At 33.3% G+C, this 113849-nt stretch overlaps 4 protein-coding genes across 4 annotated transcripts; 2 read left to right on the plus strand and 2 right to left on the minus strand.

Annotated features, from left to right (window-relative positions):
• Nucleotides 1-549: 549 nt before the first annotated feature.
• Nucleotides 550-54216, minus strand: LOC132550993 (serine/arginine repetitive matrix protein 1-like). The gene is made up of 22 exons (XM_060215097.1): nt 54130-54216; nt 49079-49180; nt 45530-45616; nt 32003-33130; nt 31579-31677; nt 23469-23594; nt 21967-22515; nt 20006-20134; nt 17837-17938; nt 17314-17478; nt 15874-16044; nt 12786-12929; nt 12170-12313; nt 11626-11763; nt 10398-10568; nt 10186-10218; nt 4281-4427; nt 3440-3499; nt 2725-2783; nt 2387-2461; nt 1888-1964; nt 550-611 (listed from the first exon to the last, which is right to left on the minus strand). Exons 1-21 carry the CDS (start codon nt 54214-54216, stop codon nt 1892-1894), a joined length of 3789 nt encoding a protein of 1262 aa, XP_060071080.1. The 3' UTR covers nt 550-611; nt 1888-1891.
• Nucleotides 54217-56766: 2550 nt separating this feature from the next.
• Nucleotides 56767-71919, plus strand: LOC132550962 (structural maintenance of chromosomes protein 2-like). Its single transcript, XM_060215062.1, has 24 exons — nt 56767-56934; nt 57777-57926; nt 58052-58213; nt 58645-58755; nt 59441-59578; nt 59827-59904; nt 60732-60944; nt 61211-61400; nt 61678-61732; nt 61928-62048; nt 62413-62531; nt 62749-62887; nt 63263-63409; nt 63616-63820; nt 64140-64275; nt 64788-64912; nt 65138-65331; nt 65779-65922; nt 67909-68103; nt 68817-69017; nt 69778-69903; nt 70125-70276; nt 70948-71095; nt 71240-71919. Exons 1-24 carry the CDS (start codon nt 56767-56769, stop codon nt 71453-71455), a joined length of 3633 nt encoding a protein of 1210 aa, XP_060071045.1. The 3' UTR covers nt 71456-71919.
• Nucleotides 71750-78141, minus strand: LOC132550963 (uncharacterized). Its single transcript, XM_060215063.1, has 4 exons — nt 78078-78141; nt 75818-75953; nt 75009-75146; nt 71750-72640 (listed from the first exon to the last, which is right to left on the minus strand). Exons 2-4 carry the CDS (start codon nt 75938-75940, stop codon nt 72533-72535), a joined length of 369 nt encoding a protein of 122 aa, XP_060071046.1. The 5' UTR covers nt 75941-75953; nt 78078-78141; the 3' UTR covers nt 71750-72532.
• A 69-nt stretch (nt 78142-78210) lies between these two features.
• Nucleotides 78211-96646, plus strand: LOC132550971 (multiple epidermal growth factor-like domains protein 6). Its single transcript, XM_060215071.1, has 12 exons — nt 78211-78298; nt 78784-80607; nt 81011-81148; nt 83917-84125; nt 84369-84582; nt 84787-84894; nt 86522-86697; nt 89000-89131; nt 89611-89684; nt 90910-91422; nt 91740-91839; nt 96562-96646. The coding sequence occupies exons 1-12, from the start codon at nt 78211-78213 to the stop codon at nt 96604-96606; spliced, it is 3621 nt and encodes a 1206-aa protein (XP_060071054.1). The 3' UTR covers nt 96607-96646.
• The last annotated feature ends 17203 nt before the right edge of the window (nt 96647-113849 follow it).

Raw genomic sequence — 113849 nt, forward strand, 5'->3', positions numbered from 1 at the left:
TATTTTCTATAGCGTAAACGAAAGGAGAATAGATCACAGAAATCAATATAAACGTATTGTATATATCAATAAACATGGAGTGATTTCCTGGGCTGGGATATAAACCTTGTTAAATAACGGAAGAATAAATAATGCGTAATATGGGCAGTTTAGTGGGTACATTTAAATGTCAGTGAATTTCATATAAAATATAATATGATATACGGTATACCATTCATCAGTTAAATTAATATTGTAAGTGACTGTAACAACATCCGATTATCAACAACATATCTAAGTGTTAAAATTTACATGTTAATGGTGGAATATATACATTTATGAATTTATGAATAGATGTTTGATCTCTAATACCATAAACTGTTCTATTCCTAGATAAACCAGATAAGCATTTTACAACGGGACTAAAAGAATATATCATTATCTAAATAATGTTAAGGTTTTTCTCTTGCTTTCCACATAAAAAGTCTCCATTGATATATTTTGAAGTTCACTAAGTACTAATCCGGAATCAGTCAATAAGGTATCTTCATCAGTCAACCAGAGGTTACTGGATTATATATACCAAAGTCATTAACACGTGTTCCATCTTGCATTTTCTGTAAGTTTTCTATCTGAAACAGACATGACAAAATAAATAACACCACATTATATTATTTTTGTTTGGTTTAAAACACAATCACTTTTAGATCAACACAACACTTTTACTCTAAATAAACCGCGAAGACATTAACAAAGGGCGATCACTTTCTTTTGTTAACGTATGATCATCAATGGATGATACTTATAAAGCGATGCTATTCTTGTTTGAAAAGTTAAGGTATAAACAATACAACTACTTATCCTATAGCCTTCTAATTTCAGCAGAGATATGATATTCGAGAATAAACAGAATTGAGATATATATACCATTATGTATGATCAAATGAGTTAACAATTTTCTTGATTACATGCAAACTATTTGACAAGACAACTGAAATTTCAGTACAATACTGGGACAGCATCATGGGAGACGTCTCGTTGTGCGAGTAAGTTTCTGTATTTCATATTATGATCATAACGTTGTAAATATAAACGCCAAATCGGGTTACTGATAGTTTGACTTATTGACTAATTTAGAATAAATAACAAGCTATCTTAGACAAAAATCCATTACAAAACCAGTTGGATTATCCGATAAATACTCCTGTAATGTTCTGTCATAGAATAACAGAAATATGAGTGATATTAATCATTCATTTGAGCGAGAAACATTTATGTGAAAAAAGTTATCTAAACACCTACCGTCACATTCTAAGTAATCTAAACACCTACCGTCACATTCTAAGTAACCTAAACACCTACCGTCACATTCCTAGTAATCTAAACACCTACCGTCATATTCTTAGTAATCTAAACACCTACCGTCACATTCTTAGTAATCTAAACACCTACCGTCACATTCCTCGTAATCTAAACACCTACCGTCACATTCTAAGTAACCTAAACACCTACCGTCACATTCGAAGTAATCTAAACACCTACCGTCACATTCTAAGTAATCTAAACACCTACCGTCACATTCTTAGTAATCTAAACACCTACCGTCACATTCTTAGTAATCTAAACACCTACCGTCACATTCTTAGTAATCTAAACACCTACCGTCACATTCTTAGTAATCTAAACACCTACCGTCACATTCTTAGTAATCTAAACACCTACCGTCACATTCCTCGTAATCTAAACACCTACCGTCACATTCTTAGTAATCTAAACACCTACCGTCACATTCTTAGTAATCTAAACACCTACCGTCACATTCTTAGTAATCTAAACACCTACCGTCACATTCTAAGTAACCTAAACACCTACCGTCATATTCTTAATCAATAAAGTATACAGACATACCATTTTAATGCAACGCATATGGGGCTTCTTGTCTTGGTGGAGGAGGCCTCTGGCCATTCATTTCGTGGTCATGTCTCCTAGAAAACAAAAGAAACCGAGAGGGTTCACATAGAGGTATATCTACCCAGCTAAGACAAATCACCTTCTGATTGGCTAATGCACACAAGAATTCAGTCTTCACCTTATCACCGATTACTGAACTCAGGTGTAGAAGATGGTGTTAAAATAAGCTCGTGTTAACACAAGAAAAAATATTGAGATATCATTTCAATTAGTCTATACAATAGTACGAAGAGAACATGAGCGCAATGAAAAACAATACTAGTATGTGACCCTCGATTAAGTGAAATACAGTCGCGATACGGAATCATGACATTTACATTCTGGCGAAGTTTCATTTAACCATACAAATCTTCGATACTTTTAGTGCTATAAATGGTGGAGCAACTGGATGCACTTTCCTTGATCATCAATATTTCACATAACTGACTGTACTTACCTGTACATCGCTTCATTCGCACGTGCTTGTTCCAATCTACCGGCGTAAAGGTCACTACTCCTTTCTTGTTCAGGCCTGTAAAAGGTTTGATCAACATTACCAAAACATTTGTTTTATAAGAATATGTTTAATATACATGTATGTGTGATACAACTATATAAGCACCCAATATATCTTCGAGTCTGAATCTTATAATGCTAATTTATCATATTTCACAATTGTATTGTTAATAGCCTCAGATGTTCTTTATTGTCAAGTAAACAACGATATTATCAATCGCCAGCCATTTAGAATGTACATAATATGGTCTGTGTTATTTTCTAGACAGTGAATCCTACCTGTAATCCCGGGGCGGTGATCGTCTATGTGTAGGAGGTTGGGCGGTATACCAACTGTCCTGTGTTGGAAAGTATACATTGCTTTAGACAAATAACGATATATATTTTTAAAACATACCAAAACATGCAGCGGAAACGGAAAAAGTAGAAAGAAAACCGCACTCGTGCAAAAGTTGAAAAGACAGAGTATACGGAAACACAAGCAGATTGTAAGGAGAAATAAATGAAATATATAGAAAACAACACACCATATTCATTTGGGTATTATCAGAGTTATCTATTTTTATTTTCCAATAATCAAAGTTCTTTCGAATGTATTGCCAAACAAAAGATTAATATTTCTACATAAAATCTTACAGAATATAGTATATAGAACCAGAAATAAAGATAAACAGAACTATTTTATATGAAAACGTGTCAAACATCACATACATCTATTGAACATCAATAAAGTACAGTGTAAGTAATTTTTCGTTTCTATATAAATATGTAACTTTTCTTATTTACATATAATATTAATTCGGGTTTTCCTACTCGTGTATCGCTTACAAAATTATCATATATTTCTAAGATTGTGAAATTTCTGAAAACCATATGTACACACAAATGTATCAAGGTATATTAGTTCTAGATGTTAGCTTTTCTACGAAATTACTATGTTGCTTTTGAGCATGGTAGAGAGAGTTATTTCCCCTTTCTCTAGCCTACGACTTACGGGTAGCGGTATCCTAGTAGCAAAGGACGGCTGTCCTCTTTCTAGACCTTCTGGGAAGGCCTGGAATAAGATTTACACATTTACAATACTAATCTACATGCTAGCACATACCCAATAATCAACCACATTAACAAACAACTAAGTGGTGTATTGCAAGAGTTTCCTACTTTTACTGATGTAGGGGTCTAATTCATGACTTACTCAACCTAAGCTAAGGAGAATATTTGAGTGTCAAGTCCGCAATCTTTTTTGCAATTTATTTTTAAAAGAGAAAAATTGTGAATTTAACACGACGAAAAATTGTTAAAGTTTTGAATAAATCAACACTCAGGTTTATAATGTCCACTAATGTCATCTTTATGATACAATTTCACTTCAAAACTCAGCACGGAAAAATGCAAGGTAAGTATAAGGAAGACAGGTGCTGTGCATGCAGATCAGCTGGCATTTCATATAGAATTCAAGACGAAATATGTGTTGTGTCACTCGATAGCAGCATAGAAGGTGTCTAGCAAAAACAATACACCACACAGTTATAATAGATATATACATGTATATATAATCCACACACAATCAGTTGCTGAAATGAAAGGTACGTCTTCCCAGATCTCTTGCTTGTAATAAATTATCTGTTTAAGTTGATAACATCAATCAAAGATATTTCGGTACGCTAAACGGAAGAATTTAAATTCGATAATTTAATTATCATCTTCCAAATATCAATTATCTAAGCAGTATTTTTCATAGTATTCGCATTTTTATAGATAAATACACTTATCAATAAAGAAAACATCAATACATTATTAAAAACACAGTGAAAGAATTTAGAAAACAAACTCACGTGATCGATATAGTTATTGTAATTTTGCTTAGCGTCCTCGCGCACTCTCTGTCTTTGAGCTTCTTGAGATTTACCCATATCTGAAAACATGTTCTTTTCATCCATAGAAGGGTCTCCTTGTCTCCTTTGTACCTCGCCCTTCTTTTTCTGCAAGGAATGGCAATCACGTGGAGAAAAAGAACAAAACTGTCGTGCTTGTATTGTGTGTACGGGATTTTTTCTATCTTATATCTTTCATAAAATAGTCATTATCTTTAAAATTTAGCGAGAAAAGAAGACGTAAAAGAATATTCGGCATAAAATCAACCGTCGACAAAAGTGGAGTAATTGATGACAAGATTGAGGTAAAGTAAGTTTTCCGTTTATATTCATGGAACGTAGAACATTGACCGCATGCAACAGACGGCAATAAGGTCAGAAATCAATACAGGAAGTTACATAGCCAAGCCGTGTCTAGAAAAAAAAATACATACAATATAACATGTAACTATGGTATTAAGACGTTTCCTCCAACAACTTATACAAACACACAGCCATAATCTGATCAATAAAAAATTGTTAATCTAATACAGATAAATAGCTCCCAACTTCCCATTTCGTATTAGCGAAGTCTAATTTTCTTCAAGTCGAGAGTTCATTAAATGTATACATTAGAAAAATATTATCTGCTATGTTAGAAGATAGGTAAATAGCTAAGATATCAAACATGCACTGGACATATAATGCGATTTATGACACACTCAAAGAACGAGTTTATTATAATAGGAAAGTTTAATGTTTGTAAACCATAATTACGTCCAATACATTAATGCTTGATTAACACGTGTTAGTATAACACTATAATACATCCTAAAGTCACAACATATGAAAATGATATATTAATACACACAGCAATTCAGGATGCGTTCATATAATATAATTCATTACACATATGACATAAATTTGTAAACACTTTGAAAAAAAGTGTCAAATCCTCCCAAATATTAAAAACCTTGCTTCAAAGAAATCTTATTTTGTAAATCCGTATGTAAAATAAGAAAGCTGCAATAACAAAAAGAATGTATCAAAAGTATATATGTTGTAATAGTTTCAAACAAAATATACAATGTGCTATTTAAAACGCCGCCACTCCGATACACACTGTTATTAAGGGGAGATCACTCGATACCTCTAGATGTTCTATCATCTCTTTCTTTCTCACTGCGTTCATGTGCTTTTTTGTGTCCGGGTATTCTGATACAAACAGCACACTACCTTGATCGCCAAATACCTTCTTCCTCTCTTTTGGTGGTTCTTGCTAAATGTTCAGAAATGGTTTATTTATAGAAGGAATATAGACACAATACGTTAGTCTAGACAGTTCTCTGAATTGAAAAACAAACTCTTCAATAAACGTATAAGTTGATATGCGTGTCGTTCTTGATCATGAAGAATTTATATATTTTTTTTAAATTCCTGGATTACCGAGTTCAAAGCGTCGATGAGACATGTTATAACTAAGCTATGTTGATTAACTGGTTACTAGTGTAAAAGTTGATATTTTGTTCTAAGTTATTTCTCTTTACCCGTTTCTTCATGCACTCAACTACCTTTTCCATGAAGTGGTGAAATTCCTCCCGTAGTTCTTCTTTCATTTTCTCTCCTCGCTTCTTGTATTCTCCGGAAGTGGGGTAAATCTTGGGATTATCATTAGACCCCCAGAATTCTTTACTTCTGTTAGCGGGTTGTTGCTAACAACAAATCATATCAAAACAGCTAATAAGCACTGGATCCAAAAGGAGAGAAACACCACGACAACTGTTTAGATAAACCATATGTTGTGTATTCGAAAGACTGTGAATTAGTTTAACGCATTTATTTATTTCATTTTATTTATTTATTTACTTATTTGTAATTATATGCCAACGTTTCATTTTGTTTCATTACGCTTTAAGAATTAATGAAGAGATAAAACTTGCATCTCAGAAACAAAATCGTTATTTGCTTACAACTTTCTTCGTCAATATGAAATTGAAATAGGGAAAAATTGCATATACATTTTATACCCCAAACCATCATACTAGAAAAACCCTTTTTGTCAAGTAAGTTAAATGTGAAAACACTTCAACAAATCCAAGTTCAACAAAACAAACACATATTTAAACTAAACGCTTTCACAGTCCAACACCGTATCCAAAACGCGTTAAGATTTGGCTGTAGTCCGACTTAGTAATTTAATTCACTGTGGAAACCACATCAATGTTGTCAATATAAGTAAATCTTCAACAATAAACAAACTATAAGACTATCTACTGAAGGACACAAAAGTTTGTTACCATAAAGACTTCATTCCGGGTAAAAAATCACAATTCTCAAAGTCAAATATCAATGACAAAACCATTTCCATTGTTATTCGTGTAGATAATATTCATTATACAATGCACTTCACCAACATTCAACACAAATGAATACGACTACATTGAGGTTAGATTCTAATACCTGCAACATGTAATGTGAAACAAGAGCAACAGTTAAAGGGTATTCGGCCAACTCTGTTTTTTTTTTTTCAAAAAGAAAAAGAAAAGAAAAAGAAAAGAAAAGAAAAAAATTCTTTTTTTTTTTTTTTTTTTGTATATTTCTAATTGCAAATATTCGCAAAGTCGCTACATTCATTGCATTTTGAGTTCCAAAATATCGGGAATACCTCTTTGACAAAACGTTTTAACGAAAATATGACATTGAACTGTATCAATTACAATTACCTTATATCTACTCGTGTTGGTTGATATTAGTCTTTATTTAAATTGAAAGTATTAAGGAGTGAGAATTAGAACAAGTAGCATGTCAATATATCGCTACCAAAAAGAGAATTCATTCGACAACAAGCCAGCTAAAAGAAATGTACCGATGCCAGGTAGACTTGATAGTCGGCCTGGAGGCCCGCCCTGATCTTCTCCCTTTTAAGATCATAAGAACCCGCGGGCACTATAGGAGGAGATTCCATACTACGCTCCCAGGATTCTCGGAAGCTACCTTCTCTCTTGCTTCGGGCATCGTCGTCTTTTGTAATCTATTTTAATCAAATATCATTTATTCTTAATGTTATACCTACATATGTATATTTAAAATAAGTTAAAGCAAACCAGTGAAATAGTTTGAATTTTAAATGTATAGTATTTAAAGGAGTTAAGATAACTTAAAATTAGAAAAGTATTAACCTTATAGGATGGTTCATGCAAATTAAATCAAATGCAAGTTACAAAACACGTCACATTAGCAAGGTTTTACTTGAAGATTGACCACACTTTAACACTCGTTCCTCTGCCACATCATATCTAATTCATTTTCATTTCAAACTGACATAGACAATGACGTTAGTGTACAGGGTGTGAACAACACCACCAATGCAACAACCTCACCATTGGAGTTAAAATGACAAATGACGAGTGGTTTTAATATAATCAGGATCTAAATAGTAATTTCATTCCAAACCCGTACACCACGTTAATAAGGCTTCAACGTTATGAAATATAGCTTAACTAATGCGTCCCACCAGAGACGCATACCTGTATTTTCACTTGTGGCGTATATGATTTTTTCTTAAACTGAAAAAATCATAAAACAATATCAAATGTCGCCTTATTAACCTTAATTTCATAACAAGAACATAATTGTCTATTTTCACATTCCTGATATAATCAGTATGATATGAATAAAGGTAATATTTCATCAATTTTAATAGTTTTATATCTAATAAAGTTATACATCAACCACATGTATTAAAAATGCAGAAGACGCTTACTCTTCCGGAACACCTGGTCTTATTCTTTTGCAAGACTCTCCGTTTAAATATTTCTTTTGTTTATATTTTGCCCTAGTTTTATTGAATTTGTGTTTGGATTATGATTATGTTGACATGTTGATATTTTCATGTTTGTTGCACATTAAAATATTAAAAGTCTTTAATAGTTTTTTTATAACATTCCTTATTACGATGAAATAGTTACACGAAGTATATTAATATACCAACTAATAGTAAAGAGTAAAAGCACTAGTATCAGCTGTTCACGATATATATCCACAAACACCGCAGTTATGGTTACGTGAAGTGATGCTGGGTAGTGTTCTTACCGATACATGGAGTAAAATGTGAAGCAAACAAATACACACCGTGGTTTGACCAACCTTGTCCTTCATTGACTCATAGCTCATCCTCCACTCTTCCTTCAGTTTCTTCTGTTTTGCAGCATAGTCATTACCCATAGGAAAAGCCTTCTGGCTTTCAAAGTTGACATCAACATCCGGCCTACTTCCTCCGCTTGGTATATGTCTGACCGTTTTATGCGGCAGCTTAGATTTGGAAACAGTAAATGACTACAACCACGGTCTAAGAGTCCTTAACACACAACATTGAACAATTGGAGACGATACATAACAGCACTGACCACTCAAATAGACGCTTTCCCCACCTTAACTCTAATGGAATCCCTAACTAGGATTTTTTTCTTCTGGGAGCAGGATGGGTGGCATAAAAGGAATCTGTACAATAAAGAACGTAGATTGCCGTAACACCCGTATTTGAATTAGTTTCCACTCCAAAAATACAATATCTACATTGTAAGTATTATACTGATTTTGCAACACAACCACAAACCATGCTATCACAACTGCCGCACGTAAGCTGATAAAACATGCACTACTTTATTTGCCCATCCTTCGTGTTACGCTATCTAATGCTAACATACTCTTGTAAAGCACACGATATTATTGTATGAAATATGTGATAGTTAAATGGTTATGAATGGTATCACTTTACCGCATGCTTGTATGGTTTTGTATGGTGTAAGTTAACTAAACAGCATTGACAGCCCTCGCCAATTATCATCGTTATCCGTTTTGTATATAACTATACTACCTCGTCTAGCATAAAAAGACGTTAATCAAAAACAAACCTAGATCATGTCTCAGTTCATATAAGGGTATGTCATTACACACATCCTGCCGGCCATACTTTATACATCATCAATGCTTTTTCACGTGAGTACGTACATATATGATATGGATACAACGTTACCTTCCACATACGTCTAGTGCGCTTCATATTTAAACACCTTACAAGCACACACCTGACGTAACATGATTTCACGTATATATACTTTTGACACATCTCATGAATACGAGTCATTTTTCTGTAATCACAAAGCAAATAACATAAGCATCAGATGGCAAAGATAAAATCATAAATCTTCCTCTCCAGAAAGCTGTTCTTTGAAGCAAGGTTTTGATACAATTTCTTTGAAGCAAGGTATACTCTCTACCAGTATATTAAACATATTTGAAAAAACATACGTTAAGGGAAATTTAAAGTAAAATCAACACATCATAAGTCGTATTTATCTTGTGTTTAACAAGATGAACATAAAATGTTAGTGTGCATAAAAAAAGTGAACTCTACATTTTGAAGAAAATAAGGTCGTTTATGATGACACCATTGTAATTAAACTCCTCACAATGACACTTCATTATCATATCTGGCCCAGTTTTGGAGCATTGTTTTTAACAGTTACCAATGCACAAAACAAACCACTGTATTTTTTCAGTTCATTACATATATTTTACACTGACATAATAAATGAAAAACCCATTTCTTTCGACTCCAAAATTATCAAATAATTCAAATATTTTATCAGTAGTTACACAGAAGTAATATATTTTATAGAAAGCTACATAGGGAGTGAAAAAGAGGGAGAGAAAAAGACAACCCTGGTGTTAAATGACTTGTTACTTAGAAGGTTTCGAGTTGGAACTTTTTAAAATGTCCAAGAAAGCATTTAACAGAAAGATTTGTAGACTGTGAAAGAATAGGAAAATTCGTGAGAAATTGAAAGTGGTTTATTTAAATATATATATATATTTCTCACTTTACCTCATTCAACATATTCCAATATCTTGTATGATTCTGAAAAGAAATGATTTATACGTCTAGCATTAGAAATCTTTCTACTCATTCACAAGCTTACACAAAAATCGCTACTGCTCAAATATATAACTAGAAAGCTGGCAAGACGGGACACGTGGCATTCTACGCCACAATAGCAAGCTTGCAGACATCACTTCGGCATCTGGTAGCCATTTTACCTTCTTCTCTTCCTCAACCCTGTGTTCGACCTCTCGATCATTTTTCTTGCTGGGGTATCTTTTCTGTGGAGAACGTGGTTCCTTTGCTGAATGGTAGACATTTTCTTTTCTAGATACCGCTGACTGGTGAACACTTCCGTTCAGACTCATCTTATCAAAAGGGAGTCCGCTCTACATGGACATAATATACTACCTCTAAAGACACTATTATACAAAATCCATTTCGATATAGACCAATAAATTTTTCAATTTAAAACAAATTAATTTCCATTATTCTTCTCAACAATCAATTTATTGTAATATATAAAGCTGAATTTTCTCAAGAGAGCGTTGCTATATGGAAATCCATACATTACTGTGCATTTCAGAGAACAAGTATTTCAGAAACCAGAAGAAACTTTGTGTAAAAATTCAAAGATCAAAGCAAAGAGAAGTTAAATTTGTTAACCATTGTTTCAAAAAGTGTAATGAATCAAACAAGAAATTGAAAGTACAATTGACAGAAGAAAACAGATGATCTCCAAAAGAATTTGTAGGCATTCAGTGAGTGAAACACCTCATTAAAATCATAAAACTCCAAGGAAACAAAATGTTATCCACTTCAGAGGCATATGGAGGCAATCAGAAGCCAACTCTTTAGAAAATGCAAGAGACAAATTGAAAGTCAAGCGAAACAAAGGCCATCACCACAGAATACATATTGATAAATAGAGCCACACTGTGACAAAAGGATGAGAGTAGGGCATGCCACTGCAACCGCCAATCAAATGTCCGTAAATTGGTCCTTTGATCCCCAAAGACAGTAGTCCGATACATCGGACAAAAGAATCATATTACTTCAATTTCGAAGAAGTACAAACATAATTTCCCCCTTTTACGTGGGACCAAATGCCAAACAGAACATTCAATGTTTCACTTTCTGAATATTCACTTCAAAAGACATTCGCATATTAGAGAGTGAGAGAGAGGAAAACACTACAACAGAATATATATGGCAATCCACAATCAAGTCAGGATAATTAAAGAAAACAGTTTGTTATGTGCCGGAAAAATATAAGTAGAACGTCAAAAGTGCCAAAAGTGTGATAACTATTTCAAAATACACAGTGCTGTGATGTTTAGCGCTCAACTCCTGTTATGAAAACATATTAGGATCCAGGTTCAGCACAAAGTCCAAGAGGAACTCCAAACTATTAGATAGAGATGCAGGCAGAGAGCGATGCAATACCTTTGCTAGATACTGGTTATATTCCATGTTTCTCTGCCTTTCACTTAATGCCTTCTTTTCATCGTAAGGTTTTTGCGTTAATGGGAGTCCTTGTTTATCCTCGGGTGTCGGTGGATGAAATCTCCGTGGTGAATGATTCTAAAATAATTCAGGAGATTGTAGATTAAAGAAGGGGGTACCAACACAAGGGGTAGAACCATGACACTACAACGTGTTTTATGTTATCGATACGTTACAATTAAACCAGATTCACTTATTTTTAAGTCCTCAAGCACATACTCCACTTTTTACCGTATCAAGACAGTATTTTTAAAATCAGTCCGAATATAATCATTTTTGTATCAGTATGGTTTTCCTCAAATTGCAAGTTTCACCCTAACAGTATGTTTTAAGTATGAAGAATGAGTGAAGTGACATGTTTTTCGATACTGACGTCTTGTTTTAACACTTCTTATCTCATATGATGATAATTAAGGAAAAATAGTAAATCTGTCTCATTATTGCATCCATGGCTAAACTTTCTGCTTTACAAGTTCATTCATACCTGTGTTTTTAAAAAATCGTTATACTCCTGATTTCGGTCTCTCTCCTGCTTTCGATGCATTTCATTTGATCTCCTATTATCAAGAGGTAAACCGAATTCTGGACGTTTTCTGTCAAACTCGTGCGAAGGTTGCCTTGAATTACTCTATTTAATGTAAGTAGGAAAGTAATATGATTCACTGCCAAAATATATCAAGGTTACTAACCTCATATAACAACATCACGCTTCATTTCACATCTCACAAACCCGATAAAAATATACAGTCACGTTAGTCACGTTTACTTCATGAGAACGCATCACAAACCAACAAAAAAGTACGTATATGAAATCTGTTTTAACATATAAAGCAAGACCTCCTTGTGAGCCAAACAAATTCTATCCGTGGGTTTATCTTATAAACCAAAAACTATTGATAGAGTAAAAAATCTCAGGTATCACAATAACTATTCAATACACTTTCTATCCTCATTTGCACTTCTAACTACGACGTAAATCAATTTTGGTCATTATTTTAAATTTTAACTTTTTTAAAAATTTACGGCCGAAATTCCATTTTAACAAACCCGTCACTGATATGGAATTAAGTTCTAAACTTTCTTTAGAAGCTAATTCATACCTGTTTTTCTAAAAGATCTCTATATTCCCGATTTCGTATGTTTTCTTGCTGTCGACGTTTTTCATTTGACTTCACATTATCAAGAGGTAAACCAAATTGTGGCGGATTTCTGTTGAACTCGTTCGAAGGTTCCCGTGAATTATTCTATTTAATACAAGCATGCAGGAAGTTTATTTCATTGGTGGAAAGTAAAAAGGAAACAGGCCCGATCAGATAACTCTCATTGAAATCCAAGACTACTCTCATTGAAATCGGAAAAAAAATTATTTAACATTGAGAGAAAACCAGATTTATTAAGTTACCTTGGCCTCTCATAAGAATAACATACCAAATTATGCAAGACTTGCAAGTCTTTTTCACTTTGTCACGAACCAAATACAAACAGATGATTAACTTTGATTTACAAAGTCATGTTATTCAATATTTCCCATTATGTGACACATTATGAAAACACTTTCAGTCCATGTGAGCATATTTGTGTTTTAAAAAAGTCAAATTATGTTAACTTTTTTGCATAGATGTATCGTTTACAACATTCACCACTCTCAATCAACTACCACTGGCAATGAGCTCTATCATATGAATCTATCAACAACTTGAACTCCTCTTTCACTCCATTGGTTTTAAGCATCTGATCACATACACATTCAACATACCAATCTAAAATCAGTTTAAGTGAATCCACATTATTTACTAATTCAATTAATCTCCTTATGAATTCTAAGAAAAATCCCACAGCTTAATTTCTATTACAAGGTTGCATCTTGTTTGTATATACTGGTTTAGTATCAATGTGGCTAAACTCAGCAGATCCCATATAGCTTAACTGGCATAAACAGAAAATATAGAAAGAGAACATCCAAATTCTTATAGGGAAAACAAACCAGCCCATCGTAAATTATCAACACAAGCATTTACTACATTTAAAAAAAACAGAAACAAAAATTTTGACTGCCCCTTCCTTGTCCATAAAGTGTTTCCTAATAAAACGACAAATTCCCAACATATCATCTGTTGAACATAATCATGATTACCCTCAGAACAATATCCTTGTATTATGTCTCACTATACCTTACTATCTACACCCTAGACGTTAATCTACTCTACACACATTTCTCATCAACACTACATGAGTGGTCAGTTTATGAACGATTGATTTACAAAACAAACTTCACAAACAAAGAACAGACTGTGACGAATACAAATCATTGTTCAACTGAAATATGATAGCTAACTCATTTGTCATTGCATTTCCTAAACATTTTCAAAGTAAAATAAATTATGGCAATTGTTTTTAATTAATTTATGATACTACTTAGATATGTGATTGTGTTGTATGACTCCATAATAATAATAATTTATGCACAAGTGTTTGCATAATCAAAATTCTTTAAATGATATTGTGAATGTTTAGACTTCAAAACAAATGTTTGAACAATGATTTGCACCATCAAATTTATGGTTACGCATTTATGTATAGTTAACACCTTCCCACCTTGCTATGATTGTTTTTTTTCTAGTTACTGCTCAATAAATAACATCTATTCATAATGACAAATTATTATATGAGATAGAAATGAAAACAAATTTCAATGAAAAAACATGAATATTAATTCAGTAAACAAATTTCAAAAATGTTTCCCAGTGATGCGCAATGCTTGAAGAAACATTGTTTTCTACATAATTACCAATCAGACAGTTAAAAAGCTCTCATCAAAGTCTTATTAGTACTTATTTCAAAAACAATCTTTTGCACTAATACTGTTTATATAAACACACACAAACTTTCGGTTAGTATGTAACAATCAGTAACACATTCAAACAAACTTATTTATTTAACTATTGTATGTCTGTAGCCAGCACAATTTTGTTCACACAAGTTCAATGTATGTTGTTGGCAGTGAATGCATGTCAGAATTAAAATATATTATTGCATTTTCAAAACCTTTTAAGTATATACCCTAATATGGGGTAAGTATAGGGTTAAAAAAGATAAATAAATATATAGCAGCCAAAAAATATCTACATTAACATCATAAAGATCATACTCAATTTGCACAAAAGTACTTGGTTAAAGAATAAGTTTTATCTAATATTTCCAACATGTCCAAAATGGATCATTGCCAAGTGTAATTTGATACTTTGGTAAATAATACAGCTTTTTTTATTTAGTTTTTTTTCTTTTTTTTTTTTAAGCAAAATTCAATTGCACTCTTATTTTAATCATTTAATTTAATTGCAACACAAAAGGCCATGTCACTGCCTACATCACTCTTGAAATAATGAAGTCACATTTATTACAAATCACAGTACTTTTCAACTGTTTTTATTTTGAATCCTTTTCTTCTGGAGTTTAAAGTACTTACATTAGTAATTAATGATTTTTTTTTAAATCTCACTTAAAAGAGACTTCTGAAATTTTGAAAAAAAAAACATCATGTTTCTTTTTATCTATTTAATAATACCTTAAATATCAGGAGAATGTGTCTTCCCACATTCATTTTCAATGGAAACTCAAACAATTAAAACCGCAAACATGATATAGGATTATGCACGGTATAAGCTAGCCACACAGTTAACAGCGATGAGTATGAAGACATGAAACTTTATCACTTTTAAACAAATCATTCACTAACTCTTACTTTTGTCATTATCATTTTCTTCTCTTTGTCTTTCTTTTCATTTTTTTTTTAAATATGGTTTAGTCTTTTGTTTAACGTTGTTTTTACACTTCCAAATTTTAAATTAAAAAAAAAATCACTTTTAGAGCTTCAATAATTACCATTTATACCCAACAAAAAATAAAATAAAATAAATATAACTTCTTTCTGTGAAAAATGATTTAAAATGAAATACTTTATGACTTTGCACACAGCGAACCAGCCATACAAATTTTATGACATAATCATATTGTTATATATAACACTTGGAATCAGACAATATAACAATATAACCTTATAAACAATGTGACATTATACCAGTAACAGAATGAATGAATATGATATGTCATATATAGCCAAAGCTGTCAGTCACTCCAACTACACTTCAAGGGGGTGGGGCAACACTCCACGTATGGGGGGACATGTACCTTTTTCTTCAAATCATTATATTCTTTGTTTCGCTGATGCTCCATCGCTTGACGGCGTTCCTTTTCGTGCTGTACATCACCAAATATGCCACCCACCAGCCCGCCCGAAAGCCTACTTAGGGCTAAATCTGAGCTTGGATTCCTAGTATATGCATATACTGGCTCTCCATTCTAGCACACACACATATCAAAAGTATACACTATATGGATATTGTACTTAAACGTTTAAAATTACCACAATGAAACCTTATCAGTGCATATTATATCTAAAACATTGCTTTCATTAAAAGAAAAAAAATGGATTTAATGAGATATGATTTTTATCATTACATGTTGATCAAATTCCCACTAAAAAGAGATTCAAAAGTTAATACTATTTTTAAATCATCAAATATTTAACAAACAAAATTAATGAGATTTCCTTGCAATCATTATCTAAAATAAAATGAAATAACACAAAATTACCTATATACAAAATAGATACAATATACAAACAAGCACAAAATCAAGACATCAATGATTCCATGTAAAGACATTAAACTTGTAAGATTGTTGAATATTTTCTGTTGGAAACAATCATTTCTGATTTACACAGTCTCATTCTACAATAGATATTCAGGAGCAGGAAATATTTTTTTCTTTTCTTTTTTTATTCCAAAGTAAAAAAGTTCTTAATCAATGTTTTACAGTGTAACATGATGGATTTTTAAGTATATCATGACTACAGATAGTGTTGTCAGTGACATCAACAACCATGGCACATAAAGCAAAGCATTAAATAACACATGTAATTATCAGAGATATTCATAAAGTAATATCTAACCCAGAAAGGAATTTCTAACACACAAACAGAAACATATATACAGTAAGTTATTATTATCTAATTATGGTTAAACAATACAAATTTTGTGAAAGTTGACAGAAATGAAGCATGCAATAATGTGAGTAATGATGTTGTGTTTCAGAACAAAATGTTTTTCAGGAAACACAGTTGTTAACTTTTTCCTTTGATACAGTTTTTATCCGAACCAACAGAATTTGAATTAAACGTACATGATGATGCCAAATATGCATATATGAATTTTTGTTAAAATTTGGTTGCATAAACTACTTTGGTACCAGTACTTGAGATTCTACAATAAGATTTTAACCCTGAGTTGATAAAGTACTGTGTTCTACAATACACAAAAAAAATTGCATTTCTTTTTTACATCATCTCATACAAATAAGGGTGTTTTTTATTGTAAGAAAATTTATAATGATTTGTCCCTTAATTGATAAAACTGAACTGCTTCTTCTACAGTGCATCTTGTGAATGAAAGGTTATACTTATATTCTTTGATTCTGTTTTCCCTTTTTTCAACATGCTTGTTATTAGGCCTTGTAAAATTTCTATGTGATAACTGTATGTTTATCACTACAACTACCATGCAGCAATACCTGTGACAAGAAGGACTGGTACTGATCACGACGTTCGTTGTTTAGGTTTTTCTGGTAACGTTGATGGTTATCAGAGCTGGAGTAATTGTCGTACTTGGGCTGAACGGCTGGCTGCCTTCTCAAAGTCTCCAGTTTCTCTTTTTTCTGCTGAGCTTTCATTTCCTCCTAAGAAGAAAAAAAAGTGATATTTCTATCAATCAATTTTCATTTTCCTAAGTCACCTATCAAGTCTCCATGCCCTTATCACTTAGAGAGGTCATAGAAGAGGGAAACAACAGTATAATGCAGTTTAATTCATTACACAGCTTTACTAATTCTAAATTTATCATTAAATCACTCAATCAATGCTGAAAAAAATCTTTAAAATTTTCATCTTTATTAAATTTGATTTTCAAGAACTGGATTTTCTGAAATAGCACTTAGAAACTTTTTATAGAAACACAATCAATGTTCCAACTAGGATTTTCATCATATTTACTAATATCCAGTCTAAATCCCATATCATGATGACAAATTGTCTTACCTCACTCAGAAAGTGTTTGTACTCTCTATTCCTTTCCTGTTGACGCAAATCTTTAATGGGGTTTCTGCGATAGGATTCAAGGTATATATCTGGTGGATTCTCCTAGAAGAACACAATGCGGAAAGTCAAAGATGAGCTTAGTTATCATACTTCTACAAAGGATGAGAATTTTGGTGGAGGAATGCCACAGTACACAATAGAGTAGAAGTACACTGATACCCTCATATCATCGCCGTTCATAATGTTTCTGAGGGAAATGGCTAGAAGTATTCTTCATCAGGGAACTATATGTGACAAAACTTCCTGTATTAATCTGAAGAAAAATAAAAAGAAAGGAGATTTTTCCTTGTTGTTATAGCAATGAAAATTATCAGACTCTCAAAATGTTGCTCTTGACCATAAAAATTATTTTTGTTGAACAAAATTATGACAAACTGATGAAAAAAATTTGAAAGAAAAATGTCTAAAATATATATTAGTCAATTTTTATTTTTCAGATCAAATGAAGTGCTTATAAAAGCAGGATTCAGTACTCCGACAGGTTTGATTCTTCTAAAATATGTGACAAAACAAAAATATTGCCAAATTCTTAAAACCTCAGTAATTGGTAATTATTTTTAAATCTCTAGAAGCATTTCATAATTGGAAAGCAAAATCTTAAAAAAAATCTTCATTCTTAGGCAAATTTTATGCCACAAATGAGGTAACCAAGTAAAATATCTATATAAGTACTCCATGGCGTCTCTCAATACATTTTCTGCTATTGATGCCTGCCTGACTAACAAGCAATTCTACAATAAAATTAGCCTAAACCAAACACTATGAAATGGTGAAAAAATTGAACAAGCATGGGACATATATTCTTATAAAAAAATAACACTCCCATAGAAATATATCGAGTGAAAGTTGACTAAACTATTATACAATAGGGTTTTTATATGCTAAATATAGTTTAAACTGTTTTATTTTTTTCATCTTTTCAAATGGCACCAGTTTAATTAAAGTATCATGGAGTAGATAAGAAGTAAAAAGGCATTCAAATGAGGCATTTTAAAGTTTTTATGGTAAAAATCACTTTCACATATTTCAGACAAAATAAAATTGTTTAACATATGAAAGAATATTCCAGGAAAATTCCAACTGGTATTCAAAAATCAAAATTAAAATATGTACATGTATTAGATATATGTTTGATAAACTGGACTTTCTTTGATTGAAACATGGTTTACCTATGTTTGAAATTTTAAAACTGGCAGTTTCCACTAATTGTACATCAAGCAAAATCAAACCACCTCAAAATTAATCAAATACAGATTGAAATGTTTGGTTTAGACTGGGTTTGTTTCAGACAGGTTATACATTGTTTTCATATAGGATGATTTATCTCCCTTTAAATATTATGATTTGTCCAGAAAGGCTGTTGGCATTCAATATTAACAGTTGTTTTTGTGCCAGTTACTTGTAAATTACATTAATCTCACCAATAACCTGCTATCAAATCTTAGTAAATACATTAGCCAGATTAATAATGCTGAAATAAATGAAAACAAATGAAATTAATAATGAAAAGAAATAGGAATTAAAGAAATCTAAATCTACTTAATAAGAATGATAGTATTAAAAATTAATGACTAGAATTAACTATATTAAATACAGGAAATGTTTCTAAAACTAAGACATTAAGTATGAAAACTGATATTGACAAACCTACATGTGGTATAAACATTTATTGGATACGTAAACATTGATTTGACGGAGAATCTACCAAACTGGGATGCACAAAGGCCTATTGGCAAGGTCTGGTAGATTTTATGATCGGCTCATCTATGGAAATATAGGTATAAATAGAATTTTTCTGAATGTGGCTTTTTTCACTGATGATTAGCGGAAAACGTAAACACTATTCACAGCAGAAAACTAAATCAAATGTTAGTTTGATCAGACTACTGAAAGTCTGAAACTACTATGTAAGATAAAACAATGTTTACACATCTGTAAATACGTTTATACAACAGGATAAATGTTGCTGCAAGCTGACTACACAATGGGTACATGTAACCCAATGTTTAAGCTAAAGTCAAATCAAGCAAATGTCAAGCCAAGCTACGTTAGGCACCAACAAGTCCCCAACATCAAACTACGACATCAGTGAGACCAGCCAGTGGGTACCTGGGAGTCTTTAGGGGTCAAGGTCCTATTTGAGTGTTGAGTGCTGGGCGTGCGAGTACTGGGAGTGGTCGCAGGAGACTTGACAGGGATTCCGCCATTCCAGTAACTAGGAGTCTGTCGATCGTCACGCTAACCATGTATAGAATTGTTTGGTGTCAGTGATTTTAGTAAATTAGTTAGAAAGATTTCAGAAAAGAAATACTTATGTGATGTTTTTGAATATAATTCATACAGTAAGGTTTATTATGTCAGCAAAACTCTAATTGCATGCTACCATCCTGTTCTGAAATATCTCATTAAAAAAGAATATATAAAAACATAACTGATTTACCCATATGATGGATATGGCTTTGTCAACAAGACAATGCATTATTTACAATACAATATCTTCTTTTTTTTATTAGAATCTGATCCCTCCATATTTTTTCTAGCAGTATGCTTGGTCCTTTTCAGATGTCACGCTTTACATTTAAATATGATATACATAGATATATATATATATATACTAGCCATATCTAATCACACCTATATAATGATGGTGATTCAAGGTGTCGGAGATACTTAATATTTTATGAAATGAAGGCTTTCCCCAATAGGATTCAAGCTTTTGAGCAATCCTGCTCTCTCATTAAAATAAACCAAAACAACAGCAAAAAATTACCAAAAAACAAAAAAAAAAGGATGATAAATAAAAAAATAAAAACACACAGCATAGAAGCATGCAAAATTATCAACAAACCTTACACAGGAAATAATCATATTTAAAATGTTGATATAAAAAATATTTTAACCATATAGTTTCTATAAGCTTTTTTATATTGAAAATGTCCCAGGATTTTCTTTTCTTTTGGCCTTATCACCTCTGAATTTTGAATTCAATTGTTTTTAATTTGTGATATTTCTTATAAGATATGATGTTCAGGTTCAAATGTTTGGAACATTATAGATCGTGACCTTGAACTAGATTCTCTCCAATGACACTGAGTGGTAGACATAAAATACATATATATCAAATCATGTTCTCAATCCATATCGTAATTTCATTTGTTAAAAAAATTCCATTTTGATTGATTGATGATGCTTTATCTAAATGTAAATCAACACTATTTAGAGAGGCCCTAAACAAAAACATCCACAACCAATGTTATTGAGTAAAACTACCAATTAAAAACTAAACACAAACCTGTAATTATATTGTTCTGTAAAGATGATCTATTACTGTATGCTATATTTTAGTTCTATGCCAAGAGTAACAAATTAGGTCCAATTCCTTGCTAGATTAAAGCTGATAATGCCTCTATTATTCCCATCACCATGACAATGTCAACAAGATCTGCCCTGATATGGACATATTTCACGTTTTATTCTATTATATATAATGTTAATATTAAAACATAACTTTAGATAAAAGATTGCATGAAAGAATATTGCACAACTTGCGAAGTACAGCTAAAAAAAATCAGTTAGGATCAACAAGCATTTGATATAGACCACTCTCAAAGATCAAAATTTCTCAAAAATTTTAACCGTAAACATTTAAATTCTCATAAATTTTCGAAGAAAGAGAAAAAGGATTTACAGACTTTCTATGAGCTTTTGATACAGTAAAATATGCTTGAAATGAATTTGATAAAGTATACGACTCCCAATTACATCTACTTTGTATACTTTCACAGATTAAAATGACTTTTTAAGAACAAGTGAATTCTCTTGCATTAATTTAACATATTTTACTGTACCTCAGAAGAAAAGTCTGAACAATGCAAAACGTGAAGTGACAAAAGAAAAGTATCACAGCAATAAATAAGGTGATTTTTCTAATTTTAGAAGCATAGACATCACTGGAAAATTCTGGAAGGTTGGTCACTTTGATCTTTATACAAAGATATTTCCAAATCAGACAAGCATGCGTTCCTCAAGGTGCAATACATGTATTTGGTATATACACATACATTAATTACCCTATGCGAGGATCTGCCTGTGGGAGTTCCATTCTGTCTGGGTGGTCCTCGGGCCCAATCAAGCCTATCTGGGGTGGTGTATCTCCTCGGGTGGGGTGGGGGACGGTGACCATCTCTCGAGTCTACAGGACTCTGTTGTTTGCCATTAAATTCCGCATAGTGCCCCTGGTCTGCTACATGGGGTGTGGGGTGATTCCTCTGCCGGGGAGGGGGAGATTGAGATCCAGCAGGTGTGGCTTGGTGATGTTCCCTTTGGAAGTTTTGCATCTGGTTGTGATGTATCTGAGGGGTTCTCATTTGGGACTGATGCTGTTGTGGAGGTAACATTTGGGCATGTTGTGGTGCTGGTGGTGGTGGTGAAGAGCTTTGTGGAGGAGGATTTGGTGCCACATTACGGGAAGGGGGTGAGGCGTGTTGCTGGGGCGGTGGCATACTGTGCTGCTGTGGAGGGACTTGATTGTACTGATTGGGAATGGCTGCTTGTTGACCTGTTCTATCAATTACCGCAATATTATTCTGAATTTTCTGGAGCATTTGCTGCTGTGATTGCTGTAAATGATTGAAATAAAATCACACTGAAATCTAGAAAAATAATTGCATCAAAAGAAGAAAACAAAATAAATAGAACATATGAAAGCCAATTTGTAGCAGTGGAAACATGTCACTAAGCAGAACTACTGATCTAAAACATTTTCATGATCCTGACTTAAGTCACTGTCTTAATCAACCTTGAACACAAGACAGTAGAAAAGCTTTAAGAACTGCATCACCATGAAGATAAGAGAGAAGGAGAAAGAAAAAGCTGTCGTAAGTTTAAGGACACATTTAACTATACATCTTAATCTGTAAACTTATCATTTCGCATTTAATTGCCTTTGTTGATAACATCAAATGTTCTTATCATAAAATAGATTCTAAGTCAATTTTTGTTCTTTGTATTTTGAAAATAATCTGATGTTTAACTTTAAGAGTCTCAATTGCAAATAACTGGTACCGTAAAACAATATTAACTTTATTTTTTTTATTGAAAATCCATGATACACAAGGTTAGCTGAACAGCTTTAGAATGGTGAGATTTTTTAAGAACAGTTTTGCTAAAGATGTTAGATCAGAGAATTTTTGTTTTAATCAGAAATCAGCTGTTAGGTTGCTGTAATTTACAGGAAGAAAAAGCGAAAGTGTTACGTTAACAATTAGTTGAGAGGGGGAAGTAAATAGTGAAATATCCATCAGTAAGGAAAGAAACTCAAAGAGAGCCTTACAGAAATTTTGAACATACATAACATGATATGGAAAACAACTGATTCTTTCCTTCTGATATGAACTAACATTGGGAGTAAAACAGTATTTCAGAAAAAAAATCATTAAGTTTTATTTCACTAATTTGAAAAGGACACGAGGTCCCATAAGTTTAAGACAGCCATGGTTTTATGCAAGTCTACATTATATGTATTGCAAATGGAGGCCATTCCCCATATCTCAATAGTTTGTTTTCTACTTACCTTTTGTAATTCCTGTCCATAAAGTCTCTGTTTCTCCCTCGCCTGCCTTGTCCTCTCATCCTGAGTGACAATATCTAGACCATTTGGAGGCGTAGGCATTCTCCGTGGAGAAGGCTTTTGTTCCTTCTGTCATTAAAACAAAGGCAGATCAATTAAATATAAAGTAAACGCTTCAAAAATAAAGATCAAATTCAAAATTCAAGAACAATGTAAAACAACATCATTTGTAAATTATGTATACTATTGCTAGAAATAAAGATACAGTTCAAATGATATTTTTCAAGTGTTGCTTTCTTGTAAACTGGATATGAAAATATGTAAAATGTCATTATTTTTGATCTAGAGACTATTTTTAACTAAAGCAAAATGCAATGAATTATATGAGAAAATAAAAATGCATCTTAATTGTTAATTCAGAAAGTAGTGAAAAGTCATGATCCTGCTTGAAACTTTAATGACATCTGATATATATAGGGGACATTCTCATAATTCATTGTATCAGTCAAATCACCATTAACATGGCATCATTGATCAGTTCAATGTTTACATCAAATATATTCTATGAATATTACATGCATAACTAACCATGCGTTCATGTAAAATATCTAAACATGCTCAAGACAATATCAAGCATACACTGATTTAGTCTGGAACTTTGAAAAAAAAGAAGGTGGTAGTGCTATGGAGGTGAATGAGGGGGGGTGGGGTTGTTTTGTCTTTTTTTTTTAAATAGTTTTGATATTAAATACTTCAAGTAACATACAAATATCATATAATTCAGAAATTTATCTTTAACACTGTAAAAGGAAACAAGGAGCATTTAAATATCAATTTTTAGTGTTCCATCAGCAAAGTTCCAAACTTTCATGTCTACTTCAGTGCATGTATTTGTCAATTAGCTTTCTAATATAAACTACATTCTAACATTTCATTTTTTTCTCATTTTCTGAGAGTGGAAAGGCACATTTACCAAAGTCTGTCTCTTATTGTAAAACAAAAACAAATCTAAACAGCACCTTTATACATAAACAGTAAAACAGATGTCAAGTACTTTAGTACAAAAAAAGGAGTGTTTGATGAGTTATCCGATAAACTGAATCCTATTACTCAATCCTCTCCATATTTTGACATTCTGCTTTACAAAACATAATCCTGAATTTGAACTATGTATATACAGGTAAACAGCCTGTGTAATCTGACCTTATTGTGATCCACTGGGAGTCAGATTAAAAAATGTAGCTTTGAACAGAAGAGGGGGGATTTTTGTCTGAAATAACTCAGCAAATGGTATATTGAAAAATGAAAAAAAAAATTAATAATTTAATTAAACTCTCAAAAATTGGAAAACCAAATTAATGAAAAAGGCAAAGATATAGCAATTACACAGACAATATTAGTTTATTAGCTTTTGGTTAAAAACACCTAAAACAACACAAAAGAATAAATCTAAAGAAAAAAAAAATCATTATAATTACAAATACTCACCTTAATGATCATGAAAATATTACTGGTAGATGAAACGTTATATTTAAACAAATGACAGGAAAGAATGGAATTTCGACCAATTTTATTTCAAAGTTCATTTTATTTATAGCAATTCCAAGTAAACAGAAAAATACTGAACAAATGGTATTATATACACATTTACTCCGTTCCATCCATACTGTAAATCTATATACCCTGGTTTTTATAATTTTTCTGAAATTTTCTCATATAACTACATTATGTTAATGGTCTTTTATTAAATGGAATTCACTACCTCCATGTAAATGGTCAGACTTTTGTTCCCGTTACAGCCAATCTTCTAGGAGGGTGTTGGAGGCAGAGAAGGGGCTGTTTTTTAGTTATTTTTCAGACTTGTAAAGACACCAGTGGTCTTACTATCATTATTAAGAGTTTAGGTTATAAGGAGTACCTGCTCATATGATTTCGATTTTGATATTCAAAGTTGCTTGTTTTTAATGTAAAATAAGCTATAAAAAATAAAAAATGCTAAAATTTCAAACAGTTTGTAGGCATACATATAGTATATCAACCAACACCACCAGTATATGACATCTTGTACAAAATCTATAAACTAAGTTCTTGCCAAAACAGCGATGATCACTAATCTAAAATACTAATATATTGAGAAAGGCAAGCACCTATTTGAAGTCTACCACTTAGCTAGTTGAGAAACTGAAAAAACCAAGATAAGTCAGTGAAACAAGAAAGAATATATGAGGTTATCAGCCAATTTTCCTACAGAAATGGGCAAAGGTAAGAAGGCATGACAGAACTAAATGGAAGATACAAGTATTTGACTTTGTGAGGGGTGAAAAATCTATCAACTGGTCACTGGATACCTCATGTAGAAACTCATTGTATTCTCTATGGCGATCACCACGCAGCTGTTGTTTTTGGGTTTCAGGATTGAAAAGCTCGACATGTTTAACAGGTAGAGGTGAAACTGCAGGCCCCAAGGGAATGTTGGAGTATTCTTGCTGTGCTTTAGCTAACTGAAACTGCATTTTTTCTTTTTGTTGCTGATCCAGAGAACAAGAAGACAGCATTACATAAGGCAACATATTGAAATAAAGACAATATGAAGTGAAGTTTTACAGAAGATGGTGAAGCTTTATAGCGGATCAAAAGATTTGATGGCCTTTATATAAAGCCATTTCAGATTTACTTATTTTTTCTTAAACAGGTCAATGACAAACATACTGACAGTTACACAGTAAGAATTCCTGAAACCAAAGGATAAATGTGCTACACCTTTTTGATAAACATATTCAAAGGAATTACACCTATATTATAAATAATAAATCTACCTGTATACCTACCTCAGTAAGTTTTGATATACATACAGTCCTTGCTTATCACTATTCCTATAGTTTGAACTGTTATGTACCCATACAGCAATAAATTTTGAAATAATTGGTACAAGCAGTTTTTTTTCTCACACAAAAACTAATTTAACTTAATTTAATGGAATTCAATACTCTACACTGAATGTAATACTGGTCAGGCATTGATTTGACTGTCACACAAATCTTTATTAGTGAGAACAGGTAAGAAAGCTAACAGGTAATTTGAAAAGTGAGAGAGTCACAGGAGATAATTATGTGAAATTTGAACAGAATTAAAATTAATCCGTGATGATCAAATTTTATTTGGTATTTTCTCTCAATTACATAAACTTTGTGGTTGTAGTGAGTTTTAATGAGGGAAAATCTTATTTTACATGTATTTGTTTGTTATATTCAGTTTATCTTTTTAGTGCATACATATCAAATATTTATAAATCTATGAAAGAAAGGCTTGTTTTCAATACCAGGAAAAAATTGAAAATAAAGGTAAAATTACAAGAATGACTCCCAGGCAAAATGTACCAGATACCAACATGCAATCCAATAATTCAACCAATCTTTGACCTTCAACGACCTTAACCGAAGGTGACCATTAGGAACATGAGTTATCCAATGTTGCAATTTCTTGTGAAAACATGGAAATAAGAAAGACACAGATATAGTGACAAAAAAAATCAGTGGAAATATTAGTTTAATTTTTTGTTTAAATATGAGAATGAAGAAGACAGGGATGAAAAGAAGCTATGGGAGAGAGAGGTAAAAGGAACTTTCTGTAAACAATGATAGGTTTTACCTGTAGTAACGAAGATTTATAATCATTCACCAAGTCTTCCTTGAGACGTTTGCGGTAAAGTTCATACTGACCCACGTCCAAGCCTCCTGGAGGAGTCGCGGGTTCTTTTATTTTAGCCTGTTCTTCTTTCATTTTCTGTTGTAGATTGTACAGTGTTAATATATAGTTCACATTCTTCTTTGGACAACAATCTTTTTTGTACTTTAATATCCCATGTAAAGAATATTCATTGAAAAGCTATTACTACAAGTTTAAATATATTGTATATTTAATTCACTTCATGTTCTGTAGATGCAATGATCCTGTATTCCAAAACAGACAAAACCAGGCAAGAGAAAAGATTCAATCAAAAACACCCACAAGTAAAATCTGGCATTCAGGGCTTAATAATCTCTAATTCACAATCCTTAATCACATATCAGACCCATCCAACAGCCGTATTCATCATCTTGACAGATTTCTTTATATTTCCATACCAATAGAAGTTTATATCGCTAACCAAAACTTAGGACACCATACAAAAGACACCAAATTATGATCAAATAAAGAATTTTTGAGTCAGTGAATACACAGAGTGAGAATTGTATAAGTTATGCAGTATTATATCATTTCTTGAAAAAAAATATATTTAATATAACATAAACTCTATTTGTTTGACAATTGTGAAACAGACAATCACTCTTGTTGGCCCAGATGAAAGTAAGTGAGACCTGTTACTATGGGAGGAAGCCAGAGTGCCCACCTGGAAAAACCCATGTTGTTGGGCAACCTATCTTTTTACATCTGTTGTGGGAATTGTACCCTGACAGCAAGGTGAAAGGTGAATGTGGTACCACTGCACTACTAGATCACACAAATATATCTATGATGATGCAATCCTAACAATGATCTTAAAATAACAGATGGTATAAAATCTGGTAACCTCATACATTTTATGTATATCTCATATGAAGTGGCAATGAATGTAAGATTCTGTTTATCATATAACCTAGAACTGATGAAAACTTATTTCGGTAGTTTCCCATGTTGATATAAAAGCTTGATATGATGATAGCTTGTTACATTTGCCTGTCTTTATGAGATACTATATAGGTCTAACACCACAATAAAAAAAATTATAACACTTGTTTCCTTGATTATCTTGCTATAAGCCAAGAGCCCAAGACCAAATTCTGGCTCAATGTCAGGGGGTGGGCTTATTACAGGAAAATAAGCCCAGGGAACCAACACATTATCTCTTTCCAGGATAAAATAGTATTTGTTGGTAATTTTACTCCAGAGAAAGAATAGAAATGAGTGGGCTTATTATCAGAGGTGGGTTTATTACTGTATATACATATTGAGTAACTGGTATAAGTGATAACAGTGAAGTTATATACCTAATGATATCCTCAGCCACTATCCCTAACAATCAATATATCAACAATAGTGAGAAGTTTGTCTTTAAATCTCTTGTTGCTACATTTGTATGTCACAAAATTAAATGGATCATTTAGAATTTTTCCTTTTTTCTCAATCAAAATTCAAAATATGATAATTAGACAAACAACAATTATGATTTGTAAGCCATACTTGAAGACATCAATTTAAATTCCCCGGTAAATATTATAGATTTTTAACTTAATGGGAATGAACAGAATCTGAAGGAACGAGTTTACAGCTCCTATTATCAAGAGTTTACATTTGTAAAGGTAAACATTTCATCATGTGTAGTCTTATTACCTGAAAATAGATTAACTATAGTGTGAATCATGGCCAAGTCTTTTTTTACCTGTAAGCATTTATCATAAAACAGAGTATATAGTAGGCCTCCCTGTATCAAGCCTTTATAAATCTGTAATGCCCCAATCCATACAGAATTGACAGAATAGTGCATTTTTATCTTTATTTTTATCACTACGGCTGTAATATGCCAACAACCTGTGGATTCTATATTAATCAAAACATGGTTTATGCAGTTACACCTTCTTTAATCAAGGGAGCTTTTACCATTTATCCCAAAAAAAGACAGATGATTAACCAAGGGCCATAACTCTGTATTGAGGTGTGCAAGCCCAAATCTAGTATTAATGCTCCACCATTTTATCAAGTCCTAATCAAGTACAATTTGGCAGTTGTGACTAAGTATATTAAATCTGCCTCAGGCCATGTAATGTATTGTAATGTATAATAAGCAAAGGGACATACATCTCTAAATGGATACAAGACAGAATTTCGATAAAATTATGGTGAAACATAACTGTCTCAAGAATCATAGAGAGACACAAAATTTTGCTATTTCAAGAAACTGAGCATACTGGTGGTACAAGATAATTCATGGACTATATGTCATGATAATTGAGTCTACCTCTGGACAAGAATGAAATGCTGAAAATCCACAGGGCTACACCTTTCCCACAAAACCCTCAAAATCAAAATGCTTCTATGGCAAAATGCAACTGCATGCATTTGTCATGATGAAAGAGTTCAATTGAAAATGGAGAAAGAGATCTGACAAAAACGTTATTCACGCATAGGTAGAAAACATCATCATAAATCCACCCTAGACAGATTCAACAACTGACAAGTGAGACTATAAAAGTCCTTTCCAGACTATATGGCTTAGTGAGGACAGACTAAAAGTTCTATATTCCCTCAGGTCGAATATAATCAAAAACAGGAAGCAATATTGTGTGTTTCATTTGATTTCCACAGAGAGTTTAAGTCAACAAAAAAAATCACTGTTTGTTCAGCCTGAATCAATACCTGACATACATTTGATATTTCTGGGTGACATGATTGATACTTCCAAGCTCCTTTATATGTTATACCCAAGTGTAAGACAAACCAAAGTCATCCTTTGTAAACCCATTTTTATGTAAAATTATGGAACATTTCTTATGAGATAAATGCATGCATTTTATCATCTCTGAAATTTCCTCTGTGTTTTGAAAAAGGAGTACCTTGCTGTTTGAATTGCTTACACAGGTGAACATTTTCTCTGTGATAGCATTGAACCCCCAAGGTAATTCAGAATTCACCTTGTTTGCCCAATCACTTATATAGCGTAAGAGTTTCCAAAACATACACTTAAGATTTGCCACTATAAAACAATTTACAATATACATGACACTTGATTGTTTGAAGTTCAGCAAATATATATATATAAATTGCTTGAAACACCTTAATTGACCTGAAGTTTCCAGTTTATAATGCTATACCCAAGTCGATATTTTAAACATTATAAACATTCAAACCCTGTACATCACTGTTATAATGAAAATTACACCTGCCAGAACAATTTTTCTGTGAGACAGGTCAGTATGTAATTCTATAAGGTTACAGGCTTGTCATTGTGAATGGTATACTTTGTGCTTTTTTAAAATCTTTGGCAAAATGACAGACAGTAATTGCTCTAAACACACTAGATGAACAATCAAAGATTTGTTTTATAAGTTACCTGTCAATTTTCTGACAAAAAAATGGTGACAGTGTTTAAAAAGAATCTCACTTTCCTTCACATAATTAACAGTAAGGGTATTGTCAGAATACAGTTTCACACAAACTGACAGCTAATTAAACTAAACCTTTTTTCTTCTTAAGTAAATACAGTTGTATTTCTTTGTTGAATATACCTTGTCTATCACCAGCAATAACTAAACTCATTCTGAAATGCTCAAATGCTCAAAATCAGAGGGGTGGCTTACTGAATAGGCGGTGATATTCAGCGGGGGATTTAATTTCGCTAAATTTTCAATAATCAAAGATAATGCAAAATTTAATAGCAAGCAGATATTAGCATAAGTCAAAACGTACAGAAATCTATGTTATATAACTGTATTTACTGAAACTCATGTACCAATGCTTGAAACATAATCATTAGGATATAACCTAAACAGAAACAACCTTTAGATATTAGCCCAGCGAAATTAAGACACTATACTACAGGATAATGAAATAGCATTTATTGGTAATTCTACAGTAACAGTAATTTATATGGACAGGCTTATATCAAAATCTGAGAATATTGTGATATAAAAGTGAAAACTAAAAGATTGAACTTACACAGATATCTGAATAATTGGCGAAAAAGTTCTTTCATTAAAGGCTTAGGCCTATTTGAAAATTGAATTTTTTTATCATGCATCCATGCCAACACATTAAAATGTAAGAAAAATAACTATGACACAACATTTTTACAACAAAAAATACAATACATATATTCATTCTGAACTAAGATTTAAAAAAAAAAACTAGTAATAAGGTTATGGAAAGACAATCAATTGTGAAAACAAAATATTGTTTAACAACATTAAAGGCTCAATACAAAAACTGACGACAGACAAAAATATAGGTCGCTGTGATCACATGCTTACAAAAACTAACGACAGACAAAAATATAGGTCGCTGTGATCACATGCTTACAAAAACTAACAACAGACAAAAATATAGGTCGCTGTGATCACATGCTAAGTGCTGAGGTTACCATAGTTAGCTCATTGTAGTTCCTCCGTGTCTCCTTCAAAAACTCAGCCCTTAAGGTTGTTGGATCAACTTTCCTTCTCCTTAACATTCCACCAAATGGCTGTCAAGATCAGAGACTTAACTAGTTTGTTTGTAAGAACTGTTTGCTTTGCTCGAAAAAAATATTATCATTGTCACTTTAAATTTTGAAATGGTATCCCTGTAAACATTTTCTTATAAAAGGAAAAAAATCACATCATATTTGTCATGTTTTATTTTCTGTTAAATGTTTCTAACTTCAGAATATCCATTTAGATAAATATAAGTAAGTAAATATTATTGTTAAGTACAACAAAATTATAAAAACTTGAAAAAAAACCTTTATCCAATATTGGTATCACTTCCTTGATTTTGTTACTTGAAAATTAAATATGTGCAGTGCCTACCATAAAATCGTCTTCTACTTTTTCATTTCCTTGGTAATTTTCATCCTTCTGATTCTTTTCAAGGTGATCTTTGCTCAGCTGATCTTCATCCCATTGAGTTTTGTCCCACTGACCTCTACTGGACTGATTTTCGATGGTTCTTTCCTGTGACTGTGACACATTCCCTCGTTTCTGGTCATTATACTTCTGTAAATCTTGATGACCTTCACACCTTTGACCTTTGTCTACATGACCTCTGCTGTGTCTATGGTCACCTTGGCGACTGGGATGGAGAGTTTTGTTTTCTCTATGTTGATCTTGACTTTTGATTTGTTTTTCAAAATCTGCTGAAGAGAGATCCTGGCTATATTGATTATTCCAAGGATGGTTTTTGTCATATTGTTTTCTTCTGGAATTGTTCCACAAGTGACTCTCACTTTCTCGTGTGTCTGATCGTTGACCTTTCTTCTCTGGATAATAACCATTCTGATGACCTTCCTGCACAGGAAGTGAACCATTCTGACTTTCTTGCACAGGAAGTGAACCATTTTGATGACCTTTTGGATATAAATCATTCTCATAATTACCAGTGACATACTCTTGCATTTGTCTTTCTGGCTGGTATGAATTCAACTTTACTTCATCCGTTTGGTTATATTGAAACCTGTGTCTGCCACCAGAGTCTTCAAAATCCTTTTTATTGCTGGTTCTTAAACGACTTTCAGATTGGGTAGGTTGACTAGGTTCATACCTCTCATGACTGTGACGATTCCTGTTTGTCTTTTTTTCTACTTCAGTAACTTTTGAGTTTATCTTGTGGTTTTGATTCCTTGGATGATTGTCAATGTTACCTGTTTCTTCAGATAAACCTATGCTCTTATTACTTTGATGCCCAATTTTTTCTGTTGTTTTGATTTCTTCCATATCAAAATGTTCTGCCCAAGGGGGAGTTTGTAATCCACGCTGATGAACAAGCAAGTTTTTCTGAACATCTTTTCGTTTTGAGAGTTTTTTCTCTTTATTTGCTTGTGTATGCATTCTTTTGTTCTGTCCATCCTGCTCATCTGTTGTATTTTCAACTTCTTCTCCAGATTGATTTTGTAATTCCTTCATTTGTGATTCAATATGTTTTTGTACTTCCAGCAGTTTCTTTAATGTAGGAAAACAATATCAAATGGTTAACATATTTTCAAAATCATAAATAGCCATGTGGAGTTTCAAGGAAAACTGAAATGGATCAAATTGAAGTATCTCTATGAACTGTATTCTTTCTCCTCCTTGATCCAAGCTTTTCTATGACCTGAACATTATTGCACAATCAAATCCAAGCTTTTTCATGACTTGACATTAATGTACAATCTCTATGACCATGTGTTATTGGCACATGGACCTCATTCCAAGCTTTATGAAGACCTGAACATTACAAGTTACATAGCTGACAATAAAATGATGCAATGACTGCAGTGAAAATATTGATCTGTTTTTAACAATCTTTCCTAAACATGATTTACCTAGGCAATAAAAAATAAACTCATTAGGAGTTTGATGGTGCAAGTCTCCTCCTAACAGAAAAAAAATGTAAAAAGTTGTATTTTTACATTGCTGTTTCTACTCAAGTTAATTCGTGACAGACAATGTACATAAATACATTAGACGTATAATTTCAATCAAAAGCACAGAAAAATATAAGACAAACTGTCAAAATGCATATTGTGTGCATCGATGGGAAAATGAGAGGGAAGAAAGTTAGGGGGAAAAAATTAAAACTGTAGCAGTGTCAAATATAAATCAAAACCAACATCACATGCTTTCTGAACATGAAAAAGGTTTAATCAGAAAAGTAATCTGAATGAATCGGATGGTGTGTATACAAGTGGACGAGAAATACAATATAGGACACTAACTCTAACCAACAGGCATGTCAAATGTCAGTCAGATTGCAGCATGAAAACAAAAACAGGCTATGTAAGGTCTGGTTGTATTTAGTAAGTCATTGTAAGATTAACAAAGCATATTACCAGGAATTGATTTGTGTATATAGACATGCAATGAACCAAAGAATAATAATCTCAGAGAAATAAAGCTTTCCCCAGAGATCATAGAGACAGAAACACATTAACTTGTGGCAGCCATGAAATATCACTAAAATATGGACTGATACAGGTGATGTCATTACTGCCTTAGAAAATTATCTATAAAGTGTTTCTTTTGGAAAGCACAGGTAGCAACAAAACAAACATAAAAATCTCTAGCCAATCACAGAAACCAAATACTTCCATATGTGTTTTGTAACCTGATTCAAACATCACCATAACAACATGTAAATAGAAGGAAAGATGAAACATATCATTCCCAGGAAAATACAATCGTTAACAAAAGTTGGACTTGCTGGTGTGTGTATAACAGTGCTTATAGCAGATATAGAAAAAGTACACAGCTGTCCTGGTAGTTTTCATAAAAGGACCAAGATGAAATACGGATCAAAAGTACAATGAAGTAAATGAGAAGTAATTATGAAGGGTTGCTTTAAAAGTAAACAATCACAAATATGAAATAATCATTTTAGTGGCACATATAAAATTTACATTAAACAATCTCTCACACAATATCACCAGGTGATAGATAAAAATCAGGTGAAATTTCCATTTTTCTAGGATAAAAATGACTAGTACCAAATTCTTAACCAGAAAAGATCAAATCCAAATTTCTTCAAACTCTTGATTTCTGTTTCAGATCAAAAGACACCTTTAAAAAGTTACTACAAAAAAAAAATGAAGGTTTTCAGCTTCTTTCAGGGTCTTTAGATATCCACTGACCACATGTTCCACTACTAAAATAAAATGGCTTAGCATTCAAAAGGTCAACCAGTCACCATTTAATTCCAAATCAAAATTAAACCAAAACAAGTCACAGAAAACATTTTAAGTCAGTAAACAACAAACAGTTTATTAAAACTGCTCTAAGACAAGACACAGCCTAACATAGGTATTAGTTGTATTCATCACAACACTAACTATAGCAAGGCAAATCTACAGGATCTAATATTATATCTTAAAAGAAATAAGCACATGACATGAAATAAATGTGTTGTCATGGTTACCGATTGAAGAAAAGCCATGTATTCATTTTTCCTTTCCTTGGCCCTGCCAGACTTCCGAGTGTATTTTTGTTTCCTTCTTCTAGGAATTCCACCCCGAGCCTATAGTTATTTTGTAATCCAAATAGAAATTATTAACTTTTTGAGAATAAAGGAGTTTATACTAAATAATATTAATGAGAAGTTGTCTGAATTTAAGACAAAAAAAAAAAAGAATTGAAAGATTTCCATACACTTGTATAAACTCTAGTTTTGTGTTATGATACAAACCTTATACAATAACAGAAAGTGAACATCACAAATTTTATAGGGGAAAAAATAATTTGCAAAGTTCATAGTATCATAACACCAAATCTTCAGCTTAAAAATTTGAAATATAATGAAAACTTCCTGATTTAAGGTTGAATAACAAAAGAATGAAAAAACAGATAGAAATGATGTCGCTTTATAAGCCTAAACCATGCACGTTGAAACACAATTTGTCCTACCAGAAATTCGTCAGTGTGCTTTCCTTCAAAAAGATAATTATCCCATGGTAATGGAGAATGCTGGTCTTCTTCATCGTCTTTCGAATGTCGACTTTTGCGACGATTGGAATGATCATTTATGTCCGAATCATCGCTAGAATCACTTTCTTCTTCACTCAGTTGATTCTTAAAATTGTAATCAAAAGTTGACCTCAAAAATCTTTTTCTAAAGATGGCCTTTAATAGGAACGACGATTTTAAATGATATCGTAGAGCATATTTTGTCTAAGCTTTAGGATACTAAGTGGTATGCACAGACATGTGAAATATTCCATACACAACTTATGCTGCATAGCAACTGACTAAATCATAGCTTCGTTTACCTGTGATACAGTCATAACGACACAAATGAAATGTTAGCTAAATGAATACATCTATATTAACGCGAAAAAATTTGAATGAACGGAAGATAAATAAGAGTATGAGGTGGTATTATGAAATAAGAGCAAATAAAACATTCAAGCAATGAAAGCCAGAGTAATGGGCGTGTCAGCTTCCTCTGTTGTGTTCACGACTTGCTTGTATAATATCAGACTGGTAAAAGACATGAGCATACTTGTATGTAGTACAGTGATCAAAGCCATTGTGCTAAACAATGACACATATGCAGAACTGTTTGTGGGCTGAAACCTCCATACTGGTATAAATTGAAATTTCAAGAATGTATAAGCATGGAACTAGGTGATTCCTTTCATTATTTTTCCAAAAATATATGCATGACCTTGGAAATAATTTTGTCAATTAGGGAAAGCAAAGTGAACTTCATATTGATAGAAAAGAGATGAAAGTTCCAGGTAAAAGAAACATTTATCACTATGTAATATATATTATTCTCATTTAAGTATATTTCAAATGAATTTTTTATGAAATCTTTAAGGAAATGAATCGGTGATTTTTCTCAATGATGAAAGGAACAACAAACATGACGACATTTTCCCAATGAAATGATGATCTATGGCTTTGTCTTGTTCAAAGAAAGGATGACTAATATGACCCATCAAAAGGACAAGAGCTTGGTATTAAATATATCATAACAATGTACTAATACTATGACAATTCTAACATAACATGACTTTTTGTATTCATACAGAAAAAAAATCTTAAAAACATCAAACAATATTTAAAGAAGCATTGTGGAAGATACATTAATGACACAATATATGTACAACCCTTTTCACCATATTGACATTCATTCACATTAAAAAGACCCAAAACTTCCAAATCAACATTGTGCAAAAACAACACAATTAGTAGGATTCTAACTAAAAATTCACATTCTCTAAAATCTACAACCCATCGCACCATAAGCAAAATCATGCACTCTCAATTTTTGTCTATCTACTTTAATGATATTAATTAGTTTTAATATTGTTACTGTATTTTAACACATACAAACAAACCATTCTGACTCAAGTTTACAAATACATAAATTTATAGTATACAAATTGTGACAAACAGTGCATTCAATTTGTCAGTTGCCATCACCAGAATTTGACAATTTTTAATTGTTTTATAAATAAATAACAGTAAAGAAGTATGTACAGTAAGGGCCAATTTTACACTAAATTCTAATGGCCCTTATTGTGCACATTCCTTCAACTGTATCTTTTTATTACTTGTAAATAGTTTTCCCTTCACCGTCAAACTCAAAATCAGGGAGATTCAATATTTCAAATTGTCTCCCTTGTAGATAGAACATCTGCATATAGAACATCTCACAGAATTTTTCATTCTTTCATAAACATCTTTTCATTTTATTCTTAGAATCAGTGGATGACTGCGGCTATATAATAAGCTATTGCAAACATTCACAAACAGAGTGCACAATTACCCGCAGGTATTCTCTATATTTCTGTTCCGCCAATGTCTGACTATGTAAAACTGGATCATACTTCCCTCGTCGGGGTATCCCACCCATAGGCTGGAATAAGGCATAGATTAGGTAAAGCTTGAGCACCTCCCTTGCATGTTGTCCTCACCAATATCATAAGAATAATATTATTATAATCAGGGCAAAGGATTGTGATTATAATACAATGTCATATCCCACGACTCCCAACAAATTTTGTTATATAAAAAATAACTAAAGGGCAACAACTCTGTATAGTAAGACATGAGACCATATGTGATATATGGTAAAATGAATTTATTGGAAAGAGTGGTGACTACAGAAAAGTTGATTTGATGACTCACCAAGTGAAAGTTGACTCCAGGTATCAACTATTTGCATGGTCTAGCATCATGAAACTGAACTAGAGTATTTCTTTATTTGAATGATCTAAAGGAAAACGACAACTACCCATATCAATTTCTTTTAACTCTATTCACCAGCCAAACCTGGCATTTGAGATGAAGTTTGCAGACATTGTATCCAATTGTCCATTAATTATTAGGTCACAGGGACTAATTATTGGCTTTATCGACTCTGGCGTCCTCTCGGATTACATTGCTAAATTACACTGCCTTTTGAACACAAGGTCACTGGGGTCTGGCAGCTTTGAAAGGAAACTTAGGGAACAATCAATAAAAGTGTAGGGTTTATCCCTTAGCTACCTTAGAGACATTACACACCAAAGCATTATCATCTATAATCATCGCACCTATCTCAATCATCGCCTATCTCAATCATCGCACCTATCTCAATCATTGCTCCATTTCAGAGCTGAAAGAAATGATTATGGGAATATTTAATTTGGGCCGTAAATAAGATGATATGTTAGGAGATATTTCAAGTAAAATCTGTTTCACAAGGATACAACCAATATGAAAGGTGAAATGGTAAATACACTTGAATGAAAGATTATTTCTAAACATTAGAGGCTAAACTGGATGAGAGTGAAGATGATAAAACATAGTGTATCCTTTGTTCTAATAACACACCATTAGAGCTGTCACATGATTCCTGCCCCTTGTAACCAACAAGAGACTGTGTAACTTTCTTGAGATGTATTAGACAAATCAGATTACAATAAAACATCTGAAAATATCTCAGAAACTCCATGTGTATCAGCAACCCATGGTATGTATCTCAGCAAACATATCGTAAAACTTTTCCCATGGAAAATTCTGCAAAGAAATAACTAGGATTGGTCAATCTGGAAAAAAAATCAACCTCCCACAAGATCCAAAGGAGGAAACCAACCTGGTACAAACATGAACAAGACCAAGAATTAAACCTGAGCACACAACATACCAACCAATATTTTGTACTCTTATAAGACGATTTTGAAAGCACAGAACCATGAAAATCATCCTAGACCTTTTTTTGTAAGTCGCTCCATGGAATCATTGCATCAACATCTAAATCATCACACAAACATAGGCAAGAGTTAAACAGCTTGAAATTGATAACATTGATAGGTCAAAGAAAATAGAAATTTAAAATTAAATCATAAATACATTCCATTGACCACCAATTACATATATTTCTACTTTTCCTTTTTTTAACTAAATTACCAATAATATTAACAGAATATATTGGTATCTAGCTAGTCTATAAAAGGAAGGAAAGCATACCACAAATTCATCATAGTCCTTTCGTCGTTCTTCTCGAAGCTTTCTCTGAACTTCGTCGTAATTATAAAGCTTTTGTTGGGCCTGATGCTTTTGGAGCACCTGTGTATGAGCCTGTTTTTTCAGCTTTTCTTCCTGTCTTTTCTGCTGCTCCTTTTGTTCCTTCTTTACATGATCAATTAAAAACAAGATTTCTTACAAACAAGCACTTACTTTTCAGTCAGATAGCTACATCTGATGCTTGTTTTGAAAAATCAATTATTATGTCACATTTTCACCATTCACTTCTATCATTTAAAACCTAATTTCAAACTGTTTGTCATTAATATAATAACTTTACAATTCATGAAATTTTTAAGCTGATTAAAAAAAAACTTTCTATAAACAACAAATTTGAAAAAAAAAATCCATGCAACAAACAATAATTTGAAAATGTAATTACATATTAAATTAAAATTAAACTATCTTTATCTTAGATCAATTTGACAGCGGACATTATCATATCAGTAAATTTGATTTAAAGCAATTCAGATGTGCCACCCAAAACCACACAGTGCCTCTACAGCTTGCACTAACTTATATGGCAAACATTTAATTCAAAATCTATTCTAAATAAATCTACATCGAAAAATAACCCAAAACAATCCATGTAATGTTCCCTATAAACTACCTTTGAAAAACCAACTTAAACATGATTACTCTAACCACTGACTAAGTATGCAACACTATGGGGTGAAATTAAAATGGTAGGTATACAATGCCTTTGAAGTTCGCTTGCATCACAGTCATACTGAAACTTATTAAGTAGGTTATAATATTCTATTCTAGTTTTTTCTAAACTAAGCATTTACTTTATTAAGTAAGTTATTATATTCTATTCTAGTATTTCTAAAACTAAACATTTAGGAAAATATTAATGGCAAATTTCTAACGTGTTAATCTGATCTTTTACCTACGACAAGCTTAGCTTAATGATACTACAAATGAAACTGCTGATAATAAACGAAACAAATTTTCTTATTTAAATAGTTTTCCTAAAACTTCTTATCATTATGCATAAGAATGTTAATCAAACATTGCGAGACACAATTGAATGTGTAAAGTACAAATTATTCTATTATCAGTAACGAAGTTTCCTTTGACAAATCTCGTCATTATTGCAGGAAAGTAAACAAAAGATATCCAACAGAGAAAAATCAGCGTTGGTTGAGAAAACATACTATTTGTTGTAATAAACCCTATATAAACATTGCAATGTTTTACGATGGTAGACAAGGCCGCCATCTTTGAAATTAAATAAAAGCAACTTATGTTTGTTTAAAAAATCAAATCAAATAAGGTAAGATTGCAAGAATTTAAAATATTTAATATCTTAAGGTCTGAATGTAAGAATGGTGCGGTCATTGAGAGATTGAGTTAGTATTGAGAGGTGGCAGGATTCTCCTGTTCTAAATAATGGCCTAGCTATAAATCATATGTTAACCTCACATTACAGACGTTTTGTTTAAGAATAGCCATTTAAAGTTCTTTGTATCTAAAACAATGGGATGTTAGATAGATGTTATTTTATACCGTCAATATTCTTTCCAATTGGGGTGATAGAAACATGAGTCCTGAAATTCAATTTGGAATATGGGTATATTTTTTAGTCTAACAATAAAAAGGTTCAAATTAGTATTAAGCCTTTGATAAGTTCAAGTACTGTGAAATTTTCATATCATCTTACATAAATACAGGTTAAATCACTTTAGAATTATCAAACTGTAAATGTTTTAATGTTTTAATTTAATAATTAGATGACTGGGGTAACTAGATATTTATGTTATGTACAGGTTACTGTTGATAATTGTTGGAAATACTTTTGAACATTTTTAATATATTTTACCACAGTATTTCCACAAAATACTTAAAACATGATTAAATACTTTGTTTTACAATGATTCAGGAACCCCTCCATGGTTCCTTGAGTAGCACTAGGACATTGGTTAAAATTTACATATACCAAATATTCAACTCCGGAAAAAATTAGGGTCATTTCATTAACTGATTTTATTTAATTATCATTTCATCTTCAAAGGTTACTATCAGGTTTGTATTTCAAATGCTGTTCTATACATTAATTAACCACTATAATAAAGAATACTAATGACTCTGAACTTCATTGTGAGGCTTGTTTGTTTGTATACTGGGTATATCACCTTGTCAACAACCAGGGCCATGTGTAGTTGCTGGTGGCTACCTTACTGAACAAAATACAGAAGGCCTGCCATGTGCTATACAAAGGTAAACAAAAACAGCAAAATATGGTCTGTTTCTCAGCTTCTTGACAAACACAAACCACCCTGAGTACACAGTGTAGAACTACACACTGCAGAACTCCACCTGTGGTTGAAAAGTCTGATACTCTATACTGACTGGGTTATTACAGCAAGGACTGATTATGACTATTTCTATGGCAGTGTTCAAATTATGAATATCAATCATCATATGTCTGGTTACTATGCAGTTCTGATCAACATCTTTATATCATATGTTAAAGATTTTTAAATAGCTACGCTATTTTTCACCTTCCTTCACTATTGCTTGATAATTGCAATGGGCAACTATAGAAATATTTCACAATGAAGGAGACATATGAAATCAAGTTTTTCTTCAAAATGACTTCAAAATCTGGATCTCTCCATTAGCAAGAATGGCACACAATACTGCATTACCATAATTTTGCAGAAAGAGAAACCAGCCCATTTTTGTTGGCCTACATATTCTATAATAGAAATCTATGAATGCCCATCTGAGCATGACTTCATATAGAAAAGTCAATACTTTTCTCATTTACTTAACTTAATTCAAATGGACATTTTAGAAACTTTTACCTTAAACCTTAACCTGTTTCAACAAACATTTTAATTGAAAAATTGATAAAAAAAAATCAATTATATTTTTGTATTAAGTCTTCGTTTATGAAGATATTGACCTTATTTCAGCCGATGATTTCTAAAGAACCTTAAATCAAAAATTCAAACTATGGAGTATTTCACTATCAGAAACAAATCAAGACAGTTTTCACTACAGGAAATATGTATGTACTGGGTAGTCTAGTAGCTACATGTATTAAGTTCAATATCTTTCATTCAGAGAAATTGATTATTTTCTAAACTAAGTAGGCTAGAGAAATGGCTTAAGATATACTTAAAAAGCTGAGGAAAATCTATGGGTTCTTTATCCTTGTACATAAGATCGATTCTCCATATACAGTAATATTTCTAATAAAATTTTGAATTGAAAAACAAATGCTTATGTATCTGTAAATGTTAAAATTTCATCATCTTTTAAAAAATACTTAAAGCTTCCATTAATTTATTTTCTTTATTCATTTATTTAATTACTTATTTTTATGCCAATATTTACGGTCAATTATTGCCATTAAAATGATGGTCGCAGTTGGTTAATTTCTGGGGGCTAAAAGGATCAAGAAAAGTTTACATAAGATTGTTCTCTGGCAGTTGAATCATTAATTCAATCTGGCAAAGCAAACTTTCAAAGGTAAGTTATAAAACTATTTGAAAGTATCATTTTTACTATACAAAACACCATATTCCACTGTACATAACAACTGGAAATGCAAGAAATATTACCATATTTTGTAAGAGGGATGGAAGGAAAGGATATAAAAATTGTAAATAAATAAGAAATGACATTTATTTTGTTAATGGAAAAATTACAAACAATTTGAAAATCAAAGTGACATCAAGGGGAGTTAACTCACAATTGGGAAAGCTAGAAATAAATGTACCGATACCCGACTAGCGTACAAGTGCACTCGACCAACATACACAAGTGTACACACCATCACCCCTTTCTCGCATTAGTATAGAATTTTATACCTGGGACATCATTGCGAAATAGTCCCTTTGTCTCTGTTCGTCTAATGACTTTCTTTGCTCTTCATATCGACCAAGAGGCAGCCCCACTTCTGGGCTCGCTAAACGATAGTACACCCCACGTCTCGGACTTGTCTACAGTAAACACAAGACAACTTCAACAATTATTGATCTGATATTGATTATATTTGAAAAAAAAAGAAAAAGAGAACATCAGCTGCTTCTGAAAGTTTTTCTGCTTGAATCTGAAAACAAATATTTTCACTTGCTTGCAAAATAAGTAATAAGTTGTAAATAAAATATCCATATATGGCTTCCAATTGGATTCATTTAACAGAATTCTATAGTGTCCTGTGGATTATATAACTACCAGACTTTTGCTATCTTTGTTTTGATCTTTGCCATGATCAGAGACAACCTTGACCAAAAATAAGGATTTAGGTCTCCATTTCTACAAAATGATTGACAGAAACCACATAAAAGTGAACTTGTCCAACTGGTTACAATATTTCATACATCATAACAGAATATGAATTTTAAAAGAACCAATCAATAATAAACAAACATATAGTTCCCTCTGTAGTCTAAGTTTTCGGTCAGTTGGATACAAATAATAGATACAGTCAACTGCGATTCAAAAGGCATCAGACTTTTACTGGTTTACTAAATATCTTTTGCTAGCACTTGTACATACCTGTATGTGCCTGTATCTTCTGTGTATAAGTAATTAAATACCATAACAACATGAAATGAAACCACAAACCGAACCTTAGATACCAGTGATGTTCTTCACATAACAACCAACAAATACAAGTCTTGTCAATAAGAGAATGTTTCGGTGTTTGAGTTTCTAACAAAAACATGTGTTATTAATGATGTTGTGCATTGAACCATAACTGATTGATACTTAGACTGATGAAATAGACATTCCCGAAGGAATATAAGTACAGCAATCAATAAAATAATGGAGAGTAAGTTCTGATCACTGTTTATAACAATGTGAAAATTACTTCAATCTAAAAATCATCTACAAGACTATAAGACCACAATGTCCTCACTCTCATGCAAATCAAAAATAATATCTTTATCTTCAAAAGTTTCTTTAAAAAGTATTGGTGGCCTTGACCTTAAAACTCTGAAATACCAACTCAGTTGATGTATAATTCTTGTAACATAGCTTTGTCATAGGAAATAAATATGTTAAATTGATGACACAACATTGGCTGAGAATTTGCTATAAATAGTATTGTTGACCTTGACCTTGTAATCATATTGTAACAGGCATGGGTATTTTCATAAATGACCTTAGCTCAGTTTAATGGAAATCTCTTCAGAAATGAAGCCATCATAATGCTTATCATATTTAAATGGTGAATTGTTCAATGATATGTCATAAAATACTGATAACTGACACAAAAAAATATTGTTTAAATCCTGATGGAAAACCACAAATTCAACATTCTCTGCTGAAACTGCATGTTATCAACAAACTATACATTTATATGGCAGTTTTAAAACAACAGCAAGTTGAATTCATTACTAATCAAATGTTTGTTCTTAAAGTTTATCCATTCAAGATATGACAAAATGTTCCCATGTCCCTTTTCAGAAAAATATTAGAATCTGCCTTTAGAGTGTATAGATTTATCTGTAACTACAAAAACAAAAAATACTTGGTATGAAATCTGAATACCTGGTAATAAACTTAATTTTAAAAATGAAATGTGGTATTCATGTCTCTCTGAAAAAATTACTTAATGCAAAGACAAAATATTTGTCAGTCAAAACTATAACTGTTCAGTATCAAACACAGGCAGTGTCAACATGGCAAAAAGTTTAAAACAACTGAAAATGTTCACTGATCCAAAGTCGCTCCATCATCGGAGAGTAGAAAAAAAAAACAATGGAAAACAATAGCTTAAGTTGCATCACTGTGCCATTGCTCCAGGGTATTACAGTCACTATGTTATTCAGTAGAAGAAAGAAACGCGTGTCAGATTGATAGAATATTAATCCCTATTATAGGGTTTGACATGGTGAAGACAGATATTCAATACACTGTGAAAAATCAATGATCGTGAAATAATGGAAGGAACATGCCAGGTGAGGATTTGGAAATGGGTGTGGTGAAATATAGCCACCCTAACAGGGGTGGTAGTGTGTTATAAAAAAAAGTGTCGTATTTTATTTCAGTAAGCTGAGAAAGGTTGTATACAAAGTGTAAGCTAAGAAGAATCAGGACCTTTTAAGGAGAACCAGTATCAAAATTCACTTTTTTTTTCTTTTTTTTTTTTTAATTTTTGGATGAAATGATTTCTATATGATGTTCTTGCATTAATGAAAATCCAAACACAAATCTATTATTTTTTATCTACTCTATTCACACTTAGTTGGTTTTCAAAACTCAAACTGTTTTTGTTATAAAGTTAAGTCTCACAAATCTGTCAAAAAATAACAAGAAAATTAGAAAGGGAGATTAAAGAAAAGCAGAATGAAAGAATGAAACAAGACTTTTTATTGGTTGTTCTACCTGAACACTTTGTGGCTGTGATGTGGATGATCCATAATACTCATTTGCTGGTGGTCTGGATGATGGATGGGGATCATAATAACCCTCCTGTGTTGTCAATATAAAAACAATAGATAGTCAAAATGGTGATCCATACAGATAAAAACTGAGAATACAGCATTATCGCTTGAAATTGAGGCACTGTTACATAAAAATTTTAATGCTGAGGAAAAATATATAGAAAATTTAAAGTTAAGACACAGCAACAGTGAGGCTATTGTGTCGGCAAGGCAACATTCTACCAAAGGAAAAATTAAGGTCACCAGCAAAAGATTTGTACTTCAAAAATTCAAACCAAATATTAGATGGGCAACTCTCAATCTGTTTTGAACCTGTTTTGTTTGAAATAAAATATCAATATTTCCATGTGGTTAGCTATTCCTTTTAATTTCCAAATCTCCAGACAGAAAACATTCTAATATTCATGAAATCCTTATTGACATTTCAAGAATTCTGGACTGGAATAAATGAAAATAAAGATAAAGATGACTCACAAAATGTCAACAGTTGACCTTTTTGCTCACTGGAGATACAAAACAGGGTCTAAAGATTTTCTACATTAAGTGGCTGATGAAAATGTAATTTTACTGCTGTGTTGCTGGATGTAGAATATGTGTTAGCTTAACGTGTTCAATTTTCATCCACTATCATCGAGATTTCAATCCCAAGGATATCGACCATTCTGTGTCAGATGAAACAGGGATATTACCAAATATAGGACAATTTTATACTCATCATTGATTTTAGCTTATACATATACGGATGTGCACTTTGTGTCAATCCATAGCACAGGGTAGACTTAGTGCATAGACTAACAACATTACAATTCAGGCAAGACCAAGTGTTAAAACTTATCAAAACACCACTACCTGGTACTATAGAATACAACACAAGCCTCACAAACATTTTAATTAAACTCGGCCAAATCATGACAAGACAATATGCAATATAAAAACTGAACAATTATCTTCCTTAATTAGATCCCCCTGAGAATTCATGTATTGTTTGTAATTGGCTATACAATTAAACATATGTATTTTAAAGGCAAAATATTTACTCGCTTCCTGCACATCTCTAATCAATCATCTACATTGTTTTACCTAGACATGACAACATATAATTACTTCATTTCAACCTCATTTATCCAGTTACCACTAATCAGGCTGTCCTACTATCCACACCAACATCTAGCCCCCACTAATCTGATTGTCCCAACATCTAGCCCCCACTAATCTGACTGTCCCAACATCTAGCCCCTATTAATCTGACTGTCCCAACATCTAGCCCCCACTAATATGACTGTCCCAACATCTAGCCCCCACTAATCTGACTGTCCCAACATCTAGCTTCCACTAATCTGACTGTCCCAACATCTAGCCCCCACTAATCTGACTGTCCCTACATCTAGCCCCCACTAATCTGACTGTCCCAACATCTAGCCCCCACTAATCTGACTGTCCCTACATCTAGCCCCCACTAATCTGACTGTTATCATCTAGCCCCCACTAATCTGACTGTCCCTACATCTAGCCCCTATTAATCTGACTGTCCCAACATCTAGCCCCCACTAATCTGACTGTCCCTACATCTAGCACCCACTAATCTGACTGTCCCAACATCTAGCCCCCACTAATCTGACTGTCCCAACATCTAGCCCCTATTAATCTGACTGTCCCAACATCTAGCCCCCACTAATCTGACTGTCCCAACATCTAGCTTCCACTAATTTGCCTGTCTTACTATCTAGCCTCTCCCATTCTAGCCTTCCTACCATCTAGCATTCACTAATCTGACTACCCCATTCCCTAACTACTATTAATTTGGCTGTCCCATAATCCAGCTACCGCTAATATGAAAGTTTGACAATCCAACCCTTAACTTCTCTAGCTGTTCCATAATTCAGCCTTCACTATTATGTATCCAGTCACCATAAACTCAGATGTCCAAAAATTAGCCACTGCTAATATGGCTTTGCTACTATCAAGGCAATAAGGACTCAGGTGACCTTTATAGACAGGTGGAAAATATAAAGACAAGTGATCTTTATGAAAAGGTGGTAAGGATGAAAACTGAAGACCTTTATAGACAGGTGGTAAATATAAAGACAGATGACATGTACAGACAGATAGTAGATATAGAGATAGGTGACATTGGCTTATTACACAAAATTATTTCATAATATGTAATAAACTATTTTTAAAGTTGTGTAATATACTTTTAAAATCCAACATCTAATAACACACTTGAAGATTGTAATAATAACAGGTTGTGTGTAACCTTGAGATTTCAATGCAATAGTCCTTATTTAGAATCCTACAAAACTTTGGTCCTTTTAATGGTACTATTGAAATACACCTTGTAGATAAAGTAGTAACTTGTACACAAGTGGTACCAATAAGGATAACATGAACATAATTATACACATATGTAATTCTAAAATTTGAATGAAATACAACATCCTTTACATATCATAGAATGGACATTCATCATTGATTTTTACTGATTTTAATGACATAAGTGTTTATAAATCATGCTGTTAACATATTGCCTGAATAAAAGACTTCTAGATAGACATTTTCTTTGCTGGTTGTATTGCTCCCATTAGCAACCATTGACATTTTGAGGTGGGGTCTCCTGACAGTAGCTGGCGGCTACCTCATTGAACAATATACAGGAGGCCCATTGCATGCCATCCAGAGCAACTGCTTTAAAATATCTCGCCCAAGGGTGCAACTACAACAGCACAGATCCCTTTCTCAGCTCTTTAAGAGTCACTAAACACTATGGTGTACTCACATCACAGATTTTCACCTAAGTTCTGTAGGTCAATACTCTACCAACTGAGTAATCATGGCCCCACATAAAAAATGTATACACTACTTCAAATATTTAGGTAAATATCAATTACTTACATTAATGATCAAATGGTGATATGATTTTTAAACTCTGTATATAACTACTTTTTCACTGGTCTATACATTGTTGTAACATGCAGATAATATTAATACTAATCATATTAATTAATATTAACATAATAAAACCTTGTCATTTTGTTGACTGTTAATCTGGTTTGATTAAGCAAAAGAAATATATTATTTCATAAAACTGAAAACAGAATGAGAATTTTAAATAACAGGTTTGTTTTTCTGACAAGAGAAACTTATTAATGCTGTGTCAAAGACATTCCGGCTACATGCAGGTATATCAAGCAAAGCAGGGATATCTAAGTCAATATCGCAAGGTAAATCTATACTATATATATATACTACCACATAACAAAGTTAAAAGATTTCCGGGGAATGTAGAGACAATGGCTATGACGTTCACCTCCAGAAAACTTAGTATTATTCCTGTGAGCAAAGAGATTTTAGGGGGGAAACGATACCAGGTTAACAGGTTTCTGTTTGAAGCCAAACACATTAAAGTAAGTACCTGGCCTAACCATCCACTAATGTAAGGTTAAAGGATATTTAATATCTAGTATTCTACATTTCTATTCTGAAATTGAACCTTTTGTAAAAATCGATTATATTCCTTCTGACGTTGACTGCCTAGAATTTCTCGTAACCGTTGGCGGTATTCATCACTATTGCTCACCACACCTGAAGTGATCTGTAATCAACAGCATACATCAATAGAAACTTAAAAATAATCATTAAAGTGATTCTTTGTTTTCATGGTCTTTAGTTGAAATTAAAAAAAAGAAACAAGCCCCATTTTTATTCTTTTTTCGTTTTTTGGAACAAAGTGATTCATAGACTTTTTTACAAAGATGTCAGATTTAAACAGAATTAATGCAAAGCTTATGTTTTTCTTTTAAGAATACAAAGATACATTAACAGCTATTGTTCAAAATCACCTTAAGACAACATACTTTACCCCTGTTGCTATGAAACTAGGTCAATTGAAAATTTATGTAAAAGAACTTAATAGCATCATTTTCTCAGAAGCCTACATGGCGATGTCAGGAAATGTAAAAGGACAGACGACGGATGCCAACCCGTATCTATAAGCTCACAGATACTTCGTCTCTATCATATAAAAGGGAAACAACTACTCCAAACAGTTATTCACACAAATCAACTTTCATTGTAAAATCACATCAACTTTTTTTTTCTCAGTTTTTGAAAATATGAGGAAATCAATAATAATAATAATGATTTTCACTATTTTAATATACATATATGTGTTTATTCTTCAATTCATTTGAGGAAGGTAATCATTTATAGATAAAACCTCTTTCACAATAAAACATTTCTAGCAATGATGATCCAGAGAAAACTTGGAAAGTTTGTCCAAATTTGATTATATAATAGGTAAGGAATCTGCATTTAAAATGTATCAGAATGTAAAATCTAAACTGCCGGTGATATACGTGGGTTTATTAATATAAGTGAATGTCAATGAAGATTCTTATTTATGCAATCTATCAGAATATCTCATGTATTTAGCTCATTAAAACAAGAGTGAAGTTAATGAATGGGCAATCACTCTGTATCTGAGGAATCATGGACCGTGACATTACAACTTCACCTTGCTCTTGTGTGACTGATGTTTATGTCACATTTCAATATCTTAGTGTATTTAAATGCAGGTAAATTAATGCCCTGGACACAAAACTTTAATGAAGGGCAATCACTCTGTAATTCTGGGGTTGCAGCACTAACACTGCAGATTGTCTTTGTTTGATCAATGTATACACAAAGTTTCATTATCCTACCTTAAATGCAAGCAAAGTTTTGCTCTGGACAAGATATTTTATCAAAGGGCAATTACTCAGTAATTGAAGGATCAAGGTCCCTGAATTTTGTACACAGAACATTGCCTCAGTATGACCAGTGTATACACCAAGTTTCATAATCCTTGCTAAACTGCGGGCAAAATTATGCTCCGGACATGAAAGGACAAATGGAAAGACAAATGTGGCAGCGACTATATGCTTCCTCCAAAATTTTCTGGTAGTATATAGAAAATATTTAAAGATTCAAATTAAATACCTTTGTGACTCACAAATGTTATTTAGAAAAGAATAAAGTTTTTTATGTTGTGCAAAAAGTACATATGGTCTATACTGCCAGAGTGACACTCCCCTCCCCATTTCCTATCTTAGTAGTATGACCTCTAACTTTGCTTTATGTCAAAAGGTAACACTCATGTATATCAGTTATCAGTTTAAATACTTATTTTTTTCTTTTGCCTTTAGAATGTTACTAAACGTTAAGTGATCTTGTTCATAAAAAATCATTTTGTAATGGGTTGCTAAGTGTATGAATTAATTGTGACAAAGAAAACCTAAAACATAGATGACCCAATAGATGTTGATTTGAGTGTCATGTTTAGGATCTATAGACAATGGATTTGATATATAATTATTATTTAGAGGTTGGATTGGCTGAAGAAGAAGTAACCATCTTGTGTATGTCTCTATACAAATACAGGTAGCATATATTGTTCAACAATATACCATGCTATTTCTGAGTCAAATTCTATAGCGCTGACACCATTATTTATCTGTCATGTAAATTTTCAGCTGTTTAAAAACAATATTCAAGTGTCAAGACTCATAATATATAAAAATGTATTTTTGGTAACTATTTGAAACATCTAAGCTTTCAGTATATTTCTTTAGTTTTTAACATTTTGGGGTAGAAATTTTGCATTTCATGCGAAATATATTTGACTTATTTTTTGTAACAGTTCGTTAAGAAAAGGTTCCATTCCTCAATAACCAAAACTTGTTTACACAAAATTGTTTGTAACAAACAGATAGATGTCACATTCTTTTTATCATCACCTTGGTGTGCTTTGAGTAGTGTACAGGTGTGCTTTGAGCAGTGTACAGGTGTGCTTTGAGTAGTGTACAGGTGTGCTTTGAGTAGTGTACAGGTGTGCTTTGACCAGTGTACAGGTGTGCTTTGAATAGTGTACAGGTGTGCTTTGACCAGTGTACAGGTGTGCTTTGACCAGTGTACAGGTGTGCTTTGACCAGTGTACAGGTGTGCTTTGAGTAGTGTATAGGTGTGCTTTTATATCTACCTAATCAATAATTCAGTTGAATTTATTACTGACTGAGAAAATCTGAAAATTCCTACTTCAAATATAAAGTTCTGACTACTACTCCAACTGGTTATGTATTTTAATTCTACACACGACATGACTGACTTGTCAGGTATGATCAAATGATGGCAGTACTGATAGTGTTGCTGTCATTGAGGAACAAATAGGTCTTTCTTCTGGTTGTCAATGACAACAAATCTGGTCCTATGAACAAGGCACCAACCTTAGATATATTCAGGTGTGAGATTTAAACCAACATCTCAGTCTTATATAGAACTCGATGTGAATAGTTCTACTGTGGCCCGTGACAAAGTTCAGGCAAGGAACTCACAAATAAAAACAAGATGTGGGGTATTGAGCTTTAAGAAATTAGCTTGCACAATAATGGATCTAGTAAATCGACATGATCTATCATATTTCTAGACCTGCTTTAAAAGATCTCTATTAAATCTTTTATGTACCTTTAATAGTTTACGAATTCTATACACGCGTAAGCTGTGAACAGTGTTATCTACAGTATATGTATAAATTAATGTTCCGATGGGTTTCAAACCCTTTAAAGACCGACCCATCTCAACACTAAGTACAGAAAAATGCTATAGGTAAAACAATACTCACACAAAGACTAAGACATTTTAATTTGAAACATATCTTTAACATCAACAAAAGTATGCCTACATATCCAAGATTCAACAGATAATTTGCGCCTTGTAATTGTATATATATATCACAGTACTGTCTGTAGTAGGTTGAACAAGTTTATTAACTTGTTAAAGCACCGAGGTCAAGATTAATCATCAATATTTAGTTTCTGATACAAAATAATTACAAATAAAGTTCTCACAACTTTTTATTCATTAACAGCAATTGACATTGTAAATGACCCTTCTTGCAGTTGTTGCACTGGTACTTTCAATACATGTACTGCAAACATGTTTTCAGGCCAGGAAGAGTTCCTTTATAATACTCATTATATATAAAACACCAATCAGACAAGAACTATTCATTAGAATTATTTTTTTGAAAATATTCTCCAAAAAATATCATTAATATCAAAGATATGATCAAAATAAAAAAAATATTTGACAAATGAAATATGGAAATTATTCATACTTTTATGACTCGTATGAATACTTCACGAAACCCAGATGTTTGAATGTCAAAACAAGATTTTAGACAGAAAAAAATTGTTTTTTCAAGCTTGTATACTAGGTAATCTAAAGTCCATTAGCAAAAAGTGTTCTAATAACTTAGCATTAGCAAGCTTTATACCTAATTAAATCTATGAACTGAAATATTTCACTTAAATCAAAAGTACACACAATTTTATAAAAGTACTGCGCATGTAATTTAGACGAGGTACTTATGTACTGCATACATATATTTCAAAATTCACCGGTTGATGGCCCTAATGACTGTTTATGTGTTGACAGGACATTAAGATTGTAATGATAATAAAAGATAAAATAAAGACATTTTTTGCCAAAGTACCTTTTGAAAAAAATACCACAAAAAAAGCCTCATTGAAAATTTTTGGACTCCTGATAATCTTTCAGCTTTCCTCTGGACAAGCCGTAAATCAGTAAGAAGCGAGGCAGGAGCCAAAAATTTTCAATAGGCCATTTGGAGATTTCTAAAGTTATGTTTCATTACAGCCTTTCTGCATTGCTAATGTAGTTTGACATTGTTTATAAACATTTATATTTCTACCTGTAATACATTGATTTCCACAATTTTTTTCTAAAAAAAAACTCTTGAAATTTAAAGCAAATTTTCACCCTTTTGAAAAAAAATAAGCCTCAGTATCATTTTTTGAAAAAAAAAAATTCACTTAATTTTTTGGGTTTTTTTTTGTTTGTTGTTGTTTTGGTCAAATAATGCAAAGATATTTACTACAGAGTTTAGTGGAGACAGACCCAAGTTTGTTTTATTTGATATGTATGGGCATTAAGTTAGAATGGAAAATTCAGCCTTGAGCAACTTGAAATTTTGCCAAGATCACAAAGCTGTACACTACATTTCATTAACCAGGGACTAATGTCACAGAATGTTCAAAATAACACTGATACAAAATCACTTTTCAACATGCTGGATATTTGCCATTTACAACTTTCAAAGAAAGAAAAATTAATGTTTTTTGGACAGGTAGTTTCCAAACATTCTTGTCACCTAGCAATATAAAGCATTTACATTATATTACAACCCTATATACAGTGAACAATTAGACCAATATTGATACATTTCATAGCTGGCAAGTGTCCAGTATTCTAACAAGGTTAAGAAGAATTACTTTAAGAAGGGACATAAGAAAATATAAAATATCAAATGAAGATATGTACAATTCATTCAGTAGCTTGAAACTTCTTTTCAGAAAAGGAAACAGGAATATTTATGTCAAACATGTGAAAAGTGGTAGAAAATAAGCATATTCCTGAAATATAGAATATCATAATTTGACAAGGTCTGACTCTGAAATCCAACAGAAAATTTTATGAATACCTTACCACATTTTGTCCCTGGTCAGGAGGAGGTTGGCCATTGTATGTGTTGTAGTTTTGTTGATAGCCATTCCCTACCATTGTTGAAGACATGGTGTTGTTAAACCACTGGGGAAAAAATGTAAATCTGTTAGTTGTCTAACTCTTTGGTTTTTTATTATTTTTTTTTAATTCTTCCTGAACATTTTTCTGAAATACAAAAAGGCATTTGGATCCAGTATATATCTAAATTTGACTGTGGGACAAAAGTGAAGATTATGAAGATTACTGCTACATTTTGACATTTTATTACGATTGGTAAAAAATGTTGTCACCTAGGTATACCTGCATATCAACATTGTACAGGTTTATTGTTGGTAAATTCTTGTGTTACTTTGCAGTTTGGATTGAAAACAAAAACATAAATAATTCAGAACAAATTCTAATAAAACATTTGGTTGAAACTTGCTAAACAGAACAATTAATTACTGGTGACCAAGACACAATTGAATAGAGAGTCTATCAAGAATTTGCATATCCAAAGCTCCAATCCCTGTCTGACGGTATTACATTTAGATTAATCATTATCATAATGATATAGAATTACACCCAGAAACAGTTTTTGTCACATGATTAAAAAAGGTTTATGTCTATTACATATACATCAATAAAAGAAGAATTATGCAAGTACTAAATATCTATTCTATAACAACCCCAAACCAGGAGGCAATTACACCTTAACAAACTTTAACTTGTCTTTTTTTCTGAACAACAATGGGAAAATGTGAGCTTAATTATTATAAGAAATGAGTTTCTTCCTGAATAAAATTGAATTTATACTTTGCTGTTGAAAAACGTTTCACAATAATTCTAACAAAAATGAACTTATTCCCCCTAAAAACATAATACTAATATCAAAACAGTCCCAGATACCTATAAAACATATAGAAATTCAAAATCAATATTTTTGTAATGCATCATATTTGACCGTTTAAACTCAGCACTACAAAAAAGATATTTATCCTTTATATGTTGAAGTGTACACCTCCTTCAAGGATATCTCAACAGCTTTTAATGTGATTGGCCATAAGCAAACCTCCTTATATACCTGTAAACTGAAGAGGGATTTTAAGTGATGTAGGAAGGTGCCAGGAGCCAACAAGTAACAAGTCAACAAACAGGTATAAAGCCAATGGTTGGATTACAAACATGAAAACTATCCCTATTCTGGTGAAAAGCGGGCAGCCTAAACTCAGATTAATACATTTTCCAACAGATTAAAGATTAAGCTTACCAGTGAATTACGAAGACATCTACAGCATATCTAATATTTTATTGATTCAGTAAAGTATGTCATGACATTATGTAATTTATCTTGCTTTACTTGTAATGATTCATAGTAAAGTTAACATATATGCATACAATCAAGATTTGATTGTACAGTCTAACAAAAGTCTTTGAACATCAAATGTTTGCTACAGCGCTTTTAAAATTATAAATATCTCATGATAAGATATCAATTTGGGATTATTCATAAGATTGACACTGTGTTAAAAACAATAATACAATTAAATATCTTTAATGTTCTTTTACGTTTGTTCTCATACAGGTAGTTATGAAAAGACAAATGTATATCTTATTATTAAATACATAAATTATATACAGCACTGTGCGGTATGTAAAAAAAAGAAAACTAAAAAATATATGTTCTGTTTTCTTTCTTATCTTTATAAATCCAAGGACATACAATATTTACACCGTTGAAGAAATCTTATATTTTAAAAGAATTTATCAGAGAAGAGAGACATAATAATCCATACTCTCTCTCTCTCTCTCTCTCTCTCTCTCTCTCTCTGATAGTCTTACTAATTCATAAACTTGCGTCATAAGATTTGTAAATCGTTAAAAAAATATAAGAACAAATTCCATTTAACAAAATTAACATTTTACATTTCCTCAGTATATATACAAATTACCTGTGTTTGTGGTAACAAATGTCAAATCCTGTTGCGGCCAGAATCCGCTTCCAATATTCTTTAAGACAATGTGGTTGACAGGTACAAAGATACGATCGCGTGGTTAGCAACACCCAAATCACAAATCAATCCCCGTTGTTTTCGGCAAAAACACACACACGTATAACTTAACTCACTTAAATATTGCCTTTGTTCCTATTTTCGTTTTACCGATGAAGTGTTGTAACCTTTAAAGCAATAAAATTAATAAATATCCTTATGTAAACAAAATCCCTGAATGCTCCCGTCCGCCATGTCAGCCGAGCACTGCTTCGAACGAACTAAACAAAAAACCTTATAAAATATGGATAAGAAAATCCGGATTTCAATTGTAGATTTTTTCGAAAAATCATTCAGGAGCAGTTGGCGCTAGCTTTTTACAACATGCATAAAAGATATTCGTTCAATTTCTGATAATTAAATATTCATTGTTTCTTTCTGGTCATGATAGTATTTCATTGTTATGTCCACACATTGTTTCATTTTAACTTTAGAAAATCTATTTGACCTCCGGTCCAAAACGGTTTTACGCATGCGTATATGCAATAAATAAATGGGCGCCAGATTTGAGGGCTGCTAGACCTGTTCAAAACACCGTCTCCGTTTCAGATGCTGTTGTCTGAAGTTTGAAGTATCTGTGTAAATCAACATGCATATTAAGTCGGTCGTGATCGACGGCTTTAAGTCCTACGCACAAAGGACTGAAGTCAGTGGCTTCGATCCCCTGTTCAACGCAATCACGGGTTTGAATGGAAGTGGAAAGTCAAACATTTTGGATTCAATTTGTTTTCTTCTCGGCATTACAAATCTGTCACATGTTAGTAAACTATTTTAAACTACATGTAAAACACTTAGTGTTGGTGTGTAGTTTTTCTTCCTTAATTTAACCTGCTCTTTGGAGCCTATTCTATGAAATGCCTTTGTAGTTGTCCGGTTTTGTCTATTCCTCTATATTTTTGTCTTGAATGTTGACAATTGCCTGTGGACATCTGTCAAACGTTAGTTTTGCGATTGATCAGATTTTTTTTTACCAATTTCAACTCCCTAATAAGTTATATTTCAAAGCCATGTGTGATTCTATGAGATATGTGTACAGCAGAACTGAACTTGCTTGTTCAATCTCGAGCTTAAATTAGTAAAATGTCGGTAAGTTCGACAAAACCTTTAAGCGCAACACGCTACAAATGCCCCAAGTACTTAGAGAAAAAATACTCTTGAATGTTGGCATATATATAAGAAGCTGTTCATGAATGAATTTGTCATGGGAACTATTTATGAACTATATTTTTACGAAAGCATTTGTCTTCATACACCTCATATGCTTATAGTAGACCAGTTTATTAGTATCACTACACATGTGCTATGGTAAACTGGATGTTTGGTTTATTCAATTTTACACTAAAGTTTGTATGGTAAATACCAGGTATGTATATTTATGAACTAAAATTTGTCTTAGTTGTGTAATTGTAGTGTTTCCTCTGAGAGACCAGAGTTGAAATGGTTAAAGTTATCAAATTTCATTTATCTAGTTAGGGCTATGTATACCACCACTTGTATTTTCATACCCATGTGACTTAAAACCTGCAGTTTATAAGATACATGTATGAAGTAGTTGAATGATGAAACCAGGTTTACTTATAAATTTTCTGTCTTTATCAGGTACGTGCAACAAATTTGCAAGAATTGGTATACAAGAATGGACAAGCTGGTATCACAAAGGCAACTGTCAGCATCACATTTGACAATATGGACAAGAAACAGAGTCCTCTGGGATATGAACAGTACAATGAGTTCACAGTCACAAGACAGGTACAGGCTTAAGCATATTTGACAAAATTTAAGGTTTGAAATGGATTTTTTTCAAATTTTGAAATATGTATTGTTTCTTACTCAACATTTCTTTTTTTAATGACTTCAATTTTTTCATCCTTCAGGTTGTGATCGGTGGGAGAAATAAATACCTTATAAATGGTAGCAATGCTAACAACACCCGTGTCCAGGATTTGTTCAGGTCTGTCCAGCTCAATGTGAACAACCCACACTTCCTCATCATGCAAGGTCGGATAACAAAAGTCCTCAACATGAAACCACCAGAGGTAAATATAATTGCATAGGAAAACAATGCTTAACTTCAACATCTGGTTTCCAAAGTCCAACAGAATGAAAGGATGTTAGTAAAATTCAGCCACTTGATATTTAAAAAAAAATGATGTTTAAATTGAAAGAAAGTGTTTGAAATTATGTGAATATTTGATGTGATTGATTGCTCTGACCTCTTTTATAATCAAACACAATGTAATTGTTTCATTATAAACATTCATGTTAATAACATACTCAGATGTTGCAGCTAATCTTACCAATACTATCCGGACAAAGAGTAGCGTGTCAGGGTGTAGTACATTTTGTGTCACGACAAGTGAATTTTTTTCTTCATATTTGTTCTTTACTAGAAAATGAGGTTGAAAAGTATGATGTCTAGAATCTTTAGGATTGCACCCCTGTTGAAAAGCATGCTTGTCTGTTTCAGATTTTGTCAATGATTGAAGAAGCAGCAGGAACTAGATTGTATGAAAGTAAAAAGGAAGCAGCACAAAAAACAATTGAGAAAAAAGATGCTAAATTAAGAGAAATAGATACAGTATGTTGAACCTTTAAATTTCCAACAGATTGTAAAATTGTTTCCATCATGATCATGTAGATGTGTTTGAGCAATGTTGATACATTTTTGAAAGCAGAAAGTTCATTTTTCACCTTCCTACATCATATTGGTTTTAACAATACAATGGTTTATGCTTTTCTCTATGGTTATGTTCATTATGTTCCATCTTCTTAACTGATATAAAACATTCCATATGTACATAATTACTTGACTCAAAGCTGGTGAATATTTGGTTATATGGACCTGATATGTCAGTATTATTAAATATAATTATTGAATTGACATGAATATTCTCTATTTTAAAATAGAATAACACATACATCTTTTAATGAAAATTTTAATTTATCAAAACAAGAAAAAAAAAGAAAACGCAATACCTTTCATTATAATCGATTGTATGATATAAACAGTGTCCATCTAATATTACAAAACAACAGGATACAACTCCTCCTGTCACCTGATAACTGTAATGCTACAAACCCTGGGTATAGGAAAATGTATTTATATGCATGATTGTTAAGATCAAAGGTTGAAAAAGTTCATATATATTTGCTTCATCATATACTGTTGGATGGAGTCAGGTTTTTAATTTAGCATTTATCAGTGAATTTTGATACAAATCTACGACTACTATTCAGTATTCACTGGTTTATTTTTTTGTCAGATTTTGAAGGAAGACATTGCACCAACACTTAGTAAACTGAAGGAGGAACGATCATCCTATCTGGAGTATCAGAAAATTATACGAGAGTTGGAACATCTTAATAAACTCTACATAGCCTACCAGTTTGTTTGTGCTGAGGTAAGTAAATATTTCCTAATAAGTGCAGGTTAGTTGTGATTTTCATTTAATCCAAATATAAGCAATACATTTATGATTTAACAAGATATTTAAAATGAAACAAAAAGAATAAGAACATCTTTGAAAGTATTATTTCATCAATTGTCTAAACAACTATTTTTGCAGATTTTGAGTAGATTAATCTTTGACTTACAATAAATCAAACCCTGTAAATATATGTATCAACACTCAAATTTTTATGTTTCCAGGAAAGGAAAAAGAAATCAGCTGAAGAACTGTTACAGATGCAGGAAAGCATCAAGACTCTGAGGGACAGGATGGTCGAGGTGATTATTAGTAGATAATTGAAAACAGTATGAGTTGCTCCCCTTGTTTCCAATACCAAACTCAAAGAAATATTTTTATTGACTGTTCATCTGTTGAAACAGTCAAAATACTTTAGACATTAGATACGCAAACCCTGTTGCTAATTCCTTATCGATGAGTGTTCAGATATCTCTTCAAAGTAATTTTTTATTTTAAAGAAAAAATGATTCCATATAAATACTTAATCTGCATGGAACGTAAGATTTGTACAGTAATTATTTTGTTTTGGGCAAATACCATTCATGTGGGGTATAACTAGAGCACATAATTAAAAAAACTTAAAGGTTTGATTTTTGGAAACAAAATACTTTAGAATACAGGATAAATACAGATCAAATGTAGAAATTAATGGAAGCTTTCCCTGTGCTTTGTGTGCCTGTAAATTTCAATTTATCTTGAATGCTTATCCTTGATGATTTAGATATTACTATAAACACAGTTTTGGTACTCTTAGACCTGCTGTTTATATATTTCAACAGCTACAGTCTAAGAAAATAATATTTGGAAAAATCCTGGCCAATTTTACTATTGACTATGTTTTTCTTCATCCTCATATCATATCATAAATGACACCCAAAAGGTAGTATGTCATGTTAAAAGAGAGGGTGTGGGGGTGGAGGGTGGGGGAGATAAACAAGAATGAAAACACTTACCTGTCACTATGATGAATGACTACAATTTACCTGGAAAATAATTTAGAAACCTGTCCTGGTATAATTCTGGTCGTTACACGGACATTAAACCCAAACAAGCATGTGTCAGTATCAATCAATATTATTCTCCCCAGATTGATTCTAAAGTCAAAGAGTTGGATGGAGTTATTGATGCTCTACAGCGTAAGAGAGATGAGGAGTCAGGTAGTGTAATGCAAAAATTAGAGGAGAACCTAAATGAACAGAAAAAAGCTGAGGCTCTTGCACAGAGTGCCATTGACAACAAGAAGGAAGGACTGAAAGCAGAGCAGAAAAAGAAAAAAGAGCTTACCAAGCACTCAGAAGATGTAGGTCATATTGTGGACATTTCTAAGGAAATTTGTCAGACATTATTTATGGAAAATCTTTTAATTAACTATAGATTTGACGTTCATCATGATGGCTTTCATTAATTCAGAAAAATTCTATGGAATGAAGCATCTAAGTTAACAGTGAACTTTATCTCATTGCATTTGTAATTTTGTTTTCTTTGTGTTTTCCTTCATCTTATTTCTCTCTGGAAATAGTGTTGGACAGGAAATATTGCACAATCTATTCTGTTGATTTACTAAAGGACAAAAAAGCACTACAAGCTAAAGAAAAAGAGTGTAGTAAAGTTGACAGTACACTGGAGAAGCTACAGGAGCAAAGTAAGAGTGACCAAGAAGCTCACGTTGCTGCCCAGAAACACTACCAAGCTGCCACCTCTGGCCTGTCAAAAAATACAGATGGTGAAGATGCCAGTCTGAATGACCAGCTCATGAGTAAGTTATATAAAATAAAAATGGATTCTGTTTGTCACCCTTTCAAAAATACATTTAAAAACAGTGATTGACAGGTTTAGTGAGATCCTCAGTATTAAATTTGGTTATTGATGACAATCAGTGTGAGAATCTTTGAATAGCTGAATTGGTAAATTGTTTATTGAATTGATTTGCAAGAAACCATATTGTAAACTGTTCGGATACAAAGATATGAATTATGATTTATCAGTAAAAATTCCATTATTCTTTTATCCATCCTTTCATCAATGTCTTTCAGCTGCCAAGAATGAGATCAGTACATCAGAGACAGAGACAAAACAAGCTCAAATGAGGTACATCAATCTAAGATACTATATTTTATGTATATGTTTACATATTGATTACAAGTGAATGGTTTCCCAATTATATAAATCCATTAATTAACCTATGTAATCTGAATGTAAAATGTAATTAATTTTTTGAGGTATGCAGAATAGTCTTATTTCATTCGTTGAAATTGTTACATATTTTATTCCATTGTTGAACAGGTTGAAACATGCCCAGCAAGAGATTAAGAAGAAGCAGGCAGACCTAAAGAAAACTGAACAGGGATATAAGAAGGATCAGAGTGCTTATGAAGCTATCACCAAAAACATGGCTGGTCTTGAGGTTTGTTGTTGTTAATGTATAGATTCAAAACATGTTTTGTTAGACATACATGTAAGTTTTAAAATTTGAACTTACAGCACCTAAGATTTTTAATAACATAATATTTCTCTGACTGAAATTAATGAAATCTATCAAAATGAATAAGTTTAGACTTTGACTTTAAGCTTAATTAAGACTTAATGGAGAAAAAGGTACTTGGTATACTGTTGAGCAAATTTTAAATGAGTGTTGTAAAGTTGACAGTACACTGGAGAAGCTACAATGAATGAAACTTTAATCGAGAAATATTGTTGAGACAATTTTGATTGAAAGTTTGACCGACAATACTGAATAAAACTTTGACCAGCAACTGTCTATTTTGTAGGCGGAAATGAAGAAGTTAGGATTTGAGGAGGGTAAAGATGATAAATTGTCATCAGAGAGACGAAGCCTTAGTCAACATGTTCAGAAGTTACAGGAGAAACTGGAGACCCTGGAGGCTAGGTAGTAACAATGATTTTTTTTCACTTGTATATCATGTGCATAGTCCATTGATTAATTGAGGTTATTTCACTGTACAACTTATGACCAGTGGTGTATTACCATTATTTTCACATTTGAAAATAATCTGCAGGAGTTTAAAATATACAGATAAGGTTCAGTCTGTCGATAGTATGATAATCTAAACCTGCTTTATGGAATGTGTATGATTTGATTTCAGATTTCCACAGTTACAATTTGAGTACAAGGATCCTGAGAAGAATTTTGACAGAAGCAAGGTCCATGGACTTGTGTGTAAATTGATTAAAGTCAAGGATGTAAAGAATGCTACAGCTTTGGAAGTTTCTGCTGGAGGGAAGGTAAGTCCTATCAAGCCACTGAACATTGGTACTTTGATTCTGTCTTCAGTATAGATTCCATTTGAACATCAACACAAGGTACATAAGTGCAATATATGCATATCTATATTTTCAAATTCTTTGAATGGAAGAAGAAAAATGTTACTTTCAGGAATTATGTTTTGAATATTTTTAACTGAATTTCATGTTACAGATAAGTCACACTCACTCATATTGTGAATGTATTTAATTTTCTGTATACAAGAACTCTAGTAGAATATTTGGTATGTTTCTGAAATAAGAAAAAATTACTTCAAAATTGTAGATATCAAGAGTGAAATGGAAATTTTGTCTGAAGTATGTACAACATGATCAATGTGTATTTTCTGTTTCCAGCTGTACAATGTGGTTGTAGACACTGAGGTGACGGGTAAGAAGCTCCTACAAAAGGGAGAGTTAAGACGACGATATACTATCATTCCTCTCAACAAGATATCTGCACGCTGTATCAACATGGACACAGTCAAACGTGCTGAACAACTGGTAATCATCACTTTGCTGCTGTTTAATATCATTGATATCTATTTCAGAGCCTTTTTTATACTTGAAAATTTCCCAACACAATTCATATTCATGAAATTAGGAAATATCAACAAAAATTAGCATAGCATGCATATTCAAATGTAAACACGACAGGATATTGGAAATATTAGAATTAAAAGCAGGAAATGTTTTGTTGTATTCAATAGGTAGGGAAGGACAACGTAAATACTGCTCTGTCTCTGATTGGTTATGAGAAAGATCTTCAAGCTGCAATGGAGTTTGTATTTGGCTCCGCCTTTGTATGTAAAGATATGGATACTGCCAAAAAGGTCACATTTGACGAAAAGGTGATGAAGAAGTCTGTGACATTAGAGGGTGACTCGTTTGATCCTGCTGGAACTCTCACAGGAGGTAAGATCTGGTATTGCTCTAACTTGTTCCATAGACCCAATGGTTAAACACATGACATTTTATTCAAAGTGAAGAGTTGGGCTTATGTTTTCCTACATTCATAAAGATATAAAAGTAATGAAATGTTTTAAGTTGTTCATTGCTTGATGTACATATCAATTCAGTTTCATACTGTTCATCTAAATATGCTAGGATTTAATTTTGAATATAAATTAAATTTCAAGTGTATGATCAAAACCAATTATCAGAAGTTATAAACAACTCTGGTCGTTAGGCCAATCTCCCAATCTTTTTATGATTGATCTGTGCTGTGGTTTAGGTGCCAGAGCCCAGACAAGTTCAATCTTGGAGAAGCTACAAGAGTTCCAGGACATTCAAGAAGAGCTGAATTCCAAACAACAGAGACTTAATGAGGTGGAGAAGGAGCTGACCACTCTAATGAGGACAGCAGAAAAGTAAGTTGTTGATCTCTGAACTCTCAGTAGACTGCTTTCAAGAACTACAAACTTCAACAATGCATCTTACAATATGGCAAAACTTTGATACTATTAGTGTAATGAAGTATTGTTGTATTACTTCATTATAAATTAGAGCTGTTGAAAACAGAGTCTTTGACACTTCAAATGGTTAAGAAGTATTTTTATTTAAAAACAGCTTTAGTTGCTTTTTACTTGACAAAAGAAAGGTAAAGGCTAATTTAGTAAAACTCAAGGACTTCAGGTTTTGTTATGGAGTACAACCCATATCACTGAATTTATGATTTGTTAAGAAATAGTAGGCACAAATATTGAAGATACCTTGTCATGGGTAGAAGTGATTTATGGAGTCCTGGGTCTGGTAGTTAACCAGAATAACTCTAATCTTACTACATTTTTGGGAAGACTGTTTGATAAGATTTGGCTTAAACTCATTTAAAATTGTATCAAATAGACAATACAAATGACTATCTTGCTAATTTTTCTTTCAGATTTACAAGCATGAAACATAAGTATGATCTTAAAGTACAAGAAGCAGAGCTTGTGAAAGCCCGATTAGAACAGAGCTCCCATCACCAACAGCTGGAAGAGATAAATGCCTTACAAGCCTCCATAGGTTGCTAGAAAAAAATTATTAACCTATTAAAAGATCTTTTTCAAACAAGGGTCTCATAGATTTATTAACATTTCAAAAATTTTCATCAGAATCAGTTTTTTAAAGAAGCAATATCAGATATCATATGTTTAATGACAAATAATCTTTCTTTTATCAGTTTCAGCTTAAATTTTGGAAAGATATGTCATTTTGTTCTTACAACTCAAATTTTATTTATATCTGCAGAGGAACAAGAAGAGCTGCTTAAAAAAGCAAAGGAAACCCAAGACAAGGCATCTAAGAAGGTAAAAGACCTGGAAAACAAGATAAAGAATGCAAAAGCAGTGAGAGAACAGGAACTCAAGGAGGCCCAGGCAGCTGTCACAAAGGCCAAGAAAAAGATGGAGGAATCTAGCAAAATGATGAAGGAAAAATACCAGGTCTGATTTGATAGCATACGTTTAGTATAATGGTCACATGATGGTTTAGTATGATGGTCACATGATAGTCACATGATGAATGGTTTAGTTTAATGGTCTCATGATGGATTGAGACTCTACACTGGTTTCATGTGCATATAAGTGGCTTTCAATGCATTCTCTCGTGATTTTTTTGTTGAGGGAACACAGACGGTAGTTGAGAACCTTAGAAAAGGCCAGGGCAGTGTGTAGTCTCTATGTAGAAATTGTGATGAAAAATTGATACTCAAATGTTAAAAATGCACATTAAAGTTATTTATATATCACTTCACTTATCAATAGTACATTAGAATAATTGTGAAAGTGTTGAAAATAAAACAATTCAAAAAGAAATGTTTACAAAATTTATGCCAACTGCACCTCCTTCCAACGCAATATAGATAAATATCATTCACCATTGTTAACCAGGAGGTGGATAGTCTAAAGCTAGAGATAGAGGAACTAAAGAAAGGCATAAAAGGATATGAGGAACAGCTGGATACGGTGGCTGTGGCCATCCAACAGTACGAGTCCCAAATAGAGGAATTGACAGAGAAGGCCAAGGAGAGTAAGGTAAGTCAGATTTACCACAGCCTAAAGAATCTTCAGGTTTGTAATGTTGGTTTCCCAATAATAGGCCACGGAAATTAAGGTAGACTTGTGTGTCAAGGTATAGTTATTTAAGGCAAGGCCACAAAATGTGGGCCATTTGTCACTCAGTAAGGGGAACTGAGAGGATTTACATCTGTGAATTTCATGAATCATTGCAAAAACATAGTTAATAAAAATAGAGTTTCATGGTCAACATCTCATGTTTTCAATATATGACTATATACCTTACATGCTGTTTATCCAGAATCTACATTTACAGTACTTCTGCCATAAGGTGTTTTATAAATATATTCATTTACCATAAAATCTCACGTAATGTGTGCAGTTTTTATTTTTGAGAAAATAAATGTCCAAAGTTGGGGGTGTGCACATTAAGTAGTTATAGGATTTTCAAGGATTTTTTTCATAGAGAATATAAAAGATTCTGTGAAGCTGCCATCATTAATCATCAGAATTATCTGGTATGCACAACTGACACAAATAAGATATTTACTGTATATATTAATACAGACTATCTGAGCCAATATCATGCAAAATCAGGACATAATGATTAAAAATGTGATAGCACCTAGCTAAACAGAAAACTAATGATTAGCAAAGACAGTTGCCTGTTTTGGACATTGAAAAATATGCCAATTATAATGTGGTTATCTTTTGAAACACTTAAAGGTTCAACTGTTCAGAAATTGACAGGTTTCATTTTATTCTATACGTTGGATATGGCGACGAACTAGAAGCCATGAGCACACGTCCATTTTCATGTGTATTGACAGAAGTTAGAGTTGACATATTAGTATGCAGAATGTGGATAGAGACTCTTCCTCGGACTATGGATTCAATTCATTATTTATTAAAATTGGTCTTATTGATGTTTACGAAGCTTATCTAATGGTACAATAATTATGAGGGAATAGTCTCAGCGTGATTATCTTACCGAAATGTGTAATGAAACGTTGTTCTTCTTAATACAATACACATATGCATGCCTACAGTACATTCCATGCGATTCATTTCATGCTCCCTATTTCCTATTGCTTGCATATACAGAGTTTGGGCCTCAGCTGGAGTGTGCATGATATATAACAGCGAGATCGTAATTATCTGGTTTGATCATTAATCGGTAGATAATGACTTGTACCAGTGATTACAACACTGAACACTGTTTATTAGGTCTACTGTGAAGACTAGTGTTTGTGTACGTTAGACAAATAAATGTGGATTAATTGGATGATTATATAGGTGCACACATTATGCTGGTTTTTATGGTATATATTTTTAATCTTAGTGTTGAGGACAAATTTTTCCCTTTAGACAGATGAGTGTTTGATTCTGAGCAGTCTGTGTACGGTACCTGAAATTCTTAAATGGCAATTACTAGCATGTTTGAATTTGATGATTGCATTACTATAGAAAAAAAACTATTTAAAAAGTTGTTTTAAGTTTATATTGGGGTATTGCATCTTGTTTTCTGTTAATAAGATGTCAAAGCTGTTCTGGTTATTGACCAGATCATTACTAACCAGTGTACCTCAAACCCAGAAAGCTCACTTGTGTATTGATGAAATCATGAAAGTTGGTAGCTACAACAGAAAGTTGATAAGGAACTGAGGGCGAAGGCAAGGGAAGGTATCAGTTGCAACCACTGGGTAACGATGACTGATATTGATACACATATTGCGTGTTCTCCATTAAAAATGACTGAGGAGATAAGTTTGAAAAAAACTAATGGAATGTGTTGTCTGTCACCCAGTTACTGGGGCTGGAGTAGCTCTCTGTCAACAAAGATATAATCGGACATGTTTCCCTATTTACTACCACAGGATAAAACTTGTTATCATCAATTTGTACCATTAAATGATAGCCCATCAAATATCATTTTACCAGTTGTTTTAATGTGTGATGAAGATCCAACAACTAGATGAGACTTGTTTGAATCATCTGTCCTAGGCATTAGTGAAGTCAGCCCAGTCAGAACTGAACAAACAGAAGGAGCTGCTGAAGGCTTGTAATGCAGACATCAACCAGAAGGTCGAGGAGCAGCGAAGTCTCGCAAAGGAACACCATGCTGCAGAGCTCAAGATACAAGAGTTGGAACACAAAATGTCCAAATTCCAGAGTGATTCACAAGGAGCTGCAAGACAGGTACTTCATGTTGTTTATTATTTTAAACTCTGCAAGTCAGATCTGTACATTTGGCACCATGCTAATTTGGGTCGGATGGAGTACACTGGGATCGCTCTGTTTTGGTGGAAGTCCACAAATTTTGTTTTGGGCAACACCTCCAGAACATGTGATCCAATTTTGATGAAATTTTACTGGAATATTACAGATCACATGTAGATGTATACAGTGTATATGAAAACACAATTAGATAGTATCGGGGACATGTGCAAATGACAGCAGCCAAGATGATTCATGAAATTCTGGGGTACTAATACTGAATAACTGACCTCAATGCTGTGACCTGGTAAACAACATTATCCTCAGGAAAATTTCAGATACAGGAGAAGCAATGAGATCATGATACAAAATGGGCACAGAGTTGGCTGTTGATTATATTCAGATCAATATTCTCCATCCTTCTCCTCTGTATTTGTCATTTCCACTTCGTCATCTTTCATTTTGAAAATTGATATGTTTGAATTTTCAGCATTCAGAAACCCTCAATTGTTAGAGTTTCTGTAACAGAGGATGATCATTCAGAATCTAATGATGTACATGTATCATACTTGGCAGTGGGTTTGTCTTTGTGGTGGTATCCAATGGAAACAGATCACAGTTACATTATAAATTAATTTCTTTATTTAAGAAAAATAACTTTTTTTTCAAGTACAAGAATGTTATTCTATAAATAGGTTGAAAACTTGCTCCAATCCTATCACTGGATTATGGATGAGAAAAAATACTTTGGCCAAGCAAACACTGCCTATGACTTCAAGGCTAATGATCCCAAGGAAGCAGAGAGGCGGATACAGAAGCTGCAGGAGACCAAAGACAAACTGTCAAAGAGTGTCAACATGAGGGCAATGAACATGTTAGGCAAGGCAGAGGAACAGGTACTCAAAGAATATGTAATACAGTGAGATATGTGTACCAGCAAGTATCTTGTGAATATTATGAAGAGGCACCATAAAAGACATTTTTATAATTTCATGATCACAGATATTAAACAACCTTACAAATAGATTCATGATGTTCACTTTATAGCTGAAGTCAAATTTAGGAACCATTGGCCAGATTTTCTAGAGAGAAAAATGTAATCCCTACACTGAGATACCCCTGACAAATGAGAAGATGATTACGACCATTATTCATCAGTTGACTTAAAAAAGATACAAAGGCATATCATGTCATTAATGGTTATACTACTCTTCAGGAGAGAAAATTAAGAACTCCTTTCTCCATTCAGATTGGTAAAACCCTGTTGAAAGCCATCCTAATATCAAATTGTTCTGTTATATATATTAGATGTAACTGTATGCTTAATAGAAATATGTAATTAGGCAAGGATCAAATATACTATTCTGCCCAAAGTATGTGTAAAAATAGTGTGGTTATGTGGTGATGTAATGATGTTAAAATACAGCTGTAAAAACATGTTTAAATAACTATTTTACAGTTTGAAAGAGTGTGAGAAATTCTGTTTTGATGAAAACAATTGATGGCATTTAGGTTACTTACGGGATCAATATCTGGATATTTCTTACTTGGAATAATTTAAAAATTTTAACTTTTAGATGGTTCTTAAAATAAAGAGGGAGAAACATACTTGCACAGGAAAGTAACTCTCTACATTTAAAATCATTCCCATTCCAGTATGCTGATCTTCTAAAGAAGAGAAAGATTGTACTTCACGATAAAGCCAAAATTGCTGCAGTTATAGCAGAATTGGATCAAAAGAAAAATGAGGCCTTGAAAAAAGCATGGGAGCAGGTCAACAAAGTGAGTATTTAAAACTAAAACATGAAAAGCTCTGAACAGTTTTCAAAATTGAGATTTTTAGTTGATATTTCTTCTCCCTTCTTCATCATTATAGCTCCATTTATCATTATGAAAGGTCAGGTTCATTTGAAACCTGGTGATGAATTCTGAATATTGTTAGAATTTAAAATGTGATATAAACAGGCCTATCACGAAAAAAATATTTATTTACCTTGCCGTAGGACTTTGGTTCCATATTCTCCACATTGTTACCTGGAGCATGTGCCAAATTGATGCCCCCAGAAGGGCAAACAGTCCTTGATGGATTAGAAGTGAAGGTTGGATTTGGAGATGTGTGGAAAGAATCCCTGGGAGAACTCAGTGGAGGTCAAAGGTAATCATGGTTGTTTTTCTGATACTAATACTGTTTAAGAGATAACTTGATCAATGTTTAAGTTGATGTTCTATTAGTGACCTACATCTCAGAAAGTATCACAAAGGAGGCTTATTAGAAATCATCCCTTCTTTTTTCTGTCAATACTTTCTTTCATTCAGACTAGGGGCCACAATTACACAGTGTTGGGAATGTTGGCTTTGTAGCTTCACACGAAGATCTGAGGTGTAATTCAACACTCCTACCTTTGGCAGTTTGTTTCTTAGCTGACAAACAGAATGGTCTATGCCAACAAGACTGGGTCCTTTGGCAAGACATTTTACCCAATTGCTCTGTGGAGACTACATCAGGTCTCCCGTATGTTGTTCATCGATGTAGCCACCAGTTACTACAAAGAGACCCCTGCCCTGCCACAAAATTACCTGGCTGTTCGCGGGTGATAAACCAAGAAAATACCTGATACTCAAATTACTCTTTCTCAAAATTTGGGTTAACTAGTTGTACAGTTCAAAGATGCTGAAAATGTCTTCTACCTTCTATTTTGAATTGTGAATGGTTTATGAAATATATGTGTGAAGATATGTGTAAATGTATAGACTGTGAATAAATATCTTGAAATATCACAGTAATAACGTCAAATATATAAACTGCTGTCATTACTTGATTGTCAGGTCGCTGATTGCCCTCTCTCTGATCCTGGCCATGTTGCTGTTTAAACCTGCACCCATCTACATTCTGGATGAAGTGGACGCAGCTTTGGATATCTCCCACACACAAAACATTGGTCAGATGATTCGCTCTCACTTCAAACACTCACAGGTACCTTTCTGAGGTTTTGTACAAAAGAAGAATGCTGCTTTCAGTTTATCAGTCAAATGTGTGTGTTCAAAACCAAGTTCTATACATAATTATCCTCTTTTTTTCTGAAAGCTTTCTTAATTTTGTCTTTTCATTATTTTTCAGTTTATTGTGGTGTCCTTGAAAGATGGTATGTTCAATAATGCCAATGTTTTATACAAGACAAGATTCGTGGATGGAGTTTCAACAGTGACACGATATGTACAACACTCTAGATCTGGGTCCTCCTCTGTTGTATCTAACAAAGAAAATGAAAAGGCGACAAACAAGAAAAAAACAGCAAACTCAAAACGTGCACGACTTGAAGAAATTACAAACTGACTTCGGTCAAATATAAGTGAAGTGCAAAATGATAGACATTATTTAGGAGAGAAATTCCATTTCAACAAATTTGAATTAAGACAAGAATTTTTGGTCAAATATGGAACCAGGTGTAACTCCATTGTTGTCAAAATGGATGTCTCATTTCTAATGCCACATGGACAATTTACAACCAGTGTGTTGGAATGCAATATAGACTCTAATAATTAAGTGTTGCCTTGTACCATCCTTGAAAATCATGGCTGTTGATAGTACAACAGATTTAACTCAATACATGAAGTCAACACATTTTATCCAAATTTTTATCATTTAATTTTTGAAAAATACAAAACAAAATTGTACATTATAACATAACTTCTTGCAACATTTCTTTTCTTTCTTTCCCTTTTTTACTCAGCATTCAAATTTGCATACACCACACATTACTGTTTATAACTTATTCATAAAACAAGCTGTTACTTATATAAACATACATACATCATTTTTCATCATTTCAATTTTGATCATAAAATGAAATCTGTTTACCTCAACACATTGAAAATGAGTGATATTGATAAGACTTTGTTTTTATTATTGTTTTTCTATTAGAAAGATATTTCAGATGATTTCACGATGCAATCTACTCGGCTCTCCATGTTATTCTACAAATGAATAGCATAAGTTTGAGAACAATTATCAGAACCATGGGTGGCTAGTAATAAAAATAAATATTCCTTTGTACAAATCTTTATCAGGAAATACATGAAAGCAATAAATACATTGAAATAATCTTATATTTCAAATTACTGTAGTTTCATTGTTTTGTAATTTTCACAATACATGATATATAAATTTCACACAAAACAGTTCAAACATTTATTTTTGCTCATCACCCAATATGGATATTTACACACACTGATAATAAAGTAAACATATTTATAAACAATACAGTGACTTGCTCATCTTTGAGATGCTTGTGATTCATCAATTTCATTTATTTGAACAAAGAATTGCAGCAATATGTTTAAAACAGGTCACAAGTTCTTACAATCTAAAGTGACACAAACTGATGAGAATTGCTTTTGCTGGGATTTGAGATCATATGAGTTGGTTGTTTGCAGATTCATCATATATGGAAGATCTTTTCTCTTGGGCCAAACATCCTTTAAACGAGTTCAGACGTACATCGATCTCGCCTTCCTCCAACTGGAAAATGAAACAAGATTTATCGAAGGATCACAATAACAATTCTTCCTGACTCAAATATTTTCTTTACATAACTTTAAATTGATTTATCTTGTACACTTTCTGGTCAAATGCCATAAACCCATAAAACCTCCCAGGGTGATGTTGGTAATAGCTCAAGCAGTTGATACTTCAAAGTATTTTTAATTGGTCAATGACAATATATTGTCCACATATTTCAAATGTAGTCCAGATTGCAATTGCTACTGATGCTGACACGTAAGGAACAATATGACCCCCAAAAGGTCAATGAATAATCACTAGAATTTGATTGACAAAATCCTGTCATTCCTTGAGGATGAAGGATTTTAAAGAAATTTGATGATTTCCACTATAATATCCTACCCTTCAGGACCTGGGGGCCTAGATCCACTATTTATACAAAATTGAGACCTTTTCTACAGAAGAAGGATGTAAAGAATTTGCTATATACCCTAATTTGTACTGTTCTGTCAGGCATTGACCCACTATTTATACACTAGCGGCTTGTAGGACCCATATTGCTTACTTATACATTATATATACATAAATGAAGATTGATCAAAATGGATTTAAGAGGCCCACACCAAGCACTTACTTAAGTATACAAAATTGGTTCCCCTTCACCCTAGCTTCATCTCAACAGATGAAGGATTTAATTGATATTCCTTTGTTTCTTCTATTGGATCCTGCCCTCAAGGGGATCAGACAAATTTATATAAAATTGAATCCACTTTTTCCAACTACCGTATTCGACCCAATATGCGCCCATGTCCCTATAAGCACCCCCTCCATCCTTCAGATACCTAAATGTCTAGATTTACTTACGTTTTAGCCACGATCAAGAAGTGTTTTCAGTAGGTTTATAAGGAGATGTACTCCAGAAAAACGTTTTTAAAAAAAACAGTTCACCTCCAGTCCACCAGCAACAGAGGAATGTCGATAAATGTCCTCTGTAACTACCAACACAAATTTTCAACCATGCCTGATAAAAAAATAGCTGTTTTTGACAGTTCACTTGGAATGTGACCCACTGTTTTCCCTTCTTTCACAACTCTGATTGCAAACAGATAAAATCCTAAATTAAACCATTCATGCACATGACTTCGTGACGTCACAGTGAAAGGTCTTATAACTGTGTCAAGGCACTGCCCTATGAATTGTTTCCAACACTCTCTATAAACATGATATCCCCTGACCACAGACGAATATTCATACATAAAAGACATTTTTTTCACACATTCCTAAACCACGTGGTAGATGACCTTTACCTTGTGTACCTTGGTGTTGGGCGCTCAGCCCAGTAACGACGACTGAATGGGCATAGTCCATTACTTAACGGTAAGATAGCTATTGATACAGCAGATTAAGAAATAATATTTTCATGTGTGATAGATTATCTGACAGAAACAAATGAAGCAGTTAGATATCAAATGACAAATAAAATAGTTGTGTTAAAACAGTATGAATGGAATTTTATATCTTTATCATAAACAAATTCCCTTTTGTGTCATCATGTTAAGATGATCTGAAACAATTTATCAACGAGAACATAATGACAGAGTGCACCTTGTTACATAGAGGTTGACACTGAAATTATGGCGACCACAGACACATCACAATCTCACAAAGGAGGCTGAATCAAGTTGTATGAAATTTCTTTCAAGTTAAAAGTTGTAGAGTTTGCCAAGGAATGGGGAAACATCAAAGCAGTACAGTATAGATAGGAAGCGAATTTGCGATTGGAGACAAAAAGAAAGTGAATTGGAAACCTCCTTACAAAAAGAAGACGGAAAGTTCCTGGTGGAGGCAGATTTTTTAGTACTGAATGTGTTTCTTTTACATGTAAGATGGTCTCTAATAAGCGCCCCCCTTAATTGCAATTTTTAAGCGCCCTGGGCGTTTATTGGATCGAATACAGTATGCATTTGATCAAATTTTGAAAAAATCCTATCATTCCTACAAAAGTATTTAAATAATTTACTCTGTATCTCCCCCTAAAGGGGCCCAGATACCCATGGTTCACACAACATTGGTCACTTTTACCCACATGATGCTTCTGACCAAGTTAGGACAGAATCCTCTCATTCCTAAAAAAGTATTTTAAAGAATATGCTTTACAGCTGCTATAGAGCCCAACCCTTCATACCCCAGAGGTAAGTGACCCATCATTTACACTGAATAGGTTCCCTGTCCTCTAAGGATACTTCTAATAAAATCTGGTCAAAATACCTTCATCCCAACAGAGGAAGGATTTTAATGTGATTCCTTGATTTCCCATACAGGACCTGCCATACTGCTCCCAATGAGGTCAGACCCACAGTATTTTCTGTGTTGATTCTTTACTTACTGGGTCATTGCCATAAAGTTCATTGTAGCAGAACTTTGATATACACTGTCGTATACAGGCTGTCTGATCTACACCTTGTTGTCTCAGGCACTCAGTCTTCACCTCACACACGGTCTTGGCATTTCTGTACTTCTTATCCTGTAAAGAATATCCTGTGATAATACTCTTTCTTGATAGAAGATTTAGATTCCTGTATGTATTAAGTTTTAGAGCTTTTGAACCAAAATTTTGTACGGAATGACAAAAAGTCAACCAACCTTAGATTAAATCCAGTAATACCTTGAAATGATGAAACTATTTTCTTGTTTTCACCTTCTACGTTGTTTTATTCATTAATGCCCATCCCAGATATCCACCTTTTAACTTTACATTTAATGTCCTATGGATGAAACTGTTCTAGTTTTCTGTCTTCTTGTAGAGCTCTGTGACAATTATATCATATTTTCTGCAGTAAGAGATGGTGAGACTTCATTACAAACTGGTGGTCCTACATGTCTTCTTATTAACATACCTGTACGTACATTTCTCCTAACTTAACATGAGTGATGAAGAAAACAGAAACTTACAGATCAATTTCATTTCAAACATCAAAATTGTATAATCTTTCATTAAGATTGAAATAAATTCTGTTTTATGTCCATTCACCAAAGCAGTTCTTCAATTCAGGTCATGCATCATCATAACCATACCGGTGTGACTAATATGTGGATCAAATTGAAATAAATCATTAAAAATTGGCTCTGCTGCTTACATACTGGTGTGGCTTGTAACCCGAAAATATGGTAATTTATGGTGTGAAGTAGACTTACATCACGTTTCTTCTTGTAAGTGTAGCGTTTATAGTTGTAGATCACTCCTCCAGCCTCTATTGAGACTTCAAACAACAGTAGTAATGCTAGGCAACAGAATGCCACCACCAACAGCCTCATCATGTCATCCTAGCTCCTACAACAAGAATTTTATGACAAAAACATGTTCAGCAGCCTTATCCATTACTTTCTCAGGGGTACAAAGACTACAAAAGACACATGTTAGTTGTACCTTTCAATACCAAGCTAGAATTAGATACCCAAAGTACAATAGAGCAAATTGATAAATTAAACTGCATCGTATCTAGCTGTTTCATCATCACACTTGTTGCAACCTCTGTGGTCACTGGAGAAAATCTGAATTGGTCAAAATAATTGTCAACAAGAGGTCTAATGGACCTGAATCGCCCACTGTTCTAAAACTTACACAGAAGGCAGGACCTATTAGTTGAAAAAAAATTCAAGTCATCAACAAGTTTGACTCCTGTGCCTTTGAAGGTGGGTCAAGGTCAAATCATTTGAAGAAACATGTTAGCTCTTCACTCCAGTGTGCTAGGGTCTGAACATCAGCACTCTTCAAATATAGATTCAGTGGTTGAGGTTGTAAGGTCAAGGTCATCAGTAAGTTAGAAAATCCACATTAGCACTCTAGCACATTCATTCCTTGAGGGAAATTTCACACTCTTACATAGGACTGTAATATCTTGGACAAATTCAAGTTTCAGGGTTGTAGTCTCTGTTAGAGGTTGTAAGATCAAGGTCACCATTATGTTAGAAAATTTATTGTCAGCTTTTTTTCCTTGAGGAATTTTGATCAGACTAATCACTCATTTAAACAAAGGGCCATAATCATATATCTCAGAAAAAATCAAATATCAGGGTTTTGGCTCAAGTCACCAATTTTTTCTTTTTAGAAAATCCTGAAAAAGCTCATTGGTGTCCTTGTAGATGTCTGGCCAGTTTGCTTTTGAGAAGATGAACACCTTCTGACATACATAATGAGGCAGGTTGACAATATCAGTCACAATCATGGTGTGTTCACTGATCCATGGAATAGTATGGGGTTGTTTGTAAACAAGGTCCAGGATTTTTTTTCCCTTGTTGTCTGATTGCGTATCTAAGGACATGCTCTACAGAGAGGTTGAACCTCAGTCAACTGCATCTCTGTACTCTTATGTTTCTCCTAATCAATATCTGGGCAATTCAAATCTCTTGCAATGCTGATGTGTTAAATCCTTCATGGCATTTGACAGTGGTGAGAGAGGGTTGCTGAGCATGTTGATTCCCTTGGCGTTTTGGTACGTCATATAGAAGAAACTAAGATAAAGGTTCATCTTCTCACCCACAATTTAGACCACACAATTTCAAACTTCAAGCTGTGATTCTGAAGTTAAACCTTGACTTGTGGCTGTAAATACACCTCCTGCTAATCCAGAAGACAGGGCATTCCTGTGTACTGTAAGTGAGTCTGGAAACTGAAAGACCTCACAAGTCTTAAATGCAGTACTGGGTGGCTCTTTTCCTGGCTTGACTCCTTTGAATATGACTCTAATTATTTGATATTGCAAGTCTATCCACATTCATCATGCTAATTACAACACATGTATCTTAGAAAAAAAAATCATCTTTCCATCTATGTATTATTTATAGGCATCACACTGTCACTGGTGTAAATGAGCCAGGCATGGTCACTAAAAGATCTTGCGGTTTATAGGAAGGAGCAATTCTATTGTCCATAACAAAAAAAAAATCATATGTTAGTCAAAACCCTGCAGATTAGCTGGGAAGAAGAACTACAAAGCTTAATGTAAGACTGTTGACTCAAATTTATTTCAGATCTTCTTCTTCTCTGCAGTAAGGGTCAGACTCAAAGGATTGATATATTGCATCTGACACTGCAACAGTGGAAGGTGCCATCAGCTAGGATAAAACCATTTTTTGTGTAAGTTAAAACTTCTACTCGTCCGCTGAAATAATAATGAACGTATGCCTGAAAACCGTAATAAATCTATGTATCAGTGTGTGATTTTAAAAAGGAGAAAAATACACATAGTTTACGGTGGATTGTAGCTAGAAGGACAGATCTGAAAAAAATCAGATCCGGCTCGTGTGCTGCGGTAATGAGTTCCAATCAATATCATAGGATCTAGGGAAGGAAGTGATGTACGCAGTCATGTTACTACTATGTGGCAAAGGTATATAAATGATAAACAAGTTATTTACCAATATATATACCCAAGACGATGTATATAATACATACCAAGGAATTTGTTGGAAAAGACAGCGTCTGTAAACGAGCAGCGGGTCTACTTCCGATTCGAAAATTATAGGCCGAGAAAGAACTTCCGGGTGAAACATGACAACATTGGAGAGGAAGGTCTTCTTAAGAAACAATGAAAGCAATACAAGGACACACGTATGCGTCACAAAATCTGTTTTTGTTTGTTCTTCTGGTATTATTTGTGAACTTAACTGGAGTTGGTAAGTACGACCTATTTGCCACGAGTGACTGTTTATTGTAGAATACCCCTTCGGATTTGGGGCGAATCGTCTGGCCAGTGGGTGTAACATCAACCGGTCCTGTCATTTAATAGGGACCGACCTCAAACGATTTATTACCGGACGTTATTTTGTCGACTAAAGTTAATTTTCTCATCGTTAACCTTCTTTTCTTGATATATTCTCTGTAAAGGTCCGCTTCTGTTCTTATAATCTAGCTGCTTTTACTCCAAACAGCTTTGGCAAAGGCATGTCGCTGCCCCTGGTGCTAATGTAATTTCAAAACAAAAGTTCATTAACAGTACATTTTCTCAAATCCAAGGATGTTTCCAATATGTTTGATAAGATGGAACAAAGCATATAATAAGATTTTCTGCATAATTTGAACTGGTGAACATTGTTTGAATTAAATTACAATATGTACTTGAATTTTTTTTTTTTATATATTTTGCATTATCTGTCTTCAGAATCTGTGTGCAGCGAGAACTGTCGTTACGGACAGGAATTTTGCAGAGAGGACACCTCCCACTGCTTGTATGGTTGTAATGATGGTTTTCTGGGAGATGCTTGTGGTCAGGTCTGCTCAATTTTTTATTGTAAGGCATGCATGTACAATAACTCAAAAGAAATTTGTACAAGATGTAAGGATGGACATTATGGTATTGACTGTTTACAACAATGCAGTGATTCATGTATAAACAAAAAATGTGACAGATTTGGACGATGCATATTTGGATGCAAAGAAAACCACCACGGTGAAAGATGTGAACACCAGAAATGTTCATTTGTTGACTGCTTATCATGTGCATACACCCAATATGATTCATATTGTTCTGAATGTATACAGGGCAAGTACTGGAATCCATATGTCAATAACTGTACCAATTGTAGTGACCATTGTGTTGGTGGACAACTAGCTTGCAACTCATCCAATGGGGTTTGTAACCAAGGCTGTGAGCAAAGGTGGTTTGGTCACCTTTGTGACAAATATTGTCCTGTCGATAATTGTACACAGTGTATAGAAGTGTTCCATGGAACACAAAAAGTCAAGGAATGTCGCACATGTGTGGATGGATTTTTCACATCCCATGGAATTTGTGAGAAATGCAGCGATACATGCTTGGACAAAACAACGTGTGATGGACAAAATGGAAAATGTCTTGCTGGGTGTAAGATAGGATGGTATGGAGATCGATGCAACAAGGAGTGTCATATTGCAAATTGTAGACAATGTGAAGAAATTAATCGGAACCATATTTATTGTGAGATTTGTGAAAATGGATTTTATCGGAGTTCTAAAGATTCAAAATGTCTTTATTGTCCACCCAACTGTACAAATGGATGCAATAATACAAATGGAATCTGCATTGGTGGTTGTAAGACAGGTTATTATGGCCATCAGTGTGATAATATATGTGGTCACTGTGCAAATATTCCTTGTAATGAAACAAACGGGTATTGTCTGCAAGGCTGCGAGCCAGGATGGTATGGAACCTGGTGTATGTCCACTTGTCCAATACATTGTCGCAGTTGTCTTGACTTTAAAAACAATACCTGTGGTGCCTGTGAATCAGGCTGGTATGGACCAAGGTGTGAATTGAAATGTAGTGAATTTTGCCAAAGAAATTCCTTTAATAGCTTTCTTTACTGTGACAAGGACACTGGAGAATGTTCAGATGGCTGTCCTCCTAGTTATCGTGGAGCATTCTGTAACATTACCTGTCATGATAATTGTTTTGCAGACCTCTGTGATCACACAGGAAATTGTTCTTATGGATGTAAACGTAACTATTATGGTCCGAATTGTAATAAACGTTGCTCAGAGAATTGTGAGGTTTGCCACCAAGGAGATGGAAAATGTTCTGTTCCCTGTCGCCAGGGATATTACGGTGAATACTGCAACAATGCATGCAGCAAATCCTGCTTATACCAATCCTGTGACGAGCATGGGACTTGTGTTTCTGGTTGTGAAAATGGTTACTATGGCAGTACCTGTGAGAAAGTTTGCAGCTCTCACTGCATTGACAATACATGTGATTTTGTGTCAGGGTACTGCAGTCGTGGCTGTATGTCTGGTTACTATGGGAACCGGTGTGATGTGGAGTGTAGTCACAATTGTCTGAAGAACTGCAAGCGAAATTTGGGTTTCTGTCTTGGCTGCATAAACGGTTTTTATGGTAACAGATGTGAACAGCTATGTCAATATTGTTTCAATGACACATGTGAACAGGGAACAGGTGTGTGTACCTATGGCTGTGAGGCAGGTGTTACTGGACGTGACTGTTCTAACAGTAAGTATCTGAAGGCCTTATTAATCGCTGGGGTTTCCAAAATATGATTGGTTATTATATTGCATGCTTTTGTAAATGACCTTAAATGCAATTTGATGCAATAATTTCTTTTGGTTTAATAATACATGGAGATACTTATATGAACAAACATGAAAATACCGCGCCCACAGACGTACAGCAACAAAATACTGGTATTCGCAAATCAAAGTATTTTAAAAAAATATTTAAATTCCAATCCTATCAAATTATTGCAAGTAAAACTTTTTTTTCTAATTTAGTAGCTAGATTATGGTCTAGAAAACAATTCATACTTTGTTTAGTTTTTAGACAGACATTCATTTACAGATAATGCTGGTAGTTTTAATGGATGTTTTTGATAAATAATAAAATACTTATGTTACAGAGTGCCAGCCTGGAAGCTTTGGCCCTGACTGTAAACTTTCATGTAGTAACTGTAAGGATAACACTCAATGTGATGTCATTAATGGTACATGTCTACTGGGATGTATTGATGGCTGGACAAACTACAACTGTCAGCGCAGTAAGTATTCTCAGATCATCTTACATACTGGTATATTAATTCTGTATTCAGGTATACCATGTAGTTTAATTTGAATGACACTTTTTTTTCCAATTTTTTGAAAAAGTAAATATTCCTATTGTATCAAATAAATATACCATATCTATAAAGAATATAGAAACTCTTTCGATGTCAGAGATCCAATGTACTATCACCTGAGTTATGATTAAGAAATAGGTCAGCTGGCTTAGCATGGACTAATCGCAATGCAGGACAATGAAATAATACCTAATGATAATTCTGTACCAGTCATATGCTCTGGCTCTTTAAATGAATAATTTCATTACGTTTTGCGAGTGAAATAGTAGGAATTTATGAATTTGAGAAAAACTGATATCATTACTGCAGTGATGATATCAGAAATCATAATATAATCACAGTGATGATTATTGATATAAATTTTCAGTGATGATATAACTGTCATAGTTTTGATAAACTAGAATGATGTTTATAGTGACTGCATTGGAATTTGCCAATTTTCCAATTCCAGCACAAATAAAGCAAAAGGTAAACTAGAAATTGTTGCTAACAATTCTGTTAGTTTTTCACTTTTTTGGCGACAATCTTGGATATCGGACAGACTCAGAGTTAATCTCAGCTTCATTTAATGCAAACCTAAACAGAATTCCACAAGCTGACCTGAGCAGTTAAAAAACATCCATTTTCAAAATTGCGGTCATGGCAGCCATCTTGGATTTCGGACCAACTTAGAAAATAACAACTCTTAGTCAAAACAAAAATGGTAGTCCTTTATCCCAGCATGCTACAAGCCTAATATCAGTTCCCCCTTGCTTTTTGTTTGATCAAAGATGTTTGAAGATTTCATATACATTTGACACCTGTGACCTTGAATGTTAGTCAAGGTTATTCATAATTGCAAGCCTTATGAAACAACACCTGTAGATCAATATATACTAAATACTAGTGCTCTACACCTTGTGGAACTTGAGAAGAAAATTGTTTAACACTGGTACCCTATATTGTACATTTCAACAAGGATTTCAACTTTGACCCCCTACAGAAACCGGAAGTTGACATTTTTCCTGATAACAATATATGAGAAAGTTTCTTTGTTTGTTAATCTCTACAACATATCCAAAGATGAACTTTGTATCTTGAAATCTTATATATAACTGCATAACAACGAAGAAATACACTTTTTAAAGGTTCAAACATATTTGACTCCTGTGACATTGAATGTCAGTCAAGGTTATTCATATTTGCAAGCCTTATAATGTAATATCTGATGATCAATATATACCAAATATTAGTTCTCTGGACCTTGTGGAACTTGAGAAGAAGATTGTTGAATACTGGTACCCTATTTTGTATATTTGAACTTTGACCCCTTTCAGAAACCGAAAGTTGACATTTTTCCTGATAACAATATATGAGAAAGTTTCTTTGTTTGGTAATCTCTACAACATATCCAAAGATGAACTTTGTATCTTGAAATCTTAAGGAGATATAACTACTGTACATCAAAATAAATTAAACAATTTTAAGGTTCAAATATATTTGACCCCTATGACCTTGAACATGAATCAAGGTTGTTCATATTAACAAACTTTATTTTCCACTACTTGAATATGATATTGACCAAATATCATGACCTTAGGCCTTTTAGTTTTTGAGCAGAAGATTTGTTAATTTTATGTCACAAAATTGAACCCTTAAACTTTGACGCCTACCGAAAACCAGAAGTTGACATATGACGGTGTATTTTTTGTCCAATTTGGTAGTACTTTATCCGAGCATGCTACATAGCAAATATGAGAGCCCTACACGTTTTGGTTATTGGAAAAAATTATTTTAATAAATTTAACATAATTAACCCCAGTGACCTTGAACATGGGTCAAGGTCGTTCATATTAACAAACCTAATTTTCCTACACTTGAGTATGACTTGGACCAAGTATTATGACCTTAGGCCTTTTGGTTTTTGAGAAGAAGATTTTTGAAGTTTGTATCTCAAAATCGCACTTTTGAAATTTGATCCTACCGGGAACCGGAAGTTGTCGTTTTATAGAAAAACGTTTCATGAGAAATATTATTCATATCTAATTCTACATCACATATCCAAAGTTTAATTCAGTACATGGAGCCGTTCATGAGATACTGACACTAAGCTAAAATTGGAAATTAGGTCATGGTGGCCATTTTGTTTTTTCAACCTGGTTCACAATCTCACCAATTACTAAAATGGATATCGGAAAACTTTTTCCGACCAATTAAAATAAGTTATTTATTAAAGATTTTGGAATAATTCAAGTTCAAACTTTTTGTCAGCATTTCAAAAGATCAAAGGAAATTTTCAAAATTGTGTAAAACAGTAACGAAAAACATTACGGAAAAAGTTAAGATATCAACTTCATTAGATAACCATTCTGCATTGATTTATCGAAGAATTTTGAAAAATTTGTGACCTTTGACCCAACAGCGAGCTTTTTTATTCGACATATTTTCTGATAACATGTCATGACAAAAATTTAGATAAGGAAATTCTCTATAAATAATATAATTGCACAAACTCTCCACAATGAATGGTTTTTGGGTAAAAAGCCCTCATTAGTTGTTTTTTTATCAACTATCAACATCATATGAAAAAAATTGAGGGTAGATCATCTTCGAAAGTAATAGATTGTTTCTTGTGAGAAAACTGTGCCCATTTGTGTTACACTTAAGCCTATATTATGTGCTACAGCATAGATGTGATTTTTATATTCCAGAGTCACTAAGGATTGTACATTACACACAAGAAGCAGACAGTGAGCGAAGCACCATCGCCATCTCGACTAGTGCCACTGTTGGGGTGTTTCTGACCATTGTAGTCATTGTGGTGGGTGCGGTATGTCATAGACGTGGTAGGTGCCCCGGAGCTTGTGCTTTAAAGAAGAAGAGTGAGAGTAGTCTTCCAGGTGACCATCAGAACTATCAGGTAAGCATTGATGAATCCTGTAAAGGTCAAGACTTTTAAAGCTTACTGTGGCACACACATGCTGGACCTTCTTATTTTTCTGGCAAGTATTATTCTATTAAGAAAATAGAATTGTGTCAAATGTTTGCATTTGTAGTTGGCAAATGATATCATTTTTCTCCTAAAGATAGTTAATTCTTAAAGCTGAATGTGGTGATACAATTATGAAAAGCTATTACTTATGATTCTGCTTTGTATGTACAGGCACCTGTAAGGAAGACATCTGTGGAAGGAAGTGACCAGCCCATTTCCATGATATCTTATCTGCCTTCAGCTAGAGTAGGCGCTCTGACCATTGACCCAGCTGACCTTCAGCTAGAGACAACGGAGATGAAAGGACTGTTCTATATAGTGAAAATTGGGAACTTGCAACACACACAGTCTAGGTCCACTGTAATGGTCAAGCTTCTTTGTAAAGGTTTGTCCATTAAAATTAAAATTGGATGTTCAAATTAGCTGATGGTTCATTCTTGGCTGGAATGGTCAAACATCAGCCATAGTCCACCATTGACTGTAATGGTTAAAATTCTTTGTAAAGGTCAGTCCCAGCCACCATAAGATCAAACTTCTTTGTAAAGGTGATACAATTTTTCCAATATTGTTACAACTTTTTTGTTGACAGCAACCCAGAGGAGACTTCAATCTGATTTTCTCCATGACGTTGAGGTGGTGCGAACCCTTGATCTCCATAGAAACATCCTCTCCTACATTGGTCTTTGTGAAAATGAAAGTAAGTACATTGGACTTTGCTTAATTGTATAGCCCTTAAGTTAAACTTGTACTTTCAAACTCTACAGTGAAATCAACGCAAGAGTCATTATTGTCAATCAAATGGTAATTATACCCCTACCTATGTAAGGGAGGGGGAATGTCATAATGTGTGTGTGGATCAATGATATAATTTTGTATATAATATCTCATGAACCACAGGACAGATTTAGTTCATATTCATACCATAGCATTACCAAACTCAACACCTCATGTGATTTTGGATAAGTTCAAAGTTCAAAGGTCACACTTTATCTTAGATTTAGATCAAAAGAAAAAACTTAGGGATGTTGGGTATGTGTAAGCCCCTCCTCACTTTATTCTTATTATGGATTAAACAGATTTTAAATAAAATTTGCATATTGTAATAGGTTGTGAGGTCATCTGACCCAAAAGTTCAGGATGAGCCATTGTGTTTTATCTGTTGTCGTCGGCTATCTGCCTTGAGTAAACTTTCCATTCAAATGACTTCTTCTCAATAACCAGAAGGCTCAGGTCACTGATATTGGGCCTGTAGCATGATGGGTTAAAGGGATACCAAGTTTGTTAATATGAATGAACTTGACTTACTTTCAAGGTCACATGGGTCAAATATGTTAAAATCTTTAAACTACTTCTTCTCAATAAGTGAAAGGCCCAGGGTGCTGATATTAGGCGTGTAGCATACTTGGAGTTAGGACTACCAAGTTTGGTAATAGGAATGACATTGACCCACTTTCAAGGTCACAGGGGTCGAATATGTTAAATGTTTAAACAACTTCACAATAAGCAAAAAGCCCAGGGTGCTGATATTGGACCTGTAGAATGCATGGATAAAGGACTACTGTTTGTTCATATCATTGACTTAGACCTATTTTCTAGGTCAGTTGTGTCAAATATGTCAAAGTCTTTAAACAACATCTTCTCAATAAGCAAAAGGTCCATGGTACTAATATTAGGCCTTTAGCATGCTGAGATGAAGGGCTACCAAATTTGTCCACCTTGACCTACTGTCAAGGTTACAAGGGTCAAACGTATTGAAATACGTAAGCAACTTCTTCTCAATAACCAAAAGGCCAAGGGTCTTGATATTGGGCCTGTAGCATGCTTTTTCAACATGCAACATGTTCAGAGTTATGGCATTTGTGTAGTGCATGTATAAAGAATATGATTTCAAATTTGTAAAAAAATACCTTTATGAACCAACCAATGTCTTCTATGTGAGCTGTAGTGTAGTTGAGCAATTTATTTTAGGCCTTTTTGGCCTCTTTCATATTTAAATCTTTATAGTCAGATGACCCTTTAGGCTTATTGCCTGTTGTTAATTTATTACCAACAAAAAAGGTATAAAATAGTTATTTAATTTCTTTACTTCATTCAAACATAGATCTAAGCACTGTTAAAAAATAAGAACAAAAATAGTGATGAAATAAAAAAAAAATGATCTGGAATTCTCCTTGAGCACTCTGTAAGTTGATATGCCGCCTCAGGTACATATATGTAAACAATAAAATACTTTTAGCAATAACAGTAAATTGTAATACACCAAAATTTAGTGTAATCAAAACAGTGTTAACATGCAGTCTTAACAAAGAATTTTGACATTACAGGATTTATACATAGTGTGTTTGAGGCCTGTGTTTGTGGAGATCTTAAAAAGTATTTGACCAACCTGAAGCGATCATCCAGTGACCCAGCCACCAATACAGTACGACTTTGCTACGTGGAATTGATTAAATTTGTGGTGGATATTTTACAAGCTCTTATATTTCTACATAACAATAAGGTAGTTATCATATCAAGCTAAAGCCTAGTATTTGTTGTAACCTGTTAATCTCACTGATAGTGCTGAGAATGTGAACATGATGTGAGTCTGTTAATATCACTGATAGTGCTGAGAATGTGTACAAGATGTGAGCCTGTTAATATCACTGATGGTGCTGAGAATGTGTACAAGATGTGAGTCTGTTAATATCACTGATAGTGCTGAGAATGTGTACAAGATGAGAGCCTGTTTATATCACTGATGATGCTGAGAATGTGTACATGATGTGAGTCTGTTAATATCACTGATAGTGCTGAGAATGTGTACAAGATGTGAGCCTGTTAATATCACTGATGGTGCTGAGAATGTGTACAAGATGTGAGCCTGTTAATATCACTGATAGTGCTGAGAATGTGTACAAGATGTGAGCCTGTTAATATCACTGATGGTGCTGAGAATGTGTACAAGATGTGAGTCTGTTAATATCACTGATAGTGCTGAGAATGTGTACAAGATGTGAGCCTGTTAATATCACTAATAGTGCTGAGAATGTGTACAAGATGTGAGCCTGTTAATATCACTGATAGTGCTGAGAATGTGTACAAGATGTGAGCCTGTTAATATCACTAATAGTGCTGAGAATGTGTAAAAGATGTGAGTCTGTTAATATCACTGATAGTGCTGAGAATGTGTACAAGATGTGAGCCTGTTAATATCACTGATAGTGCTGAGAATGTGTACAAGATGTGAGCCTGTTAATATCACTAATAGTGCTGAGAATGTGTACAAGATGTGAGCCTGTTAATATCACTGATAGTGCTGAGAATGTGTACAAGATGTGAGCCTGTTAATATCACTAATAGTGCTGAGAATGTGTACAAGATGTGAGCCTGTTAATATCACTAATAGTGCTGAGAATGTGTACAAGATGTGAGCCTGTTAATATCACTGATGGTGCTGAGAATGTGTACAAGATGTGAGCCTGTTAATATCACTGATAGTGCTGAGAATGTGTACAAGATGTGAGCCTGTTAATATCACTGATGGTGCTGAGAATGTGTACAAGATGTGAGTCTGTTAATATCACTGATAGTGCTGAGAATGTGTACAAGATGAGAGCCTGTTTATATCACTGATGATGCTGAGAATGTGTACATGATGTGAGTCTGTTAATATCACTGATAGTGCTGAGAATGTGTACAAGATGTGAGCCTGTTAATATCACTGATGGTGCTGAGAATGTGTACAAGATGTGAGCCTGTTAATATCACTGATAGTGCTGAGAATGTGTACAAGATGTGAGCCTGTTAATATCACTGATGGTGCTGAGAATGTGTACAAGATGTGAGTCTGTTAATATCACTGATAGTGCTGAGAATGTGTACAAGATGTGAGCCTGTTAATATCACTAATAGTGCTGAGAATGTGTACAAGATGTGAGCCTGTTCATATCACTGATAGTGCTGAGAATGTGTACAAGATGTGAGCCTGTTAATATCAATAATAGTGCTGAGAATGTGTACAAGATGTGAGCCTGTTAATATCACTGATGGTGCTGAGAATGTGTACAAGATGTGAGCCTGTTAATATCACTGATAGTGCTGAGAATGTGTACAAGATGTGCTCTGTTGACACTAAATTGATGATATATAAAAATGAGTGGCCTTTACATACTGAATTTACAAAACAATGTATTTTCTTCCTCAGTGTAGATAGGATTACATTACCAATTAAAAGGTTGTGTTCTATCTTGTACACTCCATATGTCCGTGCTAATATGCTTCACTTGACAGAGTGGTCATTGAAACATCATATTTAAATCATACTTAAATACTGGTTCTGTTGTCAGAACTGCTTTAATATTGAAATTACCAACTTGAAGATAATGTTACAAAACAAAGCTACATTGTAATTACATATGACAAAGAGCCTTTAAGTAAAATTTGTATCAAATTTATTGACAAGTTGATGAATTAAAAATGACATGGATACAGGTGTTAAACATGGACACTGGTGTCAAATTCTATTACTCATATTCTTTAAAAATATGGGAAAACTCAGAATTCTAATAGAAATATATGCTTTCATGGTGGAACTACAGTTGTTTGACATCATTTGAATGATGTCACTATACATACACTGTTATTGAAAACTGTCCTCAAAATACTGATAGGTGGGCTATTATTTAATGAGGCATTAATGAATTATTACATGCATTTCCTTGAGAAGACATTTAATTTTGACTTCAAATGAAAATTTTCTTGTAAAAGTAGGGATAAAGCAAGGAATGATTCCATGGTTCAATGTTGTTACATGTTTCCAGATAATACATCGGCTGGTCGGTGCCCAGAATGTCTACCTTGACAATGACTACACAGCTAAGCTTGCCAACTTCCACTTTGCCATTAAGTATAGAGATGCAGATAGAGAGAATGGAAGAGTCCGTGCTCGGAAGGTAAATATCATTTACCAAATTCTAAATTGATCATATTTATATTTTCATTGTCGCATTGCATTTACTGTAATATTTGTCAAACATTAAAAATGTTATGAAATTCCACCGATAATTTGCAAAATACACGTTATTTCCTCCCCCCATCTCCTTACTTTTTTCCAATATACACATGTTATCTTTAGATTATATGACAAGTCTCCAAATTGGTCGTAATTTTTAAAGTTCAAAATCACAACCTTTTCCTGAAAACTGAGAGGGTAAAAAAGTAGGATTGAGTTACCAGAGTTCCCTTGGGCTGGACTTTGTATTAAAATGTATTGATGGTTTAGATGTTACTAAGGATTGTTTTGATGTCATTTAATGGAAGGATAGCTGTATATTTACCAGCCCTTAAGTGTCATTCCTTGTTTATATATTTGATTTGTAATATGACTTCAGAATCATTTTGCTTATAGTAATTTCTCTCTTCTGTTTTTCAGTTGCCTCAGAGATATGCAGCATGGATGCCACCTGAGGCTCGAGCTGAGGACATTTACTCAAATTACACTGACATGTAAGTATTAACCAATGTATTATTTTATCAAAAAATAAATTTGGTGTGGCAGATTTTAATATCTACTTTGCTAGACTTCTGTACAAATATATATAATGATAAACCTTAAATAGATTGATTTTGTTCAGTAAGATTTTAAGCGCACTATCATCAGATGGTGGGCTGATCAAATTTCCTTTGTCAGTGGTCCATCTATCTGTAGGCAATTATTTCTTTATTTAGAAATACTGGATCAGCATCCTCAAATTTCATCTATATGTTCAACTTGGTTACTAGATGTGCATTGTCTACTTTTGAAACAGATAAGAAAATCAAAATGACTTTTGAGGTTCACAAGTTGTAGCTGGTTATCAGTGAATTTGACAAGTTGAAGATACTTATTACAATTACTTCAGAAATATTGGATGGTCATTCTCTTTAGGTTCTCTGTGGTCCGTAGATTTGCTTTGTCTGTTTATTGAACACATCTGACAGCTTTCGTTATCCATGTTCATTTGTCAGTTACGGCACTTTGATGTTGTCATTTGATAAATTCATCCATCAATGCAACAATTGGTTCGAGCAAATAAAAGGAAAGGAGAGTAAAAAGTGATAAGATCCAACTTACATATAATTAATGCTTCATACTGGTGATTTCCCTTCGGGTTACACCACTTTTATGACCTCTTCATGTATAGAAATCTTCCTTCGACTTCTTGTGTTATTAAATCATTATATAAAGAAAATATATTTTTGTTAAACCTTTAAATGACTTCTTCTTATGAACTAAAAGGACTAGAGGCATGATATTTGGCTGGTATGTTCCTAGGATGAATCATGTCAAAGCTGCAGAAAAGAAATGACTGACTTATATATTTAAGGTCATAGGGGTCAGATTTGTTAAAACCTTTAAATGACTTCTCATGAATTAAATGGCCTAGAGGCATGATATTTGACTGGAACATATATACCAGGTGAGCGTTGCAGGTCCATTGGGTCTCTTGTTTTGTATTAATCTAAAGATTGAAATATAACTAGACCTACTGATCTTGTTTTGCCTTTTGAGGAGACCTGACAGGGAGACTTGATGTGTGTCTGAAATGTGACATTTAAGATATGCCGGTAGATGAACCAGTTTGTCTGCATTAATGAATTGGCCCAGTGTAAAGTGGTTTGTAAACATACACATGAAATATTCATAATAAGGTTGAATTTAATTACAGATGTGTATATTTTTCTTTTGCAGGTGGGGAATAGGTGTGTTGTTATGGGAGATAGTAACTCTTGGTAACAGTACAAACCTACAGGATACCACAGAGTTAGGTAGTTCCATAGCTGGTCCTAGTAACCACAGAGCCCTAGTGACTGGTCCTAGTGACCATAGGGCCCCAGGAACTGGTCCTAGTGACCATAGGGCCCCAGGAACTGGTCCTAGTGACCATAGGGCCCCAGGAACTGGTCCTACTGACCATAGGGCCCCAAGAACTGGTCCTAGTGATCATAGAGCACCTGTTGCAAGTGTCAGTGGCCAAAGAGCCCTTGCAGCTGGTCCTAGTGACCAGATAACCCCAGAGACAAATCTTAATGACCATAGAGCCCTAGGGGCAAGTCCTAATGGTCCTAGAACCCTAGGAGCAAGTCCGAATGACTCCAGAATTCCTGGAACAAGTAATGCTGATCACAGAATCTCAAGACCTGGACGGACCGGAACGGCACCCATTGGCTACCTCACAATTCCCATCGACTGCGACAGATTTCTGTGAGTTACTGAATAAATATGTCAACATTGTATTTCATCAGACAAGACTATAGATGTGTTTCCAGAGACAGATCAAACATAATAGTGTTATTGGAGTAATTTTGGATCATTGATAATCTTCAACATGATTTGAAGATAACAAGTCAAAACAATTTTTTTTCACTTCATATGTTTGATGATTGTAGAAGTATGCAGGTGAATCTTATAAACTCTATCCCTGATTATTCTCACAAGGATTTACTTCTTGTTTACATAAAAATGTGTTTACGTGTTTATATGGCTTTCTTTTTGTAATGTTATCATGTGTTATTCCACAGGTCCCAGTGTATCGAGCAGTGCTGGAATACTGCCCCAGAAAACAGACCTTCATTTACTCCAATGGTTCGCAAACTGTCTGCTTCTCTGACACGAAGATGGGTATGTTTATTCCAAATAGACTTGTTTTGTATTTTACAAAATAAGCTTAAACAATGTTTAGAAATATTAACTTCAAATCAGAAATACAAATAAACAAAAGCTTTTTGGCCAAACTGGTCAATTCAGTGTCAACATGTGCTCTACGAAATTGTTCCACTATAAATAAATCTACCTGTACCTGACATTGGATATGCTATGATAATGTGAAGCTCAAAGTGCACAGTTTTGAATTTTTCTTTAAAAACTAAAGAGAATGTACCAAAAATCAAATGGGTTTCATTTTAACATTTACTGAACATCAACATTTACATAACTATGTCCATGCACAAACCTGTTTATGGAGAATGTGATATTCAGTCAATAAGATTTGGACAGATAAGACCGGTCACCTCACCACACATGCCATTTATTCTGCAGGCCTTTGTCCTGATCTGTGCCTGGAATTTTTTTCACAGGTTCAGTCAGCCCATTTGTTTCACCTGCTTATACAAAAAGCAGCCTTATTTCCTATAGGGAAAAGAAGATACAGTAAAACAGATAAGTCAGTCGACTGGATCAAATGAAATACTTGACTTATCCAATGGTTCAACTTCTCCGTGTTTCTATATCCAATGGTTCAACTTCTCCGTGTTTCTATATCCAATGGTTCAACTTCTCTGTGTTTCTATATCCAATGGTTCAACTTCTCTGTGTTTCTATATCCAATGGTTCAACTTCTCTGTGTTTCTATATCCAATGGTTCAACTTCTCTGTGTTTCTATATCCAATGGTTCAACTTCTCTGTGTTTTTATTTCCAATGGTTCAACTTCTCTGTGTTTCTATATCCAATGGTTCAACTTCTCTGTGTTTCTATATCCAATGGTTCAACTTCTCTGTGTTTCTATATCAAATGGTTCAACTTCTCTGTGTTTCTATATCCAATGGTTCAACTTCTCTGTGTTTCTATATCCAATGGTTCAACTTCTCTGTGTTTCTATATCCAATGGTTCAACTTCTCTGTGTTTCTATATCTAATGGTTCAACTTCTCTGTGTTTCTATATCCAATGGTTCAACTTCTCTGTGTTTCTATATCAAATGGTTCAACTTCTCTGTGTTTCTATATCCAATGGTTCAACTTCTCCGTGTTTCTATATCCAATGGTTCAACTTCTCCGTGTTTCTATATCCAATGGTTCAACTTCTCCGTGTTTCCATATCCAATGGTTCAACTTCTCCGTGTTTCCATATCCAATGGTTCAACTTCTCTGTGTTTCTATATCCAATGGTTCAACTTCTCTGTGTTTCTCTATCAAATGGTTCAACTTCTCTGTGTTTCTATATCCAATGGTTCAACTTCTCTGTGTTTCTATATCCAATGGTTCAACTTCTCTGTGTTTCTATATCCAATGGTTCAACTTCTCTGTGTTTCTATATCCAATGGTTCAACTTCTCTGTGTTTCTATATCCAATGGTTCAACTTCTCTGTGTTTCTATATCCAATGGTTCAACTTCTCTGTGTTTCTATATCCAATGGTTCAACTTCTCTGTGTTTCTATATCCAATGGTTCAACTTCTCCGTGTTTCTATATCCAATGGTTCAACTTCTCCGTGTTTCGATATCCAATGGTTCAACTTCTCCGTGTTTCTATATCCAATGGTTCAACTTCTCCGTGTTTCTATATCCAATGGTTCAACTTCTCTGTGTTTCTATATCCAATGGTTCAACTTCTCTGTGTTTCTATATTCAATGGTTCAACTTCTCTGTGTTTCTATATCCAATGGTTCAACTTCTCTGTGTTTCTATATCCAATGGTTCAACTTCTCTGTGTTTCTATATCCAATGGTTTAACTTCTCTGTGTTTCTTTATCCAATGGTTCAACTTCGCTGTTTTTCTATATCCAATGGTTTAACTTCTCTGTGTTTCTTTATCCAATGGTTCAACTTCGCTGTTTTTCTATGTACAGAGACATTGTGCATCAAAGATTAACCCTATTTTCACTGTTTGTTTACTGGATATGTGTCTCATTGTTTGACAGTAAAAAATAAATAAATAAAAACATTTTTTAATTTTATACACTAACAATATTTTTTATTTAGATAAATGGTTATAAGTAATTTTATACACTAACAATATTTTTTGGTTATTAGTAGTTATTACTTAGTTATAAGTATGAATATGAATCAAGAAATGTGAATGTGAAACAATTGTCATTGAATTGCAGCACACGCATAACCTAGTGAATCAATACCCAAAGTTTTACAAATATTGTGCATTCTGCATTGATATAACATCAATAGCGCTGAGCTGGGTTATGAAAAAGTGAAGGTCGCAGCTACGTTACTACAGCATAACTTTATATGTACACCACTGTAAGAGCGAAACATAAAATAGAATCAAATGGAACTTGTATTTTGTATATATACATATATATCCAGTAAATGAATTTAAAAACATTAAACAAATCTGTCAGTGACAAACTAGTATTATCATTAAAATGCATCTGCACAGTAGTTATCACTTGTATTCTGACAGCTATGCGCATGAAAAAGTAAATAAAAAAGTAGATTTGCAATTAACGGATTACAGTGTATTTTCATCCCCTGCCCAACAAAGTTGGCAGGGATATATTCAAATGCGTTCTGTCCGTCCATCCTTCCAATTGTCCAGATGCTTCTTTTCACATGATATCTTTGAAGGACAGATAGGATTTTGATGAAACTTGGTTGATATACTTGATACCTTTATTCCAGGGGCCTAGTTTAATTAACAGCAAATTCCGTGCATGTTTAATGAGGCTGCTGTGACCTGATTGTCTGATTATTTTAATCACTCTCGAATGCTGCTTTCCACATATCTTTTAAAAGACTGATAGGATTTTGATGAAATTTGGTTGGTACATTTGTTACCTTAATCCACTAGCTAAGTTTGATTAACGGTGAATTCTGCACATATTTAATGAGGCTGCTTGGCTGATGTCTTTTGTAGTTTTTCATGTTGCTCACTTTAAATGTATATATTTTTCAAATGAACATGGACAGGGGATCTTGATGAACTTGTCCTTTTACAATGAAATTTGTCATTACTATTTCTTGAGAAGGACATGGCTGATCTCTCTCATATTTCATATGTAGATTCTCCTTTATCCCTAGTTGTGCTGGTTTGATTTGAGACTGATCAGAAAACAAAATGGCCAATAGACAGCCATCTTGAATTTTACCAAGTACAGTTTGTTATCGCTATTTCTTGAGAGTTACTGAATAGATAGTTCTCAAATTTATATGTAGGCTCTCCTTGGGCCCTCATTGTGCTCATTTGAATTTGGGACCGATATGAAAAAGGCCAAATGACAGCTATCTTTAGTTTCAAGAATGAAAGTGTGTTATCACTATTTGTGAGAAGTGCTGGATCGGTCTCTTTGCCTTTTGTCCCTAGTTGCACCTGTTTTATTTTGGGACTGATTAGGAAAAAAATATGGTTTCCAGGCGACCATCTTGGATTTGTCAGTTAAGATTATTATCACTATTACTGCACAGAAATGTTCAAATTTCTTATTGTCAAGAGAAAAATCAAAAGAGAGAAGGGAAAAAAAGGAAAAGATCTAACGTTTAAAGAACAAATAAAAATCTAACAATGGTGGGTGCGAAGATTCCTAAGGAATCTATTGTTTATAAGAATCGGATGGATCTTTCTCAAGTTTTATATGTAGATTTCTCTAGGTCCTTAGTGGATCATTTTGATTTTGGGACTGATTAGAAACAATAAAAAAGGAAGGCAACCATCTTGGATAGGGGAGCTAAAAATAATTTTTTCCTTTTTCTTGAGAGGAATTAAAACATTTTATGTTAGTAAGAGCAAAAACAGAGGAAAGAAGAGAACAGAAGGGAAAAGATCCAACTTTTGAATGATGGTTGGTACCAACATTCTTCTGGGAGATCTTGTTTCCAAATTAACACCAAACAGTGCCATCTTTATAAATCGTTACAGTGCAGGATCTTGTAGGGGCTGGTAGGGAACATGTATTGCTTTAGCACGGTATGCCTGTTTAAGTAATAGACATAACTATTGTTTTCTTAATATTCTATCGCTCTCCTGCCTATAAATATCAGCTAATTACCACCTGTGTTGTCTCCAATAAATGGTGTTGTGTAACACACCTCAACTGTGGGGTTCACCTTTGCTGTGGATCTGGAGGCAATGATTGCCCCTTCCAATCAATAACCTATTGTATATATTACAATAAGGACAATGCTTGACTTAATTAAGAGATGTAGACATTGGCTACAGGGCAGGATGGTCAGAAGGAATACCTTGGCTTCCAGGTTTTAAGGCATAGAGAGAGCAGGCGGCAGTTTAGTTTTTGAAAATGAGGGCAGATCAGTATGGTCTGCTGTTCCATCCCAGCTAGAACACTGCCCTAATTGCTCTAGATGGAATGTGACAGGTCTCTCATATAATGTTCATCAAGGTAGCAGTCACTGTCAACTTCAAGGAAACCCCATCAAAACATTATCCTGCCTGTTCATTAGGGCAGTTAACAAAGAAAACAAACAAACACACAATAGTATTTTATATAAATAATGATACCAACAGCATAGTCAAACAGAAGTTTTTTTGCTATCCTTTAGTGAGTAGTGGTCACAGTAGGAAAGCGAAAGAAAAATGAAATTATTTACTCATTGATCAGTTTTAGAAAATCATGAAAAAGCTTTTATTATACATCAAATGCTCATTCTTTTCCAGGGAGGGAATGGAGAAGTGCAGATGTCTGTTAGCACTTTGGTTTGATGTTGGAGGAAACAGGTGGAGTTTGGAACTGTTTGACAGAAATCCCAGGACAATTGAATCTCTTGTTTAGAAGTAAACCAAACTTCTAAGGTTGCCCCTTCAACAAAATTTTCATGCAGGATTCCGAAAGATTAAATCTGCAAAAAAACGTTCGCAATTATATTTCATTTCATTAAAAAAACAAAGAGACAATTACGAGGAGATTAAGGATGCTGTATAGGTATGGGTGAAAGTTTTGCCTGATAATCTCGTCATAAGGTTTGTATCAATTTCATTGCAGATTTAGAAATTGTTTTGCTATATATGTCAAAGAAAATCTTTTGTCATGAAGTTGGTTAAGAGTTCAATTAGATGATTTAGTATCATAATCAGATTATGCAGTTTTAGATTGAAAGAAAAAAAACATTTTACCAATTTTCTTTTTATAGAACAAAAACAAATTATTTTGCCCATCTGAGCAATTTTCTTTTCATTCTTTGTTTAAGTTGTTTTTGTTCTAAAGAAAAGGAATAAACTTGAAGTTCTTTTTTTTTGTATGTAAAACCCACGTATACTATGTTGTAGGTGATGTGATTGGTTTAGACAGTTGCCTAAGCTGTTTTTTGCTTTTTTGCCATTCTATATGGTGTCATTGACATTTAGGTACGAAATATTCCAATAACTGATCATTCAGGAACGTCTTTGTAGTGACAAAGTATGTCTATAAATGATTTATCATACCAACAAATGGGGCTGAAATCAGCTGATATGATTATAAAAAATTGAATGTTAAAACATTATGTATATATTTTGTGTGAAATCATGTTGGTTTCAAAAGTCAGCTCAAAAATAAGTAATAAAGATGTAGTTCTTGTCCATCATTACATTGCTATACTGCTGTATATGATCTGCTGTTGAAGATTCAAATGGATTACCTCCACATATCTTAGTGAATACCTATCACAAAGCCACTGGGATTCAGGTCACCCATACATGGGTTTCTTTGGTTACACTACACTCCTCCCTACATATGACCGATGTCTCTCTCTAGGTTAACTTAGTTGAACAATACTTGACATAACTTGTTTGATACTTAATGTTGAAAAAAGATAAAGCTGAAAGTTGGATTTCACTTAAAAGTGATTTTTACAACCTGTTCAATGGTAAATAATTGCATCAACTCATTTTTTCTCTGTGTGTTTCCTTTTCTGTGTTCACTTATAATTTATTAGATCATCCACTTTAAAGCAACATTTTGGTCAACATTATAATTTAAAAACATATATTGAATGTTTGATACGATAACCTGTCATTAATTTCATGTATCAGAGAAGCCAGTGTTTAGGTAGTTACACAAAAATAAGTGACTCACCAATTAACACAAAGTACAATTTTTATTGACAAATAAAAAAAGAGGAAAAAATGGTTGTAAATGTATTCATATGCCAATGAAATATGAAGAGAGACGTAAGAAAATTTTCCTTCTCAATTCATCAGGGAAAACATTCTTATTTGCAAAATTAGAATATGTTTGCACTTAATTCTTTAAGGCAAAATACAACAACAATGCAAAATATGTTTGTAAACAATAACTAAACTTAAAACCATGTGGGTTAGTACTTTTCTTAGGGAGATTAGAAAGTACCAAGAAATACTTATCTTTTCATGATATGTCAACATGGATTGTTTAAAAGATTTTCAAACTCATTTAGACATGTGTCTTTTATTCATACTTGTAGATTTTAAATCACAGGTGATTTCTTTTCCTTTATCAACAGTCTAATTCCACTGACATAATGATAAATGATTTCTGCTAAGAGAGGTAATCCAGCAGTGTTAAAATCATTTTAGATAAGTTATACCGATGTTCATAGTATAATATTTCTTGATGTTGTTGTGATCATTTTATATATATCTATGCAAGACTTTTATAAGTATCTACATATTTATATATTTATCATTAAGAAATTAATATACATACTGCATAGATTAGAAATTACATACTATGGGCTATTCTAGAGATTGAATTAGGTTGTGCTAGAGATTATATATTTAAAAATTACAATATTTATAAAATTAGTTTTTTATCATTTAAAAAATGATAATAAGTTTTAATAGTATATTTTTTAGAAATGTGCTGAAAATTAGTATTAAAATCTTAAACATTTTGTTAATGTTGTAACTTATGACAATTTTCAGGATTAATCATTGTTGTAGTAATGTAGTTTAAATGACCCATTCTTCCAAGATTGATATATATACTGTTCAATCATTGCGCTGATATATTTTGATTTTATGATATATATGAGAAGAGAATATGAATTTTGGATGGTCAAGAAATAATTTTATTGATGAGTGCATACAAGAATGAAAGGGAGTTTTTGTTTGTTTTTTTGTTGTTTTTTTTTTTTGTTCCTCTCAAACCCCAACAATTGATAATTTAAAATGTTACTGCGTCTTATCCACGTGATTGAATAAATAATTCTTTAGAAAAGAGCTTCAGCTGAAAAAATTTCACTGTCAGTAAGTGACATAAATCTGCATTTACATGTACTGGCAATAATAATAATATACTGGACGTGGGCTTATTAAGCCTATATATCCAGATCATCATTGTATGTTTGGGACCTTATGATAATTTTTTACTTTAAGGATTCTTGGCCCTGTTTAATTTGGTGAGTGTATTAAGTTCATTTTGGCCACGATTTTGGTTTACGTTAAATTCTGTTACATCATAATCTAAACAGCACTACTGAACAAATATGCTGATACCTGTTTTTAGGAAATTGAAGGTGCTTGATATGTATGATTGAGAAATTTACTGTGATGACTGGTCACATGGTTCAGGTAACATCAATTTATCACTTTGACTGACCATATCCTTGATTGAAAGTGAACCATTTTATTTTAACTTAAAACTATATATCTATATATAAAAACTTGAGCAAATAACACGGTTTGAATAAAACCATATTAGTGGAAAATCCACATCTAAGGATTGTGAGTCGACAATATTCAATTATACAGGAACAACAAAGACTTCTCTGGTTATCCCTTTTCCCAACACTTCAGTTATTACGAAAATGTCATCTTGGTTTGTTCTGGAAATGTAATGCTTTAATCGTTACTAAGACCCTATTTTGAAATATGACTAAATTTAATGATTTTCCCCAGGATACAGTCATCAGTCTGGTTCTGAAGTGTTGATAATGAATATATATCCGCACGTGGAATACCGCGACACAGTAATGTGGCATTTTTATGAGATTTACTGCCAACACATTTCATATCTAGAAAAAATCAGATAAAAGTAAAGTTTATTGAGTTATTTTAGATACAGGCGATGAATCGTTTCGGACAAGGTTGTTTATGTAACTGAACATAATTATGTCTAGTTGTTGCATTCCTTTCAAAATAAATTTAAATGGAAAGAAAAAAACACTATTTTTCACTGTCTCACATCTTTATGTAAATAATGTACTATTAATGAAGGTAAGGTTCAATTTGAAACAATTTTGAACATTTGTAAATGAATGTAGGCGTGACCTGTGTAGTTGTAGGTAAATAGAGTATCTTTATTGCGGAAGTAACACTTAAGACGTCACACATCGTGTGACCTCATTTTGAATTCAAGCTAAAGGGGATAGAGTCAGCTTACACAGCTGTCTGTGTGCCAATAGAGATAGGATACTGCAGACTACATACATTATTGCACCATTTTAAGCATTATGAAAAATCGTGGCCAAAACCCTCTATGTTAGTAAGTGTTTTTAGGTCATTTTGATGAAATGGTTTCAGGTGCTGTTATGGTTAGCAAGGTATTTATGTACAGAATAACCATTATGTGCTATAAAATAACTTGTCCCAATCAGGAAAATCTCTGTTTATATCTGTTGATCTGCTACTGTGGACTGTCAGCACACTGGGGATCAAAATGATGCTGAATACCTCAGTATTTTTTACTGTGGGACCAAAAGTGGTAATTGAACACTTTTAAGTACAAAACAATGCCCAAGATAATGATGTTGAGTAGGCAAATTTTCACTGAATAAAAAGTAATTTTTCATTATAATACAGTAATTCGCAACTATTCGCTTTTAAGAAATAGAATATTGTATGCTGTACCCATTTTTTTTTTAAATATTATCCCAACTTAATTTATGACAATTAACTTTTGCAAATTTGTTTCATTTGTAAAATTTGCAAAAATAGATTGCACACCTACAGAAAATTGGTTGACATGAGTTTTAAAACCAATTCTTGGAATGGTACAGATAGCAATCCCCTGTACATACTATAACTTCAATATTGTTATATTGTCGATATACTGCCAGTACCATTCAATTCACATTCCACTTTGAAATTTTACAGCAAACCAGGAATACCTATTGACCATTCCACAGACTTGAGTTTTATTTTGTAAATTTTGAGATTTTTTTTTCTTTGATACATTCTCTTGATTTGATTTTTTGCTAATTATAAAAAGAACATCTAAATTGTAATCATATACATGTATATATATCTAAAAAAAAAAAAAAAAAAAAGACTTTTTTTTTGTCAAAGAACAGCAATAAGTGTAACACATTTTGGTGTTATCCTATCTATATATTGAAAACCATGACATTTATGGGCTGATGACTTTCAGGCAGTAAGGGTTAAATCACCGCCAGAAGCATGTTTTGATAGAAACAAGAATACCAGGACTTGACTCTGTTTATCTCTAAAGACATAGTACTTTAGTTCATGTAGATAAGATATCCATCTCACTAGGTCTGGATATTAGATGGTCCTATATGTTATTTCCTATCAAACCAGTTAAGATTGTTATCATATTTTCCTCCGACCTCATAATTAGAACATTCCATCCAGCTAAACATAAATATACCATATACATGTAGTATTTGTGGCAATAAGCCATCCCACACCAGTTGTTTATTAGAGTAATCACCAGATGTTTATGTACTATATACCCGCTGTAAGCCTACCTGTTGTACACAAATCTTTTTCTTTTGTGTTGACACTCTAGGTTAAGACCCTGTAAGATATATAGAGCTGTAGATTTTGTATCTCAGATAAGACACTCTAGGTTAAGACCCTGTAAGATATATAGAGCTGTAGACTTTGTATCTCAGATAAGACACTCTAGGTTAAGACCCTGTAAGATATATAGAGCTGTAGATTTTGTATCTCAGATAAGACCGAGGTTAATATGAGGTGTATTTATTATCCCATGATAAGTCCATGTTTGGTAATAAGCCTGTAAGATATATACTGTAGATTTTGTATGAGCCAACCCTGTAAGATATATAACTAGATTTTCTATTTTCTAGGTTAAGACCCTGTAAGATATATGCGGAATAAACAGTGAATGTTATTTCATTGTGAAAAAAACCCACTCCATGACTATGTGCTTATTATATATAATTATTTATCAATAAGCCCAGGCCTAGTGATATACCCACAAAGAATATTTTTGCAGATTGGTAGAATTTCCAACTGGCGTTAGTTTATTGTCCTTAAATACAATGAGCCCATCCCCTGATCTTTTTTTCAAAAGTCTGTAAAGTATGATTGAATATATACTCATCAGTTTTCACCAATTTCATTTGATGCTTTGATTAGAATATTGAATGATATAAAAGATGTTTAAGCCATGTGGGGTTTTTTTGTACACTGTATTAGTGAAGAACCCTACCCATATTTTTCTTTTCTTTTCTTTTTTTTTCTTTTTGCACAATCAAATTTTAGCACAATATCGCTTTTTGACAAATAAGCGCAATGATGATGTCAAATATACAGAAGTGACAATTACCACAATTATATTATAATACTTTATGTTCAACACAAAAAGTGCTTAAATGAAACTGCTGAAATATATATGTTTACAGTATAGCAACATGAAGACCAGGTTCATGCATAACCAATTAATAAATCAACAGACAAGAAGAAACAAGGTATCCCTGACTTCTTGCGATTACTTCCTAATTCATAGTTTGTTATTTTACTCCAGTTGCCCTGCATACTGATAAGTATCCGAGCAAGTGATGCAAGGAGTCAACCAAACTCCTCTTAAAATATTTAAAATATATAATTATATAATAGTTTTCAGGTCTCTTTGCAGAAGTTTTGAAAAGATATATAACTTTATTGCAATAAGCATTAATAATTATCATTATTAGCATAATAGTTGGAAAAAAAATCTGATTTATGGTCCAAGCAGAGAATCAAGCAAATTGCTAATTTTCACTATTTTTTCTCTTTTATTTCATGATGTAGCTTCTGCAAAAATTTGAAATTGTTTGTTAATTTGTCCATGCTGGCATGACAATTGTTGTTTATCATATGATTTTACATTTAACGTTTTACCATAGTTTTCATCTTTTACCTAGAAAGTCATTCCTTATTTGGAAATTTTGTTTGAATGTATGTTTTATTTGTTTATTCTTGTATATCAAGTAAGTTTTGTGTTTATGTTTATATATTTTAAATGATTTCTTATAATCTTGATGTTTTATCTTCAAATCAAAAGACAATTTATTTCATATAACCAGTTCATTGACTAGTAATGGGATATGAAAATGTTGAAATCTAGTTGATATTCTGCTTTGTACTTTATAGTGAGTAAGTTTATTCACTGTGCACTTACTATGGTCAGACTGTTCAATCTAATGTGGTCAATTATGCCAATATTGGCCCAAATAAATACAAACCAATTACTGTCATGCCCCCAACAGAAAGAGCATTTGCAGTTAGCGCCTGATTCTCAGGATCAACTACATCAATCTCTGGCAGATCTATGGTCACTCTGATATGTACAAGTACCAGAGTGAGTCTGATATTTTCATATTTAATAAGACTAAGGTCACCAAGGTAATTGAACTAACCCATTAAACATCATCCGGCTGTTCAAGATATCTGGAGCAGTATGAATGCTTCACATTGTGACTGGCTTAAACTTTCAATATATCCTGATGTAGGTCACCTTTTATAAAACAGCTGTTATGAGTGAAACTGCTCCTTATATAAAATCAGAGGATGAGTAGTTGTCATTTATATAATATGTTGTTGATTACTTTAATTAAAGATTGGAATATCATAACCCTATCTCCTTCCCACACAATATTCTGTTTTTATTTGTCTCTTGATATGTAAACGTATTGATATATTTTTTCTGTTACAAATGTTTTGTCGTGGACGTTTTTCGTTTTTAATGTAGATATACAGACTTAATGTATGATCAAATCTAAATATAGTATGATATTATCATGTAAAGAAAGGAGAGGCTTTCATTTCCACAGCAGTTAGTCTGATATTTACATCTGCTTCAGATCTTGTACCTGTCTATGTAGAACCTTTTATTGTTATTTCAGTGTTGTTAATGAACACTAAATACTCCAGGTAAATGTCAGGAGGAATTAAATGACTTGGTGCGAAGAGATGTATGACATGAAATGTTGAACAGCCTCTGTATCAGAGTAAAAAAAAAATCATGATTTACTTTATCTAGTTAAATAGAGGTCTCGAACTGCTAAACTTCTTCACAAGGCATGTTTGAATTCCTTACTTAGCAGAGACACCATCACAAACACCTATGCCTAAGCCATGACTTTATGTAGTCTCTGAAATTGATAAAAAAAAAATGTTTTTGTTTTGTCAGAAACAAAGATTTCTCTTCTGATGAACATTTAAAGTATGAGTTGCTTTGAATTTTTCTAGGAATTTTAATCAAATTGTTTGAAGTATACACTGAAAAATTGATTTTATCAACTCATTGTTTTAGTTTTTAACTCACCTAGTCCAATGGGCAAAATGAGCTTATACCTTGTTCAGTGATTGTTGTTCAACTCTTTGTCTGGCATCAATTTTTCCATTTGAACGACTTCTTCTCAATCACAAACAGACGAAATGTTGTGGTATTTGATTAGTTGGTTGTTGGGATTAAGCCTAGAAACATGGTATTTGGCTAGTGAGTTTCTCGGATTAAGCCTGACAATGTTTGCTAAAAGAAATGACCTTGAACCATGGTCAAATTTGTCAAAACCAGTAAATAATTCTTCTGGTTATTCAAAAGTACAAAAAGCATAACATCTGGTGGAAAGGTGTTTCTAGGTCAAAGCTCAACAGATTTTGATCAAAAATGATAAGTGACATTTACCTTTAATCCAGGTCATAACTGCCACTGTTTAGAGCTGAGTGTTAGAACTAATGTTTGTTGTGGAAATTTATTTCAATCGATTGGATGTGCCCACTTTGAATATTAATGTATTTGTTATGAACTTTGATTCTATTTTTCATGAATAGTGAATACCAGATGAGCGATGTAGGCCCATTGAGCCTCTTTATGGAAGATCTTTGTCTCGACATAAGATTTTTCGTAACAAAAGTTTTGTTGTTTTATTTGCAAGGTTTCATTTTGATGTAATATTGTTTTTATAAAAGGTGCTTTAATTGAATCTGTTTTTAACAGAATGGTCGAAAATTTGCAATTAATATAATGGTATACACATGTAACTGTGGTTGTGTATTCTGCATACAGTAATTTCATTTTCACACCAATCTGAGAAAAGTTCCAGGTGCACTTACAGGGGCAGGTATGTATATCAAATTGAGTAGAGTTTATTATTTAATTAGAAATCTTTCTGGTTGTGATATTCCTTGTTTAAAATTTTTCAATGTTAAAAGTTATTGGTACCCAATATGAAACCAGCAATAGTCAAGTATAAAAACTGTATTTTTTAGACAGAATTTATTTTCATATTTACATAGTTCCAAAGCAGTGATGAAGATCACAGGTGTGATTACACAAAGAAATCTTACTGTTATATAGTTCATACTAGATACTGGAGTGATTTTTAAAATTTTCAAGATTTAACAAAATTGGATGTCAATGATTACATACATGTAGAATATTTTTAGCTAGTCTGTTCAAAGATAGTTTGGGGAGGACTTACAAAATCATTCTAGCATTGTCAAGGTAAAGTTCTGCTACAAGCATTGTTATGCAAGATAAAATAATTAGATATATATACTAAGATGCTGATACTTGGTAAAATAGATTATGTGTATTTCAATTTCATTCATTCGGCCAAAGTGAAAAAGTTTTTTTTTTCCTAGTTTCAATTTTGACATGACTTTGTAATTGAAGCTAGATTGAATTTATCTGTAGGTACCAAAATGCACTAAATATAGTATTAATTTGTGAATTAGGATGTTAATTAGCATGAAGATTGGAAAGGTATTTTTGAATGTACAATTCATTATGCAAAAGTGATTTGATTTTTTTTTTTTTTTTTTTTCACACTTTAATTTTCAATTTTGAGGAGTTATACATTAATCAGATGAATGTGATTAGGATCATACATTCCTACTGATATTTGCTGCTGTAAGGAACAAATGCAATAGCTGAGGTAAGCAGTTCTTACACGGTTGATGCTACCTATATACACCTCACTAATTCATTAAAAATCATCCCCATTCAGTATTCTATGATAGGAAATTAGATTTCAGCATTCTCTGTCAGAACACAATGACATTATTTTATGAGATGTTTTGTTATGTTTTTATTGTTTTCTCTGTTCTCCTACCCTACATGGTAAACTGACACAGGTGTCAGAGAAACGGTGTGATCATTTTGTATTTTTGTTATTAGCCATTGTCTTCTCCTACCCTACATGGTAAACTGACACAGGTGTCAGAGAAACGGTGTGATCATTTTGTATTTTTGTTATTAGCCATTGTTTTCTCCTACCCTACATGGTAAACTGACACAGGTGTCAGAGAAACGGTGTGATCGTTTTGTATTTTTGTTATCAACCATTGTTTTCTGGTGTTATATTCATTTTCTTATGTCTGTTATTGAATTTCAAGAGTTGTAAATACATTTTAATGACATTCTTACATTGTAAAGGGAATGCAGTTCTCTTTATTCATATTAATAATAGTTTTTACTCCAGAATGCTTTTTTACCATTTGACAATAATAAAGCTTATATTGAATTATTCAAGTTGTGTTCATTTCTTTGTATAATGTTAAATCATTCATTTTTGTGGGGGTTTTATTTTCATTATTTCTGAAAACACTTTTAATCTACAAATTCACATAAGTAGACTTCTAGAGCTATAACTATCAACAAAGTCAAGTGTTCACAAAACACATTTTTTCTGATTTTTCATATATTTATTATTAGATTTTTATTTTGGAAAAGCATCAAAGTTGAACCCCATGGCCTATAAATTTCAGTTCACTTGAGACAAAGTTGAGCCCCATGGCCTATAAATTTTAGTTCACTTGAGACAAAGTTGAGCCCCATGGCCTATAAATTTTAGTTCACTTGAGACAAAGTTGAGCCCCATGGCCTATAAATTTTAGTTCACTTGAGACAAAGTTGAGCCCCATGGCCAAAGTTGAGCCCCATGGCCTATAAACTTTAGTTCACTTGAGACAAAGTTGAGCCCCATGGCCTTGTAAATTTTAGTTCACTTGAGACAAAATTGAGCCCCATGGCCTATAAATTTTAGTTCACTTGAGACAAAGTTGAGCCCCATGGCCTATAAATTTTAGTTCACTTGAGACAAAGTTGAGCCCCATGGCCTATAAACTTTAGTTCACTTGAGACAAAGTTGAGCCCCATGGCCTATAAATTTTAGTTCACTTGAAACAAAGTTGAGCCCCATGGCCTATAAATTTTAGTTCACCTGAGATAAAGTTGAGCCCCATGGCCTATAAACTTTAGTTCACTTGAGACAAAGTTTCATAATAACATGTTGCATCATGTGTTGTGTGGCCATAAACTTTTAAACATTTTCAACTTCTTTTCATAAAACTCTGAACTGAATTCAATGAAATTATGTAGAAACCTTCCCTGGCCTAATATGAGCAAAAATTATATGGTCCCCAACCCACAGGAGCCCGAGGGATGAGGCCAAAAGTGTCACATTGACTTGGATTTCAAAAATCTTCAACATCCAGCTATTGTAGAATCAAATGCTCTTCAAGGAGGGAAGAGTCATAAGGTGCTTTACCAAAATTGGCATACAAATATTGATCCTCGCTGACCTCTGGGGCTGATGGGCAGGGCCAAAAGGAGTCGTATTGACTCAGATTTTAAAAATATTCTCATCACCCCAGGTATGGTAGAAGCAAATGGTCTTCATGGATGGAAGCATCTAAAGGTGCTTTACAAAAATTGTGAATTTCATGGCCCCAGGGCCTTGCATTTCCCTGTGAGGAAGGGGTAAGTTACTTTAGTTCATATAGGAAAACTAGATTTTGGAGCATGATTTGTTAATTTCCATTGTAAATTTTCAAACTTGGTCAGGATTATGAGAGGATAACGGCTTGATGGTGTGCATATATTGACCCTGACTGACCCTCAGGGGCTGATTGGATGTAGATATAAGCAATTTAACCGAGTTGTTTAAGACAAATATGTGAAAAGCACCTTTCAGGTAAATTCAAAATTTAATACAAAAACACAAAATAATGAAGTAGGACCCATCAATGATGCTACAGGCAAACAAGTAACTAATGAGATCGTGGATATGTGACTCAGGTTTAGCAATGACTTTACAAGTAAAATCATGTAGATATTCAGCTAATTGGTATATCATTGCTGAATGTGAAGATCACCCCAATCAGAAGAACAATAATCCTGCTGCAGAAAGTTTACAGTCAGCTTTGGACAAATTGTATGATTGTGCTAGTATTGTCATTTCTCACTGATGAAGAAAATACACAACCACATAGAAAAGTTGTGACCCTTTGCTACCTCTTAAAGATTCTGATGTTTCTCCTCATCTATTATGGTGCCAAGATTTTAGTTAAAGTCTCACATTAAAATGTCCAGGAATAAGTAGGTCATTATGTCTTTTCAGAAAGGTCAAAACATTGCTGGTTGCTAACAAATCAAACACAGAAATAACAAGAGTCACACAGGGCCTGTATCACTCATCTGGTATCCTAGGTCCTATTCCTCCTCCCCAAGGGCTTAAATATACTGTTTGTATAAAACTCAGTTTGCCTTCACTCAAGGATGATTCAGATCAATTCTGGACAATATTGAATAATCCCAACACAGGAAGGATTTTTATGACTTTGCTCTGTTTCCAATATATAGTGCCAACCCTCTCACTCCAGGGGCAGAAACCCAATGTTCATACAAAACTGAACCCAAGCATGTTTCAGATCAAATTGTGACAGAACCTGTGCATTCCTACCTATGAAGAACTATTTTAAAGGTTTGCCATGTTTCCCCTTTTTGTGTCGTGCCTCTCTCACCCCAAGGCCCGAGATCCACTGTTTATACAAAACTGATTCCTCATAAAAAAAAGGGAAGAAACTGCAAGGAATTATGAAAATGTTGAAAATAATTAATAACTGTTCCATGTTGTAGTCACAACAACAGTGAAATATTCTACTGCATATATTATCTTTATTAGAATTGTACAAAACCTCTTTGTCTTGGAGACATAAACCGTAAAACATCTTTTTATACTAATTAAACGTGGTTTCATAAGTGATCAATCAGCGTCATTTAGCACCAACTGGAAGTCCTTGCGTCATTGGCAATTTTTTAGACAAAGACGACATTTTTTACAAAAGGGTGTTAATAGTCTTGTTTTGGAACTTATCAAGCGAGTTGTCAGGATTGCGTTAAAATCAGATGTTCCCGTATCTCTAAAATCAAATCATTTTACAATAACATATGTAGGCCTACTCTTTTGTCACACAAACTGTATATCAAAGTTTCAACATGCCCATCCAGTCGGCATTCGTGACAATTTCCAAATCAATTTCGATCAAGAATCACCAAATCGATTGTGAATCAAATAATCGATTTCTCATACGTCACTATAAATGGTCAGTAACTTAGTTTGTTGGTCCAGTAACCATTTATCTACACTCTTAAACTAAGAAGCATTTTGTTTTCGTCTAACAGCAGTACTAATTTAATTACATACGTAATTATACATGTACATATTTTTATTTTCACACAAAGACAGTACTAATTTAGTTACATACGTAATTATGAACAATTTTCCACATAATCTAACAGCTTTTACTTATTAACCGGAAGTTATATAATCTTCACTCTAAATTTGTATTGAAAGGTTTTATTCACTTCGTGTTTCTAATGTACAATCATTAACGAACTCGCCATAAGCTCAATATCTCTCTACACGGGCCAAACGGTTTTACTCCTATTTCGACGAGCACGTGAAAAGCTGGTACTATTACAGGCCTAACATAGTGTTTGTGATACGTCGTCAGACGATCTCGTCACACCTAAGTAGGTTACACCACGTGCAAGTGACCATGGGAGGTGATTATCTACGACAATTTAACTGATGTAGAGAAAACAAGTAGTATTGCAAAATTTATATACCATTAATATGGTGTTGACAAATCGGAAATATCCATGTTTTATTGAAATATGTGATGATTACACTTCATTTTTGATGTCAATGTTCAATTTTTCTTAAAAAAATAACACTAACCGTATCATATAAATACAGAACAATAAGATAAATTGTGTAGCCTATGGAAGTACATACAATTTTCTTAATTACATCACATTGAAACACGCACGTGCGAATTTATTATTGTATTTATTGCGATAATAAACTAATTGAATTGTACTTGACAACCAAGCAACAGGTCACATGGCGTTGCTTTATGATTGAGATTATCTTCAGAAACTACTAGTACATCCGAGTATTCTACACTAATCTAGAACAACATACATGGGCGTGTAACTCAATCCGACCAAGAAGTCAATGCACGTGTCATATGGCGCCCAAGGTATTTAGTATAAAGCAACATTTTTATTCAATAAATGCAAAAATATAACACATATATATATTACACGTGGGAAGGTGAAAACAACCCTAGAGCTGATAATTATCTTTTAAGGGATTTGCGCTGACCAGTTTATGACATTATCAGTTCACTAGCTCGAATTCTGAACGCTAAATCGATTTCGAAAATTTGATCTATAACAAAGAGCACAGAGGTTAATTCAGGAAGTCAACTGGACACTACCAGGCGTCACTATGTTATTTTCTGATAATGTCAATCAGGAATATAGCTTGTTCAAGCCTGGATCTTCATCAGAATCTACTCCACATTGAGATTAATATTGCTTCATTATTTAAGCTTAATTACACAGAAAACTACCAAATTGTCAAAAAAAAAAAAATAGTATCGTAACTACCAGGGTACCTAATGTGTTAGTAATATTGGGAATGAGAATAGATTTTATTCATTTTCTCTGTAACGGATATATCTATCCCTTTGTAGAGCGTGACCTTTATAACAGACACACTGCGCAGTTCGAGAGTTTTTTTTAATTCTAAATTTCACATTCTCGGTTCAGCGGAAGGGCAGCATTGAAAACCTTTTAATGAGATAACTGGCTTTAGAACGATGTATGTTTGTTTTGAAAAAAAAAGAAACGTGTGACAATTCATCTAACTTTATTTCTTATTATATGTATGTGTGTGTCTAAGATTTCCTTCATATATTTTTGACCTATCATTATATTCATTCGAATATTTTTGACAGTCTGCCAATCGATAAATACTAATATTTGTTTTTAAGATATAACATTCTGTTGTGTTTACAATCGATAAATGCTGATAACTTGGCATATTCTGTCCATTTATTACATAGTGCTCCCGGGTCACATCTAAAATCGGTCACAAATGCATCAGAGGAATCCTTCATGATGGATTGAACCGACCTGCGCGATACTGACCATGCCGTTCACTTGGGTGTCTCCCCGAGAGCTGCTGGGACGATTGGAAATTCAGTCCGACAAGTTCCTTACATGTATATTCCTCAAGGACTCTAGGGCAAACTCACTTTTAAGTTATTACAAGAAAAAAAACCTGCAGCCACATTCATCGGCTGGTAGCCGTTTACAGGTACATGATTCCGGAAACATTGCTATTTTTAGTCCAAGACGTAGAAACAAGGGGATTTAAACGTCCTGTCTGATCGAAGGCTACCTGTTACCACTGTAGAACGTCTACCTGTCTCACGTGCGCCAGGTGCGGCACGTGCAAAATATGCATTGGACTTTTCCATCCACTCGTTTATATAGCAGTGATAAATATATATTTCAATAATTTATTTTTAAAAAAACCCAGTGATTACTAGATGACAAGACATATCGATTGGCAATCGCATTTTAAGAATCTACGTGTAAATATTATATCGGTTACCCTTAATATGATATTAGATTAAGTTTTTGTTGAAATGACCGTATTTTCATTTTTTTAATGTATGAACATCACACCCACGTTTCCCGTATTTTATGAGTTGGTTTACCAAAAGGAAATCACACATAATTTTACTAATTTGCTTGATTTAAGCACAAATGGTTTTACTCGACTAAGAGTGTTTATTGAAGTAAAAAAAAAACCACTCGATTTACTCTTGCAACTTTTTACTGTGCCAACAATAAAAGAACAGGTAAAACACGCTACATCTGTCACTTCATTATATTAGTATCATCACGTGGACTGTTGTAGAGAATTTCAATCGTATATCTCACAATGACAAAAATATGTCTATCCAGTATTCATAGGGAAAAAGCATGCAAAACTTGAATATAAAAAAAAGAAGACGAAAATACACACACACACTCAAAAAGAAAATTTGACAAATAAAGTCACTTTTGCTAAGCACAGACAATATGTATCCTTCACATGCATTCACGAAAAAAACGCGGAAATACTTTACCACGAAATATGTTGTTTCAGAGAACAAATTTGAAATTGCTGAGCAACTAATTAACGACAGTGTAGAAGTAAATTTCAAACTGAATGGTCGGAAATAATTTTAGAAAATCATAAATTATGTGAATCCTAATGAAGCACGTTTTGATTTGTAACATAAAACACAGTCGAGAATGTCGCCAAAAATGTCTTCATAAAATAGGGAAGTGACTTCAAGGAATTATGAAAATGTTGAAAAGAGTTAGTGTTTCATCTATTTTTGTCTCTGACGGAAAAAATCACTGACTTCGTTCCAATCGATTTTTACAACGATAAATTAACATTTTGGAAATAAAGTCACAAAAACGTTGAATTATGCTATCGCGTACAGTATCATCCTATTAGAAATGTATCAAGGAAACACTCATTATAAGTTCCTGTATTCAAATTAAAAAAAAAAAACCATATTTAAAACGCCGAATACACAATTATTGTTCTTCAAAAATGTCAACAAGAAATGATGAAAAAATACATCAATGATAAACTCAAAATGTCTACATATCATAAAATTAATAACCCATACATCATTCTACAACATACTTTTATATAACAATATTTACACCGTCATAATTGATATAAAAAATCAATAAAAAGACTCAGATTTTGAACTTGTCTCCCATTAACTATTGTGTCTTACAGTTGACATTCGGGACAGTTTATATATAGACTTTAAATTGTTTCTACTATAATGTTGGAACTGTTGCTTTGCTTATCCTTTTCTTTCTCTGAATTATTTGTAAAATATCAATAACCCTGTTTCACATACTGAACATTTTTTGAGTTGATTTATAAATGTAGCCAGCGAATAGTTTCTCACAGACATGATTGTAGCCAGCGAATAGTTTCTCTCAGACATGATTTTAGCCAGCGAATAGTTTCTCACAGACATAATTGTAGCCAGCGAATAGTTTCTCTCAGACATGATTGTAGCCAGCGAATAGTTTCTCACAGACATAATTGTAGCCAGCGAATAGTTTCTCACAGACATAATTTTAGCCAGCGAATAGTTTCTCACAGACATGATTGTAGCCAGCGAATAATTTCTCACAGACATAATTGTAACCAGCGAATAGTTTCTCTCAGACATAATTGTAGCCAGCGAATAGTTTCTCACAGACATGATTGTAGCCAGCGAATAGTTTCTCACAGACATAATTGTAGCCAGCGAATAGTTTCTCACAGACATAATTTTAGCCAGCGAATAGTTTCTCACAGACATGATTGTAGCCAGCGAATAGTTTCTCTCAGACATGATTGTAGCCAGCGAATAGTTTCTCACAGACATAATTGTAGCCAGCGAATAGTTTCTCACAGACATAATTTTAGCCAGCGAATAGTTTCTCACAGACATGATTGTAGCCAGCGAATTGTTTCTCACAGACATAATTGTAACCAGCGAATAGTTTCTCTCAGACATAATTGTAGCCAGCGAATAGTTTCTCTCAGACATAATTGTAGCCAGCGAATAGTTTCTCACAGACATAA

Source organism: Ylistrum balloti, unplaced genomic scaffold, assembly GCF_031769215.1.
Source record: "Ylistrum balloti isolate Yb309-2 unplaced genomic scaffold, AGI_CSIRO_Ybal_v1 Utg370160, whole genome shotgun sequence".
Taxonomy (NCBI): Eukaryota; Metazoa; Mollusca; class Bivalvia; order Pectinida; family Pectinidae; genus Ylistrum; species Ylistrum balloti.

What these genes read in the sequence shown, in the direction of transcription:
- LOC132550993 (XM_060215097.1), bottom strand. Translation starts at nt 54,216, where the DNA reads ATGTCTTCAACAATGGTAGGGAATGGCTATCAACAAAACTACAACACA. An exon ending in CAGGCAGATCCTCGCATAGG is followed by an intron (nt 20,135 to 21,966) that starts GTAATTAATGTA and finishes ATACATGGTTAG; the next exon opens with CGTGACGATCGACAGACTCC. An exon ending in ATTGGAATATGTTGAATGAG is followed by an intron (nt 4,428 to 10,185) that starts GTAAAGTGAGAA and finishes CATTCCTTGCAG; the next exon opens with AAAAAGAAGGGCGAGGTACA.
- LOC132550962 (XM_060215062.1), top strand. Translation starts at nt 56,767, where the DNA reads ATGCATATTAAGTCGGTCGTGATCGACGGCTTTAAGTCCTACGCACAA. An exon ending in CACAAGGAGCTGCAAGACAG is followed by an intron (nt 68,104 to 68,816) that starts GTACTTCATGTT and finishes TTCTATAAATAG; the next exon opens with GTTGAAAACTTGCTCCAATC. An exon ending in GAACTCAGTGGAGGTCAAAG is followed by an intron (nt 70,277 to 70,947) that starts GTAATCATGGTT and finishes CTTGATTGTCAG; the next exon opens with GTCGCTGATTGCCCTCTCTC.
- LOC132550963 (XM_060215063.1), bottom strand. Translation starts at nt 75,940, where the DNA reads ATGATGAGGCTGTTGGTGGTGGCATTCTGTTGCCTAGCATTACTACTG. An exon ending in CTTACAAGAAGAAACGTGAT is followed by an intron (nt 75,147 to 75,817) that starts GTAAGTCTACTT and finishes TATTCTTTACAG; the next exon opens with GATAAGAAGTACAGAAATGC. An exon ending in AACTTTATGGCAATGACCCA is followed by an intron (nt 72,641 to 75,008) that starts GTAAGTAAAGAA and finishes TTCATTTTCCAG; the next exon opens with TTGGAGGAAGGCGAGATCGA.
- LOC132550971 (XM_060215071.1), top strand. Translation starts at nt 78,211, where the DNA reads ATGAAAGCAATACAAGGACACACGTATGCGTCACAAAATCTGTTTTTG. An exon ending in GAAGAGTCCGTGCTCGGAAG is followed by an intron (nt 89,132 to 89,610) that starts GTAAATATCATT and finishes TCTGTTTTTCAG; the next exon opens with TTGCCTCAGAGATATGCAGC. An exon ending in ATCGACTGCGACAGATTTCT is followed by an intron (nt 91,423 to 91,739) that starts GTGAGTTACTGA and finishes GTTATTCCACAG; the next exon opens with GTCCCAGTGTATCGAGCAGT.